Source organism: Dreissena polymorpha, chromosome 5 (genome assembly GCF_020536995.1).
Source record: "Dreissena polymorpha isolate Duluth1 chromosome 5, UMN_Dpol_1.0, whole genome shotgun sequence".
Lineage (NCBI taxonomy): Eukaryota > Metazoa > Mollusca > Bivalvia > Myida > Dreissenidae > Dreissena > Dreissena polymorpha.
In genome coordinates this window covers 115,945,115-116,089,293 of record NC_068359.1, presented here as the reverse complement: position 1 = coordinate 116,089,293, position 144,179 = coordinate 115,945,115, and the positions used below count along the sequence as shown (strand labels likewise).

The window sequence follows — 144,179 nt, the reverse complement described above, 5'->3', positions numbered from 1 at the left end:
GCAGCCATTGTGGGAATACGTTTTTGTCACTGTGACCTTTGACCTAGTGACCTGAAAATCAATAGGGGTCATCTGCCAGTCATGATCAATGTTCCTATGAAGTTTCAGGATCCTTAGTTTCATGATCCTAGGCCTTAGCATTCTTGAGTTACCATCTTGAAACCATTTTATTATTTGGAATAACTGTGACCTTGACCTAGTAACCTGAAAATCAAGATGGGTCATCTGCCAGTCATGATCAATGTACCAATGAAGTTTCATGATCCTAGGCCTAAGCGTTCTCAAGTTATCAACCGGAAACCATCTGATGGACCGACCGACATGTGGAAACAATATACCCCCTCTTCTTCGAAGGGGTGCATAATTAGAGAGCGGACACCATGCTCAAAGTTTAAAACGCACTAAGTGACCCCTTGGCCTAGATTTTGACCTGGCATTACCCATATTCGAACTTGACCTAGACATCATCTAGATACAACATCTGACAAAGTTTGGTGAAGATCGGGTAAAAACAACTTGAATTAGAGAGCGGACACTTAATACGGACCGACAGACAAGACAGGCAGACGGACCGACAAACTTTGTTTGTGGGGGTATAAAAATGTATTAATAATGCTACTGGTATTTCATTTCTGCGTATTTTAGTCTTATATACAATATGTATAGTTTCTATTAAGTGCATTATTCCAATTTGCTATTCATGACACTAACTTCTATGTTATAAACAAATACTTTCAGATCATTTGCTGTTATTTGTAACTGAACGAGCAAAGAAAAAAAATCTTACGTTTTGAATAACTAATAAATCCTTCCAACAATAAGCATTTTTCCTTGTGACTTGACTTTCACTGGGAATCAAACCCAGATCTCCGACTTACTTAGTAAGTCGGCATGTTTTCTTTACACCATGAAAGCGATAAGTTGAAGGAAAAAGCTAATCATTATGTACACAAAATATATTTAACGGATAAAATTTTTAGAAGTCTTTTTCCTACAAGTCTGTATTAACCATTTGACCCCCATGGCATGGCCAGTTTTATGCTAACACAATTGTGTTTAGTTTTACTACATTTACACGATGCTATTCTGAATACCAAATATCTATGCAGTCAGATTCATAGATAATTTTCCACTTTATACATATAAGGAAAACAAGATACTATAAAGCAGGGTTAATTAAATTTGGACTTGTTCACATTTTGGCAAAATGACAATTTTCCAAAACAATCAAATTATAGAACAAGAGCCCTAAGGTGCTCAACTGTGACCAGAAGGAACTAGACTATTCTGAGAGGGTGTAGTTTAGAATAATAAATGAACTTGATAAAAAATATGTAATTTGTAGGCAAATAATCATTTATAAACTTGACTTTGCTTAATATTACAGCAAATGTTTTGACAAACTTTAAACAAGATGTGTTTGTGAAACACAATGTCCCCCTATATGACGTTTGACCTTGTAGGATGACCTTGACCCTTCACCATTTAAAATGTGCAGCTCCATGAGATACACATGCATTTCAAATATAAAATTGCTAGCTTCAATATTGCAGAAGTGACATTACATGATCAATTTTGACCCATATATTTGACCTTGAAGGATGACCTTGACCTTTCACCACTAAAAATGTGCAGCTCCATGAGATACACATGCATGCCAAATATCAAGTTGCTATCTTCAATATAGCAAAAGTATTCATAAAATTAGCGATTTGGGCCACATATGTTTGACCTCTGACCTTGAAGGATGACCTTGACCTTTCACCACTCAAAATGTGCAGATCCATGAGATACACATGCATGCCAAATATCAAGTTGCTATCTTCAATATTGCAAAAGTATAATAAAATGAGCGATTTTGGACACATATATTTGACATCTGACCTTGAAGGATGACCTTGACCTTTCACCACTCAAATTGTGCAGCTCCATGAGATACACATGCATGCCAAATATCAAGTTGCTATCTTGAATATTGAAATACTGCAAAAGTGAACATTAAATGAGCGATTTTGACTCATATATTCGACCTTTGACCTTGAAGGATGACCTTGACCTTTCACCACTCAAAATGTGCAGCTCCATGAGATACATATGCATGCAAAATATCAAGTTCCTATCTTCTATATTGCAAAAGTTATTGCAAATGTTAAAGTTGGCGCAAACCAACCAACCAACCAAAAGACCAACAGACAGGGCAAAAACAATATGTCCCCCACTACTATAGTGGGGGACATAAAAAAGGAACACAATTTTAAATGCAACTTCCAGTGTTTACAAGCTTTTTTTAATTTGACATTTTGACCCACTTTTTGACGTTATGTGATCCAGTTTCAAAGTCAGCTGAGATTACATTGGGCCAAATGCTCTGATCATCTTTCATGAAAAATGCTCATAAAAAGGGCCAATTGTATGTTAACAAGGTTCTACTCTAGCACTTTAAGAAAAACTGTCATGTCCACTGGCAGCCATGTTAGTCTACAAACCGGAACCAGTTACAAACTCGACAACTGAGCTATCATTAGAATAAATATTCTGACCAAAATTTATGGAGATATGGCTAAAAATGTCACTTCTAGAGAATTTACAAGGTTTCATTATAGCCATATAAAGACAATTGCCTCGCGCTCTAGTGGATATGTTTTTTGAATAGACATAAAAATTTCGAAACTGGACTGAGCCATCATTTGAACAAATATTCGACCAAAATGCATGAAGATTGGAAAAAAAACAGTGACTTCACTAGTGTTCAAAAGGTTTCACTATAGCTATATAAGGAAAACTGCCCAGCCCTGTTACATACGGTCATTTATAAAGTTCCACAACTGTTGTCGTACGTTAAACAGTTTTCTAGATAGTAATTTCCCACTATTTTTTCCATCAGTGCAGCTTATGATCAACAGTTAACTAGTCACTTCCACTTTAAACCTGTCCACTGTAAACACAAGGTTTACTGTTTTGACCTTTTTATACTTTTTATTTCTTATTGCTTTTGAAATATCATCTTATATATAATGTTATAATGTTCGCATGTATCTCCAATTATATTCTACAACACCGGTTCAATACATTGAGCTGTACACTATAAATGTAAGGACTAAAATATGATGATAACATTTCTCATCTCTTCTTCTTCTTGTCAATCAATCAAATGGAAACACTGGCCCCTGTGGTACACATTCTTTTTGATCAGCATGTTTTGTCTGCCAAACTGAAAAAAATAATAATCACAAATAAACATTTTAAAGAGAAGTGTAATGCCCCCACACTAATCTTTAGTTTCAAAACAATTGTAATGTCCAAACAAAATTAAACTTAAATACCAAAGTGTGCAAATTCAAATGCTTTTTACTTTGAGCTAATAGAGAGAGTTATACAGACAACAAGACATTTGCACATGGTGAATACTTGTGTTATTTGGATAAGGCATTACCATGATATAGTCTGAGCAGTAGTAGGACGCAATGCATGCCTCTCCAACCGCTCAACTATTGTGACTGCTAGATGATGATTTCAGCTGAGGAGCTAAACAAAAATGAGCAAGGGCCATAGTTCTGCAAAATTTGGGCTCATACATAATTTATTCCTTTAAGATGCCAATGTTTCCAATGTTGACTAGAAATGGCGCGGCAGAGACCGACGCATATCCCCACGCCGCATGTTTGACCCAGGGGCGCCCCAGGGTTGGTAATGGGGCCATGCATAGTTGACCGTATTGTCATAAGAGAAGTTCAGTATCAATTAGAAGTGAATCGGTGTAGAAATGAAGAAATTATAGTAAAAGGCAATTTTGGGTGGGCGTGGCCTATGTGGGAGGGGCACCCCAGGGTTGGTAATGGGGCCATACATAGTTGAGATTGACCTTATTGTCATAAGAGAGGTTCAGTATTAATTTGAAGTAAATGGGTGAAGAACTTCTAAAGTTATCGAAGGATCCAGAAAAGTGTCAGACTGACAGACACAGAGCGCAAACCATAAGTCCCTCTCCTTTTTTAAGGGTAGGAAACTAACAAGTTTTGATAATAATGTAAAAATAATGGTCAAAACAAGAAACTGATTGAAATACAAAGTTAGGTCGCCCAAAGGGTGTTCTCATTATGTTATATGCACAAACAGGGATTTCAGATATTAAAGGGGTCAGGACCATGGATAATTAATAAACCCTCATGTCAATTTCATGTGAATTGTCAGCATTTATTTCTTACGTTCACCTACCATTACTAACATCAAGAGTGTCTTGGTTTGGGTCAAGCTTTCGTATATTGTTTGGAGGCATAGTGTAATAGCTGTGATATTTTAGGAATAAAATGAACCTAAACACAAAACTGAAGCAAATCTGCACCTTTCTAGGTATATTTTGACCTTGAAGGATGACCTTGACCTTTCAACACTAAAAATGTGCAGCTCCATGAGATACACATGCATGCCAAATATGAAGTTGCTTTCTTCAATATTGCAAAAGTTATGGCAAAATATTAAAGTTGGAGCAAACAAACCAACAGACAGACCAACAGACAGGGCAAAAACAATATGTCCCCCACTATAGTTCATTCCAACGCTCACGGACACTGGAACCCCGGGGAGAGTAGGAAAGCTCCACTATATATATTTCATATATAATAGTCGAGCTAAAAACCCTATTTTACTATGATTCAAGGGCCATAACTCAGGGGTGTCTGGGTCTATTTGGCCCATTATCTAACTTGACCTAGATGTTATTGCCTTACACATTTTCATAAAGTTTGGTGAAGATCTGATGACAATTGCTTGACTTATTGAACGGAAAATAATCCGGACGGACTGACAGACGGACTTACTAACTTACAGACGGACGGATGGACTAACAAACTTAAGGACGGAGCGATTTAAATATGCCCTCAAAATCCCTGGTTCGGGGGCATAAAAACGACATTGTATAAAATGTATTGTATTTCTTAAACTGTATGAACTGTTATATCATACATGCCATACGTCCCGGATTGTCCGGGACAGTCCCGGAAATGAACAACTTGACCCGCTGTCCCGGAAATCTGTCAAATGTCCCCGAATTTACAAAATCCATATATACATGTACCTTACCTTAGGCTTAACTGCACCTCGAATCTGTGTATATATGCAGCGTCTCCATGACAATGCCTACCCGAATAGGCAGACTACGCTACGTGTCAAAATCGATCAATTAACAGGGGTCCTGTTATCATATCGATTGTCTCACGTTCGCTGTCAAACCGAAAAGGCGGCATTGTTTTGGTTGTTAATTGACTTATATCTACAGCGAAACAAGAGTGTAACTAATGTGTGACTGTCCGGATTTTAAGTTGACGATCTACCGGTACTGTTTTGTTGTATTTGTTTTATGTGATTGGTTGTATGTATTGTGAATTGATTTGAGTTGACGATCTAACGGTACTGTATTGTTGTATTTTTTATTACATAAATGTTATAAATGAATAAAGGCGTATCAACAACTACGCGTTACACACCGGTCTTAATAACAATAACGCAGTGACGTCACCATCTATGTTTAGAACGCTTACACTGAAAACACATGGCCTGTATCTAGTAACGGAACTAGTAATGTTTAATTTGACGTTAATAGTTCAAGTGTATTTCGGATAGGCTTTCGAACTTTTGCAATTAACGATGCGAAACAAAACAAAACATACCAAAAATGCATATGTCTATAAATATCGCTACATTTTATACATGTCCCGGAAAATCGGCAAAAGTCTCGGACAATTTAACACAATGTCCCGGAATTGGTCTGAAAAATTATGGCATGTATGGTTATATGTAATTTCCATTTAACATTATCATTACATCTTCTCACGCTAGATTGGAAGGCTCTGAACTGTTATATACAGACAGATCAATCCCTAGTTTATCTTCCAGGGATCAGAAGATGTCTTGAAATCATTATGAACTGTTCCATCATTTAAAATACTGTATGAAATAAATGACAAAGTTATGGCCCAGACAAACTTCAGGTTTAAAACACAATAAGTGACCCCATGACCTAGTTTCTGACCCGGCATGATCCATATTCAAAGTTGACCTATACATCATCTAGATACAATTTGTGACCAAGTTTGGGTGAAGATCTGATGAAATTTCGGGACAGACTGACGGACCGACAAAGTGGTTCCTATAGCCCCCATTACCAATTGTAATGGGGGTATAAAAAGATAGTATTACCAGCAGTTGGTTTCAATGGAAATTTCTTACTAGACAAGAGGTTTGATGCAAATTGTTGTGAGGGGAAACTGGAAAATATCTGAAACAAAAATAAAGTCTTATATAATTTGAAGCGCTATATTGTTAAGTCAAATTTTAGTATTTGATAATCATAATACTGCTAGCTGTCTGATTACAGAGGAGTCTTCACAACATAATGCGTTAACAGTTTTCCTGCAATAAGCAAACAGGACAAAATCAACAACACGAGTATTTATAATATATTCAGAGACAAAGATGATCCATCCATGTCTTTGGAAATAAACAAAGGGCATTTAACAATTATTTTGGCCTCATTTTAGCCATGTTGATAAATATAATGGGTCATACTGCTTGGTGTGTTACAAGTGAAACACCATCAAAACCAGTGCTCCAGCTTGGCATGAATGGAAGGGCGCAGCACCCTGCCATTCAAAGATTCCAACCTGTCAACCTTGGACACCCTTCATGCCCTTTGATGAAAATGCCGAGTTGGGAACAATTAATAGGGAGTTACAGTTGTAAGATCGTACGCGAATATCATTTGCCATTTAAAAGGAATCATGATGTTCAAACTTAACCTTTGACCTAGAAGTTGGCAAAGGGTTTGTTTTTAGTTGGTCGCATTTTAGAATTTACAGAGCATATTTTGCAAATCAGTGTGTGCTTAGAAGCCTTAGCTACGGAAAGAACCGCAACTCAATTTGCTAAGAACGATCACCACTGCCTGTCTGCAACAGATGACAAATGATTCTGCTCTAGCAGTGAGTGTATATACCAGCTTGTAAAAAGACATTGGCCAGACTAGTGTTTATCATTAAAGTCTGTACGTATTTGTACCATTTTTGACCTCATCCAAGATATCATTGGGACAAATCTTCGGACAAAGTTTCATGATGATCAGACAATAAATGTGGCCTCTAGAGTGTTAACAAGGTTTTACTATATAGCCATAAAAGAAAAAATGCAGAGCCCACTGGCAGCCATGTTTTTCAACCAATCAGCATCATGTTTGAACTCGTCCAAGATATTATTGGGATGAATCTTCTGACCATTTTTCATGAACATCGGAAATAAAAGTGGCCTTTAAAGTGTTAACAAGACTTTACTATAGCCATATAATGAAAAAATGTCCCGCCCCCTGGAAGTCGCGTTTTCCAAGCAAATGTACCCATTTTCAAACTCTTTCAAGATATCATTGAGACCAATCTTCTGACCAAATTTCATGAAGCTTTGACAATAAATGTGGCCTCTAAAGTGTTAACAAGGTTTTACTAAAGCCCTATAAGGAAAAATGCCCCGCCCCCTGGTGGCCATGTTTTTATGGCAACCATACCCATTTTCGAACTCATTCAAGACATCATTGGGACAAATCTTCTGACCAAGTTTCATAAAGATCAGACAATAAATGTGGCCTCTAGAATGTTAACAAGGTTTTACTATAGCCATAGAAGGAAAAATGCTCTGCCCCCTGGCAGCCATGTTTTTCAACCAATCAGCATCATTTTTAAACTCGTCCAAGATATTATTGGGATGAATCTTCTGACCATGTTTCATGAAGATCCTACAATAAATGTGGCCTCTAGGGTGTTAACAAGATTTTACTATAGCCATTTATAGCCATATTAGGAAAAATGCCCCGCCCCTTGGCAGCCATGTTTTTCAAGCAAACATAACCATTTTCAAACTCATCCAAGATATCATTGGAAAAATGTTCTGACCAAGTTTCATGAAAATCTGACAATAAATGTGGCCTCTAGAGTGATAACAAGGTTTACTATAGCCATATAAGGAAAATGCCCCACCTCATAAATGCCATGTTTTTCAACCAACCGGCGTCATTTTAAAACTTGTCAAAGATATTATTGAGTCGAATCTTAAGTAATATGCATATAATAATGGAAAAAGGGCCATTATTCTTACAAAATGCTTGATACAGTTGTCTGCTCTTCTTTATAGATTGGGGTCATGTTGGTAAATAAGTTTGCAAAATATGAAAGCAATATGTCAAGGGACATTGAAAATATTTTAGGTGGTACGCCAACTTTAACATAGATTTATCAATAATATGAATATTCAAAATGGTAAAGGGGCCATAATTATAACAAAATGCTTGATAGAGTTGTCTGCTCTTGTTTATAGGTTGGGGTCATGTTGGTAAAGAAAAATGCAAAATATGAAAGCAATATGTCAAGGGACATTGAAAATATTTGGGGTAGTAAACAAACTTAAACATTTGCTGCATTTTCTAAGTGGAAAAGGGGCCATAATTATTACAAAATGCTTGATAGAGTTGTCTGCCCTTGTTTATAGGTTGGGGTCATGTTTGTTAAGAAGTATGCAAAATATGAAAGAAATATGCCAGGGGACATTGAAAATATTTGGGGTAGTATGCAAACTTTTAACATTTGCATGCTCACACTAACGCCAATGCTAAGGCTAACGCCAACGCCGGGTGAGTAGAATTGCTCCACTATATAGATTTCATATATAATAGTCGAGCTAAAAAGGGTCTTTCTGTAAATCTTTAAGAGAACAAATTAAAAACTCAACAGGCCTTTTTTATTATTAAATATGCGTGTTTCCATATATAATTTAAGGCCCTAAAATCATTCAGGATATAACTTTGAACATTTTTTACAGAAATAAAATGATCTTAAAGTTCTCTGCAATGCAAAGTAATTTTTACACACTAGATATTAAAAAAAAATTTGTTAACTTGTCCATGCTATTCGTGCCGGCTGTGCTCTAACTGCCTATGGAAAATCTTGATTATATATATATTATATATATATACCTGTTGTGACCCTTGAGATCCTTATGAAATGTTCATAATTCACTAATAACTGTATGTAAAAAAAATAGTATTACCAGATAATCAGGTTCAAAAGTTATTTCTTTCAAGACAGGATGGTTGGTGGGAAACGTCTTCCGACGAAACTGCAAAAACATCTGAAACAAAAAGAAAGTGACTTCTTGTATAATTTGAAGCACTATTCATTTTAATACAATTGTGTTTTGACAGCCATAGTTCTGCTGAGCCTAAAAATTAAAAGTAGGTCAACAAAACACAAAATGAAATCCAATGATTGCATCACCAAATCTTCAACATATCCAATTAAAAAAAAATAATTTTTATATATAGACGGTTTTGATACATGGCACAACATCAGGGGTGTCAAATGTCCCAAATTTGAAATCCTAATGATAAAGTCTGGAGTCTGAGGCTGTAGGTCCCTTACAGGTAGAGCCCCCCAAAGCCATAGTTCATTGTTCTTTTTATAGTCTTAGTTGCTATTTCTGGTGAGTAAAATGCAAAATATTATAAGCCAGACCACCAGTAACACTCGATGTGTAATTGTCATTTTATATAAATGTTATAAAGAACATCGATAACAAGGGCTGTTTGTAAAACATGCATGCCCCCCATATGGGCTGTCCGTTGTAGTGGCAGCCATTATGTGAATACGTTTTTTGTCACTGTGACCTTGACCTTTGACCTAGTGACCTGAAAATCAATAGGGGTCATCTGCGAGTCATGATCAATGTACCTATGAAGTGTCATGATCCTAGGCAAAAGCATTCTTGAGTTATCATCCGGAATTTTTTTTACTGTTTCGGGTCACCGTGACCTTGACCTTTGACCTAGTAACCTGAAAATCAATATGGGTCATCTGCAAGTCATGATAAATTTACCCCTGCAGTTTCATGATCCTAGGCGTAAGCGTTCTTGAGTTATCATCGGAAACCATTTAACTATTTCGGGTCACCGTGAATTTGACCTTTGACATAGTGACCTCAAAATTAATACGGGTCATCTGCGAGTCATTATCCATCTACCCATAAAGTTTCATGATCCTAGGCATATGTGTTCTTGAGTTATCATCCGGAAACCATTTTACTATTTCGGGTCACCGTGACCTTAACCTTTGACCTACTGACCTCAAAATCAATAGGGGGTCATCTGCGAGTCATGATCTATCTACCTATGAAGTTTCATGATCCTAGGCGTAGGCGTTTTTGAGTTATCAACCGGAAACCATTTTACTATTTCGGGTCACCGTGACCTTGACCTAGTGACCTCAAAATCAATAGGGGTCATCTGCAAGTCATGATCAATCTACCTATGAAGTTTCATGATCCTAGGCATATGCGTTCTTGAGTTATCATCCAGAAACCATTTTACTATTTCGGGTCACCATGACCTAGAGCTTTGACCTAGTGACCTCTAAATCAATAGGGATCATCTGCGAGTCATGATCTATCTTCCTATGAAGTTTCATGATCCTAGGCCTAAGCGTTCTTGAGTTATCATCCGGAAACCACCTGGTGGGCGGACCGACAGACCGACCAACCGACATGTGCAAAGCAATATACCCCCTCTTATTTGAAGGGGGCATAATAAATGTTAATCCACTAACCATACAGTAAAACAACTGTCCAAAAATATATCCAGATATGTCTTTGGCAAATGAAATAATATATGCACTTAGTTTGACAGCAGAAAATGGAAATTTAATGATGGGGGACATATGCTACATTTTGTAGTATGTAAGATTTCTGGAAAGTAGCCAAGAGGTTAGGTCAGTTACCTTTTATGTCCGTGTCAGCGGATAACCAATCAGACAATAGTAAAACAAGAGACAAAATTGTCACAAAACCAGGTTTTCAATTTAGAAAAAAGTCTGATAGAGGGAGAAAACTCAAACTGAACTGATTGTTTATAATTAACTCCCTTTGTTTCAAAATAAATATATTTTTAGTTGTGGCGACCTTGACCTTGGAGATATTGACGTAATTCTAAAGTGTGATACAACGTCCCACGATGGTGAACAAATATGCCAAATCATTTTTAAGTCTCACAATGAATGACATAGTTTTGGCCCGGACAAGCTCTTTTATGGCCATTTTTGACCTTTGAACTCAAAGTGTGACCTTGACCTTGGATATATTGACGGTATTCTTTTGAGCGACACAATGTCTAATGATGGTGAACAAATGTGCCAAATGATTTTAAATTCTCACCAAGAACCACAACGTTATGGCCCGGACAAGCTTGTTCCGTCCGCCCGCCAGCCGACATTTGCCAATCTAATAACCCGTTTTTTCTTTGGAAAACGTGTTAAAAAGACCAGGAAAAATCCGTACTAAGCGCACATGCCCGGCATGCCAATGAAGCAATTACAATATTTGTTTACACCCCCTTAAAACAAATCATCGGATTTACACTGATCTAAAATTCAATCCTGAATGGCTCAAATCCGGATTTCCAAATAATCCGGACAATTAACACCCTTGCAACATGCATGGGTTGCTAAGTTACTAAATGTCCTACATATAACAAATTCAGAATTTTTGTACCATCACTCTCACATAAATAGCAATTGCAAGATGATGTCCATTACAAACCTGTTTGTTATCATTCTGACCTTTTTGTACTTCTATAGTATTTCAAATTTTAATGTGATTAAAGTGCAAACACCTGATTATAGAAGGTATACCTAAGATCATATTGCTTGCCATGAGTAATAATCCAACAGATTGGCTTTGTTTGTATGCCAATAGATAGAGCTTGCACATTCTTTTCAATATGTGGTTATGGACAACTGTAAACATTACTTCATGTATTTTAAGGGGCCTTTGCATGTTTTGGTAAATTGACAAAATAAAACAAGAGCTGTCACCATAGGATGACTTATGCCCCCTATAAATGCTTGATAGAAGTTATGAGCTTTTTTCGAAACCTAAACACAGATTTCGAAACCTAAACGCGGACCCTAAGTTCAAGGTCACAGGGGTCAAAATTTGTGTGCGTATGGAAAGGCCTTGTCCATATACACATGCATACCAAATATGAAAGGTTATATCTCAAGGGACATAGAAGTTATGAGCATTTTTCAATATCTAAACGCAGATTTAGAAACCTAAACACGGACCCTAACTTCAAGGTCAAGGTCACAGGGGTAAAATTTTTTGTGCGTATGGAAAGGCCTTGTTCATATACACATGCATACCAAATATGAAGGTTATATCTCAAGGGACATAGAAGTTATGAGCATTTTTCAAAACCTAAACGCAGATTTCGAAACCTAAACGCGGACCCTAAGTTCAAGGTCACAGGGGTAACAATTTTTGTGCGTATGGAAAGGCCCTGTCCATATACACATGCATACCAAATATGAAGGTTATATCTCAAGGGACATAGAAGTTATGAGCATTTTTCAAAACCTAAACGCAGATTTTGAAACCTTAACGCGGACCTTAAGTTCAAGGTCACAGGGGTAAAAATTTGAGTTCGTATGGAAGACTTTGCCCATATGCACATGCATACCAAATATGAAGGTTATATCTCAAGGGAAATAGAAGTTATGAGCATTTTTCGAAACCTAAACGCAAAGTGTGACGGAAATATGGACCAACAGACGGACAGTCTGATAACTATATGCCCCCTTTTCTTCGAAAGGGGGTATAAAAATAGTTTCAGACTTGCACATTTTTGTTGCAGTCATGATATTTGTGAGAAAACAGTTATACTTAACATTAACAACCTGAAAATGATAAATCGTTGCAAAGCAAAACAATTGAATAATTTGGAGTTCTGTTGTCGTTTTTTGTGACACTACGAGCTTTGCTTATAGAAACTGAAAGTATCAAATATTGTATGAGCATGGATGGCCGTCTTAGCGTTAGACTTTTACTCCAGAGGTCAGTGGTTCGAGCCCAGATGAGGATTACTTTTTCTTTTAATTTGTTCTTGTTTTTTAATTGAGCTTTTTAGATTTAATGTTTACATTTATAAATATAAAGCATTTAATGACAAACTTCAATACATGCCATAATCTGTTATAAGGTCCCTTAAATACCAAGATGAGTATCAAGGAACCTGAGTGAAACATTTTATTTTATTTCGGATATATACAGGACTGCTTATTGGAAACAAAAAGTTTGCTCGATTCTTGAATGACTTACAAAAATGTTTATCAAATCAAGTAGGTTCGTTTATTCTTCGTCTGTTGTCCCATCTCGCCAACAGTCAACCAGCTCCCTCCAGGCTTGTCAGTTCTAGGCAAGTCTCTCTAGCTGCCCCCATTTTGGCCCATCTGCTTAGAATCTGCATCTAGGTCACGGCGCCAGGTGTTACTGTATTTGAAATAAAGTAGGTTGGATGCCATTAAATGTGACTTTAAACACCATAATGACAGACAAAATAACAGGTTTATTTCCCTTCAATTAATAACAAGCAAATTCATTGAATTGATATCCCCAGCTAATTAGCTTCTGGACACAAAAGTGTTATATTTGACACTCAGGTAAAAAAGCATTTTTTAGGTTCGAAGGGCCATTACTCTGTTATTAACAGATAGTGTACAATGCCATTTGGCATGCATCATCCTCTTATCTATACATATACTCATACCAAGTTTCAATGAAATCCGCTAAAGCACTTCCAAGATATGGCTCCCAACACAAAAGTGCCGGATGGACGGAAAGACGGGCGGACAAGGCCAAAACAATATCCCTCCGCCTATTGCAGGGTGATAATAACATGAATGTAAATTAAAACCAGCACATATATGAATTTACTGCCTATATGGGTGTATTAAATATAATTTAGGGCTGTACAATACTTACTGATATGTGAGCATATATCTACTTTTAATAAATAAAAATAAATGTAACAGTAATACTTACACACTTGTGACTGTGAGTTTATACATGTAACTAAACTTCCTTTTTAATTTTATAAAAGTTTTTTTTTATTCCTGCCATAGTATTAAGAAGTCACTTGCTCAATAACACATTTAAGCATGAGCTGTTTTTTTAAATCTGCATACATAAGAAAACATCGGAAAAAAACACAAGAGGAGCATGTATCCGAAAGTAAATACCGTCCGAAATCAGGCAAGTTAAGCATGCGCGAAATTCACCAAAACATCGATTAAATATGGTTTAAACAGAATCATATGTCAAACGTGAATGATAAATTAAACATTATCCAACAAAAGCATGCAGCTTTAACAAAAAAAAACAACAAAAATCAGCAATATAGCGATGTTGTTGAATAACTCAGCGAAGGCTAGCAAGAAGAGAATTTTCCAGGGGAAACAACTAAAAAAGTAATGCAAACGGATTTAAATGGCTCATGCACGAACGTTTATAATATAGCAACAACACATGATTTAGCTATAGAATGCGAAATATTTTTTTAACTATTATGCTATTGCCTTGTTAAGTCGTGGGTAATTGTGTATAAATCGGTAAAATATTTTATTAACTAAAGAGTTCAAATCAATTAAGATTTAATTTCACAAGTATAACCCTTTGTTAATCAATTTGGATACTTTTCGCTGATTTAAACGAATACAAAAACTTCTAACTATTTGTTTTGTTTACATCATGTCAAGCGGCCATCTTGGAAATACGTTCTCATTGAGTCGTGGATTCTGATTGGTTGTTGTATGTAAGCAAATATGTCATGCTGTAAACACACTAATGCAATATAAACTGCTGGATACATTCTTTATTGAATGTAGTATGCAAACCAAGTAAGTGTTTTATTGTGTATGTGTCTTATAACTAATTTATTTCAAACAATAATCATAAAATTTTATTGAAATACATATGCAATTTTATTTTCTATAACAATAAATAATTTAAATGACAAACAAATTATTTGATCAATAATTAAGAATTAAAACAACAAAATTCTGTTAATAAAGCTAATGCAAGAAAAGTCAATAAACAGTAATTGCAAAATATCTTCACAATTGATTTTATTGACAAATATGCAAAAGTCATTGTTGTGCATAAACTCAATAATTACTTGTTAGTCACTTACTATTTACACAACAACAAGAACAATTATAAACATTACATACTGATGGAATGACATTAACTGATCCATAACAATTTAATAAAAATACTATTTAAACAACCTAACAGATTAAGTAACTGTCAATAGATTTAACACTCTCTTTCAGCACAATGCGGACAGAAGAAATCAGATAGCCGGCGCACTACTCTGATCTGTGAACAAAATCGCAGATGGCACCAATGACCACACGCTGTGCACTGGGCCCATTTGACGATCACAAGTTCATCACACTGATCTAATCCTGGCGGTGAAAACTTCTTGCATATACAACAGTTGTTAGCTGGATCTTCGTCTTCAATTTCGCTTTCAATGTCAGAGTCCACGATATTTCCTTTGCTTGTGCTTGGTTGGGGTGATTTGTGCAAATTTTGTTTTGATCTATTTGTTTTTTCTTTTGTGTTATTTTCTTCTCTCTGTTGTTGGTATTCTAGCAGCTGAAAGTATGTAGAGTCTTCTGTAATGGCCTTTCCACCCATTTTTGGTTTCTTCTTTTTGTCCTGTGTCTTATTTTTAGCTTTTGGTTTTTCAAGTTTGGCTTTTGGAGCTGTTTCCATTAACTTTTCATCTAGGAGCTCTTTCATGGTCCTAATTGGCAATTCTGGAATTATTTTGGGGAATGATTTAGACGGCACTATCATTTCTGCTGGTACTTTTGTCGGATCAAATGGCAATATGCCAGCTTTCCGGAATCCAGACTGGATTGTTGCTGGTGTCATGGATTTTAAGTATGCCTTCCCGGACAAGTCAGCTATGTCATATTTTGTAATGACTCTTCCCCTCTGCTTAGCCATGTATAGATGGCATTCATTGTGGAAAATAGACTTGAACGGCCCAAAACATGTAATGTCCAATGGTTGGAGGGCATGAGAACTGTGTGGGGGTAGCACAAACAGTATGACATTGTGCTCTCTTGCCCAGTTGACTATGTCAATGGAGACATGTGAAGCATGGCCATCATATATGAGCAGTATAGGTTGGGAAATGTCACCTGATCCTCGTTGAACAAATTTCAGAAAGTGTTCTTCAAGGTACTTCATCAATACCTCCCCGTTTACCCATCCAGAATCAGACATGGCGTAGTTGGCACCAACTGCTGCATTTTTCAATAGGTCATCGTTTGTCCGTTTTCCCTTGAACACATAGTAAGGGGGTAGTGCTGTTCCGGCCGCATTTACGCACGCTATAATGGTTGTGGTGCCTGTATTCGGAGAGGTGACAGCTTGAGTTTTGCTTGACGAAACTCCTGTGATAACCTTTGATGGTCGATGCTCTGGCTGAATGCCAGTCTCATCCAGATTATAAATTAGATGTGGCTTACACTTCAGGGAGTACTTGGTAAGAATAGCATCCAAATCCCTGAAATAGCTGTCAATATTCTCCTGTGTGACAGCGGCTGCTCTTGTTGATGAAAGACCCCTTGGTTTAATGACTTTCAGCCTGTGCGTCCATCGTCTCAAGAAGGCATAATACCAGTTGTTGCTTAGTTTGGAGTCAGTTAAACGTCTACCCAGTTTCACAGCCAAATCACCTGCAAGAATGTTCAACTGAGAGCGATTAATGCCATACCCAACCTGGGCCAACCCTTCCAGATGGCTAACAAGCAATTCTTCTTCTTCATGGGTGAATAATAAATCTTTTCCCCACCTTGAGCTGATCTTGACTTTGTTCAACACTCTGTCCCTCAGTGTTTGTTTTGGCACACCATACATGATTGCTGCTCTATCAACTGGCATATGGTCATCTTTCACTGCCTTGTATGCGCTCATCATCATTTCCCTAGAATATGCCTTGCATTTCATCAGTCTGATAGGTTGTTTCTGAAAAATAAAAACAAAAATGTGTTTCATTGGAATTCTCAAAGTGAACCCATTGTTTCTTAATTGATTTTAACAATTCAATTAAGGAACAATTTGTTGAGTGTGACCTAAACTTTAGTGTGTTTACAGCAAGTGCTTCGCGCATGCGCAGACCGTCATTTGTGTAAAAAAGTCAACAGACGATGTAACATGGGAAATACTCATAAATAGGGGATTTTGTGTTACTTAGAAACAATATAAGGGTAGAAATAGTGTTTATTTGTGTATAAAAATGCATCGGGTTATGGTTAATTGAATTATTTACCTGTTTTTGACGCATTTTCGATCTGTAAAAAGAACGCCGATTCTGTCAAACTTTTTACCGGAACGAACTGCAGCGCCTGCGAACGTTCTTTCAAGTGATTTCACGCGATCTCTATAACCACGACACAAAGGGAACCCACGACTCAATGAGAACAAGCCATACTCGAAGATTCCTTAACTAAATAAAATATCAATAATAGTTGAAACTTTGAGTTTGACCTACTTAGCAATCAATGGTCAAAACAACCTCGAAATAGCTTTTTCTTCATGTCAACAATACAATTGTTGAGTTAATGTTGACGTTATACTAATAATGATACTATCCATATTCTCTACCTAGAATATTAATCATATTAAACCATCCAATAAATGTAGTATATTTCTTTTCACGCTAACAATTCAAGATGGCTTACAATCGGTTTTGCTTGGGCATGCGCATTGCAAGCCTATTTGCTTTGGTCCCGCCTTTTTCTCCATATATGGTCATTTGAGCTTGTGGACGGCCGTGGACCATCCACCTACAGTCAGGTAACGCGAGAGCCCGCGCGAGGTTACGTGATAATGGAAGTTCGTCTGACATCAGAACGAGGTTCGGATCACTCATGGGCTTCGGGTAGTCTGAAACCATTATTTTCATGGTATACAAATTGATAGTGTAGTTGAAATATATATTTATTCAATTGAAAGCAATAGCCTTAAAGAGACTCGATCCGTATCATGTTAAAGAGCACATAAATATGTGTCTTTGGTAAGACGTGATATCAGCGATATAATCCACATAAAACCACGTTATCTTAGAGAGTACAATGTATATTGCTTTCTTATACTGTTTTCGTAACCAACGCATGAAAGCGACGATGAAAATAATGAACATTACAAAATAACAACGTAACTCTGTAAATCATTTTTCACTTTTTTATCCAATATATATAAACGATTTTCTAAACACACTGTGTCAAATGTGAGTCATCAATTTTGTCAACAATAGTATTATACAATTAAGTTGCAACTTTGTGTTGGTAACCGGATGTTTAAATTTAAAAAAATTGCTTTCAATTACGGTTTCTTGAAATCATTAAATTTAATTTTCTGTGTTTATTCTTCAATATTTACTGAGTACTTAAACCGTTGTCAAATTCATCATCAAGCCCATCACTTGTATCAGCAGCAGCAACTGGAGCTGTAGAACTATTATTTGTTGTACTTCTGTAGTAGATGTATTAGTTGTAGCAGTACTTATAGAAGTAGTAGTAGTAGTAGTAGTAGTAGTAGTAATACTAAGTAGTAGTAGTAGTAGTTGTAGTAGTAGTAGTAGTTGTAGTAGTAGCAGTTGCAGTAGTAGTAGTAGTAGTATCATCATCATCATCAATTATAATTTGACGATGTTTAGGCATTTAACTAATATTTTGATAAATAATAGTCTTCTAATAAGTTAATGATCACGTAAAGTTTCCTGGTTTCCTATATATATATATATATATATATATATATATATATATATATATATATATATATATATATATATATATATATATATTTATATAGGATCTGGCACGAGTTGTCATACCATACCATATTTTATATAACAAGTTCAGGAATTTTGTTAGTTACTAACGAATTTCCTGGACGAGTTTAATAAAATATGGTATGAAATGACAACGAGTGTCAGATCTTTTTTATCACATGCTTTTAAATGAGCAAATTAAATAAATATTTACCCAAACATAATGATAAATCCCGAATGTTGTTTACATTTCGTGACGTCATTTGACGATGCAACGTCATTTCAGCAAAATAACAAAATGCGATTGGTCAATCGAACGAAAATAAGCCAATGAAAACGCTTAAAAAGTATATTACACATATGTAAGATAACAATATTCGTAATGGTTATATTACATTGGAAACAGGGTATGGCATGTGATAAATAATAAACTTGACCACAGCTTTGTCAAAATAACAGGACAGAACTGAAAAATTATTACGACTTGTAAATAGTGCATTGTCTTAACTATATTACAATACATATAAAAAGGTCACGTGGAAAGGAAGTGATCATACAGAAATACGTAGTGTACATAATGTCTTACGTAACACTGGTTGGAATAAATCGCATTATTACAAAATAGTATTGTGACGTGTTGGTAATCGGTTATTATGCTGTTTATATGTGTTTAATTGATTGATTTATTTATTCCGCCATGGAATACACATACATGGACATTTAAAACAACATTTATAATACAAAGTCGTGGAACACATGAGAATAAATAAACCATGACATGCACACCAACACCAAGGATAACACAAACAAGAGCAACTCTTATTTCCATTGTGGTCTTTTTTGTGCTGGTGGCATGACAAAGAGAGCTTTTTACTAACAAAAAGTAGCTTTAAAACATTAACCTTAAACTAAAGTCTATATAAGAACACATTGTTAAATGGAATGATATCAGAGATAAATGGTCTAATTTTATTATCACAGTACAAATCTAAGTTTTGCATTTTGTAATCACAGTTGGGAATATACTATAAATGAATATAAAGAAATATATAAATGGGTTTAAAAAAGCTAGAACATACATGAAATTAAGACACAACCTTACATATTACACAATGTCCTTTAAACCTAATAAAAGTGGAAAATAAACCAAAATGGAGAGTAAATTATCACATACATACCTTTCGGATTAAAATGCTAATAATAGCAATAAGGAGCGCATTTTTATACATTAAATGTGGCAGCAAGCAATGTAAACGAGGTCCTGAATAAAATTAGTTTGAACATGGAAGTTATTCAAACATTTCGCGGATTAGATTGGGGTATGTCGTTTTCTGAGCACGCATGGGTGAAACGTGTTGTTGCTGCTAACTTACTCGATACCGAATCGCGATGCACTGACCATGTGCAGATATCAAGCGAGGTTTCGATATAAGGTATCTATGTAGAAAGCGTCATTATAATAGGTTGATTCATTTGATTTATAAAAGGTTCTTGTTCATTTGTCCTTAATACGATAAATGGACAACTGAAGTTCCATGTTAATAGCTGAAAGGCTTGTGGAAAAACATAAATTTGCAATGCCCATCTAACCCTACGGAGAAAACATTTCTGTAAACATGCATACATGTTTTCTTTATACATTGTATATCAAAACAATTATGTTAACTGTGAAATGGTTCCAACAAGGCCTGCTAAGACCTACTGAAAAGTCTACATATTTTTCATCGCAAACGTGTAATTTTTGTAATGCAAATTTCGTAAGTATCGTAAATAAATACCATTGTTAGGGTAAAGATTTTAAAGTTATTAGAATGGAAAGAAATATGGTTCATATATAAACATATGTAGTTTTTTTCAATTAGCGGAGTATCTAAGGAAACTTTTCAATAAAACTTAGTGAAGAAATTATCGTTAATATTCATCAACATAATGAAAAAAATAGCTATGCTGTCAATGAATAAAACAGAAATAGCGTTACCTTTAACAAGATGTGTTTTGCCCTGCAACGAAACAAATCATGTTTAGTTAGAATAGAACAAGATACTTTTCCAATCAATAGCAATATTTAAACGCAAATCTAAAGCAAATGAAATAATATAAACCAAAACCCTCTTTAAATGCGAAAAGTCTTGGCTTTTGTCGGAATGTGTGGCATGATTTCTACAATGTTTTTACAGAAACAGACACAATCTAAAAATTACATTTATTCAAACCAATTTTTTCTATATGCAGAAAACTAACACAAGTTAAAAAAAAATATTTTCATACAAAAATAATGGGGAAGCTGAATGTACTTCAACATCGAATCTATAGAAAAGAAATACATACCATGTCATCAAGAACCCTTGTCACCAAACCCAGAATGGGGTTTTCAGAAAGCAAATCAACAATCATATTTCCACCAACAGCCCCGGAATACTCTTGTTTTTCGTCGACTGTTTTTGTTTTCCCTCCCATCGAGGTTCCGCCCTCGATACGTTGGTTTATCCATGTGAGGGTGTCCGATGAAAGGCATGTGTCCTCGTCATGGTCGTCTTCAATGTCAAACACTTTGGGCGGATCAGTCTTAAAAAGGACATTGACAAATATGGAAAGAAAACAGAAACATAGAACATTTTGGGCAAGATTAGCATAATAAGCTAGTTTAGATCTAATTATCATATTGCAGGAGGCTGTTAATTGCTTGGTTTTACCCCCGTCACATCGGACTGGCGTCCTTACTACGTCCATACGGCGACCCAGGTCGCGGTGAGGACGCCATAGACGCCGGAGAGACGCATTAAGGACGCAAGAGGACGCAGTGCGGACGTCGAAAATTGCTCAAGACGCGAGCCAACGGCGACCACTTTGAACATGTCCGGCGTTTTACGGCGTTCTGTTAAGGACGTCGTAGGCACGCCGTAGAGACGTAGTAGTCGTAGTAGGGACGTGGTAGGGTCGCTGTAAGGTCGCTATGGACGTCGTGTGGTCGCCGATAAAACCAACAGAAAATGATCATTGACTGCAAGGCGACCGTAAGGCGACCTTATTGCGACATGCGTACGTCCTTTGTACGTCTATTGCGTAATCAGAACGACTATGGTCGCAATAAGAACGCAGTAAGAACGCCAAGGACGCCGCTCAGACGCCGTATGGTCGGCTTTTGTCGTCGTAAGAAAGCAGTACGAACGCGGTAAGGTTGCCAGGGACGTATTAAGGACGCAGTGAGGACGCACAGAACGCCATAAACCAGGACGCTGGTGTGACGGTAATGCAAAAAAACAGCATTTTTACCGAAAAAGTCATTGGCGTCCTTACTACGACAATCAGAAATTTCCAGAAACACAGTCTTAGGTCGCCGTAAGGACGCCGGTCCGGTGTGACGGTGCTATTTATTGGTTGATTATTAAAAGCAACAGGAACATTCGCATATAATTTTATTGATAATTTGTTCATTTGAGATTACTAATATACATAAAGCAAGGACACTCGTGTGTTCAATGAAACTTGAATTATCGCTTATATCCTCATCGGTTCAAGTATCGCATTGTAGATCTGTTTATGAAATTTTAGACTAGATTGTTTAAATAACAAATCAATACTAGACAGTAAGGACTATCTGGTCATCACGTGCTAGTTCAATTTCAGGAAGAAATGCACCTCTGGTGTTTATATGAACTTGAATATCAAATTGAGCGTAAAATGCATAAGTTGACAGATAAGGGACCTACAATTGGTGGTGGCTTTCCGGTGGTTTTGAAGATTCTTTGTTGGAGGATTTCGTCAGCCGACGGTCGTTTACTGGGATCCGCCTGCATCATTATTTTCATAAGATCCGTAACGCCAGCACTGTAGCCGGTCGGCATCGTAGGGACCTATACAATAATATATTTCTAACCATACGGATTATTACATTTAATATTGTTTATAACATGGATCGAATAACTGCATTTTTATATAAATAATCAAAGTTCTGTTGGACTAACTTTTTTGTTGATCCAAAGAATGTTTTGGTGATATTTTGGTCTATTATGGAATCGATATTCAAAAAAATGTATTATTATATAAATTTTATCGGCGTAAATATACACGTTTATCAAGTTTCGAGCCTACCACCAATTATATATCAATATTTCATTGATTAACAATCACACGTTTGTGCATGATCCAATTGAGCCTTTTATCATATCCTTTGAAAAAGAGCATGAACCAAACTGGGTGAGGAAAGAAAGACTCAACCGGACTATGGTATCGGAAATATCAAGCAAAAATGAAACAGCAGAAACGTTTAGTCTGTTTTTAAATGCAGATGAACACTTGATAATCCAATACATACAATACGAACTCAAAATTAAAATAATGATTAAAGCTTTCAAAATAATTTCAAAACCAAAACATTCACGACAAAAAAGCTAGATTAAACTTTAAAGGGGCCTTTTCACAGATTTTGGCATGTATTGAAGTTTGTCATTAAATGCATTTATATTGATAAATGTAAACATTGGATTTAAAATGCTCCAGTCAAAAATCTAGAATAAAATTTATAAAAAAAAGAGAAAAAGGAAACCTCAACTTGGCTCGAACCACTGACCCCTGGAGTCTTGGAGTAAAAGTTTACCTCTTAGACCACTCGGCCATCCGTGCTCATACAATCACTGATGTATCTTTTTACTTTATATAAGCAATCCTCGTAATTTCACAAAATATAACGACAACAACAGAACTTTCCAAATTATGTAATCGTTTCGCGTTGCAACGCTTAATAATTTTCAGGTTTTTAAACCGTCAAAAAATGCATAACAAAATAATGGCTATTTTAGAGCATGGTAAATGTTCGGTATTACTGTTTCCTCACAAATAGCATAACTAAAACGAAAATTTGCGAATCTGAAACAACTTCTTTGATTTTGTCAATTTACCAAAACGTGAAAAGGCCCCTTTAAGAAGCTGTTCTATTAGAACATCAACGCAAATTATTTGTTTTAAACGGTTTTAATACTTTTCATTTGTCCCGTAAAAAATCTCATGTGTTTAAAAATGGCATGTTCATTTTTATGTAAAAATAGGAGTAGATGTGTCGGTAAAGCCATAAACATGATCGATGAGAATGTCATCGAAGTACATAACATGTGATTTATGGTACCATTTACATTTTAAATTATAAACAATTAATTTAACTTAAATTTTATTGATTTTGTTTCTCTCTTTGTTCATATTCATGTATTGGTTAAAATTTATGGAAATAAAATATTGATATTATTCTTTAAGACTTGACTTGTACGTGTACCTGATGGTGTACGATCCTGAAGAGCATCATCATTAACGCCTTCTGTCCCATCATGTTCTCAAAGGAGTCGTTGTCCATTGTAGCCATCTCGTACATCAGGATGCTCAGGGAAAAGATGTCTGTCTGGGAAATAGTAAGTGGTTTGAAACTATTGAGCATATTTCATATGGTTTACACTGACATACATATCGATGATTTTGTTTAATTTGTAACTGTTTTTTTTAAGAATTGCTATACCAGACAAAATAGTTCTGCGATAAATTAAAGATGGATAGAAAAATAAAATCTTTATTTCGAAGGATAAACATAAAGTAACGTGTTCAAACAGTCGTTAACCACCAATAGATAAATAACATATCAGGTCGCACAAAACAAGTTTTACAAGTATATGTAGTATGCAAGTAAAACACTAAAAAATAATTTGGAGAAAAGCAAGGTACAATATTGAATGTGAAATTTTGCTTAGGTGTGTCGTTGTAAAGCGTTGTAAGCAAGCAAATTCGTTGAATTGATATCCCCCGCCATTATGCTTCTGGACACAAGTGTTATATTTGACACTAAAAAAGCATTTTTTTCAAGATACAAAGGGCCATAACTCCGTTATTATCAGATGGTGTGCAATGCCATTTGGCGTGCATCATCCTCTTATCCATATATATACTCATACCAAGTTTCAATGAAATCCGCCAAAGCACACTCAAGATATGGCTCCGGACGGACGGACGGAAAGACGGACGGAAGGACGGAAAGACGGAAGGACGGACTGACGGACAACGCCAAAACAATATCCCTCCGCCTATGGCGGGGGATAATAAAGGTTGCAAGTTATACGAATACAAGTTCGTGGTCGGCGTTAAACGGTTCAATACATTTAAGAAAATGTGATGGTTAAATTGTATACTTGTTTATATATACTACTCTTTCATGGCATTAAAGTGGATATTTGAACATATGCTTTTTTTTACAAAAAATGTCCGATTTTGTTTGAAATAAACCCTTTTCATTTCACAAAAATAATGCACAATAAACAAATTTTTTGTCCGAAGACATAAAACTTTTAAACCAGAATCCAAAACTGTTATTCATTTATTCCAATAATGAGATGGTCTACCACTTCTCTGTTTATAAAGTCGTTTGCGTCATCAGTTTCAGACATAGTAAGTTTTAGGAACCCCATACTTCTGATCCTTAATTCCATATTGGCATTATAAAATTGTCGACTAATTGTATAACTACGGTGAGTACGCTGTATTGTCGACTGCTCAAACTTAAATAGCGGCTTAAGTGTCTCATCGTACATTTTTTATTTTCCTTTCAACCGTACACATGTTAAGGTTAATCTTTAAGTATTCGCTTGTAAAAACAATTTGGTATGTTTCAGTAAGTTCTTAAATTAAATTTCTTACGTTAAAAATGAAGTAAATCAAGAGATCATTGAAGTTCAATTTTGTTTGAGACATAACTGACAATTACGTCAGAGTATAACAACACAATAAGTTTTAAGTTTTCGTAGTAAATGACGTTTACACCTTTGAATGTATAGTGTTGTTTTATATCATTAATAAACTTAGAAAATGACATAAACAGTAAACAGTAGACTTGACGTTTACGTAGCTGACATGTAAATGTGTTACCTAAACAGTTTTGGTGTTGAAAACATTACTTCATGTGGATCGTATTACATTCATCAAAATAGAGTATGTATAAAGAAACTATTAAATCAAGTCTTTTACTTAAGTCAACAAAGCATAATACTGTTTTGTTTTCCCGTTTATATTGTGAATGGTTTCATCTTCAGATGCTGTAAGCAGTAGACCTATTTTTGTGGATTGAACATGTAAACTCTCTTTCTGTTGTTTGGTTGTATTGTTTGAAAACTGTCTGTAGATTCATCGCTTTTTAGATAGTAAAACATATTTGAAATATGTGCCATGTTTCTTTGTATACTAATCACGTTAAAACTTATTCCCTGATCCTTTATAATAGATACTTCCGACTCTAACACAATACAATTATGTGTGCAGTATTCGATTCATGCCTCGCGTTCTGGCGTTGATTTAATGCATTCCTTTTCTGTCTGGATAGGTTCATTGGATTTATATTGTTTTAAACGCGCGTTTGTTTAATAATTATTTCCTTGGCAAATGTGAGGTGCGGATTTCTCTAAAACCGGATAACCTCCCCCGCCCCTCCGCCCCAATGTTTTGCATTGGCTGTTCAAATGCATTTTTCCTAGCATTAAGAATTTTATGCTAATGTTGGTGTTATAAAAATAGCGGATAAGAACAAGAATTTCTCTCCAGATAGAAATTCTGGAGCTTCGTCATTTGCTATATTGATTTAGAATAGAACTTATAACAGTATACATTATTTTAGTTAGTGTGTGAATTAAAATTCTCTCAATTTCTCTCAACGGGTTTTTGTTGTTGGTTATTTTCATGTTGTAATCGTCATTTTGTGTTGATTGCTTTGTTTCTTTATTGATTCTCTTCGTGTTGTGATCATAAATGTTTGTTAAATGCTTTGTTTCTTTTTTGTTATGTGTTAATATGTAATGTTACTTTGTATACGAGTGAATGTACACATGAAGGCATGACGAAATACCTTCTCAGTATACGGCAATCCACTAAACATCTCTGGAGCCATATACATCGGGGTCCACACTTGAGTAGTCGCCATATCTGTCGAGGACTCAGTCACCCTGGAAACCCCGAAATCACCAAGCCGCGTGTCCCAGTTCGAGTCCAGGAAAACATTGAGGCTCTTCAGATCGCGGTGTATCACCGGCTTAGGAAGATTGTGTAGGTACTGAAATGGATTCGGCTTGAATGCTTTGTATGTAGTTTTAAGTGCGCTCTTCTTTGAACACGAGCGAAGAACACCTTCTGGAACTCGATGGACGCATTGAAAAATGGGGTTTCATATGTCGAAAAGATCATACATGAGAAAATCTCTATACCTTGATTCGACAAGGCTAGATGCTTTGTATTAAAATGCTTAATATTTTTGGGAAACTGGACTCCCGTTGTTGCAATAACAAAGGCAAAGAAACATTCAGAGCAATATTAAAATCAAAGAATAATATCCACAGACTTTAGTACAAGTTTATTTAAACTGGATTTCAGCACAAGAAGACCATTCATCAACTTACAGTACTTTCTAAATTCACCTGCTTTTATTATGTTGAGTCTGAGAACAATAACTGACCTCTAAAGCAGACGCAATCTGGCGAACCCATTCCACCAGGCGTCGCTCGTCCATCTTCTCACCTCGATGTTTGCTGAGGTAATCAGAGAGGTCACCATTCGGACAAAACTCTACAAAATGTAACACTAGTAAACTATGCTATACCATGTTATACCGGTAAGTAAATAAGGATATCACGACAAGCATTGCATGAAACGCCTTTGGGAAAATACTCAGCGCGATGTTCTCATGAAGCATTAGTTCATAATGATAAGTTGAACTTCAATAAGCATATAGATATATATATATAGTTTCATGTGTACTGACGAATTATGTCAGAAACAAGCAAATTCGTTGAATTGATATCCCCCGCCAATATGCTTCTGGATACAAAAGTTTTCTGGACGTATGGACAACGCCCTTTGACCTCAATCTGTGACCTTGACCTAAGCCCCTTGGGTTATGGGTGTTGAATGTGAAGCAAACACAGATGATTCAGAACAACTATGGCAAGTTTCATGGCTCTGGCTCATGTGTTAATGGAGATAAAGCAAAAAGCTTATATTTAAAAGCAGTTTTTTCAAGATCAAAGGGCCATAACTCCGTTATTAACATATTGTGTACTATTCCATTTGGCGTGCATCATCATCTTATCCATATATAAACTCATATCAAGTTTCAATGAAATCCGCCAAAGCACTTTCAAGATATGGCTCTTGACGAACGGACGGACGGAAAGACGGACGGAAGGACGGACGGACGGACAACGCCAAAACAATATCCCTCCGCCTATGGCGGGGGATAATAAACATACGTTTTAAGCACTCACTACACTAAGACAAATGTGAGGTTATATGTACAGGGACAATCGGTGAATTCAGAAACAGAACACTCAAACGTTCATGGGACATATGTATTATCCATCACATCGGCATCAACAAAAGGGACAGCAGTTCAAGTAGCAATTGTACAAAATAAAACTTAAAAAAATGATAATCTTGCTTTTATAATCGTCAGTGCAGACAAAACTGTCAAAATCAACAAGGTAGATCCATCTTGCTCACAGCTTAGAAACTTCAAGATATTCTCGTGATCCAGAATAGCTAGCAGACACACTTTCTGAAGAGTCAATTCGATGATTTTGGGATATTTCCCGCCAATTCTACAACCTTCAGTGCCGCCTATAGTAGAAACAGTGAAGACAGTTAAGGCAGTGGAGATCTAATGAAATCTGTAAAATTCGGGCGATAACGCCGTATTCAGAAAGCGTTCAGAAACTCCGTCAAAGTCCGGAAATAATACTTAAATCACGAAATAAATGAATGCGTTTTAATTCAAGAGCTAAAACACGAAACAAATGTGTGTATTTTTTATATTAGAACTTAATGTGTTTACTTTTTAAGATTTATAAACGTTAACAGAAATTTTATTTTAATTAATTCGTTTGAAAAAAATATTTTCGTTCCTGACGGTACCATTTTGTTGCAAACTGAAAGTGGGTAAAAGACCAGGTCGTTTTCGAACACAAAAATGTGATACCGATAACCAACGTTGTTCCGCTGTTAAACGAAGGCAGTTTATTGCAGACACATTTCTATTTCGGATTTTTTTTCATATGTTATATACATAAACAAATAATACTGTTACGACTCAGGTCTTTACTCCAAGAAGCCGAAAGACGGTAATGTTTAACAGTTTATTGTTTAACATCTAACATTTTACCGAACAGAAGTTTAACATATCAATGAAATAACCGCTGAGCGATGAGCATTATTTTTAAATAATCTACGTGAAAATTTATATTTCAACATGAGGCATCATGGTTGATAAATCAGCGTATAAATCATGAATATAATAAAAGTTAAGTCTTTGTAAATGAAAGTCTCTTTACTTTACTACGCAAACTTGAGTTAAAGAAATATCCGTTGTTTTAAAGCTCAAATGTTAAAGTAAATTTAATAAAACTTTTAATGCCAACCATTTTATAAGAAATCCGCTTATTAATATACGTCAATGATGTTTCGTCAGTTTTAAAATTTTGAATGTCCTTTGGCCGAAAAAGAGCCTTACTTATATACTCAAGGGTTGCCGAAGGCCGAGGCCGGTGGCCGATGGCCGAAACAAGTGGCCGACGGCCGTGGCCGTGGCCGATAATACAGAGAAAAAGCGCTAAATGTGCCGAAAATATGACGTCACGGCCCATTATGACATCATTAAACAAACGACTAGTTGAATATTCCTGCTAAGAATGGAATTTTACGTATAAGAAGTGTATAAATACTTACAAAACTATGGATTTTATACATTGTGAGTAAACAATTATTTCTTCTTGAGGATATTTAACAAACAAAGACTGTGTCAATACAAAAACGACTGGTTACTTTTCCTTCAGAACGGATCAAGGACAGCGTAAAAACATGTTTTGTAATGTAAAATGTAAACAACATGGATACATGTCAAAATGTTCTGAATGGGAATTGGAGCGACAGGCCATCCTGGCGTTCATGAACAGACATGGCCTGTCGTGGCAATTCAGGAGCACCAAATAGGTACGACTTAACATGTTTTAACAGGTAAGTGTAACATTACATATTTAAATTTTACAACACGATAAAGCTGGGGCGTTACACTACCCCCCACTCAGCATGGCAAAGCTCCTGCTGCCATATATATTAACATATAATACAATCCCCAAAGTAACAATTGCAAGTAAAACATCTAACACTAAACACGGAAAATTTAAACAAACAACTAGACATCTATTTTAACGAAGTCCACTCTATTTTGCGAATGTTAATTTTTAAAATTTCACTGAAACGTCACTTTGCGCGCACACATACACATAAACACACGGTCACTGATAGATCATAATGTATGTCTTATTACGATAACAGTTTTCAAATTATCTTCTTCATTGCTGAAGTCTTGCGCTCTGGGTTGGTTCCGCTCTCTTCACTTTCCGCACAACGCTGTTCAGGGTATGGCGATTCTCGCCGTCATTGCTGCGCTGCCGCTTGCTGCCTGTACTCCTACCAGACGACTGCTCTCGCGCCCTGGCCTTAACGTCTAGCTTCCTCTCGATGCGTCTGACCTCTTCAAGCACGCTGAGCACCTTTCGCTCAGTCCTGACTGCAGCCCTCAGATGCTCTTCCATGGTCCCCAGCATCTTCTTGAGGAGGTCTTCCGCCCTTGACGGCAAATCCGTCTGAGTTCCCTGCTGAACAAAACGAGACCCAGGCCTGTCCACGACGGTCCCCGAAAAAAGTGGATCACATATGTCCGAAACATTCGGCAAAACATTGACGTGCTCGTCCAGCAGGGGAGTAGATAACGTCGACGATTTCTCAGGTGTCATCTTCAAGGCGGGTTTAAGGATTGACGCTTGGGGCAAGGGCAATTCAGGCAGGAATAGACGCCGTTCGGAGGACGTGTGCAAAGTAGACTGCAAAGCTGACGGCATTGTCACAGAAGGAGCTGAAGAGGAGAGTGACTCCGATGAGAATAGCACCTCAGTTTCCGAAGCCATCAGATCCAAGCTGGGAAAATAACTCGGCATAGTGGGCGAGTATGGAGACACGTATCCATCAGGTTGCATGGGGGAATGTGTTGCTGCGCTTGCGCTGCCCAAGGAGGCTCTCGACAATGCACGTGCTGGACCGCTTGGTGCAAATGCAGACTCCGGCAGTGGAAGGCTTGTTCTTGCAACCGGACCAAAAGCTTCTGGAGTTCGACGAACCACCGGCGTGGCCACGGCAAACGCGGAGTCAATGGTGCAAAATGACGACTTGTCCAAGTAATCTTCCTGGGGCCCAAGCCTACCAAGGGTTAGCTGATCAACAGGCTGTGCGGTCGACATCGACTGGCTTAAACCAGTGGTTCGTCCGAACACTACCGTCGACTGAACCGTCGACGGCGCGCAGGCAGCAGGAACGCGGCCCCGATGATGGTTTACCCGATCCGATGTCAGAGTTACTGGCGCAACCATTCGCGTTGGCTGGTAAATCAGTTGCTTAGGTAAGGTCATGGTTGTTGTAATCGGCATGAACGTGCCGGTGGGCGGTCGCTGCAATACCACCTGCATGGATGCTACGCTTGGTGACGCTTGCACGTGTCGTTCACCCGTTATCATAGAGGCCGGAAAAGTCTCTTCTGTCAGCCATGATGGAAGAGCGGGCCCTGCTGTATTGTTAGGGTTTTCCTCCTGGTCGAACCATGCGTCATTAGCCGAGTCATCTATGGTCCTCAGCAAGGTCTCACTCTCTTCGCGGGAAAGCCGTATGATGTCCGAGTCGCCAACGAAAATGGGATACTCAGCCTTTTGCAGCCAGGTCAAATAGTGCTTCCCACCTGCCATGGCCTCCTCCCTCTGGTGACGCTTATACCTCTGGATGTGGCTTTTAAGCGTTGCAGCGTCCTGACACCTGAAGTTGCAAAGGGTGCAGTAAAACGGAACCCTGTCGGCCGGTACGTGATCACGCATGACGTGGGAAACGATTCTGTTCTTACGTCCATAACGTGGACATCTTCGACACTGGTAGACCCGTCGATCCAGTGGCTGAGTCTTGTCCTAAAATAACAACCAAACATCCATGTACAACTGTTCTGAACTGCAACCATGATGCCTATATGTGTGTGCGTCTTTTAATGTTAAAGTGAACGAAGGTCAAACCTCTCGACCTCATTAAACGTTGGACTGCGTGCAATTACATGCGGGCTAAACGTTTCTGCGCTCGCAATACCCAGTTCGGCGGCTCACGACCGGAGTAAGGCTTAATTTTATTATGGTGTACGACGCGTTTTACGCCATCTACGTTGATTTGTAACTCAAAGTTTATAGGTGAATGTCTTTTCACGATCAAGTATGGACCGTCATATGCTCTCTCCAGCTTTGGACACACACCAACCGAACGCGTCTCATGAAGGCACCACACCAGATCACCGACTTGATACTGGTGGAAATGCATTCTTGCATCGTATATCTCCTTACTCGAGTTTGCAGTTTTATGAAGGTGCTTACGTGCGACCTCGTGTGCCTGCTCGAGCCTTAAACGCAATAGCGCCGCGTAGTCAGTGGGACTTACTGATTCGCTAGGTACTGAACTCGCGCTACCAAATATTACCTCGGCCGGCATACGTACTTCTCTACCTAGAACCAGCATGTTGGGCGTGAGGCGAGTTGACTCCTGAATGGTGCATCGGTATGCACCGGCCAGGCAGCCGAGGTTTTCGTCCCAGGCGTCTTGCTCTCCTACCAGGAAGGCACGAACCATACGCATAAATGTTCGCATAAATCTCTCCACTTGGCCGTTGCCTTGTGGGTGGCGGGCACTTGTACGCGTTTTCCTAATTTGCAGAAGAGCGCAAACTTCCTTCAAAACTCTACTTTCAAACGCCGCACCCTGGTCGGAGTGGATGGACAATGGGGCGCCCCACCTTGAGAAAACGTGATTCAATAGTTGGTTTGCACACTCCTCGGCGGTTTGAGTGGCAACCGGTATGACCTCAACGTACTTGGAGAAAATGTCCGTCGCTACTAAGATATACCGAGCACCGCGTTGCGTTATTGGAAATGGCCCTGTAAAATCAATTGCCACTATATCCCAGGGAGCACCGGCCTTTAAATGTCCCAGGGGAGCCTTCGGCGTCTTTGTCGGCTTCTTATCAGACTGGCACTTGTCGCAGCCAAGGACGTGAAGCCTGACATCGACTTTTGCCTCATACCAGTAAAAACTCTGACCTAGAAGGGCCTTTGTCCTTTTGATGCCAAAATGACCGGCCGGCAATGCATCATGTACGAGAAGCAACACCTCTTTCCGTAAGCTTGAGGGGACAATAAGCCAAAGTCGGTCTTGAGTACCATCCGCACTTTTGAACTGCTTATAAAGCACGTTCTCCTTTATGCAGAGAGTATCCCATATGACCCAATAGTGACGAGTTTCCGGACTCCTAGTTTGCATCTCGTCGCTAGACGGTTTTACGCCGTCACGGATAGCAACGTAAATGACGCTGATACCTGGGTCCTGAAGCTGCAGTTTTGCCATATGCTCAGGTGTGTACAAACGAAGCCAAGGCGGGTCCTCTGTTTTAGATGCCGTTTCAGTAGAGGTGCCGGCTTCAACCTGGGTAACTGCCCTGCAAGGGGTCAGCTCTTGGGGCACTTCCGGTTGAACGGTTTCCCGATTTACTTTGGATCCAAATTTATACGGAAATTTACCTGGCCACACCAGTTCCATGCACTCCGCCAGCCGCCGGCATTTACGACAGGGGCCACATTTGAGGGGTTCGGTGGTGTCCACTTCGCTGCACGTGCAATCGCGTGGGGACTCGCACAACCGACTAAGTGCATCACAATGGGGTTGCTTGGAACCCATGCGATATTCGATGGCAAAGTCAAATGGAGCTAGTATCTCAAGCCATCGCGCTATCTTGCCGTTTGGCTCCTTTAGGCTAAATAGCCAAACAAGCGACTGATGGTCACTACGGACAATGAAGTGTCGTCCCAGTAAATACTGTCTATAGTATTGTATAAAGTATACTGCGGCGAGCAATTCTCTTTCAGTTACGCAATAATTTCGCTCAGCCTTATTGAGAGACCTACTCGCGTACCCTATAACGCGTTCGCGTCCATCCTGTATCTGAGCCAACACCGCGCCAATACCAATACCCGAGGCATCCACGTCCAAGTAAAACGTACCACCTTCGTTAAGGGGGTACCCCATTACCGAAGGGCTCACCAACGCGTGTTTTAGATCATTAAACGCAGTTCGACAACTATCGTTCCACGCGAACTCTGCACCTTTTGCCGTCAGGGCAACTAGGGGCTTTGCAATCTTTGCAAAGTCTCTAATAAAACGACGGTAGTACGAGGCGGTTGCAACAAATTGCTTTACCTGCTTTGCTGTTTGGGGGACTGGCCAGTTAATCACCTTGGCTACATTATTTGGGTCAGGCTTTATGCCTTTGGCGGACACGACGTGTCCGAGGAATGTTACCTCCGTTTGCAAAACGTTGCATTTATCTGGGCATAGCTTCAAGCCCGCATCTTTAATACGACTCAACACCTCGTCTACCCTGCTCATATGCTGAGCCAAATCTACGCCAAACACAATGATGTCGTCAACGTAAACTAGGCAAGTTTCCCACTGCAAGCCCTGCAGAGCAAGCTCCATTGTCCTTTGAAACGTGCTAGCTGCATTATTGAGGCCGAACGGCATGCGAGTAACCTCATACTGGCCAAACTTGCACACGAACGCGCTTTTCGGGATGTCTTCTTCCTTTAGCGGTATCTGAAAGTACCCGGAAGTGAGGTCAAAACTGCTAAAGTACTGGGACCCGGACACCGCGTCGAGGCAGTCATTGACCCTGGGCAAAGGAAAACCATCGGGTTTTACGAGGGCGTTTACCCGTCTGTAGTCAATGCATGGGCGTACCGCACCGTTCTTTTTACGAACCAACACGATCGGGCTTGCCCAAGGTGAGGTACTTTTTCTTATGACCCCTTTTCGCATAAGGTCTTCGATGGCATTTCTCTCCTCGTCAGCGTAGGCCAACGGTACCCGCCGAGGGCGCTGCTTAACTGGAGCGGCGTCCTCGGTGTTAATAGGGTGTTCTGTCAAATGCGTAAGTCCCAGATCCCAATCATCCTTTGAAAAGGTGTCACTGTACTTGACCAATAAGCCTGCCACCATGCTCTTTTCGGCGTCCGTTTTACCCAGCGTTGATCTGGTATACAACCCAGTCAGATGGACAGGGATATCTGCTTCGCTCGCTTTGAGAAACATAACATCCGCAGGAGACGACTGGGGACTCCTTAACTGGACCCTGCGAACCCTTGCTAGGCTTTCCTCGCCTTCGTTTTCTTTCTCCGTTAATACACTCACGACCCTATCGATCCTCTCTGCACACGCGATCTCAGCATCTTGCTTCAGAGCGACATCAGCCGCCTGCGGATTGAGAACCCTAACCTTGCATGTAACAGCTTTATTGATATCAACCAAGGTCGCGCCCATCATGAGATGATACCTGTCTTTAAAGCCATCGGTTGCTTCTATTAAGTACTCGGCTCGGCTATCATCGTCATCGCTTTCTCTGCGACCTACGAAAACATCAACCAAAGCCTCAGACTTGGCCGGTACGGTGACGTCTTCTGCGACTGTGACCTTTCTGTAACGCGACTCAACTGCCTTCTTAAAGCACGGTATTTCTACTCCACCAAGGACAACAACACCCTTACTTAACAGTAAGTCGGCTGGACCATGTTCACTGCCCACTAGGACATCGTACCCCAACAGCGCCTGGTCCTCTATCTCGGCAATTACAGCATCGCACTGCAGCTCCACGTTGCCCAAGCAAAGATTTAACCGTGCGGTTCCCCAATCACGGATGGGTGAGCCCCCAGCTCCCATCAATGGAGCGCTCCCCTTCAACACAGGTCTCTTGCACTCCGGTATTTGGCTGTATACACTATGTGCAATTATCGTCCTAGATGAACCTGTGTCAGCCGTGAAGGCTATCGGCACCCCTTCTACGGAACCCCTCAAGTACACCCCGTTACCCAATTTAAGGTCAAAATCACTATGCCCAAGTTTTGGCATCTCGTCACTGTACTGATTATCTGATTGGCCCTCATTTCCTGTGACTAACGTGTCTAAATGGACCTCTCATCGGGCGCACGAGAAGGTCCTTGCCCGTTTAAATGCTTCACTTCGTCCTTGCCCTTAGTGGGACATCGCTGTTTCTCCTCAATCGCATTCCTGGATGGGCATTCCCGAGCGTAGTGACCTTTGTTATGGCATTTATAACACTCCACGTTCAGTCTAACCCCTTTTCTAAACGGGCCGGTTGCATCTCTATCCTCTAGCTTCTTCAACCGGGCCAGTATCTGGTTTAGTACATCGTGCTGATCATCTTTAGGTTGCTCGCTCCCTGATGCGTTCAGTCTTCGATTTGGGGCATCAATGCGTTTAATTGGTTTGCTTTCCGGCACTCTGTTTACCTGTTCCGTCTGTTCGTAAGTGCCGTCGTCCACTGTACGTCTGACATGAGACTTGTAAGGACGGTCCTGCTTACACCCGTTCTTTACCTGAATTAGGTTCACTACCTGAAACACGGCCTCCTCTAGATCTTTGGGTTCTTTGTGATATTCGACTTCGAACCTTACGTCTGAATCAAGCAAACCATCCAAGAACTTCCTTACCAAATCTTCGTTTCGAATGCCACGAGCACGATCTGGGTGTGCCTTATCATATAAACGCTGCAGTTCAGCGGCATATTCTTCCGCTGTCTCCCCTTGCCTCTGGTTACGTTTGCTCAGCTTTGCGGCGAAAGCTTGAGGGGTTTCAATGACCCGGTACCTGGCAGTCAGCTCATATACCAAATCGCGATAACTCGTGAGAACTCGCTTCGGCAACTGGGTGAAAACGAACTCACTTGCCTGGCCTTCTATCCTAGGCAACAAGTTGTCCAGCCTCTCGTCGTCCGTCCACCTGTAGCGCGACGCGATAACGTCAAATTTGGCTGACCACACTGCCCAGTTTTCCTTACCTGTGAAGGGGGGGATTTTCATTTGGCTCAAACCCCTTGTCGCACTATGCATTACCCTCGAAGCGGAAATAGAATGCATGTTCTCACTCTGCACTGCGGCCGGAAGCTGGGTTGTGTGCACGTGGTTGTCCTCTACTGAGATACACCCTCGGGCAAAGTATTGGTCGCCCCTTGCCCCAGATACTTCATCTGCAGTTAGTTCTCTGATGGGATTACGCACCTCTACGCGTCCAATCATCGGGGGTGCTCCTTGGGTCTGACGCCACGCCCCCTCCCACTGTGTTTCAGAGGTGAGGACACGCCGCCTATGTTCAGCGGCGTTGGTCTTATAAGTGAGATTATCATCCATCGGCGCAGGACCACTTGACGCTTCGTCCCTACTTCCGTTCTGCTCCTCCCATGGGTTATATCCCGTGTTACATACATCGGCGTGCATGCCTGGTTCCCGCCCGTAACACGAGTAATTGGGCCTGTTGTGCATACCATTGTTGAACTCAACATGTCTACTGCGGTCGCCTGAAGCGGGGTTTAAGGCGTGACTTGTCCACCCTTGCCCCTTTATTAGTCTGCCCGCTGGCCTACATGGTTGATCCAATATTGAGCGGTCATGCCCCTGCGCAGTATCACCTACACTGCTCTCAAAAGCCTGTCTAGCCAGGGCATTGTCATTTATGTCCGGAAGTACGTGCCGATCACCCGTACTCACCGATGTTTCAGTTGAAGCAAGCCTATTCTGATATAACCCAACGACCCTTGTTAGCTGTTCAATGTCCCGAGACATCCCTTCAATTTTCGCTAACATCTGCGCGGATGACGAATGGGAACGACTTCCGGTACTACTAACCCGAGAGGAGTGGTCGGATACGGCATCGACGGTTTCAAGAGACTGGTCCCTTTTGCACGGGCTTTTGAACGAGATGACCCCCTCACTATCGACTTGTTGCAAAGTTGCCATTGTATCGTTATATAATACCGAATGTGTTCAAAATCGCGAAAACAAAAGTCTCTTCGGAAATATAAGTTCTATCACTGGATCTGTTATGAAAACAGATCCTGCCGACAACGCCAAAAATTATGTTACGACTCAGGTCTTTACTCCAAGAAGCCGAAAGACGGTAATGTTTAACAGTTTATTGTTTAACATCTAACATTTTACCGAACAGAAGTTTAACATATCAATGAAATAACCGCTGAGCGATGAGCATTATTTTTAAATAATCTACGTGAAAATTTATATTTCAACATGAGGCATCATGGTTGATAAATCAGCGTATAAATCATGAATATAATAAAAGTTAAGTCTTTGTAAATGAAAGTCTCTTTACTTTACTACGCAAACTTGAGTTAAAGAAATATCCGTTGTTTTAAAGCTCAAATGTTAAAGTAAATTTAATAAAACTTTTAATGCCAACCATTTTATAAGAAATCCGCTTATTAATATACGTCAATGATGTTTCGTCAGTTTTAAAATTTTGAATGTCCTTTGGCCGAAAAAGAGCCTTACTTATATACTCAAGGGTTGCCGAAGGCCGAGGCCGGTGGCCGATGGCCGAAACAAGTGGCCGACGGCCGTGGCCGTGGCCGATAATACAGAGAAAAAGCGCTAAATGTGCCGAAAATATGACGTCACGGCCCATTATGACATCATTAAACAAACGACTAGTTGAATATTCCTGCTAAGAATGGAATTTTACGTATAAGAAGTGTATAAATACTTACAAAACTATGGATTTTATACATTGTGAGTAAACAATTATTTCTTCTTGAGGATATTTAACAAACAAAGACTGTGTCAATACAAAAACGACTGGTTACTTTTCCTTCAGAACGGATCAAGGACAGCGTAAAAACATGTTTTGTAATGTAAAATGTAAACAACATGGATACATGTCAAAATGTTCTGAATGGGAATTGGAGCGACAGGCCATCCTGGCGTTCATGAACAGACATGGCCTGTCGTGGCAATTCAGGAGCACCAAATAGGTACGACTTAACATGTTTTAACAGGTAAGTGTAACATTACATATTTAAATTTTACAACACGATAAAGCTGGGGCGTTACAATACTCTTATCAATAGCTAATGAATTACAAAGTTTTACCATTTTTAGAACTGCATGATGTATCAAGAATTTCTCTGCCTTATTGACATATTATTTTGACACATTGACTTTTTTTTACTTTTTATTAAGGTGTTGGACATCTCTCAGATGTCATATGGAAGAATTGCCTGGAACGGTCTTTTCCATCTTGTCAAGTTTGAGGACGTTAAAGGACGTTACATTGGTGAAAACGTACGTCTGATATAAGAGTGCATACATTATTTCAACCAACCAAACAATTCTGGCCTCATTTTCTTTGCAGACTTCGAAAAGGCTTTCGATTCACTAGACCACTCGTTTATGTTGCCTTGCTTAGAAAATATGAATTTCGGTGAAAGTCTAATTAAATGGGTCAAACTATTTTATACCGATAATAACAGTATAATTATTAACAATGGCTTCTTCTCAAACAATTTTAACATCAAACGAGGGGTAAGACAAGGATGTCCACTTTCATCCTCGCTATTTATTAGATGGATCGTGTATATATCACACTATATCCAATCAAATAAACAAATAATGAGAATATCGCTAGAACCTGACGAAGAGATTAGACAGTCCCTATTTGCTGACGATGCAACTTATTTCTTAAACAGTAGTGACTCATTCAATAATCTTATAGAATCGCTAACCCTTTTTGGAAAGGCATCGGGTCTTAAACTATACAAAAGTAAATGCACTGTGCCACGAGTAGGTAAATTTAAACAAAGTAATATTCATCTTTAAAAAGAAATGAAATTCAACAGGACATCAGATGAAGCAACAACGTTAGGAATAACCTTTACAAACAATGAAAATGAAACAATTTAAAAAAAACATATTGCCTAAATTACAAAAATTTAAAAATTGATCAAAATCATGGCAGCATCGTAAACTTACAGTTATCGGAAAAAACACCGTGTTCAAAACGTTTGCACTTCCTAAATTAATTTATACACTAACAGTTCTCTCAAACCCACCAAATGATATTATTGGAGATATAAAATCAGAAATATTTAATTTCATATGGGACGGTAAACCTGATAAAATTAAGCGAACTCAATTAATTCAATCAGTAGAATATGGAGGTATCAGACTAACGGATATAGATTCATTCCTGAATGCAATCAAATGCGGTTGGGTTAAAAGATATTTAAATAATACCAATACGAGCAAATGGAAATTATTCTACCAGAAAATTCTTAAAACATATGGTGACTCCTTACTTTTTGAATGATATATCGACAATAATATCTTAGATGAAATTTCAACCAAAAAATATTTCTATCGAATGTTCTATCGGCATGGTGTAAAGTTTCTTATAATTTAGAAACCAAAATAAACAGTAAAATCATTCTATAAAGACATAACTACTTACAATAAAACGTTTTTCTATAAACATCGGTTCGAACGAAACATAAAATATGTAGATCAATAGTGCGACTACAGAATAAACGACTTCTATTCTTTTGATAACTTATGCTACATATTCGGAATACCTACAAGTAATTTTCTGATGTACTACAAATTGATCAAAAGTATACCCATACGTATTAAAGCTGTTACCAATACAAATAACACATCATGTACTCAAAAACATACGTAGAAAACATAATTGCAAAACTAAACGAACAACATATTGTACATATTTCAAATTAAAAACCCTGCCGAAATCTCTAAAGCTCAATCTAAATGGCAAAACCTTCTTCGAGAAAAAGAATTTAATTGGAAACAAATATTTGTCATGCCATATGAATCAACTACTGATAGCACACTTTTCAATATATATACATCCATAGAATCATAGCTACAAATAAATATCTTTTTAAGTGCAACCTATCCAACACAAATCTATGTGATTTGTGTAGTGAACATATTGAAACAATAGAACACCTTTACTGGGAGTGTAAACATATTCAATCTCTATGGAATCAATTGACAACCTTTCTAGCGAAACAACAATTAAATGTTAAACTATCTCTCTTAGACATCAGTTTAGGTGTAAATACCTGCAAAATACAAGAGGTTAATAACGCTGTTAATTGCATAATTATATTGATGAAGTATTTTATATTCAGCATGAAATACAAAAAACAAACACCTACAATGAACTGTTTTCTCAATTATTTAAAACTGAAGATTCAAATTAAAAAAGAAATAGCCCTAAACAATGATATACTTCATATATTTGAACAAAAATGGAAACACATTTAACTTTCATAAACAAGCCCAGTATGCTTTCTACCCACTTTATGCAACTCATCCTTATTCGTAACTATTCTGTTGTTTTTCTCTTTCTTTCTTTAAAAAAAAAACAACACCTATCACAAACAACCAAAGAAAAAATACATATTAACCCTTTTTTAATCTAAAGGAAACCATAAGGTCAATATAATTTTTTTTTTCATGCGCATAACGCAAAACTCATTTACAAAAAAGTTTATATTGTTTAGAGTTTCAACGTTTGGTCATATTTCATCGTGTAAAACATATGTTTATGTTTGATAATTTGAGAACAGGGAGTCGTCCAATTGTGAAGTGCTTTATGTCCTCGCGATTGATTGTTTCTCATAACAAACAATCCTATAAGGCATCAATATGAAACTTAAAAGGGATAATTGAATTCATGAAAAAAATAATTGCGTCAATGTTTTACAGTTTGAGGTAAAGAGATTCCGGATAGAGCTCGGATTTCTGTTGTGGATTTGAAAACGGGTTCGAAGGCATATGTGAAACCATCAGTGCCGAATTCTGCTGAAGCACAGAAAGAAGCTGGCATCTCTGTTGTTGCTAATGGCAACATGTCTGGTTATAGTGGCGATGTGGATAGTGTTTCCATTACAACATATATATTTTGCTATGTAAGACTGGAAATGCCTTGACATTTTGTGGTGAAGAGCAGCTGTTTGCATGGATTGCCTTTGGACTTTTTTGACCTTAAGATTGAATCATTAATGTTTTATAATATCAATATTAAAACAAATGTGATCATATATCAGAGTGCATAACTGTCGCTTTTAATAGGAAATTTAAAAGAAATATGTGATCTGCAAATTTGAAATTCATTGCGTAATAATTAATGGGGATAGGCATACGCAAAGTGTAATCTCTTGAGATGGAATTGGTAAAACTTCCCGAAATTCATTTACTATGTATAAAATAGATTGTGTTAGCATGTATTCATATCATCCCACTACAAGTGACAACAAATTTAATTAAAGTTTCTTGTCACTGACCTATTTGTTTTCGTTTTTACCATTTTATCCAGTTGAGTGCACATACTATCGGACATCAAAGACACAATTCTCTTTCAACTTTTTATGCTGTGTTTATTATCACAATCCATTTGAGTATGTTTATTGAGCTTATTGTCAAAATATATGTATATCCCATTTACCAAACTAAGAATTTTGGATATAGGTTCATATTATAGAAAACGCCAAACCAAGTCAAGGGGAAGATGTATCCAACCAAGTGTAAAGAGTTAACTGGATGGTAAAAAGTTTTTTAGATTTTCAATAAGTTGTGATATACAATTTACAATGTGGAAATAATAACAAATTGTATTTCTGGAAAAGTACCCATTAAACACCCACTACCTTTATTGTAAATCAGCCCGTGCTATGATTTCATAATTTCATATAATAATGTGATACTCGTGATTTAGCCACTTTTCCTGTTGGTTCGGCCACCTAAGCGTTCGAAATTGCGTATGCGCAACTTAAATATTTATTCAAATTGGAGATGATGATATCTAGAACTAAAAACATCCGTAGAACGCAAATAAACCGAAAATTTTGAACTCAAACTTGTTAAACATCGATATACTTACATGTACATGTTGACAGTCGGAAGTCTGTATCTGCTGAACGTTTTCCTATTGGTTCGTGAATTTTATTGGTCGAGCGCACGCGCTCAAATGTGAGGCTCAAGAAGGGGGCACTGGGTTGTAAATCATTCACTGATGTTCAATTCTCAATTATGTAATGTAATTATTTTCTCAATAAATAAATAAACAGTGAAAACAATTGTAACTAAGCAGCAAAAAAAGCAAATATGCACAAACTGTGAGTAATTTATGAAATTGAACAAATGGAGATTTGATTCGTTGGTACAAAAGTCTGCAGTAAGAAAACAACTGAACAACGATAAACAACATCGACAATTTAACTGCAATGAGGGCACAGAAAACTGTAGCCTCGTCTGAGAACAGACATGGCATGACAGAAACCCAAGTGAACCCAATGTCCACACTCGTCGCACTGTCCCCAGTTGACTATCTTTAGGTGTGGTCGCTTGTCAACATTGATGGGCGTGAATCTCTCGCAAACGCAGCAAACTTCTGTGTCGTCAATATCTGACTCGCTTTCAGAATTGTCGGTTCGGTTGATGATTAAACCGCTTGTAGATTGTTTGGGGCTTGTTTGTGGCAGGTTTGTCCTGGATGATGATGGTGCCTTGGTTTTCTTTTGTGCATCGTATATTTCGAGCGCCTCAATGTATGCATCACTGGTGAGTAGTTTCCCGCCAGGCTTCGGTTTTGGTGTTGTGGGATTTTGCTTCCCGCATTTGCATTTGCAAGGGGCTGTTGTGCTGGTAGATTCGGATTTCGCCCGAAGATACTCATCCACCGCCTCTTTGCCAGCGCGTATCGACTGCATCTTGAGCATTGGTGTCTCATCTCGGAACGATTCACACGGCAAGAGCTTTTCCATCGGAACAGCATTTTTGTTCAGGGGATGCACGCCGGTTTTCCTAAAAGCGGAAACTATGTTCCAGTGACAGAGGGCCTTCAAGTACGCCTTACATGCAATGCCTGCTATTTCGTATTTCGTCACGATCTTGCCTTGATTCGCCTTCATGTACGAAGCACATTCGCTATAATAGAAGCGCTTGAACGGCCCAAACACTCCGACATCAAGGGGTTGCAGGACATGCGATGTGTGCGCTGGCAAACAAAACAGGTGGATGTGTCGATCTCTGGCCCATTTCACCATCTCTTGGGAAGTGTGTGTGCTGTGCCCGTCAAGTAATAGAAGTACTGGTTGGCTGCCGTCTCCTCTATTGACGTACTTCAAAAAGTGGTTTTCGAGGTAGTCCTTGAAGGTTGCAGTGGTCGACCAACCAGTTTCCGACATGGTCACAACAGCACCGGGTGTAAGTTCTTTCGACAAGTTGTCGTTGGACCTTTTTCCTGCATTAATTATTTATGTAAATAACTACAGCGTTTAAATATTAAAAGATAGTACATTAATGTAGTGTTTCAAAGTTAATATTCTTTTGCAATTAATTAAATAACATCAATGTATTGATTTACGCGACTGACTTTTACTTTAAATGCATGTTTTAGCTTTATAAATACTGTACTACATAATTATGAATGTAACTCATTTGCTTAGCATATATGGATTAAAAATTAGTTTGCTTAGATTTTAATAAACCTTTAAACACAAAATATGGCGGCAGATGGTGTCCTGATGCGCTTGCGCACGCGATCAATGTTGTTGTTGCCGATCGTGGCGACGTGACCGCCTGCGCTTTCTCTTTGATTGGAGCGATAATATTTGGTGGTCGATGTTCAGGAGAGATGCCCGTTTCGTCCAGATTGTATATGCAATCAGGTCTCTCCTGTAGCCCGTACTCCGCGATAGCCACTTCGAGGTTATCAAAATATTTGGCAACAATTTCTGGAGTTGAGTGTTTGGCTCTGTTTGAATCCAACGCTGAAGGTTTCAGTGTGGATATTCTGCTCTCCCATCTTTTTAAAAAGCCATATAACCAACAGTTACTGAGTGGCTTGTCAGTAGCGCGTTTTCCAAGGTGGTGCGCCAATTCGCCTGCCATCTGTTGCATTGCTGTATTACTGAAGCCGTACCCCAGTCTGGCAGAGTCTTCTGTGTGTTCCACCAACCTCAGTTCCTCGTCTTCAGTGAAAATCGTTTCAGTCGTGAAGTTATTTGGATCCACACGACCACTGATCCGATCACGCAATGTCTGGTATGGAATGTTGTATTGAAGAGCAACACGACGGATGGATATTTTTTTCAACTTTACTTCTTCAACTGCTTTAAGCAGTATGTCAGGGGTATAGTTTTTATATTTTCCATGATATTTTTGAGGAACTGCCTACAACGTTAAAAAAACACGCGACGTTAATTGGATATTAATCAGTTTTCGTTCAACTTTCCATATCCCCCGTTACGGGCCTCTACTTTACAAAAACGTCGACTTAAGTCGATATTGTTTTAGTCACGTTACCTTGACATTGTAAACAAAAGTCTGGGGCAGATGTAAAACCAAAATAAGCGTAATATTTAAGGTATACTGTTATTTTACTCAGTTATTTCAGTGCAAATTGCAATAATATGAATGTGTATACAGTAAGAAAAAGCAAAATATTACCTTTTTTGTCCTCATTTTTCACTTTTACCGAGAGTGCAAATCTTCCGGTTATACTAGTATCGAATTCGGACACGTGCGACGCACGGATGTTTTTATTATTGCGTCACAAAAAAATTCACGAACTAATAGGAATTCACGAACCAATAGGAAAGAAGGATATATCTTGTGTATATATGTCGAAGGGGCAGACATGCATATATGTATCTCATTTTTTTCAATTATTATTACATTTTCAATAAATTATATTCTACATCCAGTTTCGAGTTCAACAGTTCAATTCAGTTCATAGTCTACTTTCGATTGCTCCTAGTTGTTTAGTCTATGTTTACCTGATCTCCAGCCGAGTTTTCTAGCAGAACAACCTTTCCAAACGCACCCTGACCAATACAGCCTGTGACCCGGTACTCCCCATCGTCCGAAGCCATCGATTATTCTTATTTAATGTAAATAGACCAATAAAACCGTTAGATATTCCCACTGCGCTTTTAGCATACGACACCTTTGATTTCCTTGCAACAGGAAGTAAATTACGCTTCTTGTTAAACCGCTCTATATCTACCATGTCATATTAGATACGTGCATTACAAAGACTAAGATATCGATATGCCCTACTTATCGATTAGTTTAGAACTATTCACATCTTCTACGAATAGTTTTGCATACATAAAACAGTGCTGATGGAGAAAAACTAAAATATAACTATCAAGCGCAAATTGAATGTGGCAACTTAGTTATAAGTGATCGTTCCATCCATGAATATTTTATAAATCGATCTCATTGAATTTGTATATCATATTACGTGTCCTATATTTCCAAAATATGCTTTGTACAGCAATAACAATTAACCAAAGTCCTTTTTTCACGTTACTCGAAAGGCAGGATATGTTTACAGATTTCTTACATGTTTTTTATTATCGTCTGATGGCAGTACAAAATGCATCCTCGTAGACTTTATATCTATTGAATGACTAACTTCTGGATAAGGAGCTTAAACGTATACATGTTTAAAGATATAATTCCAACGGAGGTTGAAATGCATTTTTTTGCTGGCTACGAGGTGAAAGGTCAAGCGCATTTCACATAGTGTATACCATATTGTGTAGTTTGGTTTATTTATTGCGGGTTTTAATAAATTATATATAACCGTTTGATGAAGCATTAACTTTCAAAATGCCGCGCTTAACTAATCGTATATCACAATGGAAGGATAAGAATAGCTGCGGGAACTATGCTCCAACTAAAACTTTCAATATGCCGCGCTGTACATATCGTATATCAAACTTAAAGGATAAATATAACTGCGGGAACTATGTTTCAACTATACCTTTCAATATGCCGCGCTGTATTTATCGTATATTACACTTGAAGGATCATAATACCTGCGAGAAGTATGCTCTATCTATAACGTTTTATACCGAGCTGTACATATCGTATATCACACTTGAAGGATAATAATAGCTGCGGGAAGTATGCTCCACCTTTAACATTCAATATGCCGCGCTGTATTTATCGCATATTACACTTGAAGGATAATAATAGCTGCGGGAACTATGTTTCAACTATAACTTTCAATATGCCGCGCTGTATTTATCGTATATTACACTTGAAGGATAATAATAGCTGCGGGAAGTATGCTCCAACTATAACTTTCAATATACCGCACTGTGCATAATGTACCCCACACTTTAAGGATAAATATCCAGCGGTCACTTTGCCACAACTAGTACATTTTCCTTATTGTGTAACAGCAAATTTTATTCAGACATAAATACACAATACGGACTCTTGCTTTATCTGTGCATGCTACCATTCTATTGAGAATTATGTTGTAAGAAACGCACCACATGTCCACTTTTTGAAAGGAAAACAATAAGCATTTTTTTCTCACGATTTTATGACAAAAGCCATGTGCTGGTTTGCAAATGTATTTTCATTTTGAAATTAAATTAAACAGTCAAATTAATGGCATGTTCCTCTTGTGAAAATGTGCATTAGTTTTTATAATTCAACGAAATCGTTTTCGAGGATTAACTTCTGGTCATTAGATCCTTTTCAACACATTTAAAGGTCATTTAATTTAAAATACATTTTTAAACAAACTGTGTCAAATATGAGTAGTCAATTTTGTCAACAATACAATTAAGTTGCAACTTTGTGTTGGGTACTGGATGTTTAAATTTAAACAAATTGCTTTCAAATACGGGTTGTTGAAGTCATGTAATTACATTTCTGTGTTTATTCTTCAGTATTTACTGAAAACTTAACGTCATCAAATTCATCATCAAATCCATCATGTGTATCAGCAGCAGCAACTGGAGCTGTAGCACTATTATTTGTTGTACTTCATTGTCACTGAATACACGTATACATACTTGAAATGCATGTTTCAACCATGATTCAATAACACAAATGCATGTTATGACAATTACACCTTAATCCAAGACACAGCTTCTTAAACCGCAGATATTCTTTTGACAATGAAGTGGTGGCCAAACATCTAGAATTCACATAATAGTACCTTTTATCATGCATCTGAGATTTATTTAATGTTTGGACTGTGTTTGGTTATTGGTTCTTTTCCCGTTCAAAATGTTATAATATGTGGAAACATTATTATATTAACCATATAAGATACAAATGCTAAAATATTGACCTTTAAGTGTAACATTGACCTTGACCTGGCATCAGTGGCTCATGTTTTTGTTTAGGTTATCTAGCTTACCTTAACAATCGCATTATTTTGATTATAGCCATTCAAAGGGTACAGTACGCATTGAGCAGATATTACAATGAGGGCTCAATCGTATAATCTACCTTTACTGTGAGTTTGCGTAAAAGACTCATGCATTTGTACATATCATATTAATTTCCAAAACATTTTATCAAATTATGATGAACATTATTTACGATCATGATAATATTAACATGAAACCAATTTGGAGGCTTTAAATTTTGACATTTACTTACATTGTCGATATTGATATGGAATTACTTGACAATACCCATGTAATAAGCTATTATAAATTAAATTGTGTCACGTTATGTACGTCAATGTCATCATTTCACATTTCTGAACCTAGTGAAAATCTAATGACACATACAGTTTTAACGTGACAAGATATGGACAAAAGCATAACATCGTTAAAAACTTAAAAACGAGCAAACTAAAAAGATGTGGATAGCATTTTTGGTACTTCTCTCTTGATGAACACAGATTTTTCAGATCGTGGCTGGATCGGTATTATCGTCGTCAAGTCGCAGCTCTGTGAGAACGGGGGATAACTGTGTGAACAATACCCGTTATTCCATTTACAAGTTTGTCACTTAATGTTTGAAATAGCTGATCAGGGCGTGCAATTTTCAACCACATCATTTTGGTTGCAGCAATTCATTCCAAATCTTGTGTATGTCAAGGATCTTTTGTTACAAATTCCCCCAGAATCTTTAACAATAGCATTTCTATTAAAGTCATCAACCAATGAATGTGTGGCTTTGTGCTCGTGCAAGTCTGTTTCCAGTAAGAGACATTGATACTGATTTAAGAAATGCAATCAGTTCACCACTGCAATTTCCTTGGAAAACCCTCTTAACTGTATTTCCGAGTAACATTTATCCAGATTTGATTCCAATTTTTTCTTCCAGTAAAATTTTGAGTTTGAAACATAAATCATCGAACAAAATAATATTAAGCAGCATTCACCAGTGTAATTATATGGGAGGTGTTCAACTGGCGGAAGTTGAAAAAAGTCACCACACATAACAATTTGAAAACCACCGAACGATCATTGTGCCTTTTTAATTTTGCAAACACCGTAAATGGTGTCCATAGTATTTTTTTTTATGTTTAACATGAAACATTCATCCATTATGACACAATCTGTTTTTTATTATTTTTCAATAACTGTTTGATATCTTGGTTTGAAATGTTCATTACTTTTAATGTCTTAATGATTATGTCTACCATCCAAAAGACCGAAGAACGTTTTTACAGCAAATGGCATTCCACTACAGGAAAATATATAAATAAACATAAAAGGTATTTCAATTACAAATGCAAAATGCTATGTACGTCATAAAAATAATAAATTATGTATGTGTACAGTGTGCATATGTTGTTTAACTCAATTCAGATTAGAACTAATTATTTCAGTTAATTAAATGTTTAGTACAATAACACAATTTATGGTTATATATGATACCTTTGATTATTATCATATTATCATCATTTGATGAAAAAGTTTTAGAATTTATAATGATACTACTACACACAATTTATATGAATAAAAAACAATGTCACAATAATTTATAAATCAGCATATGAAAACAAACAACATATTACCGTATAATGCATTAACAATCACGATCGAACACGCCAGTTGAACACATAAGCCTTAAAGTGTAGCATGTTAGCTTCTTCTGACTCAACATACGATTTCCCTGTGCCAGCAAACTCAAACATCAACAAGGTATGATCTTCAGACTCAACAGCTTGTCATTACTGGAAATCATTTGCATTTAATATGATATCGCAAATCTGTGCCGTAGCACTCACAATAAAAACGAAAGATAATAATGTCGAAATTTTACTTATTTGCTTTATTCAAAATTTTCAACCACTCTTATTTTGTTTACAATTTGCGGGCGTGTGCGTCTGCTCAACTGAGGCTCAAACAAATACAGGTAGTTATGCAAAAGTCCCCATCGCCGTGTGCACATCAGTGTCATAGTAAGATTTCGTCTCATTTGGTTAAGAAACTTGCTTTGTTGTATGTTAATACAACACGTACATTCAACTATTGGCTATTGATATTCAGTGTAATCATTACGTTCATTGCATTCCTTTGAGAAATATTGGCATTTATTGAGACAATGGTGTTAAATAGGATTTTTTGGCAGTTGTATCCTTGTATATATTAACAGTATTTGTTTAAAGATCCCTGTGTCTTATCATATCAACGACAGCTTATAAAAGTGCATAAAACGACTTATATACATCTTTAACTTTTATGCGGGCGTGTTTATAATTCTGTGATTAACAAAGAAAATAGTAAAACAGCTACAATGTATTTTGCTATCATGTAATTAAACATGACTAAATGAATTGTCGCATAATTTTCTTTTTCTTAATCCTTTTTTTTAAATTTCTGCTTGAAGCAACGCTTTGCATCAAAGATATCCATAACCACAATCATTCGCGAAGCAAATCCACAGTGATTATTTATTTCATTTTATTTGCCGATTAAATAATGCGGTACACGTGTGTCTAGTTTTTCGTGTCTACTACTACTTCTACTACTGCTACTACTACTACTACTACTACTACTACTACTACTACTACTACTACTACTACTACTACTACTACTACTACTACTACTACTACTACTACTTCTACTACTACTACTACTACTACTATTACTACTACTACTGCTGCTGCTGCTGCTGCTGCTACTACTACTACTACTACTACTACTACTACTACTACTACTACTACTACTACTACTACTACTACTACTACTACTATACTACTACTATAATATAATATAACTGCTGCTGCTACTGCTGCTGCTGCTACTACTACTACTACTACTACTACTACTACTACTACTACTACTACTACTACTACTACTACTACTACTACTACTACTACTACTACTACTACTACTACTACTACTTCTACTACTACTGCTGCTGCTGCTGCTGCTGCTGCTACTACTACTACTACTACTACTACTACTACTACTACTACTACTACTACTACTACTACTACTACTACTACTAATACTACTACTACTATACTAATACTACGTTTACTACTTGTACTAATAAAACTTATACTAATATTGATATTTTTTTAATAATAATAATAACAATTTAACAATGTTAAGGCATTTATCTGATATTTATTTTGATAAATAATATACTAATTTAATTAGTATCACATATAATTTCCTGACTATAATTATATATTATATAGTAAACTTTACCGGAGCTTTGTCAAAAGATTAAGACAGAAAAAAAAAGAAATTTATTACGACTTGTACAAGTTCATCGTCAGTCTGAACAATGTTATATTATGCATAGAAAACGGTCATGTGAAAAGGAAGTGATCATACAGTAATAACTAGTGTACATAATATCTAACGTAATACAGGTCACTGGTTGGAAATAACCGCATTATTGCAAAAGAGTATTGTGACATATTGGTAATCGGTCATTATGCTATTTATATTTGTGGAAAATAAACAAAAATGGAGAGTAAATTATCACATGCATACCATTTGGATTAATATGCTAATAATAACAATAAAATTGCACTTTTTGTAAACAATTAAATATGGCAGCAAGCAATGTATACGACTTCCTGAATAAAAGCTTGTTTGAAGGAGGAGTGATTGAAACATTTATCTCATTATATTGGGCTATGTCGTTCCCTGGGCACGCATGGATGAAACGTGTTGTTGCTGCCATCTAAAACGAAACCGAATTGCGATACACTGCCCATGTGCAAATACCAAGCGAGGTCTTGATATAAAATATCTATGTATAAAGCGGAATTATGATAGGTTGTTTCATTTTATGTAGTAAAAGTTTTTGTTCTTTACCCTCAATAAGTTCAATCAACCCATGAAGTTTTAGGTAAATAGTTGAAACGCTTGTGAAGAAAAGCATTAAAAAATGCCCGTCTAAACCTAAAAACCTTTCTGTGAACACGCATACATTTTTGCACAATATATTTCAACAATTATGTAAACTAAGAAATGGTTCGAACGAGGCCTGTGAAACCCTACTAAAAAGTCTACATATTTTTCATCGCAAACGTGTAATTTTTGTAATGCAGCAACTGCATGCCGCAAAGACCGTATCGCTCATGGCCCAGGATTCGAATCAACGTCTCCTGAAATAAAACGAAGCTGAGTAAAAAATTCGCAAGAAAAAGGAAACCTACGAATAAATGTACATACAAAACAGATCTATCTGTAAAAAAAAAAATTGTATGTGTGTGATTCCTACGTGTGGTGTTCTTTTTTTTTTTGTTTTATTTTATAAATCGATTTGCATACTTCTCTTGAAGAGTTTCACTACTTGTTGCTTTTTCTGGTTCTAGTTTTTTACTATAGTCGGTTTTCAAAAAATCAACATAAGGGTATTACTAATACAGCGAACAAGTGATGATTGGTTTTAACTTACACTAACCTCGATCTGATCTTCGTCATAGCTGGCCGTCAGTGCCGCACTTGCCTTTTTAAACAACTCCTCGTTGTTGTCCATGCAATGGAGGCAGTACCTGAAGTGGTATAAATTATACGATCATCTGTTCGTTGAATGAAATGTTCTGAGAAAGTTTTGGATTATACAAAGAACACAAGTTCTACAGTTTCTCAAATTGCTAGAAGCCATCTTAGGAAAACGGTCAAGCTTCCAGTTAGTGTAATTCTTTTAACAGGGTAGAACTATTTTCGTAATGATGTTCTGTTCCGTCTTCTCAAGTGGTCAGTTAACACGCTTTTTGAACAATAACTAGCAGTTCTGAAACTTAATCGTTAAGTTGAATCTTAAACACGTATTAAATTAACAAAGTTTTGGCGCTCCGTATACGGCAGAAATCATATATCCTATATATCCTATGAACGATACAATCTAGAGGATTACTGTATTTACAACTGTGAACATAATATAATTAAGGTTTCATAATGTAGCACAGTCTTTTGTATATACATATAATGTATATTGACCCAACAGCAAACTGAACTGTGTTTTGATGAACATATGTAAGATCATAATAAATCCAAATGTCTATTAATTATAAACAAAGACTATTTAAGGTAGAACCACTGTAATGATTTTCCGCGATTTCTTCGAAGTTCCTTTTCAGCTGTTTTCTCACGGATATCTAATATAAGCAGAGACTATGTTGTCGTTGCCGAGTGGTTAAGTCTAGAAATCTTTTGGGATCTTCCCGCGCAGGTTCGAATCCTCCCGACAACGCATACTTTTTGCGAAGCGTTTTATTTCTTTTCTAACGTAATTTGATTTAATATAGCATATAAGCTATGTTTATTGTTAACTAGTAGTCCGGTTTTCCAGCAATAACACACAAATTGCAATAACGACCTGTATAAACCAAGCTTTGCATCGAAGTACAAAATTTTCATATTTTCACTAGCGTCATGCGCTCGCGAAATTATCAAAAAGTAAACGGTAACTCTGTATATTTCTTGGTATTTTGTTGTATATAGTGTATCTATAAAAACTAAGTTCAAAATATTATTAAAATGATACTATTTTGAATTTGATGACACTTCGTTTTTAACCAACCCAATTCCTACTTGGCTGAAACCACGTACATTTCATGGCGCTCTTCCATAGATAACAAGTTACAAAAAAAAAAATGTCTGTAAAAGAATACTTATTTCATCTTTTCTAACTTAAAACACATTTACTGCATCTGTTCACACCAACTGCATGCTCATATTTGGAAATCTGGATGAATTATGGAACTTTCATATACCCCAGGGGTGCAAATAAACTGGACAAAACCCGAGCGTGGGTTGGTTTTGTAAAAATCATTATATTTTTTTAAAGCACGGAAAGACTACCTAAAATTTGCATGCAGTTCAGTGAAATGATGCTGATTGAGAAAATAATACATTAGATTATATTTGGAAAGGTGCCCATTACAGTAGCTCTACCTTAATAACTTACATTTTCAGCAATTCAGCATTTTTCTCTTGCTTCGAGCGACCTGAAGGTCAAACAGCGAGTATACTACGACTCTATCATCCAACATAAATATACTTCCAATTACAGAATTATGCGTACACAATAAAGCAAATAATCAAACCCCAGACACTATTTTAGTAGAACAATTCTTATTATCCATTACTTTTATAGCAAAACACTGATTATAAACATAAAATGATTGAAACTGGAATCGCCGCCTAAGAACGATCAATGCCAAGAATTATGGATTTAAACCGGTTTGAGTACTAACGAGACATCACACATGCTCCGGAATTACACCGTGCGTCAATACAATTTTAGTCAGGTGTACCCTTGCTGACAGAAAATGAAAAAATAAATGCAAAATGTGACGCGCAAATCAATTAGAACACATTTTAATGTCGTATGTATCGTTAATATAAACAATTGTTACGGTAAAGATTTTAAAGTTATTATAAAAGAAATAAATAAGGTCCATATATAAAAATATGATTGATGATTAGTTAGCGGAGTATCTAAGGAAATTTGTCATCAAAACATAGTGAAGAAATGATCGTTAATATTCATCCAGATAATGCAAAAATAGCTATACTGTCAATGAATAAAACAGAAAAAGTGTTACCTTTAACAAGATGTGTTTTGCCCTGCAACGAAACAAATCATGATAAGTTAGAATAAAACAAGAAACGGGTGCAACCAACATCAATATCTAAACGCAAATCTAAAGCAAATGAAAACATAAAAACCAAAATCCTGTTTAAATGTGAAAAATATGGGGTTTGTCGGAATGTGTGGCATGATTTTTACTTTTTTTATAAAAAGACAAAATCTAACAGGTAAATTTATGCAAACAAAAAACTTCGACAAGATATTATTTTCTATATACAGAAAATTAAGTTGTATATACAAAAATAATTAGGCAGCTGAATGTACATTTAAGGGATCTTTTCACGGTTTTGTAAATTGACTAAATTGAAAAAAGTTGTTTCAGATTCGCAAATTTTCGTTTTAGTTACGATATTTGTGAGGAAACAGTATTACTGAACATTTACCATAGCCCAATATAGCGATTATATGTATCTTTTGACGATTTGAAAACCTAAAAATTATAAAGCGTTGCAACGCGAAACGACTGAATAATTTGGAGAGTTCTGTTGTTGTCGTTTAAATTAACGAAACTACGAAGATTGCTTATAAAAGGTATAAAATACTAAATCTGTGTATTTTCGGCGGAATAGCCGAAAGGACTAATGCGCCTTGACTTCAGACTAACTCCAGGACTCCGGGGATCACTGGTTCGAACCCTGGTACCGGCTACTTTTTTTCCTTTTTTTAATTTTTTCTTGATTTTTTACCGGAGCTTTTAAGATCCAATGTTTACATTTATCAATATAAAGCATTTAATGACAAACTTCAAAATATGCCAAAATCTTTGAAAGGGCCCCTTTAACGCCGAATCTATAGAAAAGAAGGACATACCATGTCATCAAGAACCCTTGTCACCAAGCCCATAATGGGGTTTGCAGACAGCAAATCGACAATCATATTTCCACCAACAGCCCCGGCATCTTTTTTTTCGTCGACTGGTTTTGCTTTCCCTCCCATCGACGTTCCGCCATCGATACTGAGGTTTATCAATGTGAGGGTGTCCGATGAAAGGTATGTATCCTCGTCATGGTCGTCTTCAATGTCAAACACTTTGGGCGGATCAGTCTTAAAAAGGATATTTCTAATTATGGAAAAAACAGAAACAAAGGACATTTTGCGCAAGATCATAAGCCGTTATGGATCTATTAATCATATTGCAGGAAGTTGTTTATTGCTTTGTTTATTGGTTGAATATTAAACGCCACAGGAACATTCGCAAATCATTTATTGACGCTTTGTTCATTTATGATTACTAATATACATAAAGCAAGAGCATTCTTGTGTAAAATGAAACTTGAATTCTCGCTTATATCCTTATCGATTAAAAATATCGCATTTTATATCTTTCAAGTTTCAATTTTTATATGTTAGACTACTTCTCGTAAATAACCAATCAATACTGGAAAATACGGACTTACTGATCAAAAAGTGCTGGTTAAATTTCAGTAAGAAATGACCCGCTGGTGTTTATATGAACTTGAATATCCATTTGAGCTAAGAACGCATAAGGTGCCAGTTAAGGGACTTACAATGGGCGGTGGCTTGCCGGTGGTTTTAAAGATTTTTTGTCGGAGTATTTCGTCAGCCGACGGTCGTTTACTTGGATCCGCCTGCATCATCATTTTCATAAGATCCGTAACTCCAGCACTGTAGCCGGTCGGCATCGTCGGGACCTGTACAGTAAAAAATAACCATACTATTTATAAAGGTTAATATTGTATCGCATTGCTGCATTCTTATATAAATAATCAAAGTTCTGTTGGACTTACTTTGTTTGTTGATCAAAAGAATACGTTGGTGATATTTTAGTCGATTATGAAATCGATATAAAACCTTAAAATGTTTTATTTTATAAATCTTATTGGCAAAAATATAAATCTTTATCACGTGTCGAGCTGACCACCAATTATAAATCAATTTTTCAGTGATTCACAATCGCACTTTTGTGCTTGGTCCAATGGATCTTTTTTTTATAAACTCCTTTAAAACGAGCATGAATCAAACAGGAAAGAAGGACTCCGCCAGACTATGGTATCATAAATCATAAACAAAAATGAAACAAGTGAAACATTTAGCATTTTTTAAAGGGAGATGAAATACATACCATTGGAACTCAAAATTAATATCATGATTGACGCTTTAAAAATAATTTCAAAGCCAAAGCAACATGTGCGAAAAACAAACTATATTACAATTTAAGAAGCTGTAATATTAGAACATCGACGCTATTTATTTGTTTTAAACGGTAAAATACTTTTCATTTGTATCGTAAAAAACCCATGTGTTTCAAGATGACATGTACACTATAAGGAAATCCCCGCTTTTCTGTTCAGATTATTTTTTCATTCGACACACATACATAATTTTGGCTCTGCAAAAATAATAAGAATAAACGTGTCGGTAAATCCGTAATCATGGTCGATGTAAATGGCATTGAAGTACATAACATGTTATTTATGGAACCATTAATATTATAAATTATAAATAATTGTTTAAAATGTAAATTTTGTAATTGTATTTCTTTTTTTCTTTTTGATGTTCATGTATTTATTTAATATTGAGAAAATAAAATACTGACATGAAACTTTGAGTGTTTTTATGGATTTAAATTGTTCTTGTACCTCATAGTGTACGATCCTGAAGATCATCATAATGAACTGCTTCTGTTCCATCATGTTCTCAAAGGAGTCGTTGTCCATTGTAGCCATCTCATACATCAGGATGCTCAGGGAAAAGATGTCAGTCTGGGAATGTTAAGTGGATTAAAACTAATGAGCATTTTTTGTATGAGTTACACTTACATATATATCGTAGTTTTGCGCTGAATCCTTGATGGATAGAATAACACGCTCTTTATTTCAAAGAATAATTATTAAGTCCCCAGTTCAAACAGCTATAAAACTCCGATAGAATAATAACATATCAGGTGCCATACGAGGCACTTGAGCCGCTATTTGAATTGAAGCAGTCGATAATGCAACGTACTCACATTTGTTAGAAAATTATTGGACAATTTAATAATGCCTATATTAAATTAAGGATCAGAAGTATGGGGTTTCTAAAACTGATTATGTCTGAAACTGATGACACAAACTACTTCGTCAACAAAGAGTCATGTAATTATTGGACCAAAATGAACAGCAGTGTTGGATTCTTTTAAAGATGCTCTATGTCTTCGGACAGAAAATTTGTTAAAGGCGCATACATTATGTGAAATGAAACGGATTTATTTCTAACAAAATAACATTTGACATTTCTTGTAAAGAAAGCAAAGACTTTTATTTAATAAGGTTAATGAGCAGGCAGTACACTTTTCTTAAAGTTTTTGTTTAACAAAAAGTTAAATACATTTTAATGCATAATAGGCACAAACGATTTAATGCATCATATTTGTAGATTTCAAATTCCAATGTTCTCATATACATGTAAAACAGATTTGGATAACATTGTGTTACATACTTATTTTATCTCACAGATTATAACAATTGAACTAGATTGATGGATAAACCGAATACAATACAAAGAACACATAAAAACGCAAGATGTATAACCTTTAATACATAACAAGTTACGCTTCAATCTATGTTTATATCTTTTAGTATTCGCTCGTAAAAACCAAATTGGTTTGTTTAAGTATGTGCTTGAATTCAATTTCTTACGTTAATAATGCAGTAAATCAAGAGATCATTGATGCTCAATTTTGCTTGAGGCGTAACTGACAATTACGTAGGCGTATAACAACAAAATAAGTTTTAAGTTCTCGAAGTAAATGCAATTTACACCTTTGAATATATAGTGTTCTTTCTTATCATTAATTAACATAGAAAATGAAATAAACAGTAGACTTGACGTTTATGTAGCTGACATGTAAATGTGTTACCTATACAGTTTTGGTGTTGAATACATTGCTTCATACGGAGCGTATTACATTCATCATTATAGAATATGCATAAAAAAATTAAATCAAGTCTTTTACTCTAGTCAACAAAGCATACTACTGTTGTGTTTTCCCCGTATTTATTGTGAATGTTATCATCTTCAGATGCTGTAAGCAGTAGAACTATTTTTTGTTATGTGGATGAAACATGGTAGCAGATGAAACATTGACCAGACGTAAACTGTGTACCTTCTCAGTATACGGCAATCCACTAAACATCTCTGGAGCCATGTACATCATGGTCCCCACTTGAGTAGTCGCCATGTCTGTCGAGGACTCAATCACCCTGGAAACTCCGAAATCACCAAGCCGCGTGTCCCAGTTCGCGTCCAGGAAAACATTGAGGCTCTTCAGATCGCGGTGTATCACCGGCTTAGGAAGATTGTGTAGGTACTGAAATGGATTCGACTTGAATGCTTTGTTTGTAGTTTTAAATGCGGTCTTTTTTAAACACGGGCGGAGAGCACCTTCTGGAACTCGATGGGCGCATTATAAATCACTATACTTTGATTCGATAAGGTTCGATGCTTTGTATTAAAATGATTAATTTTTAGGGAAACTGGACTCCCGTTGTTGCAATAACGAAGGCAAAGAAACATCCATAACAATATTACAATTTAAAAATAACCATCTAAACATACTTAATTACAATTTTATTTAAACTGCATTTAATATCAAGAAGACCATGGATCAACTTACAGTGCTATCTTCTTTCATCTACTACTATTATGTGGAGTCTGAGAAGAATACCTGACCTCTAAAGCAGACGCAATCTGGCGAACCCACTCCACCAGGCGTCTCTCGTCCATCTTCTCACCTCGATGTTTGCTGACGTAACCAGAGAGGTCACCATTCGGACAATACTCTACAAAATGTACCACTAGTGAAGTATGCGACACCACGTTATACCGGTAAGTAAATTATTATATCACGACAAGCATTTCATGAAACGCCTTTGGGGAAATATTCTGCGCCATGTTATCATGAAGCATTAGTTCATTATGATAAGTTGCACTATAATAAGTATATATATATATATATATAGGGGAGGTAATGCAATCAAATGTCACAATAAGGTCTTAAATCGAAAACCACAATCACGTCTGAAATTGAAATTGTATATACCTCGCAAATAAGTTCGCTATATATTTCCTTGTATAAGACGTTAAATAAATGGCGTGTTCATAAATAACAATATATAAGGTACCCTTATATACCTTAATTCGTGTTAATATCGGATAAAAAAGGGTATGGAGATACACGTGTTTAAAGTGGGAACCCCATGACCTATTTCTAAATCAGAGACCCCGTAACTGGTCATATGTGTGAATATATATATATATATAGTTGCATGTGTACTGACGAATTATGTCAGAAATAAACATATGGTTTAAAGCACTCACTATACATAGACAAATATTAGATTATATGTACATGGGCAATCTGTGAAGTCAGAAATAGAACAATCAAATGTTCATGTGACAGGTGTATTATCAATCACATCGGCATCAACAGGAGGGGCTGCAGTACAATAAGTATTTGTACAATATCAAAATAAAAATAAAAAAACAAATAATCTTGCTTTTGTAATCGACAGTGTTAACAAACCTGTATAAATCAACAAGGTCAATCCATCTCGCTCATTGCCTAGAAACTTCAAGATGTGCGCGTGATCCAGCGTAGCTAGCAGACACACTTCCTGAATAGTCAATTCGATGATTTTGAGATCTTTTCCCGCCAATTCTACGACCTTCAGTGCCACCTAGAGTAGAAACAGTGAAGACATAATTATAAATCAGCCCGTTATATGATGAAATAACATTATATAATGATGTGATATTATTTATTAAGTTTGATATAAGTGGTTGGAAATTAAGTTGTAACACTTGCCTTTTCTTGCTTATTTTTTTTATTTCTACTGATAAAAAGTATCACTGGACAATATTCAGCCCCTTCAGCAATACATACTAGCTTTTTATAATGCCGAAATAAAGTGTGACTTTGCATATATCTAAGCTTCTACTGTTGTCAGTACTATACCTACGCGAAAGAATATGTATCGTCAGAAGTTATTTTCGACGTATGGGCAGGTTCTCAAAACCTTTTTAAATAAAAAGGTATGTGTACACCTTTACAGACATCCAGTTGGTAATAAACTAGAACTCAAATTCTTAACAACGAAAACGAAATGTGGGGTTTTGTCAAAGGTTTGCCAATTGAAAGGGTTCATTTGCAATATTGTAAGCAAATACTTGGCGTCAAGAGATGCACTCAAAACGATTTTGTATATCGTGAAATTGGACGTGTAACTATCAAAAAAGGAGATATATTTACTTAATCAAATACTGGATACAACTTTTAATATAAGATCATCAGATAATAAATATAGCAAAAAATATATTTGACCATATTACATGACAGTACCCACACAAGACAAATAGGTTCACATTATTAAAATCTATTTTAGTTTAAGTCTAGTTTATTTGGGATTTTATGACGCTTGTCTTTTCCAAGATGTTGAAGATGAAAATATGGTAATATCAGTCGTAATGCGAATTAGCGATACATTTCTACTAGAATACATTTTTATAAGCATATCGCTGTTTTTCAATTTCAACCTTACCTTAATACATACCATGTATAAAAGTTTGGATTAAGTTTATCAAAAAAACGTATGTCATCACATAGATTAAATATTGAGACATGTAGATGGGCTAGACCTACATCATTACCATTAGACCATATAAAGTGTTGAGTTTTTTTCATTTTCAAAAATGAGTTTTATTTTATTCATGACGTAAATAATATACGGAACTAAGATCAAAATATATTCCATTGTATTACATACAACGATCAAGTATGTATCAATTTATTGAGATAATAACATCAAGAAATGAAATTTAATTAAATCATTTGATCTTATATAGTTATCACTCCTTTCAGGTCAGAGGTGTTCGAAAAATACCTTTGAAGCATCTACTTAATGCAGACTGATATGTATTTACCTCATTTATCCCATTTTTATACCGACATTGACGGTACAACACCCCATGGAATGGACTAGCCTCTATCCCACCTTGTTGAATAAACTTGTCGCGTGCACGGACTACTTTTTATTCTACCACTGAATGATTTTTCATAAGACATCTCTGGAGTCGAGAAAACTTAAGCTTTAAATTATACGACCTTCAACCTTTAGATCTAGTCAAGGGACATAATTTTTCGCCATCCGTATAATGAATCAGCTGATTGACGGCGTCATAAAGTGACATACTTATTGCATCTTTTTCCAATAATATGTGATGTCATCTTTTGGTGTACACGAAACTTGTATGCGATGTCTGGGAATAAAACATTGAAGACGCGCATTTTTTTGTGTTAATGTATCCTGGATGTAATTATGAAAAAGTTCATATTCTATTGACAACTTACCTCGGATGGAACCGGTGAGACGAAGGATTTAGATCTACATGTAGATCTAGCTTATTCGGGCTAATGATTTTTAGAATGTGCGTGCCTATTTGCATGTGAAATTGTGTGTGTAGAGCATACTGATGCGTGTGTATTTTGGTTCAGAAGTCTATTCGAATTGTTTTGCTTTTGGATGTAAGTGACCGTAAGGGTATTTTCTTTGATGAATAAACTTTGTCTTTGTTATTTCATCAAAGAAAGTCTTTTTAGTAAGAATAACCCGTTTGCAACAAGTGTGTCAAAGCTTCATAGAATTATTACGGATTATCTTGTGTTTGGGTCACAAACTAAAGGATGTGAAGGCTATATCTAGACGCCATCAAAATCTGCAGCGTCCATGAAAAAAAAAGAGAATATAGTTTTTTGTTGTTGATAATTTATGTTTAGAACGACTATGTGTGTAAAGCTACATGAACATGTATGTTGACATCGACATCATTTTGTCAGGAGCAATCGCCGCCATATTGGATTTTGATCATTTTCGAAAATAAAATAAATTATATAAAAGTACAATTTTCTTTTCGCGGTCGTAAAGTGTTACAATTTGCATGCTGCGTAAAATTGAATCGAGGCATATTGTGATATTTTTTTCTCGTTTTACAGTTTTGTGGTAATTTTTTTTTAATACTATTTTGCGTACCAGAACAAATACATACTATATCACTACTTATGGTTACAGTCGTTAGATATAGATTTTAAGCGCTTTTAAGAATGAATCTAAATTATTGTTAAGGTTATTAGATCTATTAATGTTAAATGTCACGTTGAAAAAAATAAATGGGATAAATATAATACAAGGATTAGCCTTGAATACAGAGACGTTTATGTTGCTCGGCTCGAACACCGAAAGCGCTCGCCAAGGCTCGCGCCCCCAGCGTTCTAAGCCTCGCAACATAAACTTCTCCCTATTCAACGCTAACCTAGTATTCTCCATATATCTCATTGTAACGTTTATTGTTTTTATTATGTACTGCACTATTAAAAAGGCTATGTTTATATCTAGTCATCGAATTACTGAAAATAAAGTTGCTACACAAAATATGATGTTACATGTTAAATCGTTTAAAGTGATATTATGGGCATTTAGCAGTTTATAGGTGTCTATCGCAACCGTTGTTTATTTTTGGTGTTTTCACTTCATATACACTTATATTTGTTAATGTAGCATCAACATACTAAAACATTATCCCGGAAAGAGAAAAATAATGCATTTGAATACCGTACTTTCGTTTGACAACTGATCATGCATTTAAGATTTGAACCTTAATTTAGGTTTAGTGCAGATTCGTTCATACGACACAAAGACACATTTTTGTTTTACGGATCATTTCGGCTTACAGGACTGGGTGGGTCACGTAAGAATATAAAATATATTTTTATAAACAACTGGTAGCAAGATGAGTTGCAGATAATTGATCAGTAACCAAATTTTAACTACCTCTTTTGACCTGTTAATTCTTTTCAGCTCAATTCAACAGTGCAAAATGCCCATAATATCACTTTAAGTAAGGGAACATAATACGTACCGTGTTGACATGTATGTGTAAACCGGTCGTGTTGAATGTACTGTCTAAACTGCATTTAAATGTCATTTGCCATTATTATCTTTGTCTTTACGACAAAAATGCTGTACTTCACGAATTGTTATGTTTTTAATTACATCTATTATGTCAGATGTAACGAATGTACTCATAACTGCTTTTATAGTTTATAACATATTATATGTTATTTAGACCATCTTTATTTTTTTATTTCGTTGGTGGAATGAATAAGATTCATGAATTGCTTCTTAATTGATATCACACGTCGTAATCTCAATACATTTTGTTTTGTGTGTTTGTTTAGCTACAACCGCCTTTCCATAATATAATTAGTTTAATACTTTCTTTATTGTATGGCTGTCTCAAATGTTAATTCTAATTTACACTTACTCGAATGCTTGTACTAAATGCACGAAGATATAATTATTCACTGATTATATTATTGAATATGAAATTATGTTTGGATTATATTGACCATTTCATTTTAATAAATCGGTAGACGTTTTAAAACATGACGTGTTTTAATTGAAATATGTCAATATATATTTCTTAGTGAGTGGTCATGACGATTGATATTGCACCTTAGGATCTTTATTAACTTACATATAATGATCAATGCTAACCACTTGTGTATATATAACGACAGGGCAGACACACACATATGTATCTGATGTTTTAATTATTATAAAAAATTTAATAAATTATATTCTACATCCAATTTCGATTTCAACAGCTCAGTTCAGTTGATTGTCTACTTTCGATTTCTCCTAGTTTTTGAATTTATGTTTACCTGATCTCCAGCCGAGTTTTCTAGCAGAAGGACCTTTCCAAAGGCCCCCTTTCCAATACAGCCTGCGACCCGGTACCCCCCATCGTCCGAAGCCATCGATTATTTTTATTTTATGCCAATAGACCAATTAAACCGTTAGAAATTCCCACTACGCTGTCGACATAGCACACCTTTGATTTCCTTGCAACAGGAAGTTAATTACGCTTCCACTTAAACCTCTCTTTATCTACCTCGTCATATAAGAAACGTACATAACAAAGACGAGATATCGATTTGTCCTACTAATTGATAAGTTTAGGATAATTCACATCTGCTACGAATAGTTGTGTACATAAAACCAGTGTTGAGGGAGAAATACTAAAATATAATTATCAATCGCAAATTTTACAAAATATTAAATAGTGTGCACATTTAATGAGAAAAACATATAATTAAAGACGACAACAAAAGAAAAATGCTGGAATAAAGAAATATGTATATAATTGGACATTAGCAAAAACACTTTAATACATAGAAAAATGACAAAATGATTAGTAACACTAAACGCGTTATCACTGTAAGAAAAATACGCGATTCGATGCATGTTTTCTTAAACCGCCATTTTGATAAATCTTAATAGACAATTAAGATTCTCATATAAGTGTGATGGATATAATCTTTCACTTTTACGAAAAGTTAAGTTAGTCAAACGTCGTTTACACAGAAAACACATAGTGCTTCATATTATTTGGTTTCATTCAGGGCTCACAACCAGAGACCTCCGAGTGTAAAAGAGGAGGAGCTCGAAAAAATATAACAAGTATCAAGAGAAAGTAAATCCTTATATTTATAGTGTAGGAGAAAAAAATCTATTCACAAAATAATCCGTTCCTATAACATAAATCAAGAGAGATTAATCCTTTATTCTTATTATAGTGAATGCAAACACTCTATTCAAACATCAATTCACTCATAAAAGTCTCGGAAGCTAAATGCAAAAATTGTGAGGTGCCACACCACTCCTTAATATGTAATTGTTCAAATACATGTATACAGAATCGAACGAAATAAACATACTGATGTTGCATGTACATTTATGCACTATTTGCGATGAATGTTCGCCGTTGCCCGATTACTACATGTTTTTCATCACAAACATGTAGTTTTTGTAGTGAAGAAACTGTACACCACAGAGGCCATATCGTTCATGTCCCAGGATTCTTATTAGTGTCTCCTGAAACATAACGCAGAAATTTGTATAAACGAGGTATACAGTAACAAATACGCTACGGACATTCCAATCGAAACCATGGGCGATACGATTATCAATTTGTGTTGTGTTTTTAAATATTGCTTAAGTCATACATTCATGTAAAATACATGTAAATGATGGCGGCATTAAATGTACTAATTCGATTGACCTAAACAATATATACTATTCTCTGGAAAATATATAAAACGTGAACACGCCTCAATTTGGTCTTCGTCATGACTGGCCGTCAGTGCCGCACTCGCCTTCTGGAATAATTCCTCGTTGTTATCCATGCACTGAAGGCAGTACCTGGAGAGATTTTTCAAGTACATGTATTTGAAATGTGAAGGAAATCCGACCGGTTTAGTTAACCAGCAGCAGGCACAAATTGAGACATATGTCGCAAAGAAAATCTGGAATATGTGTCAAAGTTGCAAACTGTGGTTGTTAGATAACTTACATTTTCAGCATGTCTGCATTTTTCTCTAGTTTGGAGCGACCTGAAATAAGGAAAAAAGTGAAATATTAATCTAATTACAATCTAAGCTTTCAAATTCAGTTAATGTAACGGACGTATTAAACGAAAAATTCATTGAAGGGAAAAAGCTCAAACTTACCTTGTACCAATTGTGATTTCCCCTAAAACGAAACAAATACAAAATGTCAATTAAAAACAACTCATTCAAATGTAATTTCATTTTCAAATGTTTCGTACCATTGTAATTGTTTATGTAAGAATTATTATTTTAGTAGTACATATGATAAACGAAATCCACACTATTGATAAGGAACAAGTATTTTGTTTAACCAGTTCTATCAGGAGCATGCTTCATTTTAATATTTATTTTTATAGAACTACATTTGAAACTAAAATACAAAAGTCATTTTCCATGGCTCGTACCATGTCATCCAGGACCCGCGTAACGAAGCCCATCATGGGATTTTCTGAAAGCAACTCGACGACGGTTGTGTCATCCACAGGTCCATAATCTATATGCCCTTCATCATCATGGGATCTTCTTTCTCCCGTTATGGTATCGTTATTAATGATGTTTTCTACCCAGGTAAGTGATTCCGTTGTAACCTGATCATCGGTGTCTTCCAGAACTACGTTTTTAGTGGAATCTGCCTAGAAAACTATTTTTAAAAATCAGTCCCACATAACCTGGAATTTATCTGTTAAGATAAAAATGAAAATTAGTTTGGTTAAAAGTGTAATTATTTACAACTGAATGATGTTTTATCAGATAGAGAATTCTACTAAGAAGCATAAAAAGGTGATTAGCTTACTAAAGTGCAACATGTCCGTTCATTAAGGCAAGTTGATTTCAAGTATGCAAAGAACTTGCATGTATTAATCAAATACACATGATTTGTATTTTACACATGAATTCATATTGGTTCAATGCACACCTCATGCTGGATGGGTCATTTCAGAAGGTTACAAATATCACATTTGATTTGCAACAGTAGGTCATGATTGTAAGACGTACGATTGGCAGTGGTTTTCCAGTAGTTTTAAAGATGCTCTCTTTGAGAAGGTCAGTGCCCGAAGGTCGTTTGTCAGGATCAACTTGCATCATCGTTTTCATGAGATCTATCAAACCGGAGCTGTATCCATCTGGCATTGCAGGAAACTGCAAAAGATAACAAACCGTAACGTTTGCACAACATATTGTCAAAGACCCATGCCACTCCCATATCAACACATAAATTGGTATCGTTATGTTTTAAAGAAAGGCAGCATAACATTGTTGACTGAAAATATGTATTTATTTTTGGTTCGTTTTCAATAAAATGAAATGTCCTTAAAAATACTTTATACAATTTTACACGTCTTACAGGTATTACGCATTGACATAACCCCAAAATGGAGTCTTACACATATAACTCATTGACATTACCCCAAAATGGAGTCTTACACGTATAACGCATTGACATTACCCCAAAATGGAGTCTTACACGTACAACGCATTGACATTACCCCAAAATGGAGTCTTACACATATTACTCATTGACATTACCCCAAAATGGAGTCTTACACGTATAACGCATTGACATTACCTCAAAATGGAGTCTAAAACGTTCAACGCATTGACATTACCCCAAAATGGAGTCGTACACGTATAACGCATGGACATTACTTCAAAATGGAGTCCTACACATATAACGCATTGAAATTACTCCAAAATGGAGTCTTACACGTATAACGCATTGACATTACCCCAAAATGGAGTCTTACACGTATAACGCATTGACATTACCCCGAAATTGAGTCTTACACGTATAACACATTGACATTACCCCAAAATGGAGTCTTACACGTATAACGCATTGACATTACCCCGAAATTGAGTCGTACACGTATAACACATTGACATTACCCCGAAATGGAGTCTAACAGGTATAACGCATTGACATTACTCCAAAATTGAATCTTACACGTATAGCGCATTTGCATTACCACAAAATGGAATCTTACACGTATAGCGCATTTGCATTACCACAAAATAGAGTCTTACACATATAACGCATTGACATTACCCTAAAATGGAGTCTAACAGGTATAACGCATTGGCATTAGCACAAAATAGAATCGTTCACGTATTACGCATTGACATTACCCCAAAATGGAGTCTAACAGGTATAACGCATTGGCATTACCACAAAATGGAATCTTACACGTATAACGCATTCATATTACCACAAAATGGAGTCTTACACGTATAATGCATTGACATTACCCCAAAATGGATGATCCGAAAAAGCATCATCTGAGGCAGCATTTCTTTAAAAGCATCGTTCTGCATGCAGGCCATCTCGTACATCAGTATGCTCAAGGAAAAGATGTCAGTCTGAAGAAAAGAACAAGTCCCATCATTCTTTACTTGATATTATTTATATCTCTGTATATTGGCATTTTGTTCAGGATTTATTATGGACACAATGTTGGTACATTGTTGGAATCTTAACAGAGCATCGCCGTTGACAGACTATGGTTGACCAAACAATCATTGGAAAACCTTACAGTAAACCTGAAAATCATCAAAGTAACCTTTTTTATTGATATATTCCAAATATACTTAATGTATTGAAACACTTTTTTCAAAACGTGCTGTTCGTGTTTTTGTTGTTATTATTGCGGGCATAGGGTTGTGATTATTTATTAATTCAGTGATTTTTCGCTGTAAACCATCCCTCTGTTGTGGGCACTTCCAAGTGAAGCGACCATTATAAGCGGATATTACTACATAAAAAAACAGTACAGCAAACCCATAAATAGGTCAGCATCATCAAACATTAGACATGCTTATGATGGATAATAGCACTGAGAAAAATACAACATTAAGGGGGCAGACATTCTTTAAACTAGCATGAAGTATGTTCTTTATTGGCGCGTTGCAAGTAAAATGCAAAGATGGTACCTTCTCTGTGTACGGTATGCCCATGAACATCTCTGGGGCCATATAAATGGGTGTTCCCACATGGGTAGTAGCCATGTCTGTCGAAAACTCGATCACTCTGGAAACCCCGAAATCCCCGAGCCGTGTGTCCCAGTTTGCGTCCAAGAAAACATTGGCGCTCTTCAGATCTCGGTGAATCACCGGCTTGGGGAGAGTGTGCAGGTACTGCAACGTTTTTGTAAATTAACCCATTTATGCCTAGTGGACTCTCCCATCCTTCTAAATGGGTATCCAACACGCACTTTTCCATGGAAAGATGGTTTACAAGTAGTAAGTGCACATAATTTTGCCACTTACTGACAACAACCATACTTGCATTAGAGATAGGGAAAAAAATCACGACCAATCCCCATCCTCGGACTTGTATTTCAGCGCTGTACTAACTCCGCTATCAGGTCCGTTGACTATGAATACAAGACCTCACATTTCCAATAGAGTGCACTCTTATGTATATTAGACATCGATAATACACGTGTAAGCACAATAAGTGAGATATGACCTGTAAAGCAGATACAATCTGCCTCGTCCACTCCACCAGCCGCTGTTCGTCCATCACCTGCCCACGGTGGGCCTCAATGTAGCCAGACAGGTCGCCATTCGGACAGAACTCTGCGAAGAAAGTAAGCTTTAATGCTGATATAACATATATGCTATAACAAATTGAAATGACAAATTTTAACATATTTTGCATAAAGACAAGCGAAGTACACCATCAAACATTCTGCACAATATGACGAGCTTGAGAGTTTACCTTTGTTAAGTCAACACAAATATCATTTTCATTGTTAAACATCACATATGGCTAATATTATTTGTTGATCTGTGTCATGTTGTTTGCAATCTCCTATTTATTTGAAAGTGCAAGGAATTCACTAAACAGCAACTTATTTCAGACCTGTTAATATCTTCAATGTCGTTCCGTCCTTTTCAACGTGTATGAACTTTAGGATGTACTCGTGCTTAAGTTTTGAAAGGAGCTTCACCTCTTGATGCGCCAACTGAACAACCTTGGAATCTTTGCCTGCAAGGTCCACAATCTTCAACGCCACCTTTAGTCGTCAAAGCAAATTGATAATTAATTAAGAGAACTGAAGAAATCATGTTCAACAATCTGAAAAGACAAGAATGGCAATGCACTTAGCCCTATTTAAAATGTGTGTTGCAAATGACCCGACCGACCGTATTGTTTTAATATTAACGACCCTAACGTGAGAACCAACGTGTCACTCAGATTCGATATTCCTCTTTATTGTTATAGCAAACAGAACAAAACAGTTTATTTAGTAAATCAAGGCCTCCGACCCATAATACATAACACAATAACATAATATAATACAATTTCAAAGTTGTGTCATATTTTTCATAAATATAATACCATACATATATAAGTGTTTATCGCCTGTAAAAGATGGAAAAGGTAACAAGTTAATATCATAATAGTATTATCATTATTTGAAGTCATGATATTGTACAAATCGGTTAATGTCTCTCCAGATGAGTACCACGAATACAAATATAAATTCCTTATATAACAATACTTATCACAATGAAAAAAGCGTGGTATTCGCAATCAATTATTTCGATATCGCCCTTTGAACAATTTGTACATAAACGTGATTCAAGTGGTAAGTTTAAATTTCTATTACGTTCAATCTTGAGTTTAGGATTACCTCTGCGGAGTTTTGCAAACGCAGTTTTAAATTTTGTTTGGATATTCAGGGAAAGGTATCTCTCGGTATCTATAAGTGTTTGGATATTCAGGGAAAGGTATCTCTCGGTATCTATAAGTGTTTGGATATTCAGGGAAAGGTATCTCTCGGTATCTATAAGTGTTTGGATATTCAGGGAAAGGTATCTCTCGGTATCTATAAGTGTTTGGATATTCAGGGACAGGTATCTCTCGGTTTCTATAAGTGTTTGGATATTCAGGGACAGGTATCTCTCGGTATCTATAAGTGTTTTAAAGTATCTATAATGATAACAGCGGCTTGAATTTTGTATCGTGTCATGCCAATTTTGTGCATGGCAGTCAATAATCCGTTGTTGTTGTTGTTGTTGTTGTTGTTATTTTGTTGTTTTCTAAATTTGATAAGCTCGATTGCATAGAAAGCCTAAGGCTTATTTGAAACGCTCTCGAGACCGGGTAGATATAATGAACGCTCCCACAGTGGGGATCGAACCCGTGACCTCCCTGTCGCTAGGTGGCCACCATATCCACTACGCCACCTCCGACCAATCCACTGTTTGAATATATTAATAAATAAGATGTTATCTCCTATTTATTGATTTATCCATTCATAACCAAATCCGTATGTAAACAGAAGATTTTTATTTTAATGGCCCAAAAGTCCCTTCCGATATAGTCTAATAATACACGCATTAAGTAACAGTTTCTAGGATAACGATTATTGGGCATTTGCAATAATTTGCACCAATACCTTAAACAGTTAGTATCGCACGAAATAAACCTAGGTAGTCTTCTGCAAAACTTCGTATTAATTAATAACAAATGGACATGTCACTTGTAATAAGCCCAATTTTGCAGGCAAATGCAACATATCAAATGACGCGTTTTAAAACCGTCACAATAATTACCGTTTTATTCGGTTTCTACATGCAAGATTGACCTAATAACTGGGTAACTGGGTTAATGTTCTTTCCTCCTGTCGGAAGATATTGGCAGCTATAATTAGGTTATTCGTGTATTAATACGCAAAGTAATAACATTACGACACAGCACTTAATTCAAAGCAACTCCACTTACCCAAGATATTATCCAATGCAATATTAATCTACGCATTATATTTACAATGAGACACGCATTTTCCTTTCTGTTTCATAACACGTTACTATGATAAACGGGTTATTTTTTAGTTTAGTTTGTAATTCTTTCATCAAAGATAGAGTTTATACATGGAAATAACCTGATATGGTGTTATATAAATATATTATAAATATTTAGCTACTTATTGAAGATAATAACCACATATTTATATTAATTTGATTTTGAACAATGCTCTCCACCCATTGCTAAACATTAAACTTCAGCGTCCGAGTAAATTTAAACACAAAATACAATCGAGCCATCGAGGCATGATTTCCGTACTCAAGTTATTTCAAATCTTTTTCAGTTAATCAATCCAAAAAACACACCAACGCTAGACATAATTATGGCTATCATAACATTATAATTATTCTCCTTATATTTTCTGACTTTGCGCAACATAAGGTTATGGGAGAACACCCTACCCCACCCCACCCAATCCCATAAAAGTCTACCAGCATGGGACAGTTGATCCACAATCACAATCAAATCTCACAGACAGTTCTTTATCAAAACTGACTTAAATAGGCCACAGAGTTGTATAGAATGACATTATTTACACATATATAGCATACTTTTTAGAAAAAACTGTATAAATACACCTTTTAAAACTGTTTGTTACACAATGTAGCGGTTATCGTCAAAATCGAATTAATTTGTTAATTCATATCCCCGCGGTATTTTACAGTCATGTGATTTTAACCTATTTTTAAGTGACAAAAACAAGTGTTTGTCATGTTTTGGGGAAAAAAACATAATTCTATGGAATTTCAAATTGCTAGTACCTGTTTTATGAAAATAGCATCATTTTTAATGGACAATAAATAATATATTGAAGATAAATATGTAAACAATGTTTACGCTGGTAAGTCTTGAGTTATTGAACAATTGATACATTACGGAAAACGATAGGGTTGTTGACAATCCAGATCACGTGGTAAAAGTCGCTTCGAAATTAGTTGAATGAAATTCTCGTCACGTGATTAAGCAACAATCACCGAAAAAATGTAGATTTTCGTTAGTATTCAATGCATTTGACTTTTTCGATTCGCAAAATGCGCAAAATGTTTCGATAAGTTCTGCTAAGAGATGTGCAGTTTAATTGGTTAATAGTAATCCCAATACTTTTTACTAAACAAATGGTCAGCCATTTTCCACAACGCACGGTTTGTAATGTGGGGACAACCACTTTTGTATACCGTGAATCCCGATTATGACCATAAACTTACGTTTCAATTTAAGGTAAAGTGTTCGATCGTTTTTATTTATTCGATTATATTTGCAAAGTTTACTTTAAAAACATGTTTATAGAGATTGTGAAGATAACTGTAATGTCACATTTTACAAGTAAAAAAAAACACAAATTGTTTGCCTATCTACCTTTATCTCCCTTAATTTTTGAATTTGAACGTCCAAACAAACATCATTTTGATCCACAGGAAGTGAAAAAAGATTACATTAACATCTGATAATATGGTTTATTTGTGGATATAACTAGGATTTAGTCTGGAGAAACAGATAACATTATCTTAGGCTAGTTGACATTGTATATTTAGATCAGTTCGCATTTGTAAATTTATAGTTTCGATTTCACAAAACGCATTATATACTGTATCCGAGGTTTAAAGCATTTTACCTGCTCCTTGGAAGCGTTTTCTAGCAGAATGACCTTTCCAAAGCCGCCCTCTCCGATGCAACCAACTTTGCGGTACTCTCCATGGGACATGGTCATCCTTTGTTCATCAAAATAAACTTAACTACAACTAAAACAAAAGTACAGCGAGCGGTAACACTATCGAGTTTTCCTTGAAAAGGGAAGTAAGGAAGTAAAAATTCCTTGTTATGAGTTTAAAATAGTGTTTTCTGCGTATTATAGGTATCCTATTACCTATATAATATGCATGTCCTTGTTTCTATGATATTGATTATTGATGTTTAAAGGATCTGCACGTATGTCGTCGCATTATAATCTACTTAACGCGTCCCTGACAGAGCGATATATTGCTATTAAGTGAGGCCAATTGATTATTTAATGATGTATTACATTGCACGATATTGACGATACACGTTTCACACAAAAATATGAATATACATGTTTTAAAGGTAAAACATGTAGGGAAAAAAATCCATTTTGAAGTAACAGAAGTGATAAGAGTTCAACCGACAGAAAACAGTATAAGTAAGAACATCCACTGTCATTATCATTATAACGGAATTGTCAATAGTATTTTTCTTACATTAAACATTTTGTTTTGGTGTCCACAATAGATGTAGACTCTGATGCCGGAAGTTAAAGACCTGGTCATTAGAATACAATCAATTGCATCGGGAGTTATGCGCTCTTGTGGAAGAAATGTTTTAAAATCTTATTTAAAGCCACACACTTTGAAATGAAATACACGTTAATCAATACATATAGATGCAATTTGAAAGTGTACAAAATTGTCATTATATATATAGCCAAGTTAGCAAGTAATTTATAATTTTGTTTGAATTTTAAAACCGGAAGTAAGATTTCTATACGTATACGTATATTTCGACAAACGCGATTATTTTTAAGTTTTAAAGCGCAAAATAGACGGATTTCTGCCGTGAAACGACCAGATATATTCTAATTGGCATAGATAAAATTAAATGTATAGCCTTGTTAGCAAGTAATGCATTATTTTTCAAACGGTACCGCTTTTTAAACCGAAAGTAGGGTTTTTAGACGTATACGTCCATTTCGACAAACGCGATTATTTTTTAACTTTAAAGCGCAAAAAAGACGGATTGCTATATTGCTATCTTGTAACCACCAGATATATTCTAATTGGCATAGATAAAATATGTTTCTTATTTATACTTAAATTTACTATGCCATGTAGTTCATTTCAAGGTGTGTGGCTTTAATATGTCTTGTTCTGAGAAAAATGGGCATAATGCATGTGCGTAAAGTGTCGTCCCAGATTAGCCTGTCCAGTCCGCATAGGCTAATCAAGGACGACACTTTCCGCTTAAACTAGATTTTTGGTAAAAAGGGACTTCCTTTAAACGAAAAATACCATAAAAGCGGAAAGTGTCGTCCCTGATTAGCCTGTGCGGACTGCACATGCTAATCTGGGACAACACTTTACGCACATGCATTATGCACAGTTTTCAAAGAACGCGACACTAATAATCATTCCGGTTGAAGACGGTCCATTGCCACGAACTACACGCAACGTACATTTGAGCAGCGTCATGTGAAAATGGACTTTATGACATATCGGACCAGTGGTGCTCATGACACGCCTCTGTAACTATCTACGCGAACGAGGAGTCATTATGTCCGCTAATAAAGCCACGAACTCTTGTGTGATTTTAGTTCGGGCGGGACAGCTCCTGCCCATATTGCGCATATGCCCATGCTAGCCTGTAGAAATCCAAGACGAATATGGCGTGATACCCATCTTATCACGACGATGCTCATTTACTCACGAGGTATCACCAGCTGTATCATAACCACTAATGATCAACATAACTTGTTTTATTCTCATCATTTCAAAGCGATTTGTTGTATGTAAATCCCTAACTTGTCCATTCGAAACTGTCTCTGCAAAGTTTCATATTTAAAATAGGTATGGTTTTCTGGTTTTCTTAAATTGTTGGCTTGGTTATAAGAAACAAGCCCCACGTTCTCAGAAATTCGTGATTGTGTTTTAAAGAATAAGTTGCTAAAGTCGTTAATGTCATTGATTCGTATTTCTATTTAAGAGCGGCTTTAGTTGTTCAAATAGTACTTATATTGTTATTTCATTTATACAGGTATATTTACAGCTTGTACTATTTTTTTTATTCCAATGTCTGCACACTTTATCGAAATATAATAAAAGTTATCTTCAGATATTCCTCTTTAAAAAGACTGTATCATTTTAGAGCAATCGGAGTCAGATGAAAGTGGCCAACTCCGCATGTACATATCCGCCCAACAATACGGTGAACATGTCGCTGTATGTTACTGTTAATACGATAAGTCAACAGCTGACCATGTTTTAAGACTTCAAAGTATCGTTCTTCAAGACCACATGGTTGGTTAGTTTGGTACTTTTGGCGCAAAACGCACGACTGTGCCTTTACTGATCTATGTGCAACTTGAATTTATGAAGATATTAAATGAGAATACTTTGTGGATTGTTTATATTCTATATTGATAAACTAAGTAGTAAACATATACATCTGGTGTAAATGGAAAGTAAAGCATCTGTTCTCCTTTTTAAAACAACAAAGCAAACAATGAAACTCGAAAAACAATCTAGAGCGAAATTCTCGTTCTTATCCACTACTTTAATAAAAACACAAACTTTGAACAATATTCATTCGTATGTGATTCATGTCCGTTTATTCAAAACTTTAAATCGGGACATATTTGATTGGGATAAAGAAATAAGAGAGTACGTGTCGAATACATAAACTTATAATATGTTTATTGGGCGGCATAAAATCTTAACTTCAGATGTTTAACCCTCGCTAGAAAAACATAGCTGTATTAACCACTAACATCTTGTCATCTTTATTTACGGGATTTGTATGTATAACAAAGTTCAGTAGAATACGACTATTGATAATTACTAGTATTATCTATATTGCTAATTAAACATGTTCAAAGTGCTCTTGATTGTCTCAGATTGATATTTAAATTCCGGTTTAGTTTAAAACTAAAAATGGGTCACAGACACATATGTCCCCACAACACGTCTGCACACAGAAAACGCCACTGCATACTCCTACTACGTGGGGATATAAAAAAAACATCGTGCAGCGTGTTTGATTCTCTATGAATACCAAACACAAAGAGCTAAATCACACACACACAGCAATGTTCAGACTACAATGCTACAATACAACTCATAAGTATGTATATGATCACACATCTGACCACGGCAAATTGGCATATAATAAAAACAATGTCAAAAAAACAAGTTATTCATCCAACTTGTTGTCTCCTACTGGTAAAACCGGAGGGTTTATGGTTTGCGCTATGTCTGTCAGTCACACTTTTCTGGATTCTAAGATAACTTTAGAAGTTTTTCATATTTTTTTCATGAAACTTGAAAAATGGATAGATGGCAATATGGAATTTATGCATGTCATTTCATTTTGTTCATACGTAAAGAATTCTGGTTGCTAGTGCAACAAATAGACTAGAAATATTAACAAATAGACTAGAAATATTGCTGAAAATAATGAATCCTACGATAACTTAAAAAGTTCTTCATATTTTTTTCATGAAACTTGAAACATGGATAGGTGGCAATATTGAGATTATGCACGTCATTTCATTTTGTTCCCACGTCAACAATTATGGTTGCTATGGCAACAAATAGACTAAAAATATTGCTGAAAATAGTGGAGTTTTCAGCCGAATAATACAAATAACAATCATAAAAGTGTATTTTAACATATAGTTAATACATATAAAAAATACATGAAAAATGTCTCATTTAAAGTGTATATGTGTGCATCACTTCCTATATAGTGGATGGATTACAATTAATGTACCCTAAGTAAAGATGCTCAGAACATAGTTGCCGCTGGCGGGCGTCAGTAAACCAAAGCAACCGTCGCCCGATCCCACTATTCACCGACTGGGCTAAAGGGCAGCTAAAATAGGTGCGGTGGAACCCTCCTTCCAGTGGGGAGGCCACGTCGCTTGTACTGTGGGTCGCTGAGAAATAAGGTCATAATACTGCTTGAGCGCCGGAAACTCCCTCAACGTGGCCCCCAAACGCACGAGGAAAGCGACGAACGGGTAAAAAAACACGTCCGCCATTGTGAATCTGTCGCCGACAAGGTAAGAACGACCGGTCAGCGTCTATAAAGAGTGAGCATTGTCGGTTATAATATTTCAAGTTGTTTTTATCGCGTACAAAAAAAAATGCGTCTACCATTGTGAATAGGACAGTAACAATGTATTAGTACGATGCTCCCTTGAGTGAACAAGTGTTGAAGAACATTCTGACGATGGTAACGGTGAAAGATATGCGACACACAAACTACGATGGTAACTGAGTCGAAATACATCTTAAGGTACCGGTTTATGCATCTGTTCGCCAATAATGGACTAACAAACCTTTTTAAGGTATATCTAGCCTCAACCTATTTATGCCTAGCGTCTAGAAAAAGGCCTTGGCAAACACCGTAGACCCAGATGAGATGCCGCATGATGCGGCGTCTCATCAGGGTCTGTGCTGTTTGCATAAAGGAATTTCTGTAAGAAATATTCTAAATATAGAAATAAAAATACTAGACATCCCTAATTTTGGAAATAAATTGATCCAATTTAGAAGGATGGGAGAGACCACTAGACATAAATGAGTTAATACGCCCGACACAAAGCCCGAGTTCGCAGCACGAGCCAATGCAGGGCTATTGTTTGAATATTACTTTTTTCTATGAATCCCTTTCATGTCCATATTGTTATTCTGTCTTTCATACAAACGTCTGAACACATCTTCATCTGTTGTTAAACAATCGTTTTGTATTATTTGGTATTTTACTTAGTGTTAACAAGCTAAGGTATATAAAAGACCCAATGAAACGGCTGTGTATGGAAAATAGATCTGAGTATCAGGTACGAGCGAGTTTAACTGACTATTTCAAGAAAGACTTAACTTTTAGTATTTTAGTTTTGCTTGAGATTTAATATTTTATTTAATTTGATTTAGGTTGAGAATTAATATAACAGAAATAGAATTGCATCATTTTATCTATTTAAACACGCTGGCAGCAGACTGCAGTCTACATGAACGGTTGGGTTCAAGTGTGAAATGGAAACACTCAGCGAAAGCACAAAAAGCAATCATATGGATTCTAAATTGTCACAACCAGTGGAATTCTCAAAACGCGAGTCTTTGATCGAATATTTACTATATACTCAAGCTATTACCTAGATGTATTACGAAAGTTTTGGGAAATATAAGGCTGCAAGCAACATTGTAAACACAATTATGCAGTTGAATGTAACTCTGTTGCAACGCAACTGCTAGCTCAAAAATAGTTGACACTTATTATCACCGTCGATGGTTCTTTATTGTGGACCAAGACAAACCTATAACTAAATTATGAATTTGAACATGCACGATATTTTTTACAGTTAGCTGTTAAGATGTCGATTGCTGAAACAGTATTTACCTGATTGATTAAAATATGGCAATTCTTATAATTACAAGTACTATTCCATGTACTAGTATGTCAGTGGGCTTACTTTTGGCGTGTTTACTCGTCAAAACTCTTGAATAATTTTAAATCTCTGACCCAGGCCGATGTGTGTATACTTTTTAACGACATTTCTTTAAAACATAACTAAAACTGGACGTGACTAACGAGTGACTTAAAATTTTAGATAAGCATAATAATCTCAAAAGTTGGCGGGGGCTCAATTTGTGTTATCGGTCAAGGACAAAATAACTTTGGAAATTAGTAAATAAGTGTTATCGGTCAGGGGTACAATAACACTTAACAACATTGGGTCAGCTTCTCCAATGTATATGTGCACAATTTGCATAATATATTCCATGTTCAGCCCTTTCTCTGTTTTGGTCCTACACGTAAACCAAAATAACTTCCAGTAAACTATGTAATCAATATACCATGTAAGATTAATACGATAATGTGAGAGCAATGAATGAATGGAAAGTTATAACAACGTGCGCGTGATTGACAAAGCGCTTACCCTTTCCCAGTATCCGAGTTCTTCCTTGGCCTTCGTGAACTTTTCATCGAGCTCAGCTTGGTTTCGGTCCTCGGGCTTCGTATTCCATATTAAGTACACGATGGGCACTGCAGCGGGAATCCACATATTGTGTAAGAATGAATCATATATTCTAGAGCAGGGAACCATGCTTGTATAACATGAACAATATAGGCGCTAGAGCAGGAACCAGATATTAAGTATGGATAAAATAGGTCATTCAGCAGGAAACCAGTCATATAGTAAATGTATAGGTGTATAAGTGCTGAAGCAGGGAATCTGATACATATAGCGTTTTCCATAGGTCAAAGCTTGGAACCCGGCATGTAGCACACGAAATAAGCCGTAGCGAGGAGAGGATACTTAATAGTGTTAATCATATCACAACAGCGAGATACCAGATATCTTCAAGAACATTTTGTATGAAACCGGGGTACACCGTTTAATAACAGTAATATTCTTTTGCAAGTTATCAAGCTAGGAATTTTAAGTGGATTACTTAGACCAAGGTCTTTTTGTTATCGAACTTACAATAATCCAAACGCAAGGCGGGCATTAAAACCATTGCTCGTCTGTGCTACTTCGTTATACAATTCAAACACTTTTTTTCGAACATACCTGTGATGTTGCTCTGAATGTTACCGGACTCGAACATGCGCCAATACACCTGCGAGCGCTTCTCGACGTCGACCGGAAGTAGCCGGTTGCTATCGTTACTGTACTTCTCCTCCAGGTACATGCAGATGGCGTTCGACTCGTTCACGACTAGGGAGCCGTCCTTGAACGTCGGCACCTGGTTGACAAACAAGAAGGTCAAGTGGGTCCAAATCTTGATCCGAGTACTAGCAAATACCAAGGTGTGTGTGTTTGTAGTACATGTTCATTAAGTAAACCATATGTCCATCACCTTTAGACGACTTGAAAGTTGTGTTAAGCGGAACACGGCGATAAACAGGTGAAATCCCGTTCCTTTTAGTTATCGGTTTCACAACTAGTAAAATGCAACGCAGAGTTTTGCGAAATAATTAGTTGAAAAGGCAAAGGTAATAGTATGGCGATCATTTGAAAGGAAAGTATTACAGTTTTGAGTGGGAAAAGGATTATCAATGTTTGTATTTTGAAAACATGATATTGTGAATACATTGTAAAGGTTGTGTCTCTAGGCTTATTATTTTGCCAATTACTCATTTTCGACAACAACATAGGAAATTGGTCAAAAGTCTGAGTGTTCAGTTCTAATCATATACTTTCCAAACCATCTTTATTACAGAATGTCAAAATTACAAAGCATGTTCGTTTCTCCTTACGGCATTCCCTTTGATCAGCAAGTTTTCCTACATGTTCCCATCATTTCTATAGCAAAAAGCTGTCATCTTAACTTGGTGAGAAGATATAAAATCCAACAATCAAATATATATACATTGTATATAGCAGGTTAAACGGTGTCAAAACTGCCATTGGTATATGGTGTTGTTTTTTTTTAAGCGTTTCAAATTTACTTGACACACCGCTTCGTCAGGACATAAAAACACACAACAATAGAAACCTTGTGCCCATTTAAGCTGTTAGTCGGAGTTAAGCGACAAACTAAATTCAAACGTAATAAATACAGCCCAATCCAAAGTGCATTGACCATAGTTTTTTCCAAATAAGCCATCAACAACATACCCCTCTTATCTTATAAGTATTTCTCTTTAGGTCCCTATCTCATCAACATCACATGTCAAAATAAACTAACTTTGACCATGTAATTAGGTGAAAAAAGCTGTCGCGTTCCATAAGCCGACCTTTGCCTTTTTGATATTTTCCGCGCTTGGATATCGATCATTTTTGAATAATTCGCTAAAATAACTGTTTATATTCGCTAAATCAATTTAAAATTAACTAAAAATAATTAAAAACTAATATTTAATAGATAAATGAAATATTTCTGCATGTTATTACATATTTTTAGTCAATTGTTAAAAATATGACACCACAATAAAACAAGAGGGCTATGATGGCCCTGTATCGCTCCACTGTTTTTTATGCGAAAAAACGTGCAATGCGCATGGGTTGAAATGTACTCAAGCATGTGACTTTCTCTTTCTATCCCTCGTCCCACTGGGCGCTTAAAGTTGGAAGGGTGAGCATTTTTATATATGGAAAAAGTTACTTACGTGTTAACTAAACAGACTAAACCCCGGGAATTGTTGCACAGGTCCTTTGCTTACAACGTAGGTACATTTATCTCTCAAAAAGATATTGTCGTTCTTTCTATTTCACATATTTTTAGATGCTGAAGATCAAATCTATGCATTTGATTTGAAACAGATTCACAAGACCCATATGAATCAAAATGCCTTAACCCTTTACCAAACGACACATTTTGGACTTTCCCAATTTGAAAGAGGTTGCAGACGACAATTAAATGGTAATGGAATCTGAAGGAAATGATCAGGTAGGGTAGAAATAATTGTGATAAAAGGAGAAAATGCTCATCTTGAGCACTTTCTCCTTTTATCACAATTATTCATAAAGTCGTCAGCTACAAACCTGTAAAATCCTGTTAGTGTTTGGCAAAGGGTTAATAATCTCTGGTTCCTTCTTAAGAGCCTTTCACACTTTTATAACAAATACAATAGTAGCATTATTCCTTGTAAAGCATCATCTCAAAATATAGCAAGAGCTGTTTGTAAACTTGCATGCCCCCATATGGGCTGTCAGTTGTAGTGGCAGCCATTGTGTGAATACGTTATTTGGCACTGTGACCATGACCTTTGACCTAGTGACCTAAAAATCAATAGGGGTCATCTGCGAGTCATGATCAATGTACCTGTGAAATTTCATGATCCTAGGCATAAGCGTTCTTGAGTTATCACCCAGAAACCATTTAACTATTTCGGGTCACCGTGACCTTGACCTAGTGACCTAAAAATCAATAGGGGTCATCTGCGAGTCATGATCAATGTTCCTATGAAGTTTCATGATCCTAGGCATACGCGTTCTTGAGTTATCATCCGGAAACCATTTTACTATTTCGGGTCACCGTGACCTTGGCCTTTGACCTAGTGACCTGAAAATCAATAGGGGTCATCTGCGAGTCATGATCAATGTACCTATGAAGTTTCATGACCCTAGGCATAAGCGTTCTTGAGTTATCATCCGGAAACCATTTTACTATTTCGGGTCACCGTGACCTTGACCTTTGACCTAGTGACCTGAAAATCAATAGGGGGTCATCTGCGAGTCATGAACAAATTTGGTAGAGGACTATTAGATATCACTACATACCAAATTTAGTAGCTCTAGGCTCTATGATTATGAACAAGAAGATTTTTTAAGTTTGCACAAAATAGGCCTTATTTAAGCATATGTTCATTTTTTGTGACCCCCGGGGCAGGGTCAAATTTGTCCCCAGGGTCATAATTTGAACGAACTAAGTAGAGACCTATTAGATGTCACTACATACCGAATTTGGTAGAAATAGGCCCAATAGTTATGGACAAGAACGTTTTAAAATTTGCACAAAATGGGCCCAATATAAGCATATGTTCAATTTTGTGACCCCTGGGGAACAGTCAAATTTGATCCCAGGGGCTTAATTTGAACAAACCTGGTAGAGGACTATTAGATGTCACTACATACAAAATGTGGTAGCCCTGTGCCATACGGTTATGGACAAGAAGATTTTTAAAGTTTGGACAAAACAGGCCTTATATAAGCAAATTTTCAATTTTTTGACCCCCCGGGGCACGGTCAAAGTCGACCCCAGGGGCATAATTTGAAGAAACTTGGTCGAGGACTTTAAGACTTTAAGATGTCACTACATACTAAATTTGGTAGCCCTAAGCCCAATGGTTATGGACGAGAAGATTTTTAAAGTTTGCATAAAATAGGCCTTATATAAGCAAATATGCAATTTTTTGACCCCCCAGGGCAGGGTCAAATTTGACCCCAGGGGCATAATTTGAAGAAACTTGGTAGAGGACTATAAGATGTCACTACATACCAAATTTGGGAGCCCTAGGCCCTATGGTCATGGACAAGAAGATTTCTAAAGTTTTCACAAAATAGGCCTTATATAAGCAAATTTTCAATTTTTTGACCCCCCCCCCCCCCGGGGCAGGGTCAAATTAGACCCCAGGGGCATAATTTGAAGAAACTTGGTAGAGGACTATAAGATGTCACTACATACCAAATTCGGTAGCCCTAGGCCCAATGGTTATGGACGAGAAGATTTTTAAAGTTTTCACAAAATAGGCCTTATATAAGCAAATTTTCAATTTTTGACCCCCGGGGCAGGGTCAAATTTGACCCCAGGAGCATAATTTGAACAAATTTTGAAAAGGTTCACCCCAGACACATTCCTGAGAAATTTCATCAGAATTGGACCAGTAGTTTAGGAGAAGATGTTTAAAGAAAAAGTTAACGCACGGACGGACGGACGCACGCACGCACGCACGACGGACACAGGACCATGACATAAGCCCCGCTGGCCTCTGGCCAGCGGAGCTAAAAACTAGCCAACATATACCTACCCTACTTGGTTTGCGATGTTGGTAGAAACAAATGAACGTTGCTCTAAAGCAACCCGTTTTATTGAATATCAATGTCATACTTAGCTTCTGTGTGTTTTAATACAGCACACATGCAAAGAACCATCATTTCAGTAACATGTTGAACATACATATCTTTTTTATTGTTTAGATCAAAACCCGCCGTAGCTAAACTGTGTTGTTAGATCTTAAATACGTTTAAAAAATGTTCCGAGTCGAGGTACCGTTCACAATCACTCAATAGTGCTGGGGGGAATGCGGTCGCGTTATAAATGTCTCTCAACATCGTATTTAATATAAAACATCCCAGCCCCACCACTATCTTATGTGGCCTTCAACTTGTTATCAAATTTAATCTTCGACACGACCACCCGTACACCCACCTTATCACCACATGTCCACGTGAGGGTGGATGAACACGTATTAATGTCGATCTCTATGGCGTACCATTTGGGTCGAAAGTCTGTGTAGCCTTCTAGGTAAACATAAATTTGTGCTTCGAATAACATGTTGTAATTTGAAATACAAAAATTGTACTTCGAAGTACAAATATGAAATAAACATCGAAGTATATATTTGAACCACGAAGTACAATTTGTACTTCGACGTACATATTTGTACTTCGACGTGCATGTACAAATTTTCTGAACAGCAAATCAAAACACTCGTCTCTTAAGCCGCTTTTCCTTCAGATTTATTCATAATAAATGTTAAAAATCACTTTTTAAATTGAGGACAAAAAAAATAAATATCGAAATTGAAGAAAAATAATTAATGAATGTTATACATTGAACTCACCGTCAATATGTATCTGTATTGAAGGGTGGGTGTAGGCGGATACCTATGAATAACGTTCTGCTGGTGTACTTGAGTAAGGCTGGGTACTTAATCATTAATGTTGTTTGCACTAACAAACCAATGAAGGAAACAGTAACTTGAGCGTCGTTCTTTCTTTAATTTGACCTAGTTAAATAAGTCATGTGAACCATGTTCAAATTTTAACACGATATCATTTAGGTGAACATTCTGAACAGTTTGATGAAGAAATGAATGTTTAACATGCGGATCAAAGCGACAGATGTAAGGCGTCTTCTGATTGGCTAACACTCAAGGTGCGGTAAAAACTGTACCTCAAAGTACAATTTTCCCCTACAGAATATTTCCAATAACCCCATTTCATCACCTGTCCACGTGGATTGGCAGCCAAAATATCGGCCTCCTTGTTTTCCTTCTTGTCGAATGAGATTAGCTTGTTAGGCAGCCCCTCCCACATCTCCTTTTCCGCCAGAACCAGCATGGGCTTCCAGCAGGGAGGGGAGCCTGAACCCCACCACAGAAACATGTCCTTATTGGCAGCCATTTCTTATCTCTGTGAAATATATAGCCACTCGCATTCGTACAGCATATCATGCCGCAGCACATAAGGACTCACATATTCAGTGTTTTTGACATGCGAATATTGTGTATTAAATAGAGACGTTTTAACTCGTAACGTGTGCGGACGTCTCGAGGCTCTTCAATTTAAACCTTACATTGTATACGTGTGACTCTAATATTCCACCATACTGAAGGTTACTTAACATCAAACCACTTACAAGGGACTATGATTACTTTGGTGCATAAACGATTTGTCTAATCAAGCCACTGTATCTTTAAACTTTTAAACTGTATACTATACTATTTTATGTCGGTGTTATCCAAAAAGTAACATGACAAATCACAGGTGATCAAAACTTGTTTGTACTTACAAGTATAGTAAACAGTTTTGACAAAAGTTAAGCCCATTAGTATTCTGCATCAATATGCGATTTGTTTAAAAACGTTAACATATGAAGTTTGCTTTATCTTACTCTGCTAGATCGTACATTGTATTTAAACTTACCTTGTAAAACGCGGTATCCGACTAAGTGCCTAAAGCGAAAGTAAAGACTTTCGGGTCAAGGTCATCGAAATGTTCTAGAATGTAGTCCCCCTTTAAAAAAAGTTCACTATTGACTATATGTTCTATTTTTGTGTTATCATATAACTGATAACGTTTTGTTTTTGTTTTAATTTTGTAGCATGTACATTTGTATATAATTATGTTCACTAGCGTGTAAATCAATAAGGGGAAGTTAATCTCGCAAACTTGCAATTTAAACTAAGAAAGGTAGCCGTTATGCAGCGGAAGAAACTTCCCGTTCGGGAAACTAGGGGAATCCCCATATTGGTTTCCTGATCGGAAAACTCATAGACAAAATTTTCATTTTTATTCCCGATCGGGAAATGAAATAGCAATTTTATGGTGGGTTCAGAAAATGGGCTGGGGGAAACTTTAATATACAAAAAATCTGTTTTTAACACCGCCTTTCTGTAGAGGAAATACATATCTTATTTTTTACCGTGCAAATTGTTTTTAAAGGCCCTGATTTTCTTTCAATACGGTTGCTAAATTTGTATAATCTACATAAAAATGTTAAAATCAGTGGTTTCCCGAATTAGAAACCCAATTTCCTGATCGGGAAACTATTCGATTTGACAGTTTCAGTGGGTTCCTGATTGGGAATCATTGTTTCCTAATCACGAAAAAATACATATGTATCCAGTTATTGTATACATTTATTATTTCTAGACATAAACACAAACATGGCATCAAAAGTTGAAGGCGGACGTTTTCCTGAACAATGTGGCACTAGTTCTAGATATGCTTTCATACTGGAAATTTCAGCCTAATCAGAAAATTGTCCAAAGAACTAAGATCAGAAAAGTACGAAAGCCCATAAGTACCATTGAAAAAAAAATCGAAGTCGTATTAACGCAAATAAAGGCGTAACTACCATAACAAACACGTACACGCAAACAAACGCATTATAGCGCTAATAAACTCGAAATAACGCTACGAAAGGCGTAATAACGCCATAATGGAAGGCTTTAAACGCGTAAAAGGTGTAATAACGCTAGAAAATTTCATAGGCGTATAAACGCTTTAAAAAAGTCGTAATAACGCCTTTTGTACTATGTAAAGTGATGGCATCTTTAAAGACATTAAATCAAATCAAAACGTTATGGATACAGTAGAGTTTATTGCTTTTGTAAAGACAATATCAGTCTTTCTATAAATCGTCCTTATAAGCCAGAATAGGCAACCGACATTTGTACGGAATCCTGTTAGTACAATCCCCTATGAATGGGTTTATTTTAAGCCTATTATGTTACTTTATAGTACGACGATGCTGTTAGTGGAACCATCCACATAGGAAAGTGACGGAAGTCAAATGATCACATGTACACGTTTAAATCATTTTTTTACTAATGACTGAGATATTCAAGTTTGAATAGTGTTGCGTTAGAAAACTTTCCAAGTGTACGTTTACGACAGCTAATTCGATGAGCATTCAATCGTCTATAACGATATGTGATACTAAATAGATCTATTGTGACGTGAAAAAAACATTTTATTTTCCAAACGGGAAGTTTCTTCCACTGTTATGTGTTTCCTATACGAAATAGAGAAGCATGGCTTCATATCTGCACATAAAGTTATGGCCCAATCAAATAAAACCATTTGTAAAACGAGGTTATACCATGTCGTGTTCATTTAACAATTTAAACGCGGTGTTCTATTCTTTTGTTTTCCCAGACTTTGTATTTATCTCGCATAGAAGTTAGACTATTACGGCAATATTATATATCGGAAAATTTAGCAGGCACTTACATAGGCATTTTACACCAGTCATGTTAAAGAAACACAAAATTGACCAATGCCGGGTTTACTTCCAGTTTCGAAACAAGCGTATGAACCTTTTCACCGATTTTGGCATATATTGAAGTTTGTCATTAAATTGTTTATATTGATAAATGTAAACATTGAATCTAAAAAGCTCTCGTAAAAAACAAGAATAAAATTAAAGAAAGAAAAAAGTAACCCTCAACTGGGCACGAACCACGGACCTCTGGAGTAAAAGTGTATCGCCTAGACCATTCGGCCATCCTTGCTCATACATGAGTGATGTATTTTATTCTTTATATAAGTGATCCTCGTAGTGTCACAAAAATAACGACAACAAAAGAACTCTCCAAATTATTCATTCCTTTGGCCTTGCAACGCTTTATAATTTTCAGGTTTTAGATCGTCAAAAGATGCATATAATGGATGTTTTAGAGCATGGTAAATGTTCAGCATTACTGTTTGCTCACAAATATCATAACTAAAACGAAAATTTGCGAATTTGAAACAACTTTTTTTTTATTTTGTCAATTTACCAAAACTTGATAAGGCCCTTTTAATAGAAACAATATTTAATATTGTTCTTGAACATATGTTTTCTAAAAGTTTACTAAGATCTGTCATGGAAATTTAAGTTTTAATGTTAAATGTGTACAAATCAAACAGAATCTAACATTGCGTTGTGTAACATATCAAGTTGATTTAGTGTTGTGCTTTCTTTAAATCCCACGATGTAAATTGTTACAGTATTTGCTGGTTGTAACACACTGTATCGTATGACGTTACAATTTAATATGATGGGAGTAAGGCCGATTTAAAATTAAAGATATCAATAGTTAAATTTTTCCTGATATTTACCTCTGGGGCTCGGTGTAATGTGCATTTTCTCTCAAGTGTATGATTTATGATTTAAGTACTTTGTTATAATCTTAATTTTCAATGATGTCACTTAATAACAATTGAAGGACAGAAAAAAATATATCAAATACAACATATTACAATGAAAATAACAAGTATTTCAATTAATCATGTAATTCGTTGTATATAAATAATTCATATTAATGAATTAATTACTATGTAACACCTTTCATGGGTGCATTATCAAGTAAAATACTTACTTTACAGTACTTAAACAGATAAAACACATTTTGAGATGCCCCAAGGTTTTGATGGCAAAAAACGACTGGAACTAGAATAAATATAGTTAGTGTTCGGATGTATTAGGCACACAGATTAACAAAGCATAGCTCACAGTTTACAGCAACGAGTTGACTGGATCAGAATTGTGTAAATTCTGTGGGTCAGAATTATTGCTTAAAGATTTATCCTTCATTTAATATCATCAGATGTATTTGCTGCGTAGCAATATATGATTGGTGAAGTCACAAGGACAAGTTAAAAGTGTTTCCGATCTGATCCGTCAACTGTTGTTTTTTATAAGTCAACTGTAGTAATTATTATTTTTATTACATAATGATGATTCAGAATGATTTAAAATTTACAATAACATGTAAGAAAATATGGAAAATTCCAGGAAAATTACACCGTACGTTTCATGTTGTTGTTATTGTTTTGACATGTCATTTCTACTTCATAATTGTTTTCTTGGAAACAGCATTTTCGTGAGTTTATTGCTTTGGTTCGCTTAAATTAATTGTTCGGTAGTTTATCAATAATCACAGACAAACATATTGTTAACAGCAGAAACATGTATACACTATTCAACGAACGCAACGATTAAATCCATCAGTTTATAATCCCTCCATAAAATGCGTATCACCGCACGGTCCCTCCTTCCAATGCGGGGGCCATGTTTGCTGAGCCGACGGTCGATTAACTAAGAACTCGTAGTAACCGCGTAGCGCCGGAAACTCGTCCAGTTTGGCTCCCAGCCTCACTATGAAAGCAACGAACGGGAAGCAGCAGACGTCAGCCATAGTGAACTTGTCGCCGACAAGGTACCTCCTTCCGGTCAGAGTCTGGAGAATATATACGTAGTCTTGATGAACATATACGTAGTATAAAAATCTTGTTTACTTATTTCTTTTTTATTTATTTATTTACTTATTTATTGATTTAATGTTATCATCAAGAAGAGCAACATGGTCAAAAAATATTTATCAAGTTTCTGTTTCCCTCCTGTGGTTTTATCACCATGTTCACTCCATGTTTAAATAATAAGTCATCCAAGAAACTTGTTAAAAGGGAGGTAATTTAACACAACCTTGTTCGAGAATTTCTAAAGAGCTGCTTCCCTTCTATTATTTCTTTTGCATTTAATCTTACCATGGGAGTTATTAATAATTAATGGAGTCTTCATAAGGAGTATTTCATCGCGTTGCTTCTTGTTAAACGCTTATAATGACAATAAAATAAGCCCAAATCTGTTTTAAACACTATTAATATTAACTCTAGTATTTGTATAAGTGAACTACATTGTGTATGTTGTAAATCTTTAAATCCGTGGTGAGAATAACATTTATTAATTATTGACACATAAGTTGTTATTCAAACATTAAGTTATTGTGTTATGTCTGTATACAGTGTTTTGACAAATACTCAACCATCGTTTGTTAGTCTCATATACCATATTAAAGTATTTGACATTCGTTCTAAATGGAAACTACTATTGTGAATTCTGAAGTAACAAGCCGTTCATTTAGTAGGTCTGTAAGAATCTGCAATTCTCGTTAATGTCAATTTATATTATCTACATGTGTGTGTTTGGTTGGTTGGATTGCTCTCTCTTTGTAACATTACACGTTAAAGATGTATCATGGCAGTCCGCTAACCAACTCACATATCCTCGGATTGCTTGTTTTTCAGTTCTAGGTACACATGCAAGTAACTTTCGACTGCATTACTCAGTCAACCAACTCACACTGTGCTAGCAGGCTTACCAGCTCTAAGTGCACATACTAAATCCAGTAACTGACAACTCCCTACTAAAATCAAAGCTAGGGCGAGAACATTAAAGAAGTTATTTTTTAACCAATCCCCACACACATTATGTAGTCGAGCCGGGGATCGAGTCCGCGATCCTCGCATTCTTAGTCCAGCGCCCTACATACTGAGCTGACATACCCAGTTCATTTAAAGTCCACGTTCGCGGAGATATATATGGGCAGAATCGTAAGAAAACGTATTTTACTGAGGATATCACTGAAACTCCGGTTGAAATCGGTTGAAACCAAAAATATAACGATTTTTATGTTGGGGTTGAGTACGGTAAAGTACGAAAACGACCTAATTAATATTCATGATTCGACACGTTAATTCGAAACTAAACAAACAAAATTGCGGATACGGGCGAATTTAGCGGATAGAAGGTAAGAACAAATGCAAATACATCTGTTACAGACGGAAACTGAGTTGCAACGCTACGTTTTTGCTAAATCTATGTATTTATCTTCCATATTTTAATAATGTTTAGAGAAAGATAAATATATAGATATAATTTGCATAAATCGCGACGCTGCAATGATTTTGCGTGTATTTATGATCATTTATATATTATTTTATCGATTCAAACTCGATTTTGACCAGGTTTTTGATGTCAACCTCGATAAAAAATATATCTCAATGAATTTATGTAAAGTTTATTTATCGCTATACCATTTATATGCAAAACAACGATCTTTTCCGCGAACGGGGACTTTAATATATTTCATGATTCAAATTGTCAATATTTTAAAGTTGTTTAGTGTATTACCGTTCCAGGAAAAACTTCCATACAGATATACTATAGCAAATTTCAAACCATGTAAGATTTCTACCTAAGTGGACATTAAATTATTTATATATTAAGTCTTCCAGCAACCCTTATTGATTTTAAGACACTGTCTTGGGGAAAGTAATTTTCTTGCGTTTTTAAAGAAATATTATTTTCACCTGAATGGACATTTAAGCCATGTCTTTCTCTTGTAAAGACACAATTGAGAGCAACTAACCCTCAAGCGATGTCAACACCTTTCGGTATCTTAATACACGGATACGCCTGTTCTCAATATCTGGATACACCGTCATTTAAATACCCACTCTCATGTATCCGGATACACTTTAAGCAATTTTTCCAGTTTCTGGATACGAGAACATATAAACTAACTTTTCCCAGTATCCGGTTTATCATTGTACATTCTTCCAAATCCTAGTATCTGGAGAAATCAATCGCGCACCCTATGCCAGCATCCGGATAACCGATACGTTCTATACTTGCCAGAATTACATGTACGCAACTTCTCCAAGTTCCTGGATACCCCTATGATAACCCTTTACCAGTACCCAGATTTCATCCTATAACCTCTTGGTATCCTAAAACAATCAAGTAACCAGTTCCCTAAATGGATCCACTAATATTTCAGAATGTGGATACCCTGTACGTACCCTCTCCCAGTACCCAAGCTCCGTTTTGGCCCTGTTCACCCTTGCGGTGACGTCTATTTTGTTCCAGTCGTCTGCGGACATGAGCCAGCGCTCATAGATCAACGGCTTTAGACAAAGAAAACAGTAATAACAAGAGATTGCCAAGCAATATTGTCCCCTACCGGTGAAACTCCACCATTGTCAGATTATTTTTGAAATAAAGTTTGTTGCCATAGCAACCAGAATTCTTGACGTAGGAACAAATTGAAATGACGTGCGTAATCTCCATATTGCCATCTACCTATATTTCAAGTTTCATGAACAAAAACATGAAGAACTTTTAAAGTTATCGCAGGATCCAAAAAAGTGTGACAGACAGACAGACAGACAGACAGACAGACAGACAGACAGACAGACAGACAGACAGACAGACAGACAGACAGACAGACAGACAGACAGACAGACAGACAGACAGACAGACAGACAGACAGACAGACAGACAGACAGACAGACAGACAGACAGACAGACAGACAGACAGACAGACAGACAGACAGACAGACAGACAGACAGACAGACAGACAGACAGACAGACAGCAGGCAGGCAGGCAGGCAGGCAGGCAGGCAGGCAGGCAGGCAGGCAGGCAGGCAGGCAGACAGACAGACAGACAGACAGACAGACAGACAGACAGACAGACAGACAGCAGACAGACAGACAGACTCACGGACACACAGAGCGCAAACCATAAGTCCCCTCCGGTTTCACCGGTAGGGGACCATTATATACTATATGATATTTCAGATGAAATGGGTAAATTGAGAGCTTGCGAGGTTGTGGTATTAAGATATTTGTGGTCTAAAAAAGACTGATTGCGGCAATGAGTGATTTAGAGAATGTGTTATCGGAAATGCGTGTGATTTAGTGCGTACTAAACATAGATTACAAGACGTGCACGCGTTATCATGTAAGTGCGTTGGCGACCGCGCGAGCGTGTGTTTTTTAAGTGTAGTTATTTGAGTTCTGCCGCTCGTTTGCATTTTAACGATATGTATTTTATGCTATATATGCACCTATAACGCTGGAAAGCAAATTATCGGCCTCAAACATGCGCCAATAGACCTGCGAGCGCTCTTCGACGCTGGCCGGGAGTAGCCGGTTGCTGTCGTTACTGTACTTCTCCTCGAGGTACATGCATATTGCGTTCGACTCGTTCACGACCAGGGAGCCGTCCTTGAACGTCGGCACCTGTTCAATAAAAATGTATCATGGGTAATAGCATAAAAATGCTTTAAAGAATTGGTCAAGCGTCTGTTATGTAATTGTGCACTAATTGCATACTAAACTTTATTTAAACATAGTATCGTTAAAGTGAATATTTACATTTAATAGTTGATAGGTATTATTATAATTATGTTCCAATGCCATATATTTTATTTGAGCTCGATTTTGTCGGAAGCCGTAGATTTTTTTAGCCACACTCGAGTTCTTTATGGCTTTTTGGGTTTCGAACTCTAACCGCGTGGGGTTCAAACTAACGATTTTCTGATCATTTTAGGCGTACAACAAGTTAACATCAAAACTCAATTTTATAATGATTGATTCACATGATTTATAATTACCATTACAACATCTTTGGAACACGAAAGTCGTGGAAACACGTCGATATTTTTTATATATAAAGTTTCTGTAATATTCAATGAACGATGTCATAAAAAAATTGCTCGTACGTGCTTGTTATGATTTCTATTATACCATAACCCGCACACTCACCTGCCCGCGCTGATTCACGGCCATGATGTCCGCCCCTCTCTGCTCGTTCTTGTCGAAGGAGATCTGCTTATTGGGCAGCCCCTCCCACAGCCCCTTCTCTCCGAGGACCAACATGGGCTTCCACGAGGGGCACGAACCCGAACCCCACCACAGAAACATGGCTCGGTTCGCCGCCATTATTATTCTGGTTATATGTGTATATATATGATGTTGCTGCTATTGCTGTTGTTGCTGTTGTTGTTGTTAATTATAATAAGATTAATGATGTGTTTTATAAGATCCAAACCCGAAGTCCTGGAGTCGCCACGGCACAATGCTCTTTAACGTAAATGGAATCAATGATTTGGTTTGGTATATTATTAAAATACAATTCAGCAAAGCCATTACGTTGACATGCTTTTGCTTCGACACTCACAACCCTAACGCTTGTGTGGATATTAAAGGGATCTTTTCACGGTTTGGTAAATTGAAAAAATTGAAAAAAGTTGTTTCAGATTCGCAAATTTTTGTTTTAGTTATGATATTTGTGAGGAAACAGTATTACAGTATTACTGAACATTTTCCATGGTCTAATATAGCTAATATATGCGTCTTTTGACTATTTAAAAACCTAAAAATTATAAAGCGTTACAACGCGAAACAATTGATAATTGGGAGAGTTCTGTTATTGTCGATAAATTTTGTGAAACTGCGAAGATTGCTCATATAATGCATAAAATACTTCAACCAAGTATGCTTGACAGAATAGTCGAGCGGGCTAATGCGTTTTTACTCCAGGACTCCGGGGGTCACTGTTTCGAGTCCAGCTTCGGCGTCTTTTTTTTTCCTTTTTCAAATTTTATTCTTGATTTTTTACTGGAGCTTTTAAGTTCCAATGTTTACATTTATCAATATAAAGCATTTAATGACTTATTTCAAAACATGCCAAAAACTGTGAAAAGGCCCCTTAAAGACGTGACGAATAACGTGATTCAAACGCAATAATACACACCGAACAGTCAAATCTGTTACGGAATAGTTTATCGATGAATCAATAGTGCCACATAGAGGCGAATGTCTGTCTGCCTTGATACGTTGGACCCTGCATCATGATAGACTGCGCACAATTCTTGTAATAATCCAATAGTTTGGTCTCTTGTTACGCGTGTAAACATCTCGTTATTCATATTGTATCAGAAATAGACTGCATGAAAGAACAGACTACAGAACATTATGCATACATTTTACTTCATACCAACAAGGTGCAGCCCGCATAATTTTATCATCTGTTATAAGAGTAGCAGGAATATCTAGAAAGCAACAGCATATCGTCGCTTACACAATAAATGCTCCTAAAACGCGCTATATGAATGCGTAACTATGCTATGTACTTTAGTCGAATCACCAACTTCGACACGTGGCGCAGTTAAATGGTAAATTATAGCAATGTATATAACCACTTAACTAACCCGGACTGATCATTCATAACCATGGGCGTCCGCACATAGGGGCAAATGGGGTCAGCTGACCCCCCCCCTGGAAAATCGATGAGCGAAAAAGATAGTTGAATATGGAAAAATCTATACGTGCACAATTATGATTCCTGAATTGAACAGTTTGGGTCAGAATGACCCCTGGTTAGTTTCACACGAACATCAACTCCCATTTACATGTAAACAAGTAATGGATGCGGTTATTGCACAATTTATTAACTCTCAAAACATTGTTTTAAACCTGATTCATTCATTCGTGCGGAGAAGTCAATTTATTAACAATGAACATTTATTCAATCCCTAAATAGGAAGTGAAGACGATGTGGGTCTCTGCCAAATTTTTCGATGATTTTTTGAATAAAAATATTCCTGTCGGTGTTGATCCGATCCCTGTTAACCTCATCATGCATAATCCTGAGAGCCTGTCATCGGACATGGTGGATCTTAGCCATGTCTTGACTCGTCTCAGCGTGCTAAATGATCATTCCAACGTACAAGTGGTGGGGGCAGGGTTAATAATATAATCATCACCTAACGCACAGCCGGAAAAAAAAACGTTTTTGACCATGTCAACAAAATCTTACTCATTCTGTTTGATGGATTCCTTCTTGTTCCTGTTGTACCATGACATTGCGTCTTGTTCAAAATTATCGATTTGATAAAATTCGTCGATGGTTAGGACTGTATCTTTATAGTCTGATCGATTGGAATTTTGATGTGGATGGAGTTGATATAACATAAATGCAGGCATATTAGATTATCAAAATCGGCTTCCTAGAGACTGGATCAGCGAGTCCATGTATGGAATATAAGTCATGCGTCGATAGTATTCTTCACTGGTTCCACCAACATAAATCCCTCAATACGGCTTTGCTATGAATCCAACGGCGGTCCTATTCATATTTAATATTTACAAATTACAGTAACAAAACAAATGGCTGCGCTACGCCCTGTACCGTGATATCGAAACATGATACTGTACAAGATGACGTAATTCCAGAAAACAATTTATTCAAACCACGAAGATCAACTGAATTGTTTGAAGCCATTTAAATGTATGGCGAACCTAATGCTATTAATAACTACAATGTTCTATTTAACAAGCGATCTTATTTCACACTTATAGCACTACCTCCCGCGACAGTGTACGTAGTGGTAAGTTTAAACGAGGAAGTGTTTTATTACAGGAAAATATTTCATCTCGTTTCAGGCCTTTAAAAACATAATCCAGTAAATACATCAAAGATACTTATCAGTGAATGGACACGTACCATGTGGGTGTTCGAATTAAGCAATTGGCGATCGCTAAGACAACTTGAACACCCCCACCCCTATCCCCACACACACGCTAAACTTTGCTACAAGATACGCGATAGTGATCAGTTTCGGGGAGACATGTTCATGTGTTCAATACTGTTACAACGGTAGAGTAATGAACAGCTTATCACCAGTGAATAAAACTTCAATGGACGAATAACACTGAAGTATACTGATGTGTCGTGCTATGTAACTACTCGCTGCATCATGTACACGGGTTTACATGTACACTGAACAATACATGAGTAATAATATACAGCAGCTGTTGTTAAGTAATGCCTTGCGGACAGCAAGCTGATACTCTTAGTTTAATATCTATGAAGGAATGAGTCAATTGATGAGTAGCAGAAACATCCAGGGTGACTGATCTGACTATGCGTGTAAGCCTGTATATGAGACTACAACTATTCACAGTACGTAGTTACACGCCTCTAATAAATTATTGATTCATGTTGTGATGCTGCTGATGGGTCATCCATAAAGTAAGTCACATTTGTTTGACCTTTTTTTACCCATCCCTCCCTCCCACTTGTTTTTAACTGTCAAAGATAGCCCCCCCCCCCCCTAAAACAAAAAGTAAAAAAATACGCCCGTTTTCGAACATTTTGTAATTAACATTGAACTAAAATTTAATCTAAAACACTCTTTACTATTTTACTTATAAACATATATATATTTAACTTAAAAGTATTATTAAAATGACTTTAATAGTAAAACAGTTCATTTTCAGTTGTTGTCACAGATATTAATAGAAGCAGTATTTCATTCTAGGCAGAATTGAAAACAAAATTGCAAACGATAGACTGAAAAATTAAATTCTACACATCATTTATCTGCTTCTCATTCATTAACAATAGGTAAAGTCAGGTTAAGATAATCATACGATTATGCATTTTTTAATACTGGAAAAGAAGTTGAATAGCGAAAACTTGACCTCACCCAGTTATGAAAAAAAATCAAACAAAACAAATTGACAAAAAAAAACTACAAATTACAAAGTATGTGACATAAAACTAATTCAAATGTTAAACTTTTAAAAAATTACTTTGTAAAGCTATTAAAATTAAAAAAAATATATATATAAGGGTAAATTAGATTTTTTTTATAAACATAAATGTTTGACGTCACACATGACCTGACTCCAATCTCCCCCTTTAACAAACTGTCACACTTCCTTACACCCCATGTAGCGTGACATACTTTATGGACGGCCCCTTACGTGCTTTTTCATCTTTTGAAATACTTATTTATTTATTAATGTGGTTGGCAACTTGGCATAGTTTACTTCAAACCTTTTGACATTACACTCGATACTGTTGTATCGGTACGTTTACGTTGACCGTACATGATTTTCGTTCGAAATAACGCTCCAATAAACACTGATGTCTGAAATGACCACCGGCCTGTATCGACCCGCGCAAATGAAACACAACCCAATACTGTCTTATCTAATATCTCATTATGCACAAGATACAATACTATCGCAACGTATTTATCGGATTTCGTGGGATGGAATTTGAATTAGTATGGTTCATGTGCTTGCACGTTACCGCCAAATCGGAATTTAATCCCGGCTTACATGAAACGCACAAAAAGCCGGGGATATTATTATGCAAAATCCTATATAAACCAGCCAATAGGATAATCGGATTTCGTCACCTGACTGAATTTGGCCAATCGAAAACTTGAATTTGTCGACTGCTTAGCGACCGCCCGGCAGACGACTATATAAGCGCGAAAAAACAGGTTTGCGCCATTCGAGTTATCTTACAACGACTGTTTACGTCAATCGTGAGATTACTTTCTAAACTCTTCTCAACTCCAATCATGGTAAGTGGACATCTATATTACATTTCATATTTTTTGGTTTGAATTAAAAAATGTATTTAAAAATATATACATAATAAATATAATTATATTGTGTATACATGCGATTTACTTAAACTCTCATGGTAACATGTAAATACAGTACACGTTTACGGTAATCTAGATATAAACGTTTATGTTCTCTGAAAGTTTACATGTATAACACTTTTTGAGCTGGTTGTTTTTGTAATATTAATAAACCAGTATGCAGTATTTTCTCACATCTAAGTATTCACGTTAATATAACACGCTTTTGTTCAAAATCAAAATGGCGTTCACTATTGGACCCGCATGCGTTGAGTCACGTGTAATAGCACGCCAGGCTGGGCATGTATACGCATGACTCAACAGTAGACTGGCTACCGGGCTAGGCCTGCAAATACCAATCATTAAAGGGGCCTTATATTGTTGCTTAAATTATAATACTTTGAAGTAAATGAATACTAATTATTTAAATAAATAATTGACATGATATTCGTCGTGTATGTTGAGGTGGGTGCGAACTTTTAACTTACAAGTGCTTATTTATGTGATGAGTTAACGGTCGTTTTTTTCCCTCCAGCGTGAGTGTATCTCCATCCACGTCGGCCAGGCCGGAGTCCAGATCGGCAATGCCTGCTGGGAGTTGTACTGCTTGGAACACGGCATCCAGCCCGACGGTCAGATGCCCAGCGACAAGACCATCGGAGGTGGTGACGATTCCTTCAACACCTTTTTCAGTGAGACAGGCGCCGGCAAGCACGTTCCACGTGCCGTCTTCGTCGACCTCGAGCCAACCGTCGTCGGTAAGTGAATTTTTGAAATGTAACTTTTGTCTTAGAACTTGCAATATTTTAAGTTTTAAAAACTATGCAACCAGAATACTTGACGAAGAAACAAAATGAAAGAACGCTAAAGAAGAGAGGGTGTTTTGAAAACCAGTCAGCTTTAACTACGCTAGGGACAACAACTGCAGCTAGTAAAGATAACCACTGCCTGTTTACACTGAAGCAGACAGCATGTACAAGGTATAAGAGCTTGTCCAACAATACTGGCCAGTCTAATGTTTATAACAGCTTGTGCAACGACATTTGCCAGTTTATCATTGAAATCTGTACATATTGGCTGCTTTCAGGGAAAACTGGGCTTAATGCTGCATTAAAAGCCTGTCAATTTGAAAACATTGTTGCTCAATTATTTAAAGAAAATAAATACAGTAGTATATACACATAACACAACATGTACATGATTATAGGCTTATTTTTTAACAAGGAAATAAATTCTAAAGATGGTTGCCAGTGCAGCAACCAATTGTGGAAAAAAGAGACATATTGTTGTTATAGAGTTGTTATCTCTATAACATTAATATGAGGATAAACAGTGCACACACATCTCAAACTGTGCTTTAAGACACACTCTTTATATAATTGAATGGGTTGCGTTCATTTCAAACTTGCGATATAAAAAGCTATAACATAATTTTGAAAACTGAAGTGCGTCTAAGATTAGGCAATAGCGAACACTTCAGGTGACTCCAGCGCTCTGATTTTGCAATTTTGACCGTGGATGAAAAAATCTTAATGATGATTTTAAGGATAATAATTTAAAATAGTTATAAGAGTTTGGTAACGAGAAAGTACTGCATGATAATCATTACCACATCAGCTCTTTAAAATAACGTTTTTGCAGTTTTACCTTGTGCTGATACTTTTTTCGTCTCCTTGGAAAGTTTCAGTTGGTTCAAGCTGTCACTCTCTGCTTAGACGATACATTAAAAACGCGCAGATATCGACCGGAAATCTGTTCTTTTTAGACTGGTTCCGTAAAACTTCTTCTACATAATTACCCTATGATTGTATGAAATGTTTGCATGGGTGAAGGTGCGAGTGTTCGTTGTAAAAGATCTCGGGCTACTATATTTGCAATACTCTTGACATGTTAATTGAAAGGCACCAGATTCCAGGATTTTTTAATGTTTGTACTTTCACAATGAAAATTGACTGGCTTTTTTTGCCGTCTTTCAGATGAGGTTCGCACCGGAACTTACCGCCAGCTGTTCCACCCCGAGCAGCTGATCACCGGCAAGGAAGACGCTGCCAACAACTACGCCCGTGGTCACTACACAATTGGCAAGGAAATCGTCGACCTTGTCCTCGACAGGATCCGCAAGCTGGCTGATCAGTGCACTGGTCTCCAGGGTTTCCTCATCTTCCACTCCTTTGGTGGCGGCACTGGATCTGGCTTCACCTCCCTGCTCATGGAGAGGCTGAGCGTAGACTACGGCAAAAAATCTAAGCTGGAGTTTGCCATTTACCCGGCGCCCCAGGTCGCTACTGCCGTCGTTGAGCCATACAACTCCATTCTGACCACCCACACCACCCTGGAGCACTCCGACTGCGCCTTCATGGTTGATAACGAGGCAATCTACGACATCTGCCGTCGCAACCTTGACATTGAGCGTCCCACATACACCAACCTGAACCGTCTGATCGGCCAGATTGTGTCCTCAATCACCGCTTCCCTCCGCTTCGACGGTGCCCTGAACGTGGACTTGACAGAGTTCCAGACCAACTTGGTGCCCTACCCACGTATCCACTTCCCCCTGGCTACCTACGCCCCAGTCATCTCTGCTGAGAAGGCCTACCACGAGCAGCTCTCTGTTGCCGAGATCACCAATGCCTGCTTCGAGCCGGCAAACCAGATGGTCAAGTGCGACCCTCGTCATGGCAAGTACATGGCCTGCTGCATGTTGTACCGTGGTGACGTCGTCCCTAAGGACGTCAACGCCGCCATCGCCACCATCAAGACCAAGAGGACCATCCAGTTTGTCGACTGGTGCCCCACCGGTTTCAAGGTCGGCATCAACTACCAGCCACCCACCGTGGTTCCCGGCGGCGATCTGGCCAAGGTACAGCGCGCCGTGTGCATGTTGAGCAACACAACCGCCATCGCAGAGGCCTGGGCCCGTTTGGATCACAAGTTCGATCTGATGTACGCCAAGCGCGCCTTCGTGCACTGGTACGTTGGGGAAGGTATGGAGGAGGGTGAGTTCTCAGAGGCACGTGAGGACTTAGCCGCTCTCGAGAAGGACTACGAGGAGGTCGGCGTCGACTCAGTTGAGGGCGAGGGTGAAGAGGAAGGCGAGGAATACTAAACTTCCGGCCTATACACCACGTGAACGATAAAATAAACTTATAAGAATTTAACTTTTTTCTAGCCGTTATAAACAGTTAACCACCACCATGTAACATGTATTTCAATTTCTTGTAAATCTTGCAATATGAAAATGCAATAAAATTGTGTTCCGTTCATTCAGATGTTCATGTTGTTAATGAAACAGTAAATGCTGTCAAAATAAGATGAGACTACAAATGCGCGTTTAAACAATTTATGCCTAGTTGACTCTCCCATCCTTCTAAATTGAACCAATTTATTTCCAAAATTAGGGATGTGTATACTTATTTCTATATTTTAGAACATTTTTTACAGAAATTCCTAAAGCAAACAGCGCAGACCCTGATGAGACGCCGCATAATGCGGCGTCTCATCAGGGTCTACGTTGTTTGCCAAGACATTTTACTAGACGCTAGGCATAAATGGGTTAAGCTAGTCTTTTATGCGAAAACAAATAACTACAATAAACGTTTCCGATCCAAGCGAGAACATGTGCTTCAAGCCACACAAATGAAAATGCACATTCAAATATCCACGTTTTATTAAATACACCTCTTTAAAACTAAAATTTACAAATGCCATATTTACGACTCCTTGTCGAATAGTTTTAAAATAAATCGACTTGATGATTACACATGGTGCCTTTATTTCCAAACACAATTTTGAAACCCACTGTGTATCGACGAAAACCTATTTAAACGGTCAACGGGTACGCTGTTTTGTAACCGGTCGTAGTGATGAATTTCTGCTAAGATATCCAAAGTCGAATACACTAATAACTATGTATTTAAAAACAAGCTTCAAACAATTTATTCCGGCTATGCAATTGTTCCTTCTTGCGAAAATTCCGTTCATTATTAAAAGCACATATATCTATCAATTATTCGTAGAATATTCCGAATATTAAATTAAGTTACCACAAACAAAATGAATATCGCAATAACAGCTTTTTTAGTTTGTTGGGACACTATTCAACACATGTTCATGTACCAAGTTTATGGTCGTATGTCGTATGAAAAGACATCGCTGCGGGAAATAAAATTGAATATATTGTGCCACAAAAAATAAAAACGAGCTTTTTGTATCTCGTTAACTCTTGTTCATCTAGCGTTGAAATGTTGGCTATTGCTAGAAAGAACACGGACTGTTTGTATGGGTTAATTTTATTTGCGATATGCGAGTTTGTTACTTTAAGGCCACATTACAAAACCAGTTGCAAACGCTATATAAATCTTGATGAACAGGCTTAGTGCAATCGTGCAGGCGGAATCAGTCTGTCCTTCAATAACCGTACTGGTTATGTCCGGAACAACCCTCGTCCAGAAGTGGACCCGGTCGCTATACAAGTGTACCCCTGAGCCGAGATCCAGGCTAAGGCTCATGTAGGCCCTGGTTGTCGGCTTGTAATCTGGCCATATTGGAAGGCTTGGGTCGAATGGCGTCCTTCAATAAAAATACTGCATTATGTTACATATAATTTAAAGTAAACTAATGATCTGACAAAACTACTTATTTTGCAGTATTGCATAATTTAAAATGTTCGTTTGAAAACTAAAAATTCAACTCAAATGCGTTTGTCCGCGGCAGAGCCATTCAAAACTATGCTCTAAGTTATATTTTAATCTAACAGGTCTACCCCGGACCTCGAAATCAAATGTATTAATCCCTTAAATGAAAATTGTCTAGAATAAATAATTTAAGTAAATTGAGTTATTTACCCGGTTTTGGTAAAGTTGGTCCAGTATGTCATAATACTTTCGGACAATTTTCGTTCCGCTCTCGGTTTATCGTGCGTCGGTGGATACATGGCGTCCATCCCAAACACGAATGGAAGTTCCCCGGCGTGGTTTGCCCCTAACAGCCATGGTGGCCGCTCACGGATCCATGTGAACGAGGGCTGATGAGTGAAAATGTACTGAAAGCTTCGGCCGACTTTTTCCGGTGTGGAATGTGCGTCGAGCGTTTAAACCGTTGGTATGAAAAACTCTATATCTGCATACACGTTTACCGTGCTTCGACCTTGTTCCGCTAGGGAACCATCGCGCATCGTGTACTGTTAACATACGGCGTCTTTTATAAGACCACGGTTGGTCACCGCATATTCCTCCGCTGCAGCAGTTGCCACCACATCGCACAACACGGCTGCCGGAACACCTTCGGAAATGTTGTAGTGGTATTGATGCTGATATTTCATGAGAGGCTAGTACATAAGACCGCCCTCCGCGATATTGGTTCCCGCGAGGATGTCCACCGTTTGGAAGAACTTGAAACCTTCGGAGCTGCGTTTTTTTAGAATTTCGACAGTATGATCCGTTATTAAATCACCGTCGACCACTGGACCCATGTGGTTTACAAATGACTCACCGGATTGATTGCTGAGCGCACTGGCGGCACCCCTGAACCTTTAGCAAATCGTTGTCGAGAACCGTCCGCAGGCATTCGACTATATCCTAAGTGCTTCTCGTCGAGCAATTAAACATTTACGCTGCCCGGCGAGCCACGGTCTGCGACTGCTCGGCGACCGCCCGCGGACTGTAAACGGCACCGCTTTCCGAAATCGCTCGATGTATCCGCCCCCTATTCTCGTGTATGATCGTATGTAATCCCACACTGTAACCACCAGCGGACTCTCCGAATATGCACACTTTGGAATTATCACCGCCGAAATTCGCGATGTTTTCGCTGACCCATTTGATCGCCGCAACCTGGTCCCACATTCCATAATTACCCCGTGCATTAGTATCCTCTGTGGAGAGAAATCCAAATAAGCCCAGTCTGTAATTGAACGTAACAACTATGACGTCACCTCTCAGTGCTATGTACGAGGCATCAAAAAATGGATCCTTGCCCTGTGGTAAAACCTCCTCCGTGTATCCAAATCATAACAGCCTTCGGTTCAGCCGATGATGTCGCTCTAGGTACATAGATATTCATGTACAGACAGTCTTCGGAAATATACTGACTTTCTTTCGGAATTAGCCACCTATCGTTCTCAAACAGGTAGTGCATACATGAAGGCGGAAACCTATCCGCCATAAATGTTGCGTTCAAAGCTATCGGAGGAATAGGTTTCATAAAGCGCAATTCACGTACCGGTGGCGCAGCGTACGGTATGCCAATAAACTGGTAGACGTCGGATCCGTTATACGAGTGGATCGATCCCTGCACCAGACCGGAAGTTGTTTGCACTACCGGCATTGTATTGCACGCACCAACCGCAAAAAAGCTCATAAAAATTATGCACCTATAGCGATATGATAATTGCATTTATTTTGAATGTTTGATGGTTTACAAGCATATTTTCTGGATTTGAGGTTGATAAATACGCATGGTTTTTAGGTTATCTTTGAAATGTGACAGCTACGCCTTCATTCCCGCGTATTAGTTGGATTTATTTAATTGTCACCATAATCAACATCAATGCAATTTAAATTGTCGTTCGTGCTTTTGTTCCAACATAATCATAATAGTTCTAAACTATTCCTATACAAAAATAATAATAAAATGCTTACCTGCTTAGAGTTGAAGTCCCAATCACGAATAATATCTGTCTAGTCCAAATTTTTGACGCTCTTAAATATTATGCTACTTTTTATATGGGTAATATTTGGGGCGTACAAAGGGTGAAAGACCAATTATGTGGTGGGATTTTTTTGTTCTTTGTCTATATTGTTGCGCAAGGATTTTGTGCGCAACATTCAAGCCCCGATATAAGACACTTAATAACAACGGATTGCAATAATATTTACATACCTGTGTAGATAATTCATTTCTCGATAATGTTCCGTAAAAATTATGTAATGACACTTTGAATTTTGCACGCCTGAGCAATTTAAATCCAACCACTATTCAATTTTTCAATATCTCTCGATTCGCTCGCTGTGTAGATATAAATCGATAACACGACCTCGATGTAAAGCATCTGGTTTAAAGTGGAAGAATAAACAGCGTAAAATACAGTTTGCGTTCGTCTGTTGTGGTGCAGCGCGTTACATAGTTAACCGATGTTATACTTTTCTGGATTAATTTAGCATTGTTTTTTTTTCTAAATTGACAATTAAAAAGTTCTGAAATAAAGTACATCTTTTATTTTTATACTGTACATAAATAATATTGATACAGATCGTACAGTATACCGTCCTTTGTAACGTAGAATGTAAGTACATAAAACAACACAGACAGAGGTGCGAAAAAGACATGCATAGACACTTCCTGAAACTTAGAACAGTGAATAGAAACTGCACCATATCTGTTTTGAACATATGCTTATTAAATCGACAAAGATTAGCATACTAGATCTAGTAAGGTAAAAGTCGGTGTTAAAAGCTCATGTTAAATAAAATTACGCGTACACGTTACACCGTAATGCCTTCTTCTGATTGGTTCATATTTAAATCAGTTTCATGACATGGCTACAGGTCAGTGATTGTTTTGCGATTTAAGCAGAAGTTTAAATGAAGAATTTATGCCTTTCTAACTTCGAATCGACGATATTTGATGTAAAAATGAACTTCTGAATTAAAACTGAATGAGTTGGTAATGTTATTTTGCAATTTTACGCAAATTGATGAAAATTTAAACTTTCTGGTTTCCACCACAAAAAAGGTCCTTCAACGACGAGACGTTCCAAAGAATTTAGCCCATATAAAAAGTATCTCTAAATTCTTTGCGCGTCTTATAAATGAGACTAAATATCTGTCATACAAAACTTTTCGTGTCAAGTAATATTTGTTCGATGTAGAACTCAGTATGGTATACCAGCGTCCGCGACGACAGAGGTATAGCTACTATAAAACATGAAACAGATTTAGTTTTATCTTCAACCATTACACAGACCTACAGGTAAACTATTATGATTATCAACGCGCTTCAATATGAACTATGCTATGATACGCATTTTATAAACATGTGATCAAAAATCCGTTGTTATATTGAAATGCCCTTAAAAATGAATCTATTGAAACCGTTTTTTTCTGTTAATAGCATACAGAATTTTAAGCGTGAACTTAAGTGTCTAATAAAAGAAGTATTTTCAATATTTAAATAGTTTAACGTTGAATTCTAGGTTGACGAATGCCTGAGTTGCAATAGTTTGGTCTTGCTTTGCTTGTTCTTTTTTCCAGAGAGAGGCTGAGCGTAGACTACGGCAAGAAATCAAAACTGAAGTGTGCCATCTACTGGGCGCCCCAGGTCGCTACCGTCGTCGATGAGCCATACAACTCCATCCTGACCACCCACACCACCCTGGAGCACTCCGACTGCGCCTTCATGGTCGACAACGAGGCCATCTACGACACCTGCCGCCGCAACCTTGACATTGAGCGTCCCACATACACCAACCTGAACCGTCTGATAGGCCAGATAGTGTCATCAATCACCGCCTCCATCCGCTTCGACGGTGCCCTAAACGTGGACTTGACAGAGTTCCAGACCAACTTGGTGCCTTACCCACGTATCCACTTCCCCTTGGATACCTACGCGCCAATCATCTCCGCCGAAAAGGCCTACAATGAGCAGCTCTCCGTTTCAGATCACCAATGCCTGCTTCGAGCCGGATAACCAGAAAAGCGCGCCGTGTGCATGTTGAGCAACACGACCGCCATCGCAGAGGCCTGGGCACGTTTGGATCACAAGTTCGATCTGATGTACGCCAAGCGCTCCTTCGTGCACAGAGTTCTCAGAGGCACGTGAGGACTTAGCCGCTCTCGAGAAGGACTACGAGGAGGTCGGCGTCGACTCAGTCGAGGGCGAGGGTGAAGAGGAAGGCGAGGAATACTAGACTTCCGGCCTACACACCACGTGAACGATAACATGAACTTATAAGATTTAAAACTATTTTCTAGCCGTTATAAACCGTTAACACTACCTACCTAGTAACATCTATTTCAATTTCGTGTAAATATTGCAATATGAAAATGCAATAAAAGTGTGTTCATTTCATTCAGATGTTCATGTTGTTAACGAAACAGTAAATACTGTCAGACTAAACAGTAGACTTGAAATGCGCATTTAAGCTTAAGTCTTTTAAAGTGATATTCTGGACATCTTACAGTATATGCTATGTTTATAGGCGTCTATCGCAACCGATATTTATTTTTTGGCGTTTTCACTTCATATACACTTATATTTGTTAATGCAGCATCAACATACTAAAACAATATCCCGGAAAGAGGAAAATAATGAATTTGAATATCAAGCGTACTTTCGTTTTGACGACTAACGACAGAAATGATTCGATGTACGATGCGAATCTAAATTTAGTTATAGCGTAGATTCGTTTATGCGACACAAAGACACAATTTTGTTTTACGGATCATTTCGGCTTAGAGGACTGGGCGAGTCATGTAAAATATCGAATGTAATATATATTTTTATAAACAACTGGCAGCAAGATGAGTTGCAGATAATTGGTCAGTTACCACATTTTAACTAACTCTTTTGACCTGTTGATTTTTTTCAGCTCAATTCAACTGTGAAAAATGTCCTCATATCACTTTAAGCGAAAACAAATAATTACAATACATGTTTCCGATCCAAACGAGAACATAATTATCTTAACAACAGTTAACACAGATTGCACGCTTTAAGGTGCTTCAAGCCACAAAATAAAAATGCACATTCAAATATCCACACATTTTATTAAATACACATCTTTAAAACTGAAATTAAACAGTACCATATTTACGACTCCTTGTCCAATAAGTTTTCAAATAAATCGACTTTATAATAAAACATGGTGCTTTTATTTACAAATACAATTTTGAAACAAACTGTGTATCAACGAAAGGCTTGTATTTTAACGGTCAACTGGTGCGCGGTTTTGTAACCGGATGTAGTGATAAATTTTCTGCTAAGATACTTAAGTAGTGTTTACAAATACCTATGTATTAAAAAAAAAACAGTAATTTCGCTTCAAACTATTTTTTCCGGCCAACACGATTGTCCCTTCTTGCGAAAATCACGTTCATTATGAAAAGCACATAAATTCCTCTATCAACGAATCATTTCGTACAATATTCCGAAAAATAAAGATACCACAAACAAAAGCAACGTTTCTTATCGCAATAGCAGCTCTTTAGGTTGTTGGCACACTATTCAACACATTTTCATGTACCAAGTTTATGGTCGCGTGTCGTATGAATAGATATCGCAGCGGCAAAAAAAATGCATTTATATATTGTGCCACACAAAAAACGAACATTTTGTATCTCGTTAACTCTGTTCCCATTCCAAATCTAGGGTTGAAATGTTGGTTATTGCTAGAAGGAACACTGATTTTTATATAGGTTAATTTTATTTGCGAAATATTCGTTGATTGTGAGATTGTTACTTTAAAGCCATTTATGCCTAGCGTCTATAAGACCTTGTCAAACCGCGAAGACCCAGATGAGACGCCACATGAGCGTCTCATTAGGGTCTGCGCTGTTTGCTTCACCTATTTATGCATAGCGTCTAGATAAAAGGCATTTGCAAACAGCGTAGAACCAGATGAGACACCGCATCATAAGGCGTCTCATCTGGGTCTGCATTGTTTGCTTAAAGGAATTTCTATAAGATATATTCTAAATATAGAAATAAAAAAAACTAGATATCCCTTATTTTGGAAATAAATTGATCCAATTTAGAAATATGAGAGAGTCCACTAGGCATAAATTGTTAAAGGAGTTTCTGTAAGAAATATGCTAAATATAGAAAAAAAATATAATAGACATCCCTAATTTTGGAAATAAATTGATCCAATGTAGATCTATGGGAGAGTCCACTAGACATAAATGGGTTACAGCCACATTACAAAACCAGTTGCAAACGCTACATAAATCGAGACAAACAGGCCCAGTGCAATCGTGCAGGCGCAATCAGTCTGTCCTTCAATAACCGTACTGGTTATGTCCGGAACAACCCTCGTCCAGAAGTGGACCCGGTCGCTAAACAAGTGTACCCCCGAGCCGAGATCCAGACTAAGGTTCATGTAGGCACTGGTTGTCGGCTCGTAATCTGGCCATATTGGAAGGCTTGGGTCGCCATTTGGCGTCCTTCAATAAAAATACAGCATTATGTTACATATAATTTAGAGAAAACTAATAATCTGACAAAACTACTTAGTTTGCAGTATTGCATAATTTAAAATGTTCGTTTGAAAACTAAAAATGCTCAAATGCGTTTGGCCGCGCCAGAACTACGTTCTAAGTTATATTTTAATCTAACCGGTCTACCCCGGACCTCAAAATCAATTTTGTATTAATCCCTTTAATGAAAATTGCATAGAATAAATGATTTTTAGTAAATTGATTTATTTACCCGGTTTTGGCAAAGTTGGTCCAGTATGTCATAATACTTTCGGACAATTTTCGTTCAGCTCTCGGTTTCTCGTGCGTCGGTGGATACATGGCGTCCAACCCAAACACGAACGGAAGTTCCCCGGCGTGGTTTGCCCCTATCAGCCATGGTGGCCGCTCCCGGATCCATGTGAACGAGGGCTGATGGGTGAAAATGTACTGAAAGCTCCGGCCGACTTTCTCCGGCGTGTAATGTGCGTCGAGAGTTTGAACCGTTGGTATGAAAAACTGAAGATCAGCATATACGTCTACCGTGCTCCGACCTTGTTCCGCTAGGGAACCATCGCGCACCGTGTACTGTTGACATACGGCGTCTTTTATAAGGCCACGTGTGCTCACCGCATATTCCTCCGCTGCAGCCGTTGCCACAACATCGCACAAAACGCCTGCCGGAACACCTTCGGAAATGTTGTAGTGGTATTGATGCTGGTATTTCATAAGAGGCCAGTACATAAGACCGCCCTCCGCGATATTGGTTCCAGCGAGGATGTCCAGCGTTTGGAAGAACTTGAAACCTTCGGAGCTGCGATTTTTTAGAATCTCGACAGGATGATCAATTATTAAATCACCGTCGACCACTGGACCCATGTGGTTTACAAATGACTCGCCGGATTGATTGCTGAGCGCGCTGGCGGCACCCTGAACCTTAAGCAAATCGCCGGCGGGAACCGTCCGCAGACATTCGACTATATCCTTCGTGCTTCTCGTCGAGCAGTTCAACATTTCCGCAGCCCGGCGAGCCACGGTCTGCGACTGCTCGGCGACCGCCCGCGGACTGTAAACGGCACCGCTTTCCGAAATCGCTCGATGTATCCGCCCCCTATTCTCTTGTATGATCGTATGTAACCCCACACTGTAACCACCAGCGGACTCTCCGAATATGCAAACCTTAGAATTATCGCCGCCGAAATTCGCAATGTTTTCGCTGACCCATTTGATCGCCGCGACCTGGTCCCATATTCCATAATTACCCCGTGCATTAGTATCCTCTGTGGAGAGAAATCCAAATAAGCCCAGCCTGTAATTGAACGTAACAACTATGATGTCACCTCTCAGCGCTATGTACGAGGCATCAAAAATGGATCCTTGTCCCGCGGTAAAACCTCCTCCGTGTATCCAAATCATAACAGCCTTCGGTTCAGCCGATGATGTCGCTCTAGGTACATAGATATTCATGTACAGACAGTCTTCGGAAATATTCTGACTTTCTTTCGGAATTAGCCACCTATCGTTCTCAAACAAGTACTGCATACATGAAGGCGGAAACCTTTCCGCCGTGAATGTTGAGTTCCAGGCTGTCGGAGGTACCGGTTTCATAAAGCGCAATTCGCGTACCGGTGGCGCAGCGTACGGTATGCCAATGAACTGGTAGACGTCGGATCCGTTATACGAGTGGATCGACCCCTGCATCGGACCGGAAGTTGTTTGCAATACCGACGTCGTCTTGCACGAACCAACCGCAAGAAAGCTCATAAAAATGATGCACCTATAGCGATATGATAATTGCATTTATTTTGAATGTTTGATTGTTTACAAGCACATTTTCTGCGTTTTCGGTTGATAAATACGCATGGTTGTTAGATAATCTTTAAAATGTGACAGCTACGCCTTCATTCCCACGTATTAGTTGGATTGATGAAATTGCCACCATAATCAACATCAATGCAATTTAAATTATTTATCGTGTTTTTTGTTACAACTATTACTTATCTTTTCGTCACCACAGTGATCATGATCATAAAACTTTTTGACTATTCCAATACACAAAAAATAATAATAAAATACTGACCTGCTTAGAGTTGAAGTCGCCATCACGAATAACATCTGTCATACAAAAATCTTCGTGTCAAGTTATTGTTCGATGTACAACTCAGTATGGTATACCAGCGTCCGCGACGACAGAGGTATTGATACCATAAAACAACATACATACCGGTACATAGTTTCATCTATTGCAACCGGTTTTTTTCTGTTAATAGCTTAAAGCATTTTGAGCGTTAACTCAAGTGTCTAATAAAAGAAGTATTTTCAATATTAAATAGTTTTACGTTGAATCCTAGTTTGACGAATGCCTGAGTTGTAATAGTTTAGTCTTGCTTTGCTTCTTTTTTTAGAGGTTTAGTTAAAAGTTATGCTTTATTTACCAAATAGTTGTGCGGAGGTCACCTTGAAGTTTACACCACATGTCATTTAAAACATTGCTGGTGTTATATGGCTATCGACGACCAAGGCAGCGGTATTTCTACCATAAAACAAGCAATAGACACATCTTTAAAGACAACATTCACCCAATGGCACAATTCCAAATTATAAACGCTCTATGCTATGATACGCATACACGTGTCGGTCAACGTCCGTAATTATAATTAACGCATTTATGCCTAGTGGACTCTCCAATCCTTCTGTTTTGGGTCAATTTATTTCCAAAATTAGGGATGTCTAGTATACTAAGTATTTGTTTCTATATTTAGAATATTTCATACAGAAATTTCTTTAAGCAAACAGCGCAGACCTGGATGAGAAGCCGCATCATGCTAGGCATAAATGGGTTAAATGCGCTGAAATAATCTCTCGTGCCTCAGTTGTGTATTGAGACATTGTCATTCGGCTTATATTGTTACATTGACAATCGACATAAACTGTGACCTTGACCTGACCTATGACTTTTAGTATGCCCTTTACCATCGACATTTATTGTTACCTTGCCCATCGACATTTATTGTAACCTTGACCATCGACTTTTATTTTGACCTTGACTATCGACTTTTATTGTGATTTTGACCAACGACTTTTATTTTGACCATGACCATCGACTTACATATTGAAAACTTTAACATCGACCTAGGTACTTTGTTAATATGTGCGCAACTCAGTATGATTGTAACTTCTGCAAAGTTATTTCATTATGGTTCATTTGCTCATGACTATGTTTGGACCTTTGACCTTGAATTGTAATTTTGACCTTATACCTTGTTACCTGTTTTTTTAGCGTGACACTCCGTATCTTCCTTATTATTGCCTTTTCTACGTTATTTGAAAATCCATCAATACTGGGCAAAGTTCTTCTCCAGAAATTTTGATCTTTTACCATGAAGTATAATCGTTACCTTTAAAATAGTGACCTGCTGTTTTCGTCTTATCATGCAGATCAAATTTTAATAAAAATAGCTAAATCGGACCGTTTGCCGTTATCAGTGACCTTGAGCTTGGACCAAGGGATCTGGTTCTAGTGCGCGACATTTTGTCTCATCATGCGAATCACGTATGACATGTAATTTTAAAACCCATCCTTGCTGGACAAACATATGCCCCAGACACGTTTTTCCTGCCGCCCGCCTTCCTGTCCGAGCTCGGGGTTTCCCATACTCGACTTGAAAATAGTACAGCAGCAGGTGGAGGGAAGAAACACAAACCAAACTTTAAACAGCGTATACGAGTTGATCCCCTTGATCTCTTCCTTTAATATTTGTGTGTTACAATGAAATACGAACACTCATAGTTTATTATTTGTTCATACTGATTTTTTTTAATATTCTATACTCTACTTGATCGCTATTTTATTTTATTTGAACACTTATAGGTTGGACTTGATGCTGTGCACAAGAGTTTTATCGTCATATTTATGAGAGTAGAACTTACTGCACCGTGGTAAACTGCTGATTATTTCCGATACCTAAGTTATCATACTTACATATAAAAACTACTTAGTGTCAGCGTCATAGTTTATTCAAAACAGCAATAACCAGATAATTGATATAGCCAATAACTTTTTATTTGATAAAAGTGGTAATCAAATTTACACTTTACGGTAACGTTAGGTATCGTGCATATTCTATCATTCCGTCTTAGAAAATTCTTATACGTCGCTGAACGTTTTGCAATCAAAGTACTTAGGTAGCAGACCACGGTAGACACACACTCTCTCGGAGCCGCGGACGCCTTCTTGATCTCCACCACGCTCAATTCAGAAAACAATGAACCTGCAATCATAAAAACACATTCACTGCACACAAGTAGTCTGAAACTTACATTTAAGATAAAAAAAGAGCATATGGAACCTGTACAGGTGATACTATTGACAAAAGTGAAAGAATTGCAAGGCCGCAAACAGTGCCTTCAAAATAAACGTTTTACCATGTACGAAAGTGGCTGGGGACGAATGAAATGGAAATGATAGCCTGCTTTTGGAATGATATTTTTACACGCAAAACATAGCACAACCCATCAAACCATGAATAAATACCACGTAACCAGGTGGTTTTCGCGCAATACTTCACAGCGTGATCCTACTAGCGATTCCAGCTTAAAAAGAACCCAAAATACAATATGCCTACCGCAGTTTTCCTTCCTGAGTAACAAAGAACACAACAACAACAAGAGGTCATGACCCCACAGTTTCGCATTTGAAAATGGTCATATTCTCAGGATTTAATGCAATTTGGGGATACAATAAGACCTATTACCCTCAAATTTGACATGGAAACCTACCCTTTCCCAATATTTCACTTTTTTATGCCAATTCGCATATTTCTGCTTCCTACCGTGTACTGCTACCTTACAACTCATCGGTAAATAAAACATGAGCATTTTCAGGGGGGCATGCGTATACGAGAGCTTACCTGGTTTAAGTGAGGTTACTTGGAACTTAATTCCAAGATGGCGTCGTTTTTGTGTTTATTTTGAAGGGATAGCGAATATTTTCACCCGGTAAGCCTATTTGCATTTATATTTATTTTAAATGAATACGCCTTTTCGGCTCTACGGTGTTTGTGCTTCCCTCCTTTATTTGTTTCAATATCGTAGACGTCGGGATTAAAAAGTTATTGGAGGAAACCGTCCATAAATATGTTGTCTACTAACGTGACGTTCCAGAAATTGCATGTACAAATATCATGTTCTCTTATAATACACAGTATTGACGCCCGTGTACAGTAAAATATATTTAAAATCACGACTATTTCATTTTCCCGATGCCGTTTTATCTCTGATTACTAATTTATTACCAACATAATTTTTTTAATCCCCCTTTTTGAAACTGACATCCTTTTAAAATCGTAGTGCACTAGGGCAATATGTTCCATAATAGAATCTTGCAGTCTTTGAATATACATAAGTATCAGTTTGATGTCAATTGGTTCCTAACATTATATAAAATATGGTACCAAAGACTGCTCGAAGCGCTTTATCCAGTCTAATGTATACCACATCCACTTTAATGTGATTTCTCGTTTATCAATGTTTTCATGTTGGTGGCGCCTATTGCCCGAACGTCACCGACTATAGTCCGTTACAACGAGCCCGAATATAACGTCTGTAGCACGCCCCTGGGCGTCTACATCGGGTGTGGGTTCGAATTTCTGTTGATCATATGCCTGCTGAATACCATCTTCTGGTGTAAACTGCATCGCCGCGCGCAGCAAATGACGTCAGCCCATTGCCACCAGCGCTACAACCAGCTGACCCGTATGTTTAAGGGTCGCATTGTTGGATTGATCATCACACATGTCTATGTATGTTGTTTCGTACTCATTAAAAGTTAGTGTGGTCGATTGAAATATATGAAAACACATTTTTTCGTTTAAACTTGATTGATATCAAAGATGTCAAACACATAAGCCATAAATAAATCATAACCTCTCCCGGAAGCATCGAATACCCATTGATGCCGCATGTAAAAAAAGCAAAGATGTAAAAGAAACTCTACATTGAAGAATGCGCATATTTTAAGCCATTTTTGTGTTGGACAATGAACATAACGCACATTAATTACATGCAAGTTGGAATGGTGCCGCTTTGAAAATTGTATGAGTAATAAACGCGACTAGTATGCCAATACGCACAGATAGACGCCCATGGTGAATCAAATGTACAGACGCCCATGGTGAATCAAATGTACCCTTCTTCTTCGTGTCGGGTGGAGGTAAAACTAATAATACTTGGTTTCTTTTCCCACCTCAATAACTTTTGCATTTCAGTGTATCGTAGTACCGCGAACAAGGACACATTTACTACAAGTATACTGTATCAGGTGTAACTAATAACGGTCTCGATGGCCGCCCGTATTTCATAGACGATCACGGGAACGATATATTTTCGGAGAGCTACGCCTTACACGCCAATACATGCGACCCACCATATTCTTATTAGGCGATAGTAACGGGCCGACAGGAAGTTTATATCGGCGTAGCGTCGTGTGAAAGAACTTCTTCCAGTGCTTCGCACAATGCGGTTACCGTTGAGCTAGGAAACGACACTAGGGAAGGATAGGAGCTGATCGCGTTACCTGAACTGCTCATATCTGACATTGCCCGGTTCAGGCCGTAACGAAAAGCTTCCTGGCAAATGGAAACACATGGATGAAGTGAAATTCAGTGGTATTTGAACAAAAAGCAACTTACTCGATGCTTCTGGGCTTAACGCCATTTGTATTATGAAATAAAGTATACTACACGTAAATTCTTGTTAAAAGCCCAGGGTTACGCACTTGAAAACCCCCACCCGAACAACCGCCTCCTGACTTATTTACATGAAAACGTATTGGTCACAAAATATATTTCTAATCGGCCCTTCATTTGTTATTTCATGCTTTGAGTATTTGGAACCATGTTTGTCTTTTCACTTTCCGATATTTATCAGGCGGTCACAACGTCTCCACAACAACTTTTGATTATTCATTATGTCGATTTTCGTTTTTATTTAGATATTGGCGTTAGACAAACGCATCAATACTGGGCGATTATCACGGATAGTACATTTAATAGTGTCACCATATAGTGAGAATGAATAAAAAATAAATTACAAAATAATACAAAATAATACAATCCTCTATAGCGACAGAAACATACGCATGCCATTTTAAAAATTTGAATTAACATTCTCATAAAAACACAAGTTTAAAATGAATACCTTGTTAACTAGTAACCTTGTCAAAATAAAACACAACTGCAGTCCTTCCCAAAATTATAATTTATTGCCGGCAATGAGGTCCTATAATCATGCAGCTATTTCCGGCCCAGACTGATTATTTCAGGCCCAAAAAGTAAAAAATGACGACGAAAGACGAAAATGACATTTTTAACATTGTAATTTGCATTGACGACGCAGCAAAAATCTTTGGATTACGGTATATGCACGTACGTCATTCAAGAAATGCATACAATAAAAAAAATGTTTTTCATGATTGGAGTATTCATAAATAACTCTGTAAATTCCTTACTTTTGCCTTGTAACTTTTCTGGAAAAAAGCTTATGGAATTCCAAATTTCGCCACAATTTTATTACCGGACATGAGGTCCGGCAATATTAGAATCATTTCCGGATTTTCCAAATTATTATCGGAAAAATCCGAGGACCGACGGTATTTCGGAATGACTGCAACTGTGCTTAATGTGTTAGTACAAACTTCACAAACATTCATACAAAAGTTCGCCATACCACACCACGCATGTATACATAATTACTACAAAATGACCAATTGTTTACGTTTATAATAGAAAAATATCAATTAAATCCGCTTTAATAACACACAATAAGAGCACGCTGGTTCCGCAATCCAGAAGTCGCCAAGTTTCAGTCATCCACATACAATAGCTTTTATTTTGCAACACAGAAAAATCCGAGGTTTAAATAACTACTTTTATATTCACAACAGGGTCTTAAACCACATTGTCTTCATGTATAATTCATTTGCATGTGACCGCAATTTAAAGGAAAATCATAACAACCAAACCGTTAACATCAAATGCAAATATAGGGTCCGCGGACCTCGTTACGAGCCTCCAGAAACGAGTACACCAAACACTCCTTTTTTCGTAACAGAGCGTAATCGTCGCACAATATTTTATGTCTCTTTATTTCTGAAGTCCAGTAAAAGTCTTCTTTCCATATTTAAACCGAACATTCATGTGATGCTATTCGTAAGCATAGAAAGTCAAACGTCATTCGAAGTAAACGTCGAAACACATAATATATTCGCGAGTTCGAATACTCTGACTCATCAGAAATTTGCCAAGGGTTGTTAAATTCTTTAAAAAAACACTAAGAAACACAAACTTCTATTATTTCAGAAACGGACTATTTCGGTTTAATCACAGATATGATATTTACTAGTTTCTGACCTAGATCAGTTTACAGGTCTCTAACCTACATTTTCCTCTAACCTAGACCTACTGGTCTCTCACCCAGGCTAACACTTCTGCATAAGTGTGTCCACCTGGGATCGGAACGGGTCGTCCTTTCGCGTCGCTGTGCGCTTTACCCTACAACAATTAGAATACAAACTGAAGTAGTGTTTTTAATGTTTTTCATATTGAAAATGCATCAAGTAAAATTAACCAACACATAATCATCATCACTTTTCACTTCCTCATCATCATCATCATTTTCTTTCACCTCCTCATCCTAATCATCACAGTCATCGTCGTGTTTTCGTCGTCGTCATCAGGTAAATCAATTAAGTAAAATGCCCATGACTTACCATGCCTTTGCGCACATGATCGCGTACTTGTACATGCTCTCACAGCGGAGTGACAGCAAAGCCTCTAGTAGCGCCTCTAGAGCGTCGATACTCCTCGCCTGGCGGTCCCGGAAACACGTCAGCATCTGAAACACAACGGATGTGTGTAATATTAGCACCCGATTTTAAATGGGTTCTTTTTTATTCTTCACACTACAGTATTTTTTTACACACACTACTCTAATTCTGAATACGGTTACACATTCGTTTTGTTCTTTACCCATATTCTTTTTATTCAGTCTTATTTAGTCTTACTCTCCACACGTTTTTTGTAAATGTAATGATTGCATCCAGTTTTAAAATAAGCAAAAATAACTATATTTCTTCATAGAACCTGACGCACATTCAGTTTTTGACCAATCGCATTTTCATTACTCAAAATGTGACGTAAGCGATCATATTATTCAATGATATTAACAAAATATCACAATTTTGTTAAACAAGCAAATTCGTTGAAATGATATACCCCGCCAACATGCTTCTGGACAGAAAAGTGTTATATTTGACACTCAAAAGGCATTTTTCAAGATACGAAGGGCCATAACTCCGTTATTAACAGATGATGTACAATGACATTTGGCATGCATCATCCTCTTATCCATATATATACTCACACCAAGTTTCAATGAAATCCGCCAAAGCACGTCCAAGATATTGCTCCAGACGGGAGGACGGAAAGACGAACGGACGGAAAGACGGACGGAAAGACGGACAACGCCAAAACAATATCCATCCGCCTATGGCGGGGGATAATAATTTTCAAATGATCATACCTTCATCACTCTTATCTCGTCTATGAGAAGGTGTTTCGAGTTGATGATGTCTTCTGCAACGTCGTCAGGGATCGCGAGAGCCCGCGCGAGGTTACGTGATAGCGGAAGTTCGTCTGACATCAGAACGAGGTTCGGATCACTCATGGGTTTCGGGTAGTCTGAAACCATTATTTTTATGGTATGCAAATTGATAGTTTAGTTAAAATATATATGTATTCAATTGAAAGCAATAGCCTTAAAGAGACTCTATCTGTATCATGTTAAAAAGCACATAAATATGTGTCTTTGGAAAGACGTGATATCAGCGATATAATCCACATAATACCACGTTATCTAAGACAGTACAATGTATATTGCTTTCTAATACTGTTTTCGTAACCAATGCATGAAAGCGACGATGAAAATAATTAACATTACAAGATAACTACTTAACTCTGTAAATCATTCTTGACTTTACAATGAATATATACTATTGTTAACATTAAAACAAATTATAATAATGAACAAGCTAAGTGTGAAAATTAATAAGATGATGAAGATGATGACGACGACGAAAGGGAAGAAGAAAAAGATAACGATGATGATGATGTTGATGATGGTGAAGATTATGATGATGCTGATGCTGCTGCTGCTGATGATGATTGTGGTGGTGATTACGATGGTGATGATGATGGTGGTGGTTATGCTGCTGCTTCTGCTGCTACTGATGATGATGTTGCTGTTGATGATGATGAGACATATAATCATACCCGGTGGGACGAGTAAATCAGAGTTTTTGTACGCCTCTATGACCCAATACTTGAAAGGCACTTCCGAACTCTTGTTTTCCTCGAACCTGAAAATGACCAAACCCGTACGGTTTGTGTACAAATATTTTGCTGTTAACCAGTGTGATTGATTTAAATATATAAAACATCTGCTTAATTCTGTAAAAAGTTTTGTGTTGTATACTTATACTTTATATGCTGATGTATTTTACTATCAACAATGTAAGGAATACTATACATGAGCCGTGCAATATTGATATTTTATTATAACACAAGTCTCTTAAAGTGAAGACCGATTCCCAAGTTCAATGTTAGAAAAAAAAAATCAAGTACGTTTCAATGAGTCGGAATCTTATTCAATTCAATGACTGTCACGTATCAGTGCAATCATGACTGACTTTTTGGTGATACGTTCAGGTAGATAAATTAACATTCAAAAAAGTAAATTGATTACCATGACTTGACCGCCGTCTGCAGGCGTGCGGCGACGTTCCGGAAGCCTCCCTTGAAGAGCGCCCCCATCAAAAGAGGCACGCCAAGGTCGTCACGTGACTGGTTTACGTTGCGCCAGGTGCGGAACATCTACCATACACATTGTCTTACATGATATTAAACTCTTATGACATTTTAGTCCGGAAAGCCTGTCAGCTTTCAAAACACACGTTTACCGCCAAATCCAGTATAGTTAAGTAAACAAACAAAGCAAAGGTTGATTGCTGCTCAGACGGAGATCGACATAAAAATTGTTACTCCTGTGCTGAACTAAACACTAAGAAAACATATATAATAGTTAATAATTTTTGAGAACTCGAACAAAGATTGATGCACCAATGGAAATCAATTGCTCAAGAAAAAACCCATATGTATAAGGCTGAACAAAAATAGTTTAAATCGTTAAAATAGTTTGATATACGACACCTGGACAAACACTTCTAAACCAATACCACATCGCGTCGCATGGAACCTTAGCTTCATTTGTACTTAAAATACTCTTTTTTAAATTGTACCGCCAGTGGTTCCTGGTTACAGATTCGAGAACAGCAAATCTAATTCCTTTGGTTAACTTAAAAAAGTTGGTGAAAATTAAATACATACACTAGCAAGAGGGTGTTATCATGTTAAGGGTTTAAAGTTTTCCCTTAAGAGTTTATTTAATACTGGTCAAGGAACGCGTTTAAAACTTACCACCCTAGCGTTCGGTGACGTTGACGTTAGTGGGCAACCTGGCGTTTGAAGACGTTGAAATTAAAGCTTACCAACGTAAAGTTTGTTGACGTAAACGTACGTGGGCTTACCAACCTGACGTTTGGTGACGTTGACGTTAAGGCTGATCAACGTGACGTTTAGTGAGCTTGTCGTTAGCGGATATACCAACGTGACGTTTGGTGACGTTGATTTTACAGCTTACAAACCTGACGTTTGGTGACGTTGACGTTTTTGGACGTCAGGAGGGCGGTGTCAATCTCCATGAAGGGCAACCCCATCAGCACGAACGCCTTGTACCACGAGGCGCCGAACGCCTCGACGAGATCGTCTAGTAGGGCATCGTCCAGCAACACTGATTGTAGATAATAATTTGAATGTTGGCCTCAATCTGGGAAAACGGGGTTAATGCCTGTGCGTTAAGTTGTATCCCAGATAGGCATGTGCAGTCCGCACAGGCTAATCAGGGACGACATTTTCCGCTGTTATGAAATTTTTCGTAGAAGGAAGTCTCCTCTAAACGAAAATCCAGTTTAGACGTGAAGTGTCGTCCCTGATAAGCCTGGGCGGACGGCACAAGCTAATCTGGGAGAACGTTAATGCATTAAAACCTGTTTTCCAAAAGCGAGGGTCATTTTTATATCGAAGTGAATTAGGTCCTTACCTGCAGAGGTTACCGTCCAGGCGCAATCTGATTTAAATCAAATCCAAAGATTCACTTCAATGTGTCGCTGATACATATCGAAGTATAGAAGCGTCCGACTGAAGATGTCTTAAACAAGATTGCTTCTTGACGGTAACCACTTATATCACACGTGATGTCAGTAAGTAACTTCATCTCATTGAATACAACACAGTGTAATTTAAAAAAGGTCACTTGATAATATGTTCAAGGTAAAAACAATAAAACGGACAAAAGGAAATTCCAAAATAAATTTCAATCGATCAAAATTACATGTTTTTTTATGGCGGCTTTGTTTTGAGAAAAGCTATTCTCGCAAACAGTCAAAATATGCGATTAACCGGAGGTTAAGCATGTATGCTTAAAAAAACATAAAACATATTGCACTTACGAAAATTGGGACGAATTTTAAGTGCTATTTCTTATTGTAGGTTATATGTACAGGGAGTAAGTAATTGTTTCGAACTATCAAATTGATTTACATACAGTATGCATAGACATAATTAAGGTTTCGTTTTATATTGCGACATATTTTAATCGAATAGAGCGTTGAAAGGTAGCTTTTAAGCATGTGTTGACATATTTATCAAATTTCTTTAAAAAAATCGCACGTATTAATTTTTTAAGACATATTTTAAGTTCTAATAACTACAGCATTAGAATCTACCACAAACAATCCAATAGTATTTCTTCGTTTTTATAGCTCATACGGATATGCGTTCATTGAACTTAAAATGGTGCTAAACATGAACATTAATTATATTTATTTTATCTTTTATTATTTTAACAAGTATAGATATAATTTATTATTTTTCCACTGATGTAAATGCGTGGAGTATGCAATTAGTAGTAGAAGAAGCAGAAATAGTAGTAGTAGTAGTAGTATAAGTAGTAGTAGTAGTAGTAGTAGTAGTAGTAGTAGTAGTAGTAGTAGTAGTAGTAGTAGTAGTAGTAGAAGAAGTAGTAGTAGTAGTAGAAGTAGTAGTAGTAGTAGTAGTACTAGTAGTAGTAGTTGTAGTAGTAGTAGTAGTATTAGTAGTAGTAGAAGAAGTAGTAGTAGTAGTAGTAGTAGTAGTAGTGGTAGTAGTAGAAGTAGTAGTAGTAGTAGTAGTAGTAGTAGTAGTAGTAGTAGTAGTAGTAGTAGTAGCAGTAGCAGTAGCAGTAGAAGCAGCAGCAGCAGCAGCAGCAGCAGCAGTAGCAGTAGAAGCAGCAGTAGTAGTAGTAGTAGTAGTAGTAGTAGTAGTAGTAGTAGTAGTAGTAGTAGTAGTAGTAGTAGTAGTAGTAGTAGTAGTAGTACTAGTAGTAGTACTAGTAGTAGTAGTAGTAGCAGCAGTAGAAGCAGCAGCAGCAGCAGTAGAAGTATCAGTAGTGGTATTAGTAGTATTATAAGTATCATCAAACTCGTCATTATTAATGCAGAAGTGGCAAAAGTACTGATGGTAGAAGTATTATAATACACGATAAGTTAATTAAACGCAGATAATATTATAACGTAAAGGCTCTTACCCGCATTGCTGTTATTGCTCAGATACTTCATGTCCGGGTCACGAGATTTCTCCTCCGGCGCTTCCTGTTCCTCAGGCGGTGTCACCACTATCTCGATGTCGGGTACTGGATCCACATTGTTCAGCGCGCGCTCAACTGTTGCTTGCAGCCTCGCCAAACCATCCATAGCAGGCTTAACATTCAAAGCTCGAGCCTCCATTGGTTTCGGTGAGCGTTCGATTCCCACAACGGAACCAGAAGTTCCAGCGTCCGCCATCGACTTTGAGGAAAGATCGCGCTGCCTAGCGGTTTTGACGTTCCTCATTTGAGATTGCTCCAATCCCCGAACGGATCGAGCGCTAGAAGTATTCCGCGGATTCTGCGACATGCGGACCGTTTCGGTTGATTTGGACCAGCCAGCATCCACGGGGTTGACAACAAGATTCACGTCAAAATAGGTCAACCGCTGCTTATCGCCCTGCTTCGCGTTGTCTGTATCTACACGTTTCGATACTACCAATCGACAATTCATGAACTGCACCGTTCTGCCTTTCAGGTCGATTTCAAACGTCAGCACGTTCAGACGCTTACGGTGGAAGCTGAGAACTCGCCGGTGAAGGTCCGCCCTTAATAAATTGTTTTTGTCACAAAACAAGATATGAAATTCTTCCAAACTTTTGATCGAAAATGCCTCAGGCCGACTCTCGGCCATGTTTTCTCGCGATTGCTCCTTGAATCCCTGTAGTGTCCACGCCTGACGGCGGGCGTCCAATGTCTTCTGCGGGCAACACTCCAGCACAACTGTGAACCTGAGGATGAACGTGATTGTGATTTTTAAAATGAACATACTAACATATTAATAACAATAATAGTAATAAGAAGGAGAGTGACAAGAAGAAGAAGAAAAAGAAGAAGATGAATAAGAAGAAGAAGGAGGTGAAGAAGAAGAAGAAAAAGAAGACGAAGAATAACAAGAAGAAGAAGAAGGAGGAGGAGAAGAAGAAGAAGAAGAAGAAGAAGAAGAAGAAGAAGAAGAAGAAGAAGAAGAAGAAGAAGAAGAAGAAGAAGAAGAAGAAGAAGAAGAAATAATGCAACAGCAAACAAATACTATTACAATTTTGTCTATACAAAGATGTCAAATACATTTCTTTCTATATACAAATGTCGTAAAAATGAAATGTTTCGTGTGTACCAATTCTATGACACTTTACACAGACATGAAGCACCGCGACTGTGCGAGTCAAATGTTCCTGATGAGTTATACCCCTAATAACACTAAGCATTCTTCCTAAAAGAACTTAAGTATGAAGTTTATTTGAATCCCTAACAACAAACACAGGCATATTGCTGCTAGTTTCTAGAAGAGATAAACGGATGGACTGACGGACATATGTGATTAATATTTTCCTCGTAAGTAAAGTTGAGAACTTTAGGAATATGATACTTATAAGGGAGCATTAAACAGTACTTTTCTCTTTCGAGCAAGCATTTTCCAAATACATTAAACCAAACGCAGTGGAGAAATGGACAAGGTTCCGTCTGGCGATCAGGACGGTCTGGGTTCGGGGCCTCACCCTTTGAGCTTTCAAAAGGATCTTCATTTTTAAGAAGTAGTATTGTTTTCACAAATGAAACGAACTGAATACTGTCTCAATAAAATACAGCAAACTTCAAATAAATAGGTTTTAACTAAACCAAACGCTGCATTTTATTCCTTCATACCTCGCGGTGCGCTCCACGCATTTCGAGAAGCACAGAAAGCCGACGTTGCAATGGGTGTGCAGGGTCTGAGAGAGCGCCGCGGTTGCCTCCTTGAAGAGCGCGGCGTCTCCCGTGCCCGGTACTACCTGGGCGGCCATCACGTGACTGGTAACAAATATGGAGAGAAATTCGAGACATAATATTTCTCTTATTGCATTGGTGGTGTAATTTTCGATTAACGGGCACACGTCAGTTCACCGACATTGCTTTCCGCATTACAATATTGATATGATTACTTTTATATACGGTAAACTTGGGTTTTATTTAGCAAGATGTAAAATGAAATATTTTAAAATATGATAAAAGTATTCGATATGTTTCAAGCACACTGCGTTTCTGTCATTTAATTTTATAAATTGTATGATAGTCAGAATACATGATACAGTTTGTAGTAAAAAAATAGGGATCTAGCACTGTTATCGTTAAGTTTTGGACATACGGACGAAGGATGTTTCGCTATTCGTACAAGCTGTGTGATTTTAACTTTCCGTTCCCAATACAAAGTGTAGCCATTGAAACATATAAAATATGCGCCAGTACAAATCGATTATTAGCGCTTACACTGGTAAAGCTGAAACATCGCAGATGACAGACATCGGATTGGAGTCGTCATGTATACCGGAAACACGTGACCACGTGTCACCTACGTGCTGTAGAACAACGAGTTCGCTGTCGGCACCAAAACTGGCAGGCATCGGAATCTAGGGAATCACGAAAATGTATTTATATAATATGGCTATAAGCATCTGTATCCGTAGTATCGGCCCTTTTAACGAATACATCTTAATATTTTAAGTGAAAAGATAACAAACACACAGGTTTTATATGTCATTCTATAGTCACATGTGTATTCTTGAACAAAAGTAAACAAAAGCAGCATTTAAATCGAACATGTTTTGACTAAATACTGACTAGTCTTAGCTCCCTGTAGTAATATGTATCATGTACAAAGTTTCTCATAATATCGGCCCTTCTGATTGGTTGCTAAGGTTTGTGACTATGCAAATGTTCTTGTTCTATAAATAGATTCTGAATGCAAAAATGAAACTCTTGCTCATGTTGTTCCTAAATTATATTCACATTTTTTCACATAAAACATTTGATAAACCTATAAACAAACTAATACAAATATGTCTTACGTAATTTAAAAAGCATAGCATCACCCTGGAATAGACATGACCTACTTTCCAATGAAACCCGAAAATCATGAAATTGATCGTCCTCATTTTCATTAAATAAAAATTTAAAAAAAACTTCTTAAAATTGAAAAGCATTAACTGTCTAGCACTACTTGAGGGGTTTTCGTTTAAGTCACGATACGATGCGGAGGTCCGATACTATGAGAATAAGGGATGCATGCAGTTTGTAACAAGTTAACAAACGGCCCCACTTCTCGGGGAGTTCTAAATCCCAACACAAATCTCAAAAGATATCCTACTGACAAATGCGATCGCTTGTTACAATTGACCTTTGTTTGATTGACACTGTTTTAAATATTTACACATGAGCTTAGGTTTAATCTTTAAGTTTGTAACATTTAAGGTCCAGCAACACCAGAAAAAAAACATGCTTACGGAGGTTTCAAGTACGTTAATCAGATTTTTTTCTAGCTCTTTTTAATAAACGATGATTATGTTCTTCAGGGCCGTACCCAGGAAATGTTGACTGGGGGGGCCCAAACGGGGAGGGTGCGGGAGGGGTTGCCCCTCCCGAATAGATTTTTTTTTATTAGGCACTGTTCAAGGTGAATTTTAATGCATATAGAAACATATGTTGTGTTATAAATGTATGGATATATAACAAGTAAATCAGCACCTTTCTAAAGTCTAAAGCTTTAACCATTACGGGCCGTCCATAAAGTATGTCACGCTCCAGGTGGGGGAGGGTGAGTAAGAAAGTGACAGTTTGTGACATGGGGGAGGGGAGTCAGGCCATGTGTGATGTCACACATTTATTTAAAAAAATGTATAATTTATTTATTATTTCTTTAGTAGAATTTAAAAATAATTTTCAAAAATTTGTGAAACATTTGAATTAGTTTGATGTCAAAATAAGACGAATTGCGTATCTCCTGATTCTGTTGTTCGAATGTGTAATAGGCAACTTGGCTGGGCCGGCTTATTCGATAGGCACAACATCCACACAGATTTCAATGACGAAATAATTGGACTGTTCCATTTTTAGTTAGTTAAGGGTTGAAAGAAAATCTAAATTATAATTTCGTTTTTATTAGAGGTTAACACGTGGATACATATTCATACTGCTCATCGTAACAACCCTACAGTTATAAAAGCCTGTAATGTGAAAGTTCTTTTACCGGTAAGTGAAATTTAAATACGGTTGAATAGTGAATTGAGTTTTAGATTAAATTTAAACTAAGTATTAATTAAAAAAAAATGTTTGAAAGTGTGAGTTTGTGACGTACTTTAGGGAAGGGGGTCCAAGATTTTGTAACAGTTTGTGACATGCCGAGGTAAAAATGGTAAAAAAAGCGTGACATGCTTTATCAACGACCCCTTGGTGTGAAATTCACACACATGTTTAAATTTTTAGATTTCAGAAATGTATTACACTTTATAAAGAAGTAAAAGCAACCTTTGAAACTAAAAAACCTTTATTATGAAATGTAACATAAAGTATGACTGTAGAGGAGGTTTGATTTCAAAGAGAAAATACTACTATGGTTATATGTCAGTAACTACAAGACAAGTTTTCACAGAAATGTTTAATAAGCTATGACTCTAGAGGAGGTATGAATTCAAAAGAGAAAACACTATTATCGTTCAGACCTACGACCTTCTGTATCAGTTACATCCATTCTCTGTTTCTCTTTCCTTGTCCAATCAAAAGACGTGTTACACCCACCATCAAAAGATGAAGCATTGAGCACAATGGGTAATTTGACAGATCGGGGATGTGTGTACAAGGTGATAAGAAAACAATGCCTAAGGGCGTATCTCCACTGGCGAGTAAAATAGCGCTAATCCCCTTGTGTATCAGGGGCAATAAAACACATCTGCAGAATCTTACTGATCGTAATGTGCACGCTACAATATCAGGTCGATAATCTTACTTCGATCTGTAAACTGGCGATGGCTGTGTCGTCTGCGCTCAACTTGTACACCGGTGTCGCGGCTATGATTTGCCCTTCAATTATATCCGCCTCCTCTGGCATCTCTAGAATCTGATAAAATTGTAATCAACGCATCGTCTAGTGTATCTAGTCATGACGAATAAGAAGCAGGAGTTATTTAATTGCCTCTATGTTTATATCGGTACCGTTTGTTACTTAAATATAGTATGATTTCAAGTTAACATGCTTTCTTGAATAGTAACATTGACCATGGAAAACCATGCGTCAAATACGCGTCATGACCGTCAAGGCTTTTTTATATTTAAAATTATATTGAAATCATTTCAGTCAAAACCTAACTATGAAACCAACAACCAGACTATATGCATGTCGGCAACATGTCGAGCCGATTGTCATTAGGGCACGTACTCATTTAATACGCTGGATAATACATATATTTGACCTTAGGTCATAAGTGTGACCTTGACCTTAAAACACGACGTGACACACCTTCTCCACATGGTTAACATTGTTGGTAAAGTATTCAAATTTACATAATGCATAATGCATTTACAGTATGATCATGTGTTTTAATAGCAAAATTTTACAATTGACCATTAAGGTAATAAGACGGTTGTTTCACATACTCAATCTAAACATGGTGAACATTTGTGTTAAAACAAGTTAAGTGCTTGATGAAGTAACAATCCAAACAAGCTGTTTTATGCAAAAGTTTAATCTTTGATCTTTAAGTTTAATCTTTTCATTTTGAGGTAGGTAGCCGAATTTTACACGCGATACCTTGTGTTCTTATGGTAGACATTTATGGTAAATTATTTTAAAAGTACATGATAAATGACAAAGTTGCCGTCCGGACATGTTGTTTTGTGGCCAATTTGATATTTGACCCCTTACTGTGACCTGGGCCTTTGAGACGGGGAGACATGTGTTGCACGCGACACACCGTCTCTTCAATGTGGCCATTTGTGGTAAGTTATTTTAAGATTGGGTGATGAATGACAAAGTAACAGTACGGGCGAGCTAATTTATGGCAAAATTTCACCAGCGACCTCTTAGTTCGACCTTGGCGTTTGAAGATGGGAGACGAGTGTTGCTATATCGAGCTTTCCGCAAGCGGGATCGGCAAATTTTCTGATTACATTGACCATGTTAGATAAGTACTCGTCATATACTGTAATAATGTGGTATAGTAATCGATTGTCGTTTTAAAATACATTTTTGTTTCACAGACAAATCTGACAAATTCATTAAATGTTCAAGGGTCGGTGCATTTTAGTGCAAAGGTAAGGGCAACTTGACGTAAACACTTTTTTAACCGTTTTTAACGTCCATTATACGAATACATTATTTACCAACCTCGAGCGCTAAGCTTGACGACCTTTTAATAAACACATTCCGTGGAACGCGCAGTTTCACTCTCTCGTCCAGCGATGACGTCACTTCTATGACTGATGTCCCGACCTCCCAGAGTTCTATTTTCGGCTTGAGTAGCGCCGTAAAGGTTTCCTTGCGCGATATAGAGGTGTCGAACGTGAGGATCTGACCCTTAACAAAAAATGAGACCGTCTGTTATATTTTTAATTGGCAATTAACACAAACCTGTTTTCAAATTTTGATGTAGAGCATTCCGATTATAGATGCTCCGATAAAATGTGTGTTCAACCATCTTTGAACAATACTGGTATTTGTTTAATTAAGATTACATCTTATTATGAACAGGTCACTTTTACTAAGCCAGCAACATACAGAATATTTAGAACAATAGTCTATATGTATACTTCGTATTTATGTTAAGTATTAGGTTTCCGTGTTTTTGATAAACATACATATTCACACTTTCTTGTAACATATTTTTCCCTAATCTATATTTTCATACTTTTGACAAACTTGCAATTTTTACAAATGTGACAATTGAAACATTATTCTGCGCATACTATAGTATTAATCCCCATACTTATATTTTAATTGCATTCAGTTCTTAAAATACAACGAAATCTTTGCATTCTTTTGCACGTTCGCTTTATTAGAAAAATAACCTTGATGAAAATGTAAGAAATGAGCTTATATTCTTCATTCGCGTAGAAACAATCTAATTTGTCAATAAACCAACATGCTCATCTGTACTATCAGTAAAAGAAAAAAAACCTGCTGATCATTGTTGAGTGTGACGTCACTGATAACACGTCCATCGCCGAGCCGCACAAGCACGTCCTCGCGTGACGTAATAATGACGTTATAGATACGAATGGCTATGGAGTAAGGTGCGGCAGAGTCCGTTTCATCGAGCAAGTGACACGTGTATACGTCACTGATGATGTCATCGCCTGGATTCAGGGTGACATCAGGCACGCGCTCTATCATCTGGCGTTTGCACAAAATCGGAGAACGTTGCAGCAACTCGCCGTTTGCTCGCATTTCGATACCGAGTTGTCCGAATTGTGTGAACGAACGTGATGTCAGTTCTTTCACACAAAATCTGTTAGACAAGATCGATAATAATGTGCTAATAAATTTTACATTTACGAATGGGACAGTAAAATAGTCCATATTTGAATTGATTAGTTTGTATAAAACTTAAGTATGGCAAATTGAACAAAGTGTTATAAAACATGTATTAGAATTAGTATAAATAGAACTAATTGTCATTTGCTTTAACATGTGTGACATATCTTGCCTTACCATCGTAATACTATGGTTGTATGTTTCATGCCAACCGTCCGCACATCAAACCATATTCGGGCATCACATTAAAAATGCAGCAATACAATGTCAAGAATCCAGCTGCACAATATGCATACATAGTAGGGTAGATGGTTCTTGTTTGCCTCATATCTGGTTAACACGACTCAAAATGTTTACTTTTATCTTAGTTGTTGGATACCTGATACTTTTAAATTCCATAAGAAAACCTACGATTGGGAATAGATATTATTCGGGAGTCAACCAACCACTATGTACAAACAACTTTGCACTCGTATGCACGTGTGCCTTATGGATATTCGCGTATAGACAAACAATGTAGATTTTTCAAATTTCAATACATAACTCCGTATATATATATATATAGATATATATAATATATATATATATATATATATATATATATATATATATATATATATAGATATATAATATATATCTATATATATATATATATATATATATATATATATATATATATATTATATATATATATCATTTTCAATCGCATTAAAAACAAGTTTAATGACTTATGAAATAACAACTATGTGCACCTTTTCTCGCTGACCTCCTCGATTATGTCCTGGAACTGTCCAGATGTCAGGCTTCCCTTGCATAGCTCCGCGGGAATTTTGCCGTCCTGTAAAATTACAAAATCTTTAAAGTCCTCGAAGTGGTTGCCTCTCATATTCGTTGACAAGCTATAAGTAAAAACTATAAACAACCATTCAAATTTATGTTCGGTGGATGGTGAAATTATTAAATAATATGTTTTAGTCAATGCTCAGCGTAAAACAAACACGAAGTTACCGACTAGCTAGCAGAGTGGTTGTTACACGCGTTTCTTACCTAGGCGACTTGGATTCGATATTCGTTCCCGAAATCATGTGATTTTGGTTTGTGGTCACCATACTGGACATGTAGGGTTTCCTTCTGGTTCTCCGGCTCTTCCCCCACATTCACCCCCACCCCCTCCCCCCACCACACACACACGCAGCACAAGATTAAACCAACATTGAAAATCGTTCATAAACAACCAAATGTTTATGGAAATTCAAAAAATCGTCCCAACTTTCGTGAGTCTAGTAAGTTTATAGGGTAGGAGTGTTGGGACACGCTGCGGGTCCGCACATAGTGCATGCTGGGACACGGAAGGACATCATTAACTTCGAAATACACACACGCCGTAAATTGTAGTAAAATAAATGACACAGATATGCGTATTATCTGAATGATAGACGCGATTACATACGGCGAAAAATCGAAACAAACGCTGCTTACCTTGTCCTTAATGCTCGATGACGCACCATAACACAGCAGTATTTGCGTGATGGTCACGTGACCTCGTATTGCAGCCTCATGCAGTGCCGTTCTGCTGGTTGTCTGCAATATACAAACATGCAAATTTTACTCATTACGCGGAATATATCGTAATCAAAATACATATTTCTTTTGCAATTTTTGGCATTGATCCCTCATGTTTGTCATAGTCATAGTCCATGATTTTGATCTTCGGATTATTACCATCATGTTTACACCATTCCGCTCTTCCATTAAAGACGTCAAATCCGAAAACAATGAACTAATCCAATAGATTTTTCTAAGATTCAACGCGATGACGTACCTTCTTTTGAAGGCTGAAGCACCTCGAAGACGCCATTTCCTGTTCTAACCTTGTTTTGCAGGTAAACGCATTCGTGGCGTCCAGTGCATATATTTGCAGGTTGACGCATCCATGATGTCATTTCCAGTGCCAGTCTTGTTAATGTGTTTGAAGCAACCCCATGACACCATTTCCTGGGCCTTCTTTGTTTTGCAGGTTGACGCAACTCCGCGACGTCATTTCCTGTAGCGCCCATGTTGTTCCGATTGAAGTAAAACCATTATGTCATTCCTTGCGCCTACCTTCTTCTTCTGGTTAATACATCATGGCGAAATATCCAGTTCCTTCCTTGTTATGGAGTTTGACGCAACCCCATGACGCCAATGTATGTGCCTACCTGTTTGACGCAACCCCATGACGCCAATGTATGTGCCTACCGGTTTGACGCAACCCCATGACGCCAATGTATGTGCAGCCTACCTTAATCTGGAAGGTAACTCATCCCTGACGTCTATTGGTTTGTCTACGTGACGTCATTACTTGTAGCTGCCTTTTCTGCTCTACTATGAAGCAATTGCATGTGCCTACAGTAACGCAAATATATGACGTCATTTTCGGTGTCTTCACGCAATTCTTTGACGTCTTTTCCTTTCATGAGCTTACCTTTACGCAACTATAAGACGACATTGTCTTTGCCTACCTTAACGCATTTATAAGACGTCGTTTTTTGTGCCTACTTTGTCACAAATAATGACGTCATTACCTGCGCTCACCGTACGGCAAGTATATGACGTCATTTCCTGTGACTACCTTGACACAACTCGATCACTGAATTTCATGTGCCTACCTTATTTTGTAGGTTGACACTGGCCCCGTGTTTCAGAAGCAGGTACACGCACGTTGCGTTTCCTAGTCGCACGGCATTGTGGAGGGCGATCTGGTCGCTCTGAACACAGAAAGGAATCCTCGTGTAATTGAATTCAAATGATCCAATGCTCTACGATTTTCGGATTTAATGACGAGATAAAAAATATCGACTCCTAACATCTTTCAGTCAACCAGTCAAAATGTCAAGGTTTTGTTAGTGAAAGTGAAATAAGCTGGTAAAAATATTTGACGCACAATTAGACTTAATTAGTGAGAATCGGAGGTTGAAGTTACTATTTTATGCGACGTTTCTTTGGTGTGTAAAGACCCGGGACTATTTCCAATAAAAAGGTCAATCATATGCAAAAAAGATACTAAAGTAATTCATGAAGTACCTGATCTATGATGTCGGTGGGTGGGTTCCGCTTGAGTAGCGACAGCAGAAGATCGGAGGAAATCGACTTAGCGTCGAGGCAGTGGTGAAGCACGGTGCGACGGCTCTGAAAAAAGTATTCTTAATGCATGGACATGCAGTCCGCGCAGGCTAACTTTCTACTTTCCGCCAAAACTTGGTTGTCGTTAAGATGAGACTTCATTTAAACGTAAAATATCATAAACGCGGAAAGTAACGTCCTTGATTAACCTGTTCGGACTGCACAGGCTAATATAGACGAAACTTTTCGCTTATGCATTAAGGCCCGTTTTCCCAGATAATAGCTCGTATGCTTAATTATGTATGCATACTATTGGGAATAAATATTATAATAAAGTAGACACATTGTTTTCTCGTAAACACGCGTGGCGTTCAATTAATGCGAAATGTCTTGGAAATACCCTGATACTACAAGTTACGATGCAGATTCAACAGATTGGTGACAAGGGATACTATTAATTAATGGGTCTCTTTTAGACGTGATTTAGAATAAAAGTATATCAAACCAACTCATGTGCGACCCCCGTATATACTTGTAATGAACAAAACAGAAACAGCTGATTCTGGATTACCTTATCCACAAACGTAAGCTTCATGTCTGGATAGGTGTTCAAGATATTGCTGACCGCTGTAAGGTCACCTTTGTTAGCGGCTTGAATCAACTGAAAATGTAAATAAACATTGAAATAATCGTATGAATAACAAACGTTGTATTTTTGTGTTATTGATATTTGTTTTCCATATAAACGATTGTTTTGGTTGCTGTTGTTTTGTGTTGTTGTTGTTGTTGTTTGTTTTCTTTTTTTTTTGGGGGGGGGGGACTGAGAATTTATTGAACAAAGTTAATGTTATGTAAGGATTGATGCCCGATCTTATAGAACAGAGGCCATGTTATCTAAGGATTGATGCCCGATCTTATAGAACAAAGTCCATGTTATGTAAGGATTGATGCCCGATCTTATAGAACAAAGGCCATGTTATATAAGGATTGATGCCTCATCTTATAGAACAAGGTCCATGTTATCTAAGGATTGATGTCCAACCTTATAGAACAAAGTCCATGTTATCTAAGGATTGATGCCCAATCTTACAGAACAAAGTCCATGTTAGCTAAGGATTGATGCCCAGTCTTATAGAACGAAAGGCATGTTATCTAAGGATTGATGCCCAATCTTATAGAACTAGGAACCTGTTATCTAAGGATTGATGCCCAATCTTATAGAACAAAGTCCATGTTATCTAAGGATTGATGCCCAGTCTTATAGAACTAGGAACATGTTATCTAAGGAGTGATGCCCAGTCTTATAGAACGAAAGGCATGTTATCTAAGGATTGATGCCCAATCTTTCTGCCACGATTATGGTGAGTTTTGAATTAAACATGTTTATTATCTCTACATCGTCACGTGCAGACTTTTAGCCACTTGAGATGAAAAATGTACTAAAACTGTAAATATTTGTAATGCGATACGTGTTAATAAACCATTTTGACAGAAATGTGTTCTTTCAATATGAATTGAATCACATAGAGTGCATAAGAATTTTCCTTCAAAATGTATAGGACCAGTGCAAGTTTTACAGGCTTAAAGCTCATGTTCCTGTGAATATTTAAATATATGTCTTTATTTAATTGCACCAATAACTAGAAGTTTGTCAAAGATGATGCTATTTAACGCTGAACATGTAAGAGAGATTCAACAAGCGGCGAGTTCAGAACGCATTTATACGATATTCTGTAAAAAAAAAAACAGGCAAAGGCGATTGTAGCCTAAATTTAGTCCGTTCTGGGCGCAGCCATGTTTTGTGTAATGATTGTCTTTACATTAGTTTCAGCTGTAAAAATTTGAGTGAACTCCTCCAAGCGGTTAAAGAGTAGTTTAAAACACTTTTTCGTGACGTGGGGGCGTACGAAGGGGCGTACAGACGGACTCGTGCGATTATTAATGCTTTCTATTCCTCGGAAGCAACAACATACTGTCATAAGCTAAATAACTAACGTATAACACTGTAGAGGTACATTTAACCACCTATAATATCAAAATATCAGCAGTCGCAAACACAAACCTTCATTTCCGGTCCAGATGTGACGACCGTGGGTTCTCCTCTTCCGTATTCCGGTCTATTATGCGACTGCAGATTCGAGTAGACAGTCATCATGGTTGTCTGCCTCTCTAGGCCCAGTTCTGGTCCCTGTGTTAGTGTCAGATACGTTTATATGAGTCGTGTTCTGAGAAAACTGGACATAATGCATGTGCGTAAAGTGTCGTCCCAGATTAGCCTGTGCAGTCCGCACAGGCTAATCAGGGACGACACTTTCCGCTTTTATGGTATTTTTAGTTTATAATAATAATATTAATAATAATAATAATAATAATAAAAGCTTTATTTACAGAAGGTTACACATAAAGACAATGAAACATTATACATATTATGCAAATGAATCAATACTTTTTTACAATGTGGCCTTCTTAAACTAACATACACAAATAGGTTTATAAGTAAAAATAATCAAACAATTTTTTCTTACACCCATACATACCACCCATAGATAGACACGCATGAAAAATTATTGATTATAATAATAATAATAATAATAATAATAATAATAATAATAATAATAATAATAATAATAATAAAAGCTTTATTAACAGAAGGTTACGCATAAAGACGATGACGCATTATACATATTAAACTAACATACACAAATAGGCCTATAACAAGTAAAAACATTTAAACAATATTTTCTTACACCAATACATAACACACATTTTGCCTTTTAGACAGACACACATGAACTATCATTGATTAGAAAAAAAACACAACATATGACATATTATTGATTAGAAAATAAATGTGCTTTATATTGCCTTTTAAAAGCAGAGATAGAGCATGCCATTCTTATTCCAATCGGTATACTGTTCCAAATATCCATGCTATGGTATGAAAAATCTCGTATCTTATAACCTGTATTTGCTTTGGTATTAACAATATCGCTATGGGTGGCAGATCTTAAGTTATATTTTTGATTTTGAGAAAAAGTTATAATATTATTTAAATATTCTGGAGTCTGATTGTTGACACATTAATATATCAAGATTGCCGTGTGGTATTTACATCTATTATTAAACGAGAGCCAATTAAGCTGTAAAAACATTTCTTTGGATGGTGTTCTATTTGGCTTTTGTAGAATGACTTTCGCTGCGCGTTTTTGTAAAATATTCACTTTTTTTAAATTGGTTTTATTAGCGTTGCCCAAGATCGTACAACAGTAATCGAAACATGTTAGAATATATGATTTATGAAATAATTTCTTCATATCAAAAGTGAGATCATTTGATATCTTTTTTAGTAGAGTTATTTTTCTGCTTATTTTAGAGCATGTTTTATCAATGTGTACTTTCCATTGCAGATGTTTGTCAATATAAAGTCCTAAAATGTTATGGCTAGTGACATTTTCAATAGCATTATTATCTATTTTTAGATCAAGGTTGATATTCTTAATTTTTTGTTTTGATCCAATAAGCATGCATTTTGATTTACTAGGGTTTATCATCATGTTATTAAGGGTGCACCATTTTTGTATCGAATAAATATCATTTTGTAAGTTAGTTTGAATTTCTGAAGGATTGGCCCCTGTAGCATGTAGTGTCGAGTCATCAGCATACAAGTTTATGTCTGATTGGTTTAGTAATAACCCAATATTATTTATATAAATTAGAAACAAGAGAGGGCCCAAAATAGAACCTTGAGGGACACCACTCTTAATAGTAAGAGGGGTAGAAAAACTAGTTCCTAGTTTAACGCATTGTTGTCTTTGACTAAGATAAGAATTAAAAAGGGACAAGGTACCATCCGAAAAGTGATGAAGTTTTAGTTTGTATAACAGAATTTCATGATCTACTAAATCAAAAGCTTTTTTCATGTCAATAAAAACAGAACCAATACAATAACCGTTATCTACATCTTTGAGCCACTCATCAATAAGTCGAATCAGTGCTGTTTGGCAAGAATGATTTTCTCTGAAGCCTGCCTGATGTTTATTCAACACATTTGCTATTCGAAATAATTTTTTGACGTGTTCACCGACCGCTTTAAAATTACTGTAACTCTATAGCTCTAAAGGATATTATGTAGACTTTGACTTAAGTCCAAGAATCTTTGTGAATACGGGCCCGGTGTCTCGCAAGGAAGCCATTCTCGCGGGTTGTGAAAAGTGTGACTAAAACCACGACTTCTTGCTGCTAATAAGGCGAGGGCTTTACTGAGTGAAATAGCCTTAAATCATATACAGAGCTATTCATCAATCCCACGTACGTTCGTACCATGACAACACAATTATCCATTAGTCAATTGTGCCATCAGCATAGTTTGCATCGTTATTTTGGGTGTTTAAGGCGGTTTGTTAACAAATTTTTATGTATGGAACCGTGTGTTATTATTTACCACATAAATAAGAACCAATAATGAGTTACCGGTAACTCTATATCTGATTGACAAGTAGCTGCATGCCAGTTATCAAAGGTAAAGGATAATGGAATCATAAATCAGGTCGAAGATTATTGGTATAATTTAGCACAGATGTAAACAAATCACCCGATACGTTGCATTTCGCGCGAACATTACTTAACAAACACGTCCATTCAAACTCTCAACATTGTGTACCCGCACTCATTTAACTAATTATAACCCAAAATGCACAGTTTAAAGTTTCCAATGTTGTTTATAATTGCGATCATTCAGTTTCTTAAACCTTCCTATGTGCGGAACCTTTGAAAAAAAAGATGTTTAAATACTTTATTTCTCAATTTTATGGTATTTGTAAGAAATAAACGATACATAAAATTTCCGATTTCAGTCACAACGAACCGATTTTTCCCAATTCAAAGGGTTCTGGTATTCTCGAAATCGTGGGAAAAAAACAACAATCCAACGTAATACCTGGGGTACTAGAAGCCTGGGGGTTTCCGAGTCACGCTTTCTGCCGCTTGTACCACGTGGTTGTGGCCTGACATTGAAACGCACGCTCTGAATAATAACAATAACAATTATGGTAACCAGTGTAATTGACTTAAAGTAATAACAAATCCTTGCCAATACAAGAGTGGTGCATAACTGTAAATGTAAATCCTTAAATTCGTGAAGGTCATCGTGTACTTCCGACGCGAAATAATACGTTTACGTTATATACACATATATACATGCAATAATTTTTTTTCAACATTTCTGGTCATGTACACTAATTCAAAAGATTTTTTTTAATTGCGCTCACATGGTCCTTTTGTTCTGCATTAGATGTTTTAAAACCAAAGGCGTTGTTTTTTCTTATTATTAATTGGATAATATCTTCATGGTTCAAAGGGACCTTTTCACAGATTTTGGCATGTATTGAAGTTTGTCATTAAATACGTTATATTGATGAATTTAAACATTGTATCTAAAAAGCTCCAATTAAAAACAAGAATAAAATTAAAGAAAGAAAAAAGTAACCCTCAACTGGCCTCAAACCACTGACCTCTGACCCCTGGAGTAAAAGTATAACGCTTAGACCACTCGGCCATCCGTTCTCTTACAATGTGTGACGTATTTTATACTTTATGTTATAATCCTCGTAGTGTCACAAAATATAACAACAGAACTCTCCAAATTATTCAATCGTTTCGCGTTGCAACGCTTTATACTTTTCAGTTTTTTTATCGTCAAAAGATGCATATTATGGATATTTTAAAGCATGGTAAATGTTCAGTATTACTGTATCCTGACAAATATAACTGCAACGAAAATTTGCGAATCTGAAACATTTTTTTTTATTTTGTCAATTTAACAAAACGTGAAAAGGTTCCTTTAAACATAAACTTTTTATTACTTTTTGAACATTCCAAAGTATAAAACAACATAATTAAATAACTGAATGCGTTTTACAGAAATGTTGAACACATATGTACACAATAACTGTAATTATTCTTCACGTTGCGCTCGCATCTGATTATATTGAAAATGAAATAAAATATTTTTATGTTCATGCACTCGCTTGCCACAGAATGAGATAGCAAAATTCCAGTGTATTGTATAATAAATTATTTAAAATATGTACGCCTAATCGCAGGTAAAATTCATCCCTGACTATATTGTGATCGTTTCTGAATTTACAGTTTAAGAAATTTGTACATTTACTATACCTTATCAACGCCCAACGAATCTGGGAGCTGACCAATCATAGGAACCTTGCTGTTGCTATTGTCGTTTCTACTACCGAAAACGCCGTCCGACTGGGTGTTGGGCGTTCGGGTGCTTCTCGTTTGACGCGCCGCTGGTCTGTCGGCGGATACGAAAGTTCGACCATGCGTCTGTCCACTTGAACCCGGTCCGATACCTGACGGCGTTTGCTTGACGGAAGATGGGCGGCTCATCTTTTATAACGCATCACTATCTGTCAATTTCGAGTTAATTCATTTCTTCATGGTGCTATATATATATATCTTCCTAGCAATTGAAATCGAAATTCCAAAACATTGTATATTTTCCACACAAAAACTACGCTATTTAGGACGATACTTCCTAATAACGAACGTCACGCCATGTATAAAGTTTCTTCTTCAATTACTTAAATCAGCTACAGAACTAAGATTTCGGTGACACTGCGACCCATGATGAAATGTCTATAGAAGAAAATTCTACGACAGCGTTTTGCACCATCTATTAATTATCATGATAATAGAAATCGGAATGCTCATTGATCCTTATAAATAAGTCCTGAAAACAGCTCAGAATTTCAAGTATAATATTTCCTTTTTTGTTTTAAGTATAATAATTCCTTGTTTAGAATTAGCCATGACCTACACAGTCAACAAAGCATATGAAGTTCAGAAGAAAAAAAGCGGTATAAAACTCTTTAGTATACTTAACAAGACGATACTAAACTAGACCAAACAATACAGGTTACTCACCCGTCACACGTTATTGCCTATACTTAATTGAATACGAATGTTTTAAAAGTACGCCTTGCACAATGATAATGGGACTTGTTAACATATTTTGGCATGATTTTGTTAGTCAATAAATTCATAAAATTGGTAGATTTAAACATAAGGATTAAATAGCTCAAGTATGAAAATAATAGTAAACTTTAAGAAAGAGATATATAAAAAAACGTTTCCCCAACTTGGGCTAAGACAAATGTCTTTTGGTTTAAAAGGCGATCGCGTCAACCAATCTGACAAATCTTGAATTAATGTGTACATTGCATACCTTACATAAGCTTATTTTAACGAAAACAATCGTTTCGTGTTTTTTAAAATTATATAATTGTCTCAATTTCAAAATGATAATTTCTCGTGAATGAAAATACAATTTTGTTATTAATCTGTGTCATACGACTTTTTTTGCTACCGGTTAAACTCTGTACTTTTATTTCTGTAATCTGAGACAACAAAACTAGACGATTCGAATTCCAACAATCTGTGAACAAATCCCTTAAAGTAGATATCGAATGCAATCTGCTCCATATCGTTTTGAAAGTATTGACCCAGTATGTTGCTTGTTTTCAAATACAGTAACGTTTATGTTTTTATATTGCGAAATTCTGAAAAAAAAGCATTGTTATCTAAATCGATGGTTACATAAAGCGAATACGTACCAGTTGTTGATCTACAATAATATAACTGCAAAGAAACTAAAGATCACACAAAACATAATGCATATTGAAAATGGTTTAGGATTGTTATACCGTATTATTCGTCGCAATATCTGTACAATAAATCGGACTGCTGTTTGTAAGTTAAAATTATGATTGCGTGCTAACAGCTAGATTATTCCATTGTGTAAGATCGTATATTATTAACAATAGCTATTAACGCACTTACGTCACTTCAGTTCTAGAATATCTGTATCATCGGACGCCGCGCCTGTAAAAGAACATTAAATACACTATTCATGCAACAAACTGATGTTCAGATATTTTTATTATTTAGTATGCAATACAGATTATTTAACTATTATCAATAATACAATAACGAATTATCATTAAATGAGGCGCAACAATTTGGTTTTGCATTTTTTATTGTTTTAATAGTCTATTAGTCCATGTATAAATAAACATTTGATAAAGGTGTTTTCATAGTTTACGTGTCATTGAGGTCAAATCTACATTTCAGACACATTACTCAATAAAGCGTAAAACGTATCTCAAGAAAAGATTATGAATAATTAAAAACAAACGGGTCTCGTATTATGTCATGTCAGTGTTCCATTCAGATAAAATTCATATAATTTTAATAGGTACCACATAAGAAAGACCTTGCATTTCAATTAATAGTAAGAGTGTGCAGTTCTCCAAAATATGCCTTCAAAGTAGTAATGGTTATGTTACTTGGTATCAATTTGTGTACATCGATACAGTGATTCTTAAACTCATAAGCAGCGGTTGCATACCCTTACCTCCGGAAAAGCAGTTAATTTTTTATAGTTGGGTGTTTCGCCGTATTCAACAATTTTTGACGATGCTGGAACAGCGTCGTCTAAGGTTTGATAACCAGTTACAAAAATTCTTCACAATGGGGACCTATGGAAAAGATCGAGCCAGTCCGATTGAGATAACTCGATTTTTCAGTTACTTCCCTTGGCATTCGCCACTGCGTAGGAGATTGCTCGTAGATTTTCATTGATAACATTCTCCTAGCAGAGTTGTCGTTCGTGTTGATAAAGGTAAATATTAATAGAACAGCATATCATGGGGAAACAGATTCAATAAGTGTATCAGAACATTAATTTAAAATTAGTCATTTTACATCCATTTTATTTTTATGGACCAATGAAACAACTATATATTTTCTCAATTTTGTTTGATATTTGTTCTCGATTTAGTAAATAAATTGAGAATAAAAATATGTAATATTAACTTTTTACGTGATCACAAAACTAAAGAATGCGAACAATTTCGAACCTGCAAATTGTAAACGCTGCACTGCTATGATATATATAGATATAACAACTTTTCTTTGCATAATGGTCCGTCCCGCTAGCGCAGTGGTAAGGACGTTCACTTTTTCACCTTTACGACACCGGTTCGATTCCCGCTCCCGGCGCAATGTTATATTTTGTCTGTTTTGTGGTCACCATTCCGGACAGGTGTTTTTTTCCGGATAATCTCATTCCCCCCCCCCCGCAGCATTTGACCATATAAAAAATTAAAAAGTATTTCAGTACAAAACAAATAGCTGGAAATTGCAGCTATCATTCAAAATTCGTCCCAACTGTCGTCAATCTAATCTTATTAGGTAGGAGTGCTGGACACACTCCGGGTCCCAACATTATGCAGCCTCAGCGCGGAGGTAACTCATTACCTTGGAAACACACAAATACACAGACTGGGTGCAGCCTAGGCGCGTATAGACTCAAACAAGGCAACAAACTCAAGTGCGGGCACAATCATTTAAAATTTACATATTGAATACGATATTCTAACAGAAATTACACATCCACCTAAGTGTACATACCATGTTTGATATTTCGTTCGATTGTTAGATTTCAGCATATGTATAAGGTCATTTCGCTATTAGTTAACTTATCCATATGTTCGTGGGCGAACTCGGAAAGTCAAGTGCTCATACGATTGAGCTCACATGGTCCGGCTATGTGCTCATACCTACTTTCGAGAATCATCATGAAGGTATTGCCATACTTAATGAACAAGAATGTGACCCGCCTCCCAGTTTCGCTCAATGGGTCAAGTTACCCACGGGTACTACTTCCCCGTACCCCTAAACTTTTTTTCGTACCAAAAATGTTTCGTACGCAAATTTTTTTCGTACTAAATTTTTTTGCGTACCCAAAATGTTCGTACCCAAATTTTGTATCGTACCCAAATGTTCGTATCAACATACACAATTGTGGTGATATAGATAGACTTAAATTGATGTTTTATATCCATCCTCTTCAAAAGCATCGTCACACCAGTACTGTCAGTACTTTGATTCATTCATATCATGGCGGGCAGTCAACCAAATCGAACATTTCCTGGGCTGGCTGGGTAGCCAGTACTCAGTGCACATATCTATGCCAGTAACTGACAACTGCCCTACTTGAATAAGAGGTAGGGTGAGAATGGCCGTAAAAGAATGCCATGATCAATCACTACACAAGTTATGAAGCCAGGCCGGGGATCGTACCAGCAATGATCAGTGTGTAGTCCAGCGCATTCCTAGAAGTAATCACTGCTAACACAAGTAAATTCCTTCCAGGCCTGGAAGCATTTTT

The 144,179-nt window shown here is 37.1% G+C and overlaps 10 protein-coding genes, 1 long non-coding RNA gene and 1 pseudogene across 15 annotated transcripts; 3 read left to right on the top strand and 9 right to left on the bottom strand.

Annotated features, from left to right (window-relative positions):
• Positions 1-42,953: 42,953 nt before the first annotated feature.
• Positions 42,954-45,614, bottom strand: LOC127831571 (uncharacterized). The gene is made up of 3 exons (XM_052356550.1): positions 45,519-45,614; positions 44,229-44,781; positions 42,954-43,981 (listed from the first exon to the last, which is right to left on the bottom strand). The coding sequence occupies exons 1-3, from the start codon at positions 45,612-45,614 to the stop codon at positions 42,954-42,956; spliced, it is 1,677 nt and encodes a 558-aa protein (XP_052212510.1).
• A 5,455-nt stretch (positions 45,615-51,069) lies between these two features.
• LOC127882445 (serine/threonine-protein kinase Nek4-like) lies at positions 51,070-64,514 on the bottom strand. 2 transcript variants are annotated; one of them, XM_052431083.1, is made up of 11 exons: positions 64,298-64,514; positions 60,104-60,257; positions 59,251-59,360; positions 58,685-58,888; positions 57,180-57,302; positions 56,088-56,231; positions 55,390-55,623; positions 54,533-54,554; positions 53,893-53,932; positions 52,378-52,474; positions 51,070-52,084 (listed from the first exon to the last, which is right to left on the bottom strand). In XM_052431083.1, exons 1-11 carry the CDS (start codon positions 64,391-64,393, stop codon positions 51,986-51,988), a joined length of 1,323 nt encoding a protein of 440 aa, XP_052287043.1. In that variant the 5' UTR covers positions 64,394-64,514; the 3' UTR covers positions 51,070-51,985. The 2 variants fall into 2 exon arrangements, with proteins under 2 accessions (XP_052287043.1, XP_052287044.1); XM_052431084.1 differs by having other exon boundaries at positions 52,384-52,474; positions 64,298-64,511.
• A 246-nt stretch (positions 64,515-64,760) lies between these two features.
• Positions 64,761-73,874, bottom strand: LOC127882446 (serine/threonine-protein kinase Nek4-like). Its single transcript, XM_052431085.1, has 11 exons — positions 73,453-73,874; positions 69,888-70,041; positions 69,492-69,601; positions 68,954-69,157; positions 68,273-68,383; positions 67,022-67,165; positions 66,430-66,657; positions 66,146-66,167; positions 65,989-66,028; positions 65,747-65,837; positions 64,761-65,510 (listed from the first exon to the last, which is right to left on the bottom strand). The coding sequence occupies exons 1-11, from the start codon at positions 73,546-73,548 to the stop codon at positions 65,412-65,414; spliced, it is 1,299 nt and encodes a 432-aa protein (XP_052287045.1). The 5' UTR covers positions 73,549-73,874; the 3' UTR covers positions 64,761-65,411.
• On the top strand, positions 72,963-75,962 carry LOC127882451 (uncharacterized). The gene is made up of 3 exons (XR_008050537.1): positions 72,963-73,058; positions 75,163-75,278; positions 75,714-75,962. It is a non-coding gene; the product is annotated as an uncharacterized LOC127882451 (long non-coding RNA).
• A 282-nt stretch (positions 75,963-76,244) lies between these two features.
• Positions 76,245-86,105, bottom strand: LOC127882447 (glutathione S-transferase A-like). Of its 3 annotated transcripts, none has more exons than XM_052431087.1 (5): positions 85,948-86,105; positions 85,249-85,434; positions 80,146-80,320; positions 79,510-79,616; positions 76,245-77,649 (listed from the first exon to the last, which is right to left on the bottom strand). In XM_052431087.1, the coding sequence occupies exons 2-5, from the start codon at positions 85,423-85,425 to the stop codon at positions 77,428-77,430; spliced, it is 681 nt and encodes a 226-aa protein (XP_052287047.1). In that variant the 5' UTR covers positions 85,426-85,434; positions 85,948-86,105; the 3' UTR covers positions 76,245-77,427. The 3 variants fall into 3 exon arrangements, with proteins under 3 accessions (XP_052287047.1, XP_052287048.1, XP_052287049.1); XM_052431088.1 differs by lacking the exon at positions 85,948-86,105 and adding an exon at positions 85,814-85,837; XM_052431089.1 differs by lacking the exons at positions 85,249-85,434; positions 85,948-86,105 and adding an exon at positions 84,048-84,242.
• A 3,114-nt stretch (positions 86,106-89,219) lies between these two features.
• Positions 89,220-92,305, bottom strand: LOC127882450 (glutathione S-transferase A-like). Its single transcript, XM_052431092.1, has 2 exons — positions 92,155-92,305; positions 89,220-89,750 (listed from the first exon to the last, which is right to left on the bottom strand). The coding sequence occupies exons 1-2, from the start codon at positions 92,233-92,235 to the stop codon at positions 89,523-89,525; spliced, it is 309 nt and encodes a 102-aa protein (XP_052287052.1). The 5' UTR covers positions 92,236-92,305; the 3' UTR covers positions 89,220-89,522.
• An 858-nt stretch (positions 92,306-93,163) lies between these two features.
• On the bottom strand, positions 93,164-94,086 carry LOC127882449 (glutathione S-transferase A-like). The gene is made up of 2 exons (XM_052431091.1): positions 93,903-94,086; positions 93,164-93,377 (listed from the first exon to the last, which is right to left on the bottom strand). The coding sequence occupies exons 1-2, from the start codon at positions 94,077-94,079 to the stop codon at positions 93,186-93,188; spliced, it is 369 nt and encodes a 122-aa protein (XP_052287051.1). The 5' UTR covers positions 94,080-94,086; the 3' UTR covers positions 93,164-93,185.
• A 4,270-nt stretch (positions 94,087-98,356) lies between these two features.
• On the top strand, positions 98,357-101,847 carry LOC127882443 (tubulin alpha-1A chain-like). The gene is made up of 3 exons (XM_052431082.1): positions 98,357-98,521; positions 99,120-99,342; positions 100,561-101,847. Exons 1-3 carry the CDS (start codon positions 98,519-98,521, stop codon positions 101,688-101,690), a joined length of 1,356 nt encoding a protein of 451 aa, XP_052287042.1. The 5' UTR covers positions 98,357-98,518; the 3' UTR covers positions 101,691-101,847.
• Positions 101,848-106,928: 5,081 nt separating this feature from the next.
• Positions 106,929-107,409, top strand: LOC127831570 (tubulin alpha-8 chain-like; annotated as a pseudogene).
• A 1,174-nt stretch (positions 107,410-108,583) lies between these two features.
• LOC127882442 (liver carboxylesterase 1F-like) lies at positions 108,584-111,958 on the bottom strand. Its single transcript, XM_052431081.1, has 3 exons — positions 111,836-111,958; positions 110,009-111,532; positions 108,584-109,743 (listed from the first exon to the last, which is right to left on the bottom strand). The coding sequence occupies exons 1-3, from the start codon at positions 111,868-111,870 to the stop codon at positions 109,488-109,490; spliced, it is 1,815 nt and encodes a 604-aa protein (XP_052287041.1). The 5' UTR covers positions 111,871-111,958; the 3' UTR covers positions 108,584-109,487.
• Positions 111,959-117,518: 5,560 nt separating this feature from the next.
• On the bottom strand, positions 117,519-128,458 carry LOC127882178 (uncharacterized). Of its 2 annotated transcripts, none has more exons than XM_052430670.1 (10): positions 128,306-128,458; positions 125,794-125,933; positions 125,194-125,337; positions 123,493-124,280; positions 121,514-121,659; positions 120,556-120,683; positions 120,084-120,169; positions 119,335-119,492; positions 118,523-118,647; positions 117,519-118,304 (listed from the first exon to the last, which is right to left on the bottom strand). In XM_052430670.1, the coding sequence occupies exons 1-10, from the start codon at positions 128,405-128,407 to the stop codon at positions 118,232-118,234; spliced, it is 1,890 nt and encodes a 629-aa protein (XP_052286630.1). In that variant the 5' UTR covers positions 128,408-128,458; the 3' UTR covers positions 117,519-118,231. The 2 variants fall into 2 exon arrangements, with proteins under 2 accessions (XP_052286630.1, XP_052286631.1); XM_052430671.1 differs by having other exon boundaries at positions 128,263-128,351.
• Positions 128,459-129,670: 1,212 nt separating this feature from the next.
• LOC127831569 (poly [ADP-ribose] polymerase tankyrase-1-like) lies at positions 129,671-140,335 on the bottom strand. Its single transcript, XM_052356549.1, has 10 exons — positions 140,105-140,335; positions 138,867-138,953; positions 135,993-136,118; positions 134,502-134,591; positions 133,892-133,996; positions 133,477-133,575; positions 132,308-132,409; positions 131,581-131,666; positions 130,472-130,802; positions 129,671-129,871 (listed from the first exon to the last, which is right to left on the bottom strand). Exons 1-10 carry the CDS (start codon positions 140,333-140,335, stop codon positions 129,671-129,673), a joined length of 1,458 nt encoding a protein of 485 aa, XP_052212509.1.
• Between the last annotated feature and the right edge of the window lie 3,844 nt (positions 140,336-144,179).

Coding starts and splice junctions, on each gene's coding strand:
- LOC127831571 (XM_052356550.1), bottom strand. CDS start 45,614: ATGGCTTCGGACGATGGGGAGTACCGGGTCACAGGCTGTATTGGTCAG. Junction 44,782..45,518: donor AAAACTCGGCTGGAGATCAG/GTAAACATAGAC, acceptor ATTCCATACCAG/ACATTGCGTGATCGGATCAG. Junction 43,982..44,228: donor GCCATATTTTGTGTTTAAAG/GTTTATTAAAAT, acceptor TAATTAATGCAG/GAAAAAGGTCCAACGACAAC.
- LOC127882445 (XM_052431083.1), bottom strand. CDS start 64,393: ATGGCTTCGGACGATGGGGGGTACCGGGTCGCAGGCTGTATTGGAAAG. Junction 57,303..58,684: donor GATTGCCGTATACTGAGAAG/GTACACAGTTTA, acceptor TAACATTCCCAG/ACTGACATCTTTTCCCTGAG. Junction 52,475..53,892: donor AATGCTGAATTGCTGAAAAT/GTAAGTTATTAA, acceptor ATACCACTTCAG/GTACTGCCTCCATTGCATGG.
- LOC127882446 (XM_052431085.1), bottom strand. CDS start 73,548: ATGACCATGTCCCATGGAGAGTACCGCAAAGTTGGTTGCATCGGAGAG. Junction 66,658..67,021: donor CTGGAAAACCACTGCCAATC/GTACGTCTTACA, acceptor ATAGTTTTCTAG/GCAGATTCCACTAAAAACGT. Junction 65,838..65,988: donor AATGCAGACATGCTGAAAAT/GTAAGTTATCTA, acceptor AAATCTCTCCAG/GTACTGCCTTCAGTGCATGG.
- LOC127882447 (XM_052431087.1), bottom strand. CDS start 85,425: ATGGCTGCCAATAAGGACATGTTTCTGTGGTGGGGTTCAGGCTCCCCT. Junction 79,617..80,145: donor CATTCAGAGCAACATCACAG/GTATGTTCGAAA, acceptor TTCCCGCTGCAG/TGCCCATCGTGTACTTAATA. Junction 77,650..79,509: donor AACTCGGATACTGGGAAAGG/GTAAGCGCTTTG, acceptor CACTCTTTATAG/ACGCTGACCGGTCGTTCTTA.
- LOC127882450 (XM_052431092.1), bottom strand. CDS start 92,235: ATGTCCGCAGACGACTGGAACAAAATAGACGTCACCGCAAGGGTGAAC. Junction 89,751..92,154: donor AGCTTGGGTACTGGGAGAGG/GTACGTACAGGG, acceptor TATATTCTCCAG/ACTCTGACCGGAAGGAGGTA.
- LOC127882449 (XM_052431091.1), bottom strand. CDS start 94,079: ATGGCGGCGAACCGAGCCATGTTTCTGTGGTGGGGTTCGGGTTCGTGC. Junction 93,378..93,902: donor CCGTGAATCAGCGCGGGCAG/GTGAGTGTGCGG, acceptor TTTATTGAACAG/GTGCCGACGTTCAAGGACGG.
- LOC127882443 (XM_052431082.1), top strand. Junction 99,343..100,560: donor CCTCGAGCCAACCGTCGTCG/GTAAGTGAATTT, acceptor GCCGTCTTTCAG/ATGAGGTTCGCACCGGAACT.
- LOC127882442 (XM_052431081.1), bottom strand. CDS start 111,870: ATGTTATTCGTGATGGCGACTTCAACTCTAAGCAG. Junction 111,533..111,835: donor GCGACTTCAACTCTAAGCAG/GTCAGTATTTTA, acceptor ATATCGCTATAG/GTGCATCATTTTTATGAGCT. Junction 109,744..110,008: donor ACCAACTTTGCCAAAACCGG/GTAAATAAATCA, acceptor TTTTTATTGAAG/GACGCCAAATGGCGACCCAA.
- LOC127882178 (XM_052430670.1), bottom strand. CDS start 128,407: ATGCCAGAGGAGGCGGATATAATTGAAGGGCAAATCATAGCCGCGACA. Junction 125,338..125,793: donor GATGTTTCAGCTTTACCAGT/GTAAGCGCTAAT, acceptor ATTTGTTACCAG/TCACGTGATGGCCGCCCAGG. Junction 124,281..125,193: donor TGCGTGGAGCGCACCGCGAG/GTATGAAGGAAT, acceptor GTTCATCCTCAG/GTTCACAGTTGTGCTGGAGT.
- LOC127831569 (XM_052356549.1), bottom strand. CDS start 140,335: ATGAGCCGCCCATCTTCCGTCAAGCAAACGCCGTCAGGTATCGGACCG. Junction 133,997..134,501: donor AGCTTACGTTTGTGGATAAG/GTAATCCAGAAT, acceptor TACTTTTTTCAG/AGCCGTCGCACCGTGCTTCA. Junction 131,667..132,307: donor CATCGAGCATTAAGGACAAG/GTAAGCAGCGTT, acceptor GTAATTTTACAG/GACGGCAAAATTCCCGCGGA.